The sequence below is a fragment of the Chenopodium album genome, chromosome 13 (genome assembly GCF_948465745.1).
Source record: "Chenopodium album chromosome 13, dcCheAlbu1.1, whole genome shotgun sequence".
Lineage (NCBI taxonomy): Eukaryota > Viridiplantae > Streptophyta > Magnoliopsida > Caryophyllales > Amaranthaceae > Chenopodium > Chenopodium album.
The window spans coordinates 22,037,789-22,181,967 of NC_137846.1; the positions used below are offsets into that span (position 1 = coordinate 22,037,789).

Sequence of the window (144,179 nt, forward strand, 5' to 3'; positions counted from 1 at the left end):
ACGTGGATGCAATATCAGTTTTCTTGACCCACACTTGTTTTACATTTCTTTTATCAACTTCTTCTCTTATTCTACATTGACCATAGAGATGTCCAGTTTTACCACAAAAAGTGCATACCTTCATGCTAGGAAGCTTAACATACTTCTTTTGCTTACCTTTTCTCTTGGTCATGTAACCAAGGCCTTCAGTTCGTTTTCCTTGAGCTTCAACTATCCACTTAGGTATGACCTTTGGGTCAATGCTTCTATCCTTTCTAGCATTCAGTTCCGATTCAAGTTGATCCTTTTGAGTTTTTAAAGTAGAGAGTTCATTTTTCAAATTTACAAAATCAACATTGAATCTAAGCAGCTGATCGCTTGAGGAACTGCTAGAATTGATATCAGAATTCATGAGCTTATACTGAGTTAATTCAACATTCAGAAGAATACTTTCATTCTTGATTCTATCAGCTATTTCTGTTATGTGTTTATATTTAAAATCAAGCTCTCTTAATTTGCTTTGAGACTTTGCATAGGCTGTTTCCAACCAAGCACCATGTTCTTTGCAAACCCTTAAGAGATTTTTCACATTTGTTCAGTTTCACACAAGTATCTCTAAAGAATTCTTCTTCTTCTAGACATATATCTATTAGGACGTCTTTAGAGAGAGTTTTAAGCTGTTCAGGATCAAGAAATACCTCTTTCTGGAGTTCCTCAAGGTAGGCCTTTTCATCATCTGATTTAGCCATCAGACAAAGATTAGCTGTCTCCTCTTCTGGTTGTTCATCCTCTTCTTCTTCACTGTCTGAGTCTCCCCAAGCTGCTATCATGGCGTTCCTCATGTCTGACTTTTGGTAGTTTGCTTTGCTGAATTTTCCTCTTCCTTGTTCCTTAGCCTTTCCTTTTCCTTTATCATTTTCTCAGAGGGGACAGTCTCTGATAAAGTGTTCTGGGGATCCACACTTGTGGCAGCTGTAGTCAGGTTTTGGATTTGAGGTCTTTTTCCCGAAGTTCCTTGAGGTGCGGCCTTTCTTGAACATCTTCTTGAATCTTCGCACAATTTGGGCAGCCTCATCCTCGTCTAATTCTGAGTCTTCCTCCTCATCAGCCTTAAGAGACAATCCCTTGTTCCTCATGGATTCATTGTTGACTCCAAGGTGCAGCTCATGAGTCATGAGAGAACCTGCTAGTTGTTCAATGTTAAACTTGGTAAAGTCCTTAGTTTCCTGAAGGGCTGTCACCTTAGCTCTCCATTTCTCATCTTGCAGAAGACTTCTAAGAACCTTCCTAACCTGCTCATCTGTAGGAATCTGTCTACCAAGGGAAACCAACTCATTTATGATGTTAGTAAAACGGGTTAGCATCTCTTGGATGGTTTCCTTAGGTTGCATCTCAAATCTTTCAAACTTTGACATAAGCAGATCGATTTTTGAGCGTTTAACCTCATTGGTTCCTTCATGAGTAATCTGCAGCAAATCTCAGATTTCATTAGCGTTTTTGCACCCCATAACACGATTGTGTTCGTGAGGTCCAAGTCCACAATGCAGCAATTTCACAGCCATAGAATTGATTTCCATTTTATCAAAATCCTCTTTCTCAAATTCAGACATAGGCTTAGGGATTACCTCATTTTGAGAGTTTGTTTTGGTGACATCGAAATCACCAACCTTGATGACCCTCCAGACTTGGTAGTTCTCCGCCTTGATAAAGATTTTCATGCAGTTCTTCCAGTAGGTATAGAACTTGCCGTTGAACATAGGAGGCCTCTGAGTTGAGTATCCTTCCTCGAGCTTTTCATGAGTATTCATTTTCTCCAAGACCTTTCTTCTTCAGGGTTTCTTGATTTTCTTAGATGTTAGGCTCTGATACCAATTGTTATTTCAATGAATACTACAAGAAGGGGGTTTGAATTGTAATATGAGAGTTTAGCCAAACTTTTTGCGGAATTAAAACTAAGTAAGCTAAAGGAATAGAAAGATAAACTGAAGGAACTAAAAGATGCAAGAGAGATTTTTACGTGGAAAACTCCTTGGCCCTAACAAGGAGAAAAACCACGACCACTTGGGATTTTGGGAAAATAATCTTCACTAGAATAGGGAAAATGGTCCTATTACAAACTAAAGACTCAAACTTCAAGTTCCTCAACGAACTTGAAACCCCGAGGAACAAGTCACCCAACTTGTTACTCTTCCCTTCTCTTTCTCTTCTCTTTCTCTCTTCTCTCTCTCTTCTCTTTCTATTCTCTTTCTCTTCTCTTTCTCACTTCTCTTTCTCTTCTCTTTCTCTTCTCTTTCTCACTTATAGAAATTCACTCAAACTTCCCCATTCCCCAAATTACAACTCGCAAAATAAATAACTCTAGTATAAGAACATAAGAACACTCTATATCACTTATGTGGAATTGACACTTAACTCGAATTAAATCTTGAAAACTTATGTGAGTAAAGGTGCGTTTTTCCAACTGATTTCAAAGACTATTTATAGATTAAATTCGTTTAGGAATAACTTCTTTGTGCAGCAAATCCACTACGCCACTACTCCAACCCACTAAGAAGATCATGTTCCTAAAATTAAGGAAACATGAACTCCTTAATGTGCAAGACCATGACTTGAAGAAGATCATGGAGGAGTAGGCCGCAAGGTTTTAGAAAACGTGGAAGATTTTATTTGCAAAAGATATTTTCAAAAATCGGAATAAATAAAATCTTTTTGTTAGGAAAAAGATAACCGTTAGAAGATAACAGTTTTCCTAAAAACTAGCATGCACAATTTTATCAACTTAGACCAATTCCACACAGCTTTTTCGAGTGTAACTAATTTCTCATACTTACATAAATCTTAAAATATAAAAATATATTTAGTCTTCATGTCTTTGGATGAAGCTTCTACTTCGATGCTTCCTGTTCCTTGGGAGGAACTTCTCTTCTCTAGTGAAGCTTCTGCTCTGAAGCTTTTGTTCCCTGAGGGGAACCTTCTCTTCTCAAGTTTTCATTTCTAAAGCACTAGTTCCTGCAAAGGAACTCTTCTTTTTGGATAGCTTTGCTTCTTGCCTTCTTGTTCCTCATGGTATCTTTGCACGACACTTAATTCTCCTAGTCATTGCATCTGATCACACAATTAAACAATCAAGCTCTTATTAGTCTGTAAGTAAGTGAGGTTGTGTCATCATTAAAATCATTAAATCCAACAAAGATCTTCTCTATTGTTTTGTTTAGATTCATGTTTGTTTGATTTGATTTGGATGTTTGATCTTGATTAGTGTAGTTGTTCTTGATATTTTGTTGATTCTTGATTTCTTAGTTGTTCGTTGTTAGATGATGATTCTTGAGTAGTTATTTGGCTAGGGAATGGGTGAAACTTGTATGATTGATTGATTGTGATTAATTTGGGAATTGTGTTGATTGATTGTTCGATTAGGCCTTGAGAATTATGCTAGATTGCATTGTAATTTCTAATGACACGACCAATTGATTTAGGAATTGCAATTATCGATTGGTTTGGATTGTGATTCTCCTAGTTTGTTATTCATAGGGACCACTAGCTTAACGATTAGGAGATAGCTCTTTGATTCCAATTGATAGCTCTTATCATTAGTCTTCACAACCATTGATTGACATGTTTGTCCCAAGTTGTTGCAATTGTCATGATTACTTGTTGATCCCCATTCCCTAGTGTTTGATTTGTTTGGTTGTTTGTTTTGCTAATTGTTAGTGTTACTTCTTCACCTTCGACTTCGACCTAGCTTAGGCGCAAAATTGAGAGCGCTTGAACATAACCGTTCCTTTAGGGTTCGTGATAGGAATGGTGTCCTTCGAACAAGTGTACTATTTCGGTAGAGGCTTCGGAGCTATTGAAAAACTATTTATTCAGTAAGTTGAAGTGATCGACATGCTTAGGTGGAGGTCGCTTCCGCTCAGTAATATTAATGCATAATTGATATTACAGCTTAATCTTGATTGAACCCTTCGGGTCACACCCAAGAAACTAATGATCCAATATGACGAATTAATTTGGAAGGAATTAATGTGTCGCTCGAGTAATTAATATTTAGACGTTGGAAATCGAGCTTGGAGCGTCAAAATCGAGTGTCGCGAGTCGAGTCGAATTAATTAAAGACGAGACGGTAAAATCACTAATTAATCAATAATTTATCGAAATACCCCCTAGCATCTGAATGCCCTGAGAAAATTGAAGCCTAGGGGCATTTGGTATAGCCAAGGTGGCAAGCATGCGCACCAAGCCGAGCCAAGGCTGGCTGGTGCGTGCTAGCGCACCAAGGCTAGCATGGCATGCACATAGCCGCAGCTACTATGGCGCACCAGCAAGCTAGCAAGGCACGCACATAGCAGCAGCAGTTATGGCGCGCCAATGTGCTAACTGTGCTTGCGAGGAAGTGCGAGGCAGTGCACACCCCACCCAGCAGCATTGCGCGCATGGCGTGCTTGCATAGCAGCCATGCCACAGCAGCTAGCAGCTAGCAGCAAGGCCAGCACGCATGGCGCGCCAGCCCGCAGCAACTAGCAGCAGCATGGCGCGCATGGTGTTGCGCCAGCCACGATAGCAGCAGCCAGCCGCACACCAAGCGCTAGCTAGGGGCTGCTTGGGTGCTTGGCTTGGCCTGCCACGTGGAAGCTACTGGTTAGGGCAAGTGGAGCATGAGGGCCGGTTTTCTCAAGCCTTAGGGATCAAGTTTGGTCCCCCCCCCCTTTCCCTTGTGGTCCTTGTTTCGGGGTTTTTTGAGTCCCTTGGGAGAGTTACAACACTAAGACTGGATGCTCGCTTGGATGCCTGTACCTGCAAAACCACGGAGCACCGAATGGTCGGTGATCCGCCTCCGAAGCTTAAGTTAGTCTAAGTCCGAAGAATAAGGTGCGGAATGAAAAGGTTATCTGCTCGGATTCCGAGCTCGGGTGTACTGTTCTCTTGAGAGTGACAGTTCTGACAATGATTAGTAATCACTGAATATTTCTCGTAAGGAGTGTAAAAGGTTTTGTTGTACGTAAAGACGTTGCCATAAATGAGGAGGTCATCTCCTATTTATAGGCTTCTCGAAAAGCGTGCACTCCCTAGGGTTTCGTGCCCTAGGGAATATTCACGCAGCTTTTGCAGACCTCGGGATTTGGGCCTGAAAGCCGCCAATCCCAGGTCCTTTTATCCATCTGCCACGTGTCGTTCCCTGGGAGGTCCAAGGTGGCGCCCCTTCCGGTGACACGTGGCGGACTCTGATTGGGCCAACTGGCCTAGGGTATTTTTACCCAAATCATTTGCCCCTCACAGGTGACATGCGCTTGCCACGTGTTGCCTGTGACAGGTGTAAACATCCGATTGGTCGGATTTCAAAAAATTACTGTGGAGGGAAAGTTTAGGGTTTTTAACCCTTCTATAAATGGAAAGTTTTCACCCCCTGAATTTTTTACACCTTTGCAAATCTTTGGAGAATCTTGGACTTTTTGACCTTAAGAATCTCAAAATTCCCTAAGTGTTTTTCTTCTTTCAAGCATCCGACAGTCGGCCCGCTGTCCGACCGTTCTTCAGCCAACCAAGTGTCTCTCACCCTTCTTCTAAAGGTAACGCCTGTTTCTTCTTTTACTTTTCATTTTTTCTTTGTTTTCGAAAAAATGGTATCCCAATCGCATGTGGCACAGCATAGGATAGTGATCAGCTGGTCACCGGGGACGGCTGAATCTAGAACTTGCAGTGCCGACTGCTTGGCCAGCAACTGTGCTTTGCGAACTTCTCCGAATCCGACTGGTTTCGTGTCTGTGCAGGACACTATGGCCAGAACCAAAAGAACTGTTAAGAAAACCTAACTCCGATGGATCTTTCTTCCCGTCGGATGGTTCAACTCTTTATTCAGACGGCTCAATGAGGGTGCCTCGAAGTAAGGTGTCGGAACACCCTGATAGCCCTTCTTATCTTCCTCCTACCCCCACCTACTACCATTCGCCCACTTCAAGTGGTACTCCTAGTGATAGGATACTGGAGGAGGCGGATGAAACCTATGCACCCGGGCCTTCTGGACAGGCGCCGGAAGAGAGCCTAGGGGAGGACCCTGCTGGCACCAGTCGGCAGTCCCCTAGCTCTGATGAGAGCTCTGATGACGAGTCGGCCTCGTCATCTTCTTTAGATAATGCCTCCGTTTCTTCTGGGGAGGCAAGGGCCAGAATAGATACTGTCAGGGAGTCCTTGGTAGTTGAGAGGGGGGAATCTTGGGCCGAGCCGAGTGCTTCCAGGCGCTTGGAGAAAGCCCCCTACTATCATCATGTTCCGCAAAGCAGGCGGAACACCATGGCAACCGGCCTTGCAAGTTTTAGGCGCAAGGTTGTTTTGGGCCATGGCTTTACTCTGTGCGTCCCCAATAAGGACGACACCATTACTTGGCCGAGTATGGCCAGCTACGAAGACCGAGCATTCGATTGCTACGAGGCGGCCTTCCAGGCTGACTTGCGCTTCCCTCTCCATCCGGCCGTGGAGAGGATTTTGGATGGATACCAACTTGGTATCTGGCAACTTGTACCCAACTCCTGGATCAACATTTTGGGGTACGTTGCCGCCTGTGAGATGTTGCAGGTGGAGGCGAGTTTTGAAGCATTCGCCTACATGCATTATCTTAGCAGGGCGCCTGCTAGGGGTGGCGAGGGCTGGTACACCTTGACTACTTGCAAGGGGTACATGATGGCTATTGGCAAAGAAAACAAGTGGAAAGACTGGAGAACTAAGTTCTACATAGTCAAAACCGCCGACAGTCGCCTGAACCAAAAGTATAACAGGTGGAACAAGGATCCACCTCTCCTAGCAGGCAGGAGTGCGTTGCCAACTCTTCCTAGACGAGCAAAGGAGGAGATCATGGACGCGGGTTTGTTCACCGTGTCCGTGAGGATGAATGATGAGGGGGACAAGGAAGTCACCCCTCAATGCTATCTCCCTTTGTACAAATGGTTTGAGGAAGGGACGTTCTTGGCCGCTTGTGGGCTAAGTACTGAGATGCCGAGAGGTAGTCAGCCGTCTGTTTAATATGCATTTTTATTTTGCTTGTCTTCACTTGTTAAATAATTCTAACACTTGTTCTTTTTTGCAGACAAAGCAATGGAGAAACTCTCGGCCTCCAGGAAGCCGGTTGTGTCTGCTGCCAGATACAGATCAAACGTCCTTAACAGGGCGGAGGCCACCACTACAAGGGTGGAAGAGCAGCTACCAGTCGGTACCCCAGGGGTGAGGCTTTTATACTTAGCATTTTTCTGATTAATGCTGAGTTCGTCCGAATGTTTTCTGACTTTGTGTTTTGTCTTTATTGATGCAGGGTACCTCCTCCAAGTCCCCATCAAAACCATCCGACCCCAAGCTCCAAAAGACTGGGGCGGGTGATGTGAGCGCATCCGGCAAGGGCAGCCGGAAGCACATTGCTCACAAGCCCAAGAGAGCCCCAGACGCCTCTACCGGTGAGAAGAGGTCTCTGGGGGAAAAGCCCCCCTCTTCTTCCGGTAAGGAGAGGTTTTTGGGGAAAAGGCCCGCCTCTTCTGCCGGTGAGAAGAGGGTTCTGGGGGAAGAGGAGGAAGAAGAGGACGAAGGTAAAGACCATTTGTCCCCCCTTTCTTTTTCTCCAAGTTATCCATACTTGAACATTTTTCTAACTCTCTCCTCTTTTTTTTTTTTTTTTTTTTTTTTTTTTGCAGTTCCTGTACAGAGGCCGACCGTAGTTCAAATGGCCAAGTCCATGCTGAGGGCGATTGATCCGGATGATAAAGCATCCGTCAGAGGAGTCGGCACCCTAGACCTAGATGGCATTCTAGGGAACCTTTGTGAGGTATGAACTTAGTCTTGAACAATTTTCCATTCGTCTTTGTCCGCCTGGTTTTTAACCATCCGGCTTCCTTTTGCACGCCATGCTGCGCGTCCAAGGGCTCGGGAAACCCCTCAAGGACAAGTCCAAAGAAGTAAAGGCCGCTAAGGCTCAGGCCGAGTCCGCCTTGGATAGGGCTCAATTTGATATTGCTCAGAATGAATTTCTGACGCTTGATATGATGTATTCACAGTCGGAGGCCAATCTGCAGGTGAAGAAGGACCTGGACTCGGCCCGCCTACAGGTCTTCAGCCTTAAGAAGGAGATCAAGTCCCTTAAGGCGGAGCTCGAGCCCCTTCAAGATGCCAAGGATGAGGCCGAGAGAGCCAAGAAGAGGGTGATCCGCCTGGAGCAGCGCCTCACAAACCAAGAGCACCAGCTGAAGGCCAAGTTTGAGTCCCGTGCTGAGCAGGATAGAGCTGATCTGGTCAAACAAATGATCAGTGACAATGAAGCCATCATGCGGGACACTTGGGCGGCTGTGCAGCCAGGCTCGGACTATCAAATTTGGAAATCCAAGTTTGATGAGCTCAGCAAAGCTCTCGACGATCGCCTCCTTGAGGAGATGGAAGAAGCTACCAAGGCTGATGCCGAGGCCGAGGCTGACGAAGGCTCTAGGTCCGACTCTTCTGGGGAGGAGGAGGATCAGGAGGAGGAGCGAGAGAAAAAAGATGAAGAGCAGCCGAAGGACAACAGGCCGGCTGCCAATGAAGATGCTCTCCCCTGATAACTTAAGCTTTTTATTTTTTTCTGTTTCTGCGGCCTAATGGCCAAGTACTTGCTTTTCCGGCCTGTGTGCCGAGTATTTTTGTATTTTTACCGACCGAGGGGTCGGGTGATTTGACAATTCTTCTGGCTTTGCCAAATAACAATTTAAACCAGTCTCTTGGGGGCGATTGGTCTTTTTAATTTGAATCCTTCAGCCATTTGGCTGAAGTTATGCATATTATTGTCCTCTGAATTTTTTTAAATTTTTGCATGTTTTTTGGCTAAGTATTATAACCTGTATACCATGCGAATGTTCTTGCCCCTGGACGGATGTCGAGTGGTTTCGGTTTATGGGATTGATTGACTTAGAAATTATTGATACTTAGAAGAGTATTCATGGTTTCTGAGTCAATCAATCACTATGGTGATTGCCCCAAACCACTCGGCAGACGTCCATCCAGAATTGGCAAATATAAGTTTTCATTCGGCCATTGGCTCGAACTAAACTCAAATTTCCAACTTAGCTGAAATGCTAAGGAAAAATCCCCGCCTGTTCTGACTCATAGACAAAAACAGGCGCATCTGGCCATTGGCCTCCTTGAGCTAAAAATGCTTAGTTTGTAACTTAGCCAAATTTCCTTAAATTAATTGTCCGCCTGTCTTGCCCCATAGGTAAGGATCAGGCGTCATCCGGCTGATAACCTCAAATAAGTGCTAAGTAGTTAACTTAACTCGTGTATGTAAAAATATTCCGCCTGTTTTGCCCCTGAGCTAAAACAGGCGCATCCGGCTTTATGCCTCGGTTAGCCTCTACTTATGAAACAGTGACCATTTTTGAACTGTGCTAGAACAGATAGAAAATTTTGGCCTTTTAGATTTCACTTTCGATTAGAACAAACGACTGCGAATGCTGCCTTAGCATTCGGTAGGGCCGCTTGTTATATTCGTAGAGCAATGTGCCACCCAAATGGGAGATGCTTCTCCTCGACGAATTCGCCCGAATGGACGTCGCCGGTTACCTGACTCATGTTGGAGCAAACGGTCATACTCATGTTGGAGCAGACTGTGACCATTCGGTCTCTTTTTGTTTTTATCTGGCCTTTGGCCTCTTAATTGATTAAGTAAATGTTGGTATAAACTTAATGAAATTTCGTAGGAACGACTGTTTTAGAACAATCGGCTCCTTCACAGGGTTTGGGGCGTCTGCTGTTGAGACAGACGCTTTCCAAGCATATTGGCCGTCTGTATCTGGTACAGGCGGTGCTAAAAAACTTTAAAAAAGACAAGTTGGAAAATGGAGGCATATTCTCATTAACAAAACTTGAGATAACAAAATTTGAAGTATTTACATTCGTACTTAGAAGTAGTACTTTTTCAAGTTGTCTACATTCTAAGTTCTGGCAGCTGCCTGCCGTCTGGTTCTTCCAGGCGGTAGGTGCCGTCTCTTATTTCCTCATAAATTCGGTAGGGGCCTTCCCAATTAGGGGTTAGCTTTCCCTGCTCATTCGCCCTACCGACTGCTTCCATTTTCCGTAGCACAAAGTCCTCTGGTCCATTTGAGAGGACGCTTGTGTACTCTTTTGTTGTAAGCCCGAGTTATTCTCAGACGGTATATCTCATGGCGCAAGGCAGCATTGCCCCTGCGCTCTGGTAGTGAGTTCAATGCTAGGCGCATGGCCTCCTAGTTCGCCTCTTCATCATACAACATGATTCGAAGAGTCGGCTCATAGTGTTCAATGGGCAGGAAAGCTTCTGCACCATACACCATAAGGAATGGGGTTTCTCCAGTTGCCCCTTTAGCAGTCGTTCAGATGGACCAGAGGACGTGTTGTAATTCATCCGCCCAATGGCCACCAGCCCGTTCAATTTTCTTTTTAATCCCGTCTGAGATTAACTTGTTGAAGGCTTCGACCTGGCCGTTTGCTTGAGGCCGGCCGACTGATGCAAAGAAGCTAGATATCCCCTGGTCTCTCAGCCAAGTCTTGAGTTGAGGTGTTTCAAATTGAGGACCATTGTCAAAAACCATAGACATGGGCACCCCGAAACGAGTGATTATGTTCCTCCAGATGAAGGAAATGACATCTTTTGTCTTAATATTTTTGACCGCCTCCGCCTCTACCCACTTGGTAAAGTAATCCACAGCCACCAATATGTAGCACCTGCCGCCTGGTGCAGCTGTATATGGCCCCAAAATGTCCATGCCCCATTTGGCAAAGGGTATTGGGCTGTGGATGGCCGTCAGGTCTGTAGCCGGACGATGGATGAGCTTGCCAAATTTTTTACACTTGTCACATTTTTTCACCAATTCCATTGCATCCGACTCCAGGGTTGGCCAGAAGTAAAGCCGCCTTGCCTTGGCAGCGAGGGATCTGCCGCCTATATGGGAGGCGCAGAATCCCGAATGCAACTCTTCGAGGACTTCCTTACCCTTTTCGGGGATAACACACTTCAACAGGGGTTTCAGAAAACCAGCCCTGAAGAGTTCTCCTTGTCGCAACTCGAAGTTAGCCGCTCGCTTTTTCAAAACAGCCGCCTCCTGTGGTGAGTCAGGGAGCGTGCCGTCTGTAAGATAGGCCCGGATGCTGTCCATCCAGGTTGAACTTCGGTCAAGAACTCCAATGGGGTCTTCCCCAGATATACTTCTTTTTTCCATGACCTCCCAGAAGACTGACCGAGGCGTTTCACAGGAGGCGGATGATGCCAGTTTGGACAAGGCATCCGCGTGATTGTTGAAAGACCTGGGCACTTGACTTAGAGTGAATTCTTCAAGTGTCCCAACTTCAGCTTTGACCGCCTGCAAATATTTTATCATGGTCGGATGAGTGGCCTCGTACGTCCCATTGACTTGGAGTACGACCAATTGTGAGTCCGAGCAGGCGTCAATTTTCTTTGCCCCTGCTGCCTTACAGTACCGAATGCCAGCAAGCAGAGCTTCATATTCGGCCTCATTATTAGAGACCTGGAACTTGAACCGTAGTACATATTCATATTTGTCCCCTTCAGGAGACTGACAGATAATCCCTGCACCGCAACCATTCGCAGTGGAGCTCCCGTCCACATACACTTTCCAAACCTGACTAGTATCATCCGGAACAACCGGCCTTGTCATTTCCACAATAAAGTCGGCGAATGCTTGCCCCTTTATTGCTTTCCTGGGTTCGTAAGTGATTTCCAATCCTTGCATTTCAATCGCCCATTTGAGCATTCGTCCAGAAGACTCCAAGGTTGTCAGAGGCCGCTTGATCGGCTGGTCAGTATAGACCACTACCGCATGTGCCAAGAAGTAGGGTTTCAATTTCTTGATGGCCATGTAAAGAGCGAGGCCAAATTTTTCAACCATGGGGTACCGAAGCTCAGCGTTCCTGAGAACATGGATGATGAAATAGACCGGGAGCTAAGTGCCGTCTCTTTCAGCTAAGAGAACAGCGCTGAGGGCATGATCGGAGACGGCCAGATACATGAAGAGCGTCTCTTTGGGCAAAGGGCTAACAAGCCTCGGCAAAGAGTGCAAATGAGTTTTTAACTTTTGAAAGGCCGCCTCTGCGTCATCTCCCCATTCAAAATTAGTCTTCTTCCTAATTTCCTGGAAGAAGTAGAGACACTTGTCGCCTGACCGACTGAGGAATCTCCCCAAGGCCGCCAGACAACCTGTAAGCTTTTGAACCTCTTTCACAGTACGGGGCGACTGCATGTCGATGACCGCCTGTATTTTCTCAGGGTTGGCCTCTATTCCCCTTTGATCAATCAGGAATCCGAGAAACTTCCCAGACTCAACACCAAAGACACACTTTTTTGGATTTAGCATGACCTTGTGCCGCCTGAGTGTGGCGAATGTTTCTCGGAGATCAGCAAGATGATCCGCTTGTTGTTTGGATTTGACTATCATGTCATCAATGTATGCTTCTACATTCCTCCCAATCTGATTAATGAAGACCGTATTAATCATTCGTTGGAAAGAAGCAGGCGCATTCTTCAAACCAAACGACATCACAGTATAACAGAACAACCCCTGATCAGTGACGAATGCTGTCTTTTCTTGATCTTTTTTTCCACAGGGGGATCTGGTGGAAGCCTAAATAGGCGTCCATAAAACTCATCAGGGCATGTCCGGCTGTTGAATCGACCAGACTGTCGATCTTTGGCAATGGATAACTATCCTTCGAACATGCCTTGTTCAGGTCGGTGTAGTCAACACACATCCACCAAGTTCCATTCAGCTTTTTTACTAACACAACCTTAGCTACCCAGTCAGGGAAGTTACACGGCCGAATGAACTTGGCGTCCAGCAGCTTTTTAACTTCAGCTGCTGCCGCCTGACTTCTTTCTTCGCCGTGATTTCTCTTCTTTTGTCAAATGGGCTTCTTTTTGGGATCCATGGCGAGTTTGTGGACAGCGAGATCCGGGCTGATGCCAGGCATCTCTTCCACTTCAAAGGCAAAGATGTCTTTGAATTCTTTCAGAAGCTGGTGTAAGCTGTCACCTAGCTTAGCAAATGCAACCGTCCCCACCTTAACAGTCCACTCTGGCCGAGTGTCGTCTAGAAGGATATCAATGTGTTCACCAGTCGGCAGGGGACGGAGATCGTCTGACCGTTCCCCGGTCAGTGATTGCTATTGCTTCTCTTTTTTTACCACCACCAGTTGATCAACTTTTCTCTTTTTCTCGGCTGGTGGGGCCGCCTGGTCATCCCTGTTGTCATCAAGGTCGACTGTTTGTTTGCCCCGGAAGGTTGCTGCAACCGCGGGCTTGACATCCGAGAGGTAGCACTCCCGAGCTGTCTTTTGGTCCCCGTTAAGGGAACCGACTGTGCCATCATCCCTCTCATACTTAACAAGCATGAGAACAGGAATGATAACGGCCTTGCACTCGTTCAGAGTGGGTCGACCAAAGATGAGGTTGTAGGCAGTAAGCTCTTCAACCACGAGGAAACGGATGGTCATATGCCGACCGTTTCCCTTTTGCCCCAGACGGATGGGCAGATCTATCCGTCCGACTGGGTGCACAAGTCCTCCCCCAAACCCTACAAGGGTGTGGGAGACCTCCATCATGCTGTCTGGCTTGTACTTGAGATTGGACAAGCATTTGAGGCTGATGAGATCAGAGGAGCTGCCTGTGTCGATCAAGATTCGACCAACCAGTTGGTTGGCCACTTTGCATTCAATGACCACATGGTCATCATGCGGCCGACGGACTTTGCCTCTGTCCTTTTCGGTGATGATGACCTCGGGGAAGGCGGATGTGTGTGCCGCCTCTCCCTCTTCAACAGAATGGATCATCTTTTTCAGATGATCCTTGGTGCCCCGAATGGGCGGGCCACCCCCGGCGAATCCGCCTGTTATGGTATATACGGGCTCTTCATCGGTGTCGGTACTAACAGTCGGCTGGGGAGCCTGCTTTTTGGGCTGCCCCTGATTCGCCTTTGAAGTCACTTTGGTCTTCACATAGGACTTCAGCTGTCCTTTGTCGGCCAGACGGTCAAGCGCTCGTTTGAGGCTGAAATAGTCGTTGGTGTGATGGCCGATGTCTTCATGGAAATGGCAATGCTTATTTTTGTTCCGATTTTCAACGGAACCTCTCATTGGAGTCGGCTTCTCAAGGGTCAGCCGATCCTTTATTTCCATCGAGATGGAGCAGCAGTCCTTGTGGAACTCGTACCTTGGGACGTACGGTTTCCACTCTTTCTTCTTTTTCTGGGCCGGCTGATCAGAGTTATCAACGGCCCAGACTTGCTTTTTCTTTTTGCTCTCTTCTAGCTTAGGAGCCGGCTGAGCAGGCCGACTCTCCTTCTGTCGGTCGGACCTCTTAGAGTCCGACTGCCTGTTGGAGGAGCAGAGCTCGGTCGCCTGTATATAGGCTTCCGCCTCTCGCAGCGCTCCCTACAGGGTGAAAATTTGTTTTCGGACAAGTTCATACTTGAAAGTAGAACCATCCTTCAGACCCTTGAAAAAGTCTGTGAAGGCGACCTCATCAGACAGCCCATGGATCTGGATTCGCACCAGATTGAACCGCCTGACATAGGAACGCAAGCCTTCTCTATCTCCCTGCTGCACATTGCCAAGATCAAGGCTTGTCTTCTTGGTAGGGATGTTCATAGAGAAGTTGGAAGCAAACAAGAACGCAAGCGTCTTGAAGCTATTGATGCAACCAGCCGGCAAATTGCCGAACCACTGCTGGGCTATGCCCTTCAGGGTGGCTGGAAAGCAGCGGCACCATGCAGCATCATCCAACCCTTGGTGGTCCCATCATAGGTTCCAACCAACACATTTTTAACCTTAGCCGGCTGTTCGGCGTCGGTTATTTCCTTAGAGAAGGCAGAGGGTTGATCTCCAAGGTGCTGCAGCCTAAGCTGCCAATCCATGGGTTGATAGCCACATGCCGCCTGTCCTCCAAGGAAGGCAGGCTGGATGTAAGGTTGAGCAGGCGTTTGGTACAATGACTGAGCCATGTACGGAGCCGGCTGAATTACATGAGGTCCAACTTGAACCCGGGGGCTGCTTATTGGAGTCTCATGCACAGATTGTGAATACCTCGAGGTATTCTGGAAGCTGTCGTGATAAGTCGACGTTGAGGCCGACTCTGAAAGCTCATTCCTCTTCTGCTCGATGTAATGTCGAGCATCAGAGAATGTTTTCTTGTTACCATCCGGCTGAACATGCCGAATGGCTTTTCTTGCAACCGTTTCTGGGAAACGGAGTCTTGAAAGGTCAAACTGAGGCCGAGCCGTTCCCTTAGGATGAGGATTCGGTTGACGGTCCCTGACCGATTTGTGCTTGCCCGTCTGGGCTGACTTCTTGGCCGACTGCTCCTTGGCAGGAGTAGCCGACTTCTTGTTGGTGAGTTGTTTTATCTCCCCACGGAGAGTGCTCACAAGCTTCATGAACTCGTCTCTGGTTACCGGGTCTGACCCTTCCGCCTGGGTAGGATCAGCCGGTTTCTTTGGATGTCCGGCTGGTTTGCTCGGAACATTCAGAGAATGAGGACGCTCCCGCTTTTCCTTGCTGCGGATGCGCCTGGAGATGAGGGACCCATCTCTGGCAGTATAGGTTTCAACATCACCGTCGTCACCTGAGTCATGGTCCGACTGGACCAATACTTCTTCCAGGGACCGATTGGTCTCTGGTGGCTGTCTGGTCTCCGGTGGCCGATTGGTTTCCGGAGGCCGATTGGTTACAGAAATTGGTACAGTTTCTAAAGAGGCCATCTTAGAGGTACTCTCCCCACAGACGGCGCCAAATGTTTCGGGGTTTTTGGAGTCCCTTGGGAGAGTTACAACACTAAGACTGGATGCTTGCTTAGATGCATGTACCTGCAAAACCACGGAGCACCGAATGGTCGGTGGTCCGCCTCCGAAGCTTAAGTTAGTCTAAGTCCGAAGAATAAGGTGCGGAATGAAAAGGTTATCTGCTCGGATTCCGAGCTCGGGTGTACTGTTCTCTTGAGAGTGACAGTTCTGACAATGATTAGTAATCACTGAATATTTCTCGTAAGGAGTGTAAAAGGTTTTGTCGTACGTAAAGACGTTGCCATAAATGAGGAGGTCATCTCCTATTTATAGGCTTCTCGAAAAGCGTGCACTCCCTAGGGTTTCGTGCCCTAGGGAATATTCACGCAGCTTTTGCAGACCTCGGGATTTGGGCCTGAAAGCCGCCAATCCCAGGTCCTTTTATCCATCTGCCACGTGTCGTTCCCTGGGAGGTCCAAGGTGGCGCCCCTTCCAGTGACACATGGCGGACTCTGATTGGGCCAACTGGCCTAGGGTATTTTTACCCAAATCAGTCCTTACCTAACCCCTCTTCTAAATGTGCCACTTGTTGATTAATTAGTTGTTGGCTATTTTCTTTTGTTTTTGATTTAAAAATAAAAGGAGAAAATTGATTTTACCAACTCTCCCACATTGATGGGAGAGTGGATTTCTCACTTTAGTTTCCCTATAAATACCCAACTTGGGATATTGGAAAACTCACTAGAGTAAGAGCTCAATTAGACATCTCCACTTGAGAGAAAACCTATAAGCTCAATAATTACTCGGGTAGTCTTTTTGGTCGGACTTGGCTAACCTCCAAGTATTAGACCGGTCGGGTCGAGTTGTGGGTGGAATTTCATTGGAGGTCCTTGCCATTTGTGAGGCTCGGCTTTTCTCAAGTAAGAGCTCCGTCCGGGTGAGCGAAGCACGCTATAAGGGTAATTTAGTCTTTTCTCTATTCTTGTTATTTATGCATTTTGTTATATTAATTGTGAGTTTGTTCTTGGGCTCGGGTTTTATTTTCGCGGTGAGTCGGACTCATCGAAACCCAACAGCGATATCAAAGCCTTGCTCATTTATTTTATAACAAATAATTTTTCAAGGTGTTTTTATTGATTTATTTTTCTGTTTTATGTTACTAATTAGATTAGTAGCTCAGCTTTATTAATTTTAAACCCGTTTTAAAGCTGATTATGGCCCATGAACCCAGATTTTCGCCCAAAAATAGTGAATTTTGGGTGGAAACAACGTTCTGGAAATGTTTTTACTCTTTAAGGACTGTAAAAAGGCCAAAATCTGACCATAAATGCCTTTTTTCGAGGGTTTTTCGTTTTGACGAAATTTTTTAAATCTTTTAACCTTGAATCTTAATGGCATATTTTATGGTGATTATGTATATGGTTCTTTCCTTAACGTTTTTGCATTTTTTGACGTCTTTAAGCATGGTTACTTTGTAGTAATTAGTGCTTGAAAGATTGGTTAAATTTTCACATAATTGCAAATCCATTGCATTAAGTGTGAAAAATTTATTCTTTGAGGCTTCTAAGTACTAAAGATCCAATCTTTAATTATTTTAAATGATTGTACTTTGAGTTACTAAATTCCATGAATTTTGGTTGAACTTTTGATTTATTCAGTATTAATTTGATTGGAATCATAAAGTTTGTTGTGATAGAAATTTCATTTATCTTCATATCGGAAAATATAATTTTTCAAGGATTCACAAGTTAAAGTTGGAATCTTTATTTGAATTTTATGTTCATAATTCCAACTCCCCTTTATTTTGTCAAGTCTCATGATTAATTTAAATTAATTAAATTAATAGTGAGTATTGCCCTTATTTATTTTATTGCACCAAGTTGAACCAATTTTATTAAAGAATACTTCTTGGGAATAATTTTGGTTGTGTGCACTTTGATGAATTTTTATTTAAGTTGGACTTGTTATAATTTTTCATTTTTGCACATTGAATTAATTCTAAAATTAATTTGGAATTAATTAATTAAAGTCACGCAAAAATTCGGGTTTAATCTCGCGAGTGTGGAATGCAAACGAAGGCACACTACCCTCGGCCAGCCGGGCTGCTAAGCAGCCCACATGTGGCCACCAAGGGCTGGTGCGTGCCATACACACTAGCGGCGTGGCTAGTGCGCCCAGCCGCAGCAGCAGCACAACAGCACCAGCCAGGCAGCAGTGCGCTGTGGGTGTGTTGTTTGCGTGCATGCTGCAGTGGGCAGGGAGTGCATGTGTGTGCTTGGTGCTAATGCGGGGAGTGCGTGTGGGGTGTGCTACGTGCTTGCGGCACGATGCGCACAACCCCACACTTGGCACTTTGTCCACGGGTTTTAAGGCAATGCTATTTTGCTAATTTTGCCGTTTTAATTATTCTAATTAATTTAATTATATTTGGTTTTAATTATTTTAATTAAATTTTGAGGCTAGGCCTCGGTTTTGAGCGGCATTGGAAAAATTTTATTTTGGCAAAATTTTGGGTTTACCGGCATAATTAATTGGATTAATTAAGATGGATGAGGAATTTAGTGGGAGCTTCAATTTTAATTGCGCTAAATTACATAATCGGTTAAACAACTTTGACTAGTTTTAATTAGGCGCGTTAATCGGATTAACAACCTAAATTAGTTACTAGTTTACGCGTGTTTGTGCATTGTTACTTGTTTATCGTTGTAAAATGCATGGGCCATTCACAAATAGTGAATGGATGAATGGAATGTATATTCTCCCGCATGTTTTATAAAAATGGCAACTAGTGGGGCCCGATTAGGATAGAAAATACGGATTGCATTCCGTCTCGTATTTTTGTAAATCTAAATACGGTCTGCGAACCGTTGAGTATTTTTGTACCTTAATATTTAGATTAGTCCTAATCGTAGATACTAGTATTTGCATAATTTTGGTTATGTCTTGAAGGCGGAGGTTCTTGGAAGACGAAGCCATGAAGTTGTAAAAGTCGACCCTTGAAGACTTGAAGACTCAATGGGTCATGCTAGTTGCCAAATGCATCATTTTATTTTTCCGATATATATTTATGATTATATATATGAATTATATGTTAGATGCATGTTTAGGATTTTGAATGTTGCGATGATTAATTAAGTTCACTTAAATCAACCAACATAGAAATTCTAGGTCCCTAAAATATTGAGTAAAATTGTCATTCCAAAATAACACTTACCGACCTATTGAGAGTAGTGATGGGCTACGCCAAAGCGAGGCATCACTATTACTCCCTAGGATACGTAAGGTATATCAGGCATGCAAGTTGGTTTTGGTTATACTCAACGATATGAGTGATGGGGTCCTAACATGTCGTGGCAAAGTGGATAAGTTGTTAAGAGAGCATTATATGCGACGATTTATCTAACCAAGAGTGGCTTGGATCCATTAGCCAAAGCATGCTTAACTACTCATTGTTTCTTTGGATCTTGGAATCGACTTATTCTCACCAAATGGGGACAATTTAATGTGTGAATAAGACGTTTAAATAAGTTTGATTAATATGGATGATTTCAATCTTATTTAAGTATTATGAATGGTTCTTTATTTCAAATTCTTTCAATTGTAGAATCATGTCTTCAACTAACAACCTAATGTTTTACTGAATTCACTTGCCATCACTCGTTCATTTCTATTTTCTATTTTCTCTCTCTTCCTACTCTCTTTCTCTTTCCTCCTCTTTGTCCTGCCATTTTTCATTTTTCCACTTTTTCTTCTAAGCTTTTTCGCTCTTCCAATGAAGGTCACTCGAGTTTTCCATTGAAGCATGTTCTGAGCTTCTTTTCTTCCATTATAGCTTAGCATTTTCCCGACTTTCCTCACAGCCTCATCTCTACTTGCAACCATTCTCTCCGTTTTTTGGGTTCAAAATTCAAATGGGGCCGATAACGTGCGAGGAAGTAAATGATGGTCTGGAGCTTCTTCTCGACCTCCTTGATCAAGCACCTCTTAATCTTTGGTACGAGAAGTAATGGACGAGAAGTAATGGACGAGATGACAGAGAAAGGGATGGGAAAAGAGGAGATCAGGAGAGCTAATAATGGACGAGAAGTAATGGACGAGAAGTACACCCAGTGAAAATCTTTGGTACCCATTCTCTACGATTGTCTCGCAAACCACAATCTTTGTTTGGTCTTCTCTTTCTTGCCGATATTAAAACTCTTTCTCTCTCCTTTTCCTTCTGTTTAAATTAGATAAAATGGTGCTGGGTGGTTTTTCTGGGGTTTATGAATTTTTGGAGTTTTGAAATTTTATTTGTATTTTTGGGTATTTTTGAGGTGAAATTTGGGTGTTATTTATTTATTTATTTATTTGAACAGGAAATTTGGGTGTTATTTCATTCAGTTTGAAATAAACACTTACTTGTCATGAAATTTGGGTGTTATTTCATGACAAATATGTTCTTGTCGGGTATGTTGTTGAATTGAGCATTTTCCTATAGAGTTTTCACTTTTATTATTGTTTGATTTAATTGAATGGGTGGGTGTTTCAAATATTTACTTAGGTTGATTAATACAATCTCCTAATTAAAATTTCATATAGAATTTTCACTTTATAAAAAAATGATTAATACGAAAAAAAATAAAAAATAGGAAACTAATGTCACCTTTATAAGAGAGGTCCAATAGTAAACTTTCAAGGGCTTCAAAGTACTTGTGTTTGTTTTTTGAGGGGCATCGATCTCGCTTGTCTAAATGGAGTGTTGAGATGCATTAGCAAATGCATTTTCAGGGGTAAGCTAGTAAATTCTCATGATTGAGTGGAAATCCACATCACCTTCCGTTATGCTTTTTGTCAGCCCGTTTTTATAGTATATCGTATTTTGTAAATGTATTTGGTATAGTACTCCTTATTTTGTATTTGCTTGAGGGTATGTTTTCTCTCTCTTCCATTTACCCCTCCTTCGATCTGTCTTCTCACTCTCTCTCCCCGCTGAAATTCGGACCCTTATTTTCTCCTCCTAACCAATTTTGAATTTGAATTTCGAACCCTTCTTCTCTGTATTCCTTATCCCTCCATCTCCATCATTCGTGATTTGCGTTGGGGTTTTGTTGAAGAATTCTTTCCGGGATTGCTGCGGGGCGAACTGAAGGGTTTTACGCATCAGTCGTGGAACAATTTGACCCAAGTAAGCGACTTAGTTATAAATTCATTAGTTTTTCCCAAATTTGTAATGGTTGTTGTTTTTATTTTAGTAATTTGTCTAAGTTAATGTCATTGTATTCGTTTAACCTAAAAGATTGGGTTTTTAAAATGGGTATTTTCTGGGTTTTAGGGGGATGTGGTGTTGTTCATATTTGAAATCATTCACAGGGTTGAAGAATTACATAAATCCCAATTACAATTGTCCTCGAAAATTTGTTTTTTTTTTAGGGTTGAAGAATTACATAAAATCCCAATTACAATTCACAACATGAATTGTTCCACGAATTTGTAATTTTCTTGTGCGCGTGATTTATTTTTATGGGTATTTCTTGCTATTTAATTGGTTTCATGGTGTTGGTTGTATAAGTTTGATTAGATTGTATGTTTTGAGATTAAAGTATGCTGTAATTATGTTTTAGTTGTAATTAGGTGAATAAACAAACAAAATTGATTGACAGCCATGTGTGTTGTTGGGTGGGATAGTGCTATAAATCTGTTGTTGTGAGTTTGATTGGTTTCATGTCGAAATTGTAACCTTAAATCTCAACATGTTAGAGATCTTCAACAATGTTGCTGTGAGATTTATCTGTGTCATAAAGTGCATGCTTGCGTTACTCAAGCATTGTGTGTGGAGCCATTCATGTACACATAGCCATTAATATTTATGAACATAAAGTGCATGCTCGCGTTCAGAGATTGTTGTGTCGCCTGTCAGCTGGAGTACTGGAGTATTACTGTTGTACATATCTTGTGGGCTGTCTAGTTGGGTGCTAATGTCATTGGAGTTTGTGGGTTATCTAGTCTGGTGATTCTTTTGATTTATACTGATGTGCATAATCATCTTACTATGGTGGTTATTAGGTTTTGGCATTTTAGCCTTTGTATTTGATGGGGGATTTTGCTGCCAGTGTCATCATGTTGTTTAGTATCCTGTGTGGTTTATAAGTACTTGTCCTCTTGGTCTGCTGGATATTAGTTATTTATCTGCTATTGTGGTATATTGGTTCTTTTGTGACCTGAATTCAAGGGGCTACCTTGTTCGTAATCAAATTATAATTTTGCGTTTTATTGGTTATTCCTTTGATGAATTTGTGCAAATAGATGTTTTGTGGCAAATGATGAGAGTGAGTCTGTAGATAAGCAGCTATATGTGTTATTGATAGAAGATGACACCTTTTCCTGTATTACTCTTGAGAGTGAATTAAGTGCCACTGTGAAATGATTTATTTTCCTGTTCTATATGCTGGGACTAGAACCCCTCCAAAGACTTGTTCTGTCTCTGATGACCTACTTTTATCAAATGAGTGGTATCACTATTGACACCTTTAATGAATTACAAACTTTACATCTTAGTTATACCTTTTTGTAACTGTGATAGTACTTGTAGAATGCTGATGCCTTTTGTATAATTATGACAGTCCAATTGGGTATTATTATGACATTCCTTTACTAGGCCCTTTTTTAGGTTTGTTTCTGCATTTTCTGATTTGTATTGATTATTTAGGGTGTGTTGAAGCATTTATCCATGATATGTATCTATTGGTTGTTGTGTATAAGCTAAGTGCAGCTGTTGTGATTTTTTTTACAGTAGTAGGTTTGTATTATTCCCTGCAAAAATTATGAGATCGAAGACAATTGTGCGATCGAAGAACTGGAAACATGTGATGGTGAGTGTTCTATGTATGTATTAATATATTAGTTGAATGTGATTGGTGAAAGACTGAAATTTTCTCTGTCATTTCTGGCATTTAGGATCCATCAACTTCTAAGGCCCCTGGTAAGGCCCTTGTGAAAGGGAGGTCTGAAGTGAAGGGGATGCACAAAACTCACATGAGGGCAAAGCTACCGAAGAAGTCTAAAAATGTTGTTGTTGAAGATACTGAAGAAGACAATGGGTCTGATGAGCAGACTGATGAAGACATTGAAGAGGACTCCTGCTCACCCTCTGAGTTCATGAAGATAATGATGCAGTTCATGAAGAGTAAGAGTAGTCAGAAGAGGAAAAGGGCAAAGGTATAGTGAATATGTAATTACCAAGACAGAGGATATTTGTACCAAATTAATATTCTAAGAATTGGATATAACATTGGTTTTTGATTTGTATGTGTCTAGGGTGAAATAACCGAAGGCCAAAAAATATAACCACTGTAGATAGTTTCAACAAGTTAAGTAGTAAAAATGTTCTACTTGTACAAGGTTTAATATACCAGTTGGACTAGTTTGGTGTTCAATCGGAGCATAATGCCTTTTACTATATAAACACTGTATGTAGTACAACAAATTGGGTAGTACAACAAAATAAGTACGAAACATGTTCTACTTGTATATACAGTTGGACTTCTTTGATGTTCAGTGGGAGCGTTATGCCTTTTATTATTGCTAGATGATTGTGATAAATGTAAATTAATTATAAAAAGAACCACTGGATACAAAATCCGCACAACTGAGAACTGAAAATGATCCATTTCCACGGAGTTGTGATTAATTTTAAATCTAAGTCGAAGACCTTTTTTTGTATGAGTTGTACTATTCCAAATTCAGATGGAACCATTTTATATCGTAGAGGTACCTGTTCATATTTCTGTGCCAGGTCCTTAAAATTTTGAACTTGTTATTGTTCGTACATTTGCTAGTTGCTATATGGTAGTTGGTAAGGAATACAATTTCCAACCGTGTGGTAATATGTTTCTATTTAACGCCTATTTGATCCAACCCTTTTCAATATATTTAAACAAACAAAATATAAATCGGGAGACATTTAAGCAACAAGATAAAAGTTTAAACATTACTTGACTGGGATTGAACAAAACATAACACCTATTAAAAATATGGCGAGGGTACAAAATTTAGTAACAAAAGTACTAAATATAAACCCACTATGTCAAATCAACTACAAATCTTCAGCTGTAGAACCTACTGAGATAGGAAAACCTATGACTGACATAGGAGTACTACGATGGGACAATACATAAAAAATAAAAAGAGAGTAAGATGAAAAGACAAAATGGAAGATAAACCGCATACAACCGCATTAAGAGTTAACAATTGTACGAATTGAAACAGATGGATCCACCAAAGTATCATACGGTACGACTAAAACATTGTAGGGTACCACTTTAATTAAGTTTTGTTCAACTCCCATTCAAGCATAGTTTAGTTCTACTGATGTGTTGCAAGGTACCAATTACAATGACAAGGATATCACTACATGAAATGTACCACTACTGAAGACAGTAGATGGCAATCCCTTCAGTAAGGGTACCATTCATATACTCTAGGGTACCACCGGACCTATTCATTTAACCAAAGCCATTGAACGAAAGCTTTTTGCATTACTCGTGAATATAGCATGGAATGTGAGAATGCTTTGATGGCAAAGAACTATGTTTTGAAATACAATAATGTGTTGTTTTTTGTCAATTGAGAATCAATGTTGAGTTTGTAAAGATTGTGAACTTAACCATTTTAATTTGGAGTTGGTAGGTTTAGATAACAACATATTGGTAAATTGTATTGAATTTGAGCTCAAATATTTGATCACAAGCGAAAACCGAATGGAACCTCTACGTATATTTAATATCAATTGGAATAGTAGTAGTGAGTTTATTCTTCTTGTGATAAGACAAGGAAAATATTTTGAAACATGTAAATGTGTAATTGTCAAATATTCATTGGTCTTAAGCATGGTATATAACCTCTTTAGTATATTATTTTATTTTTGTGTTGAAGGAAATTAATTATAACCTCAATGTCATGCTTACAATCTCAATGTAATGCTTACAATTACAGTCAACTAATAGCAATGATATCTTACTTTTTGTCAGTAAGAACAGTCCTAAGTAAAATACTGGGTGGATTGTTCCACCAACCTATAAAAGGGTACCACTAAACTATCCTAGGGTACCACTAACGACACTAGGGTACCACTGTACATAAGTTTTTTTTTATCATATAACTGATATATTGATTACTTCGACTGACATGTTGAAAGATACCATGGACAATGAGTAAAATAACATTAGACGGAATGTACCACTTCAGTATGGCAATCCCTTCATAGGGTACCATTCTTATACCCTAGGGTACCACTAGATATATTTATGCATTTAACTAAAGCCCTTTACCAAAGTCCAAACCCTTTTTGTATTATTCATGTTTGTAGCATGGAATGTATTAATTCGAATATAATAATGTTTTGTTAGTTATAGCAATTAACGCAACTTTTTTGTATGCAACAGTCAATCCAAAATTAAATTTTGTACCGGCACAAAAACCAAAATTCAATCCAATAAGCCAAAACCGACTTGTTTAAACCAAAATTCATATTAATCACATCTTTATTTAAACCAATGTTACAAATAAGTATTTCGATATCGAATATTATTTGACGACAAAAAACAAGTACAGATTAGATTGGGGTTTAATTACATCATTAGCGAAAACCCTTTGTATTGTTAATCTTCATTTGGGTACGTGGTGTGTTTATCTTATTCTGGATCAGCGGTGTGTTTAACTTATTTTGGATTCGTCTTTGATACTCTAGGGCAAATATAGGTTTGAAAGATGTTATCCATCAAATAAACTTTGGTCTTTAAATTAAAGTAACAACTTATTCGTATCAATTATTTACAAAAAAGGGGTGTACACACAACTGACGTACAACTAGAACTACAATAACAACCACTGGTAAAGTACAACAGCCACTGGTTATATAAAAAGTACCTTTGACTCAACCCGCCTTCCGATCATTAAACACTTGTCGAAGTATATGCGGGTTGTCCATCAAGAACTTCTTCCTAAACTTGGTGATGTTCTTGGACTTCCCCGGTGTAGGTGCGTGACCTTTATGCTCTAGCTCGGCTTTATCAATTAACCAATCACCACCCTCGTTCACCTTTGCATATAATTTCACCGGGCATTGAACTTTTTTACTCTTCCTTTTTACACAAAGTTCCTCACCTATTTGTGAATCCAAGACAAAGGCGGGACCGGTTTTCTTGCTCTTCCTACCGGGCATACCAAAACACTCACATGTCCATGTGACACTCTTCTTCTCCTTCGCATTAACACCTTTTCCTACAAAGGTTCCACTAGATCGAACAACCCCAAAACCTTCTTGCTTCCTGTAATTCCGAAAGTATTCATCTATTTTTTTCCAACTATCAAAGACCATTCCAACTTTAGGAGGGGGGAGAGAAACCTCTACATTTGCAAACTCCTCGATCTCAAAACTAATAGCCACCGTACTCTTCCCTTTCGTAGGAGTCTTGTAGGACTCTTCTCCAACATTTACCTATTCCACCAAATCAATAATCTATACATTAACACCAAGTATAGTATAATTCTACTTTTAACAGAAAAACTGTTCAATAAATAAATAATCCCTGCTGCAAAAATTGGTATGCTACATACTTAAAACAATAACACACTTTAAACAAGCATTGCATCCAGTATAAATCAAATATATGGAACAATTACAGGTTCTACTTATTAATTTCTTTTTTCAGAGTAATAAATAATTCAATTCTATCTTGTGTTAATATATTAAAATATTACTGTCATTGTTTTGTATTCAATGCAAGCCTTTCCTTTCAACATGAATGTTAAATAACAGAAGAAAGCCCCTAAAGATCCAACTTTTTGGTAATTAGAGAATGGAGTTTGTTCTACTAATATAAGTATCTGCCAACACTTGACAACACTCGTATGTCCTAGTTGGGTTGAGAAAGCTACAATTAATTCAGCTACAATTAATTCTATATATACACAATTGTCATTTATTCGTGCTTCAAAATAGCTCCTCACTCACTCCCCTGTTCAAAATAGCTCCTCACTCACTCCCCTGTTACTCTTATTTTTTGATTAAAGCCTATAAAGAAAGTCCCTTAATTTATTCCTCTTATTTTAATTATGTTGTTATAATTTAGGTTTTCATAAATTTTCAGTAAACCCTAAGTTAAGCTACGAATTAATGTGTTAACAATTACCTCCTTTAGCAATGCGTCTAAAGAAAACTCCAATTCATCTTCCTCGCCTCTATCGTTCTCCACTTGGTCTTCAATGGTAGCGTTGTAGTCGACATCGTCACCAAAAATGCAGCCGCTACCACCACCGAAGAGCTCATCACAGTCCTCCGTACGGTCTGTTAAGATCGGATCCTCCATCACCAGCATCTTCCTTGCCATTTTCAATCATGAAGTCTTGCCCGCCCTCTCTGAACTTACCTCCTCAAGAAACAAAAAATGGAGTAAAAATGGTAAACCATGAAAATTGGGTTGACCGTCAAAAGTAAAAAAGAAAATGAAGACATTGGAGTCAAACAACTAATTCAAGGGTCAAAAATAACAAAAAGTAAAAAGAAATTTAGTATTACAATGTTGTATTATACCATATACCCGTATACAACCTTTTTCTTTTTTTTTAAGGCTACATCACTTTACACTGACAATTGGGTCCTACTCCGTTTTCCCCATACCCACGTTCTGTTGAAGATGCATTTGCTAATGCATCTCAAGACTTCATTTCTACTTCCACTCGATCTCGAGCATTGGCAGTATATTTATGTTGATTTTAATGGTTAAAATAATCAATGTCATGTATTTTTGGTTTATCTTGAATTTTTGTCGGAACTTTAAAATGGGTTGATGTAATTTTGATGGGTGATTGCAGACCAAGGAGGAAGAGAGGTTTATTCTTAGTTAATAGCTTTGGCTTATACTCTGTTTTCTATTAAGGTGAAAGGGATTTCATGCGTTGATATTTGTGAGTAATCATTAGATATAACCAAATGTCAAATAGCCTTTTTAAAATTTATTTGTTTAGTATTATGTAGTTCATCCTGTATAGTTGAAGTGATTTTAAACACTCTCAATATACGGACCATGTCATGATCACAAAATGGATCAGAATAAATAATTCAAATTAAATTTGTATTTCAAAGGGTATAATTAAGGAAATTTTGACATTTGCTACAAGGAAAAACGCCTCGATTCACATTTGCTACAGTTTTAATTTTTTTTTTATTTTGCTACCACCTAAATCACAGTTTGTTAGAAATTACTACCCATGCCTTACACCGTTAACAATTTCCGTCGGAGGGGCTAGACGCCTGACACCGTTAACAATTTCCGTCGGAGGGGCTGAACTACCGTCTAGCCACCCCACTGCTACCCCCTCCCCTCAACTGCCACCCCTCCCCCTACACCCTACCAGCGGCCGGCGCCCAAAACTACGGTCGGCACTAGCGACCCCACCCCCCTCCCTTTCCCCCACCCACGAAGCTAACCCCCCTCCCTTTCCCCCACCTCCCTTTTCCCCACCCACCGAAGCTAACCCTCACCGAATTTAGCCCCCCCTCCCCGTTCCCTCCACCAAAATCGACCCCCCTCCCCTTCTCCTACCCTTTTTGGCTGCCCCTAACCCTAAACCACCACCCCAAAACTACCATCAGCAAAACCCTAAAACCCATTAAGGGTGGTTTCGGGCTGGTGGTTTAGGGTTAGGGGTGTCGGTTTTTGGGTGGGAAAAGGGGAAGGGGGTCGCTTCCGATGGGGGTAACGAGGAGGGGGGCTGATTTCGGTGGCGGTTGGCCTCGTGGGTGGGGAAAGGGGATGGGGGTGAGGTCGCCGGCGCCGGTCGAATCTTTTGGTGCCAGCCGCCGGCAGGGGGGAGGGGTGGCAGTTGAGTAGAGGGGGTGGCTGGGTTTTTTAATTTTTTTTTTAAATTTTTCTTATTTTTTTTAATAAACTTAACAGAAATCCTAACGGATTCCGTTAAGTGGTAGTGATTTCTAACAAACTCTAATTTAGGTGGTAGCAAAGTAAAAAAAAAAAAAAAAAAAATTAAAACGGTAGCAAATGTGAATCGAGGTGTTTTTCCTGGTAGCAAATGTCAAATTTTCCTATAATCAAATAAATTAACAAAAGTAGTACTTTGTAAAATTTTTACGAAGTATATTATATTGTGATGTAAGAATTGTTACATACATTATACAATAGTCCCTTCGTTTTTAAATACTTGCTCCATTTCTCCATGCGCGGAGTTTTAGAAGAAATTGGAGAAAGTAATAAAATATGGAGGTAGTGAGGTTGGTGGAAGAATAAAAAATTGTAGAAAGCAAAAGTAGTAAAGAAAATTGAAGGAGAAAGGGAATATATGTTAGGTCCACTAGGTGAGAGAAATTAATTAAATATTGTAAAAGTTTTCCAAATAAGGAAATGGAGCAAGTATTTAAAAACGACCGCAAATGGAAAGTGGAGCAAGTATTTAAAAATGGAGGGAGTATTACATTATTCCGATCTGCATTATTATTGTTTTTACTTCCTTCTTTTTCTTTTTAATTGCTACACTTTCCTATTTTGGAAATTGTTAATTAGTTACAACACTTTCCATTTTTTATATATCCTTCTCTCTGTTATCCACATGGGTCCTTCTTATTTTTCTCTCTATCTCTCACCTTTTAAAAAACTGTCTAGGAGACCGTGAAAATAAAAGTGTAGAAACTAAAAAAAGAGGAGGAAGTATTTATCTTTCTAAGAGGAAATGATTTTCATGTTACTCTATTAAAATTTTTTAAATTTAGAAGAACTATTTGAATAAAAGAAAATAAATATAACAAAAATTGGTTAAATTTATTAGTTGAAACACTTATTAGCTTGTAGTAATACCATATCATTCAACATGCTTTGTATATACTAAGCTATTGTTGCATTTCAAGAGCAATGTTATAACCAAATTTCATTGATATAATTCAATTATTTTACATGCAATGCAATTGAAAAGCTACGCCATATTCAATTTAAAATTATGTGATCTGCTTAATTTTGCTGGATTTGCTTATAATTATTTATTTAGTCTTAATGGATTTTAAATAAAAATTTAATTTAATTAAGCTATCCTTTAATCTTGTCCAATTAGTTTCTTAATTTGCTTGTACATCAGAATCTTTAGGGGGGCTTAATTATTGGAGTTATCTTTGTAGCCATGTCAAATTAACGTCCTCTATTAATGAGTCCTCCACCTATTCGCTACTTGGGATGTTCCCAAATTATAAATGATCTTGTTAGTAGTGCTTTCACTACTTTAAATTAAGGTTTCACATCATACATGGATAGTTGGATTAAATGAACATAGCACATCCCTTATTTTAGGTTATCAATGGACAAATCCTCGGCACACTTTTCACAGAGAATAACATTAAGGCGTCTATTTGGCATGGTGTCTAAGTAAGTGGGTAAAGCCTGACCTTAGCTTGTTTAGAAATTGGCACTTGAAAAGGCCTGGACCTCTATAGTTGTGTTTCCCTGTTTGGTAACTTTTACACCCCTTGATGTATCATTTGCTTCGCACAATTAGGTGTTTGTTCCCATTAAGTAATGTGTTGCATTGGATGAGCCATTAGATTAGGCTCTCTTACTCTGCTTAACCCTCCATAATTATCTGGAAAAAAAATATGTGGCTTTTATGTAGATTAATTTGGACTCGAGTTTTAATCTGTTTTGTTTCTCCAAAGCCTGTTTGACAAAAGAACTTTGATGAGCCAATGTTATTTTTTATTGTGTTGATTTTAGATCTTTCTGCAATAGAATTACTTTTTTAATAAACAAACCATTCATATGTATTATTAAGTGACATTGTACTTTTTGGTGTTCTTGTTGTATGATAGTGAAGATGGAAAGTTAAGGTGTGGATATTCAAAAATTTGGGGAAAGAGAGCTAGCATGGAAGATTTTTTTGATGTTTAAATGTCTAAAAAGAATGGGAAGACTGTTTGCCTCTTTAAAATATTTGATGGTAAGACATTCTATATTTGACTTAAAGCTCACTTATTAGTATTCTGTTTTTGAAGAATTTGAACTATATTAACGTCGATGTTTAGATGCATCTTGCAAATCTCTCTCTCAACCCTCATTCACTCAATCATCCTTTGGAGTTAGGTATTTGGGTTTTGGATTGAATGTGGGTACTGGGTTTTGATTTGTATCCATGGCTTTCTGTTGGTTGATTATGTGTCACAGGTGGGAATTTTGCCTTGTCTCTTTTGTGGATTGAATTGATGATTGCTAATTGTTTTCTTTTATTGTTATAATTTGTTAAGGAGAAACCAGTGAAAGTGGGTTTAATGTGTTTGATTTTGCAAAAATTATAGATTTTTCAGAAAACTTTATATATTTTGCAGGGATTATAGATAAGGTATTGCCTATTTTGATTAGGGTCCACTATTTCAGAGCTTTGTTTGTGGGGTGGTTGGAAGATTTAGGGTTTCTACCACCACCATTTCATTTTCATTTTCATTTTCATTTTCAATTGTGTTTGCTTTTAGGGGTTTTTAGGTTAAAGGGGATTCTAATGCATTTTGTTAGTTGTTGGTTTGCAGTAAGAAGACGAGGAGAAGGAAGGATTGAGGTTGCAGTTCTGGTGGTTTGATCAATCTCAATATCGGGGGTTTCAGTTGTGATGAACTTATTATATAAGGTATGGAGCAAATTAAAGGTTAGAGTCTCAATTATAAATCTTAGAGTTTTATTGTATTACTTTAAAGGTTAGAATTTTAATTAGTACTTTTTTTGTTTATCCTTTATTTTTTGCTATATATTTTCTTAGAATTATTGCATGATATAAATAGTGTTTGATTATTTTAAATTGGGTTTTTTAAAGAATGAAATTTGTGATTATTTTTATTATTGGTAAAATCACCTCAATTCATTTTCATTACCTTTTGTATGCATTTGCTTGGTTAAATTAACACAATTATGGAAGTTGGATGAATTAGGGGAGAGAAATTTGAGAAACTATAGAGTCTAAGATCACGGTTTAGAATAATTTCCTTATTCAGAAGCAATGAAAGACAAATGTATATTTGCGAGATTGTTGGCTTAAACCAATTTTAAATGTGTTAATTTGTCATATTTTGAAGGTTACTTTCTATGCAATTTGGTTTTTTTCTTTTTTTTTTTTAACATGTGCTTTGATTAAACTTTTGTGGGGTTTTTTGGGTTGTTAGTTTTATGAAGTTGAATTAAGGAAGAAGACAAACAATTAGACCAATATGGCAATATGTCGCATTTAAGGTATGATTTCATTTTTTTTTGGTATAAATAATTTTTTATTAAGCTTATAATTAGACCTAATTGATATGCTCTATGTTTAATTGTGTTGAAGAAGTTTAAAACAACCAATCCTAGGAAGTATTTTGAGGAGCATGCATGTGAGGTTACATGTAATAAATTTTTGTATGAAATTCATTATCTTATACTATACTATGTATTTGAGAGTAGTTCATACATAAATCTAAAAATATATTGTTGTAATAGCATAGTTTTCTTGAAAGCTTGAACTTGGATTGTGACTCTATGGCTGTCTCCTCTTTCTTTCTGTTCCAAAATTTTAATCTTGATTTTTATATCTGCTCTTAAAATGTAAGACTAACGTGCCTTAGACCGTATACTTGATACCATATTTCACTCAACCATGTTGATTTACCCTTTTCATAGGAGAAGTAGCATTGGTCGCTTTCACTTCAATCACTGTTTTTTACTTTTAGTATTGTAGTATAGTTGTCACTACTTCCCTACATTCCTTGCAATTGCTTTTATTTCATCACTTGAGTCGTCATCATATATTCTTATGTGCTCACTCGGTCCATTTCAACAAGATAATAGATCTTTTAATGTATCCTCTATTTCTTCTTTCATGTCTATTCTCTTGCCTATGCCTGCCTCTATCTGTTTGTTTAGCTCTTACCATCACATTAGAATTTTGAGGATATATATGCATTTCCTTAGACATATCATCCTTTTTTTTTGTGACTTCAGGACATAGCTATTGGGATATTTGGGACTCCATGATATTTGAAGGATTTGATTCAAATAGGTGTATGTTGTCTGCAAGATGTATCATTTGCGGAAAGGTATACATTTTTCATGTATTCTAGCATATGAGACTCCATAGTAGCCTCGCAAATAGTCATCATTATTCATTATGCATAAGCAGACATATTTATCATCTTAATAGTGCTACCTCCTATTAGAATCATGCTCATTTCCCCCATTGATTCAAGGAGAAGAAGATGACTCTAGGGTTGAGTAATAGTTTGACTCATCAGCCAACCAAGACTACCCTTAAGCCTTAGAGCTTTGATCCAACTCTATTATGGCATATAGCACATTAAGCGATAAACCACTATATTGACCCACACCCACTTTTCAAGTCCAAATTCATTAGTGTTCTTATCCTTTATACAAGTAATTTATTGAGAATATTTTTATTTGCTTAATTTAGGGAAATATTTTTCTCAGATATTAATATAGGTTTAATTTTCATTGGTTTTGTTCTTTCTCAAGTTTTATTTGAGGAAAGTTGATTTTTTTGCTAATTGAGAAATTTTTTGAGGATTTAACTAAATTCGTGTTTGATCCATTAAATCAGAACAAAGGTATAAGTTTTCTTAGGTTTAGTTCATCAATTTACTTACATAGTACTAATCAAGAAAACCTATTCCTATACATGACCCTAGCCAAAACTAGCCCAAACTTGCTCGTTAACCACCTGTATATATAAGACGGATAATTTTTTATTTTAAATGACTAATAATCCAAAGTGAAAACAATGTTAGATAAGTCTTTAGTTTTATATAGATGAATTGAGATTATGCACGGGAAATTATTTTCTATGAAACTTTTTGCTTTATTGTATTAGATATTGTTGTCAGAAATGTTTGAGGTACATTTTAGGGGCTGATCACTTCAGATTTTTGAGTTTGTTTAGGGATTGTTGACAGATGTTTTTTCATAGGTATTTAATTGCCTATAGGCTATAGCTGCTTTTTAGGGGCTAAATTTGCTAGGGTTTATATATAATACCTGTTTTGTAGGTGTTTTGAGGGCTTCTTGTTGCTGAAGTTTAAGGAATGGTTACAGGGGTATTTAGTGGGTTTAGGAACTGATTTTCGTGGGTTTGGGGAGTGACGTGATTTGCGAAAAGCGAGAGATATTAAGTTGGCTTGTGAACATCCTTAACAATAGCCGAGCTCCAGCCATATGCACCAGTTAATCAGATAAAGAAAGGGATTAAACTTTTTAGAAAGTTTTCAGTGCACTCTGAAAGCTTTCCTATGTTTGCTTATGCGAAGTATGTAGTAAGTTTAAATTACCATACCCAAATAATTTATGTGTCTACTTCTTTCGTACACCGGAGTTATAAGTTGCGCTTGATTAGGAAGGAGCTCCTATAGAGTTAGAGAGAAATTAGATAGTAATATTTGAGAGCTAGATGGAGCTAATCTTTGAATATTATCTTTATATAATGTATTGGTATTTTCTTTTTCCTTCTGATTATCTGCATTTTAATACACAGGTCTGCATTTTAATACAGAGGTGCTGATGTTGATGTGAAAAAACTTTTAAAATGTCCTACTCCTTCACGTTTTGGGTGAAAACTAACTGAGACACAAAAGGCAAGCATTCATAGAGACATGGAGGCTCTAACAAGACTCGTTCTGTAAAAATTTTAAGCACATTTTACTTGAACTGCTTATATGTTACTGAGATGCTACTGAACTTTTCAGGCCAAAGCGACTCACATATGCCTATGCTGTGGATTCATATACACATTATCAAAACCATTTGAAGATCAGGCAAGCTTGTCAATCTGATTTTCATTAAATTTAATTCCAGGTTGTCCAGGTCTTTAATAACTTAGACTAAACAACTATTTTGTTTTGCCGGTTTAACTGGAAGAATGAGAGAATGACAGTGCTATATGATCTTAGTCAATAAAGAAGTAAAGGTTATATAGAGTTACAAAGTACAATTTTTTCTTCAACCTTTCATCCTTTGTACGGTGCTTTCTATCTGCCATGCTAAAATAAGTAGTATTGCATTTGTTTACTTGATTTTTACCTATATAATTCTAGAATATATCGAGATCAAAATCAGTATGCTAAGCTGGAGCTTGCTGTTGCTAGAGGACGTGAACGGTCATTTCAGGATAATCTCTTGAATGAGAACAAGGAATCCTAGGAGCAACTGGATAAACAAATACAACAGTGCAATGAACTTGAGGTGAGTACTAACTTGGGAGTTTAAATTCAGGGATTGGAATGTAATATGTGTGAATTTTTGTTTTGACTTGGTTGATATGATTTAATTTGTAATAGAAAGTAAAAAATTGACGAGAAATTTTTACTACAAGGTATAAAAATTACCTTGATACTATTGAAATTGTAGCTCTTTTTTGGTTTTTGAGGTTGCATTTCAGGTTAAGCTCAAAAATGAAGAAATCATGCTCAGAAGTTTGAAGAAAGTGAGATAAATGTTAGGGGAATTTTTGACAAGGCTCATCAATCAGCTCCTTGTGTCATGCTCTTTGATGAGCTTGACAACATTATCCATGTATAGTGATAAAAAAATTACTCGATATTTCTAAATATAGATTATGGTTATTTTTTGTGTTCTTTACTAATCGTTTAATTTGGAAATACAATTAAATTAGTTATTGTTATAGAATTTTGAGTTAAATAGCTTACGAAAGAGCTCACTTAAATGCCCTCTTAAGCTAATTACATTTTCTTAAGCTAATCTTTGAAGAAAGATCCATTGAGAGAGTGAGATAGATCAATTACAAAAGATCATTTGAGCGGGAAAAAGAAAGAGAGAGATCGTTTAAGAAAGATCATTTGAGATAGATCACTTAAGAAAGATCTCTTAACAAAAAGAGGGAGACCGTTTAAGAAAGACAACTTATGAAAATACAAAAAATTAGCTTAGGAAAAAGAGTTATTAAAATGATAAAAGGAAAGATCACTTAAGAAATATCACTTGAGAAGAAAAATACTGAAGAAAAATAAGGACAATTAATTTAGGAGAGAAACTTAGGGCAAATGACTTAGCAGAGGGAGAGAAAGAAACCACGAGAAAATTCACTTAAGAAAGATCCATCACCTAAGAAATTGAGGGTGATTAGCTTATGTAAACACAATTTAGTTAGGAAAAAGACTTAATTGTGTTATCTTCTGAAAACCAACCACTTACGCTATTTTCAAAAATTAGAAATAATCTATTGTCAAATTTTCTAGAGCGATTAGCTTTCAATGTTATAACCCCTATATTATAATAATCCATATTATGTCAAATATTGTATTTCATTATTTATCTCCCCTCTATATTTTAAATTATAATAGAATATGTCAACTTCCATTATTGGGAAAAGAAATCATCAAGAACAACTAAAAGTAATATGTGGGTAGTGTTATGGAGAGAAATAGTGCGCAGATTTCAATGAAAGGAATGTCTAGATCGGCAACCAATATAAGAGTGAAAAGGTAAATAATTATAATCCATATTAATTTTCAATTCTTAAGCTATTTCTTTAATCAATAATCAAGTCAATTAGCTTAGAAGAGAAAGAGAGAGGGGCCACTTTGGAAAGATTACTAAATAAAATTAGGGCAATTAGTTTAAGAAAACACAATTAGCTTAGGAGAGAGAAAGAGAGAGACAGAGAGAAACCACTAAAAAATGCAAGAGAGAGAGAGAGAGAGAGAGAGAGAGAGAACACTAAAGACAAAACCACTTAAGAAATTCAAGACAATTAGCTTAGCAAGCAACCTACTAAAAGACTTGAGAGAGACCAATGCTTGGTTCACAAAGGCGTATGTACGATCATGGTACATATGTTTTATTTAAAAAAAAAAAAAGTGAAATGAACATATAATAGAAATGTAATGAACATATAGTGATAGTGAAAAGAATATACTATTAAAATGTAATGAATATATATACCTAGAGTGAAAGGAAAATACTATTAAAATGTAATGAACATATATCTAGAGTGAAAAGAAAATACTATTAAAATGTAATGAACATATACCTAGAGTGAAAATAACATACTGATTGTCAGTATAATGTACTTTTATTTGTGACATAATGTTCATTGTTTATATTGAAATGTTAATTTTGTCTTTAGATTATGGTGGTTGAATAAAAATAATGTTCATTACTTTATGTTATCATGCATGTTCTTTATTAATATTATGAACTTCTTTAGATATACAAAATAACATAAAGCTGGATGTTCTTTTTTTTTTGGAGAAAAACCTGGATATTCTTTATAAAACAACTTTATGTTCTTTACAAAGCAACTATACGTTTATTACAAAACAAGTATATGTTAATTCCGCCTTTGAATAAAAAAATCTATTATGCACCAAGCATGATGCATACGCCTCCAGGAAAAAAATATTCAAAAAGAGAAAGAGACCACTTACAAAAGATCATCTGAGACTCTGAGAGAGACAACATAAGAAAGATCACTTAATAAAAAATTAAAAAAAAAAAAAAGATCACTTAAGAAAGAAAGTAGCTTAGGAAAAAATGTGACTAAATACTAGAGAGAGAGAGAGAGAGGTCACTTAACAAAACATGACAATTATCTTAAGAGAGAAAAAAATAAAGAAACCACTTAAGAAATATCACTTATAAAATTGGGTCAATTGACTTCGGAGAAAGAGGCCAATTAAGAAAGATCACATAATAAAATCAAGGCAATTAGCTTATAAGAGAGAGAGAACATTTAAGAAAGGTCATCTAATAAATCAGGGCAATTAGCTTTAAAAAACAATTAACTTAGAAACATGCTTACTAAAATAGGAGGGAGAGAGAGGGTAAGGGAGAGAGACCACTAAAGCAAGATCAATTAAGGAAATCAAGTTAATAATTAGACTAGGAAAACACTATTAAGAGAGAGATAGACCACTTTAAAAAGATCACTTAGAAAACAAAAGATCACTTAAGAAAAAAAAAAAGAAAGATTACCTAAGAAAATCAAGACCATTTAAGAAAGATCACTTAACAAAATCAAGGAAATTAGCTTAGGGAGAGAGAGAGAGAGAGAGAGACTGCAAAAGAGACCACTTAACATAAATCACTTAAGAAAATCAAGTCAAATAACTAAGGAGATAAACCAATTAAGAAAGATCACTTAAGAAAATTAGGGAAAATAGCTTGGGAGAGGTAGATCAATTAAGAAAGATCACTTAAGAAGATAATAAAGGCACTTAGCTTAGGCCTTAGGAGAGACAGAGAGACCCCACTTATGAAAAATTACTAAAGAAAATCATGAAATTTAGCTTGGGAAAAAGGCTTATTGAAATGCGACAAAGAGAGATAAAGTCCACTTAAAAAAATCGATGAAGTAAATCATGGCAATTAGCTTAGGGGAGAGAGAAAGAGAGAGAGAGAGAGACCACTTGAGAGAGACATGGACCACTTAAGAGAAACCAATTAAGAAAGATCACTTTAAAAAATTAGAGGAATTAGCTTTGGAGAAAAAAAATTTACTTAAAAATATGTACCTTTAGAATCAATATAATTTTGGATTGGCTAAAAATTTAACAACATACGCAGTATTAAGTTTTTTTTTTAAAAAAAAAAAATTAGGCCCATACCAAACCAACGTATCCAACACAGTTAAGGAAAAAATATATACTTCCTCTGTTTTTTTTACTTGACCTGTTTCTTTTATCACGCTTGCCAATGCAAAAGTTTAGCTATCAATAACTTTAGTTCTGCATAAGTAAAAATTATAAAAGTTGTATATTATGATAGTACTTATTGAGATGAATTAAAAAAGATCCCACAAGAATATATTTTTCCTTATATATCATTCACAAAAGACGATCAAAGGAGGGATGGTGAATAGTGTAAAAGTCAAAGCGGGTCAAGTAAAAAAAGAACGGAGGAAGTATATATATAAGCTTGTATCCACTTACAAAAACTTTTGTATGCCCCGGTTTACAATAAATTTATTGTAAATCGGCGACGCACACATGTCGGCTTATTATTTTTTAAAATTTTCATAAAAAAAGACGCGAAAACTCAGACCTCGAATTTAGAAATTGCAGAGTAACAATGGAGGAGAGAGAAAGTGATAAAACGCAGAAAAAAGACGCGAAAACAGTTACCTTGGGGCTTCGATCATCAATGGAGGATTTTGTAGATGATAATAGAGAAGCTGCTCAAGTTGATGATGATGACAACATGTTTGGGGAAAAACAAATTCAAGCTCCATTAATGAACGAGGATAGAGAAAGTACAAGCACGAATCAAGTTGTTCCTCAAACAATAGAATGTGGCAACGCAGATTCAACTGAAGGTAACCTTGTACATAATTGATGATAATGTACCTATTGATAGCAGTGACTATCATGTGCATATTTTGTAGTGATAATGTACCTTTTGTATGCAAAAAATATTATCCTTTATATGCATAAATGTTACCCTTTTTATGCATAAAAAGTGACCTATATAAAACATAGTATTACTATGATTGTGTTTTCCTAAAACATGTTGTTATCCTTTGTATGCAAACACGTTACCCTTTATATGCACAAATGTTACCCTTTTTATGCATAAAAGTGACCCATATAAAACATAGTATTACTATGATTGTGTGTTCCCCAAGAATGTTGTTATCCTTTATATAAAAACGTTACCCTTTATATGCACAAATGTGAAATGTTCCTTTTTATACTAAAAGTGACCCATATATACATCTATTTCTTTGTTTGAATAGAAAAATGAGCAACTATCTTCTTCGTAAGTTTAACCTTACCATTTTAATCAAAAACTGAGAAAAAAAAATAGTATAGATTTAAACATTTTGCAAATCTACTAAAAAATGATGAAATCGATTAAAATTCCAAAAAAAAAAATAGTAATTGCAATTTGATCGTCTTCTTCCTCATTGTTTTTACTAAGTATCAATTTGCATTTCTACTGGAAAATAACGAAATTTATTTATTTATTTTTTTTTAAATAATAAGGAATTAGATTACATCAAACTAAGAAAGAACACAAAAAAATGAAGAAATAAACCTGAAAATCGAACAAAAACGAAGATTGTTGTAACAAACTTGAATCAGTATAAAAGAAGAGAGATCAACCTTGAGTATAGGAGAGAGAGAAAATGAGGAAGAGAGAGAAATATGTCTAAAATAAAGAAGAAGAAATAAGAATAGGAGAGAGAAAAGTAATTTTTGGGTGGGTAAAATTTCGTACAAGTAAACACATGTCTTGCTTTCCCTTTTTTTTTTTGTCCGTCATACATTAAATAGTGTACATCGGATGTAATTGAACATTTGTGATCCACTTAATTATACTTAACAAGATCATTTTCCACACATGCTATTATTACCTAATTAATATTCTGAATATTAAATTCTAAAATTTCTCTTTTCCATTTTTTTCTTTATATTTATTTTAGTCAATCCTATTATATAATTTTAGTCAAGAAATATACTATCTTTTTTTTTTTTTTTTTTTTTGAAAACATATGGTTTAAAAAAAAAATTGAAAACATATGAACCTAAATTAGTAATTTGAAGCAAACTTACCACTAATTAAATACAAAGAATGCATAATTAATATATATATATATATATATATATATATATATATATATATAAAACGAAAAAAAAAAACTTTACACAAAGCATAAAAAACGAGGCAATATCACCACAATTGGGGGAGCGCTGAAGGGGTAATGATTTTTACTAGATTCTCTCTTAATATAGTAACCAAATCTAGAAGGCAACATCAATGATATCCAGTTGATGCTAGCCTGCCCTCTTACTATATACTAATAAGTAACAGATATTTTTCAATTAACAATAACAAATTCCCACTAAAGGCTATCTTTAATTTAATAAGAAATTAAGGTACATATTCGGAAAAATTTGTTAACCGGAAAATAAACAATATTAAAGAGATTTTGGATTAATCTCAGAAGCTAAATATGTTTTCTTTTTTTACCGAAATCTCCAATAAATTTGCAATATTGTTTTCAATTGAATGAAGAGTAATATTCGAGTAGAAATTTCCCTAACAAAACTTCTATATAGAGCTCCCTCCACTCCAACATGAAACGACCATATTTCAATGAAACTATTATAATATAAATTTTCTTTGCAATTTTATCATTTTCTTAGATCATTACTTTTATAATCAATATATATAGTAGAAGAATTGTAACTATTTATAATTTTTTTTTTTTTTTTTGAAACACTGTTTATAATTCTTATTGTAAATACTATAAATTAGAGAAATTGTATCTAGCTTTTATTCCTTATTTAAAAATCTTAGTCAATGAATGTATTTAAAATTGCTACTATAGCTAATTTTTGAACCTCTTTTATTATTTTTGACGTATAATATTAAACAAGCCTAAGAAGACTAAAGCATAAATGAATAACATCACGTAACATCATAATTCATGAAAACAAATAACAAATCAAATTTAGCATAATTTAGGTTATCTTTTTCTAATATGATGATTTAAGTTATTTCTTTCTAATATGATGATTTAAGTTACATCTTTCTAATATGATAATTTAGATTTCAATATTTCCCTTTTACTTTGTCTGTAATAATTTAAATGCATACAAAATTTAGATACTTCGCAAACATAATTAACATGTAACAATAACACCATATACATAATTAACGAACACCGCCATTGGGGGACCGCGCGCGCAGCGTGCAGGGCCACAACTAGTTTTTATAAAACACTAGATTAGGTCCCGTGTCATGCACGATTATTCACGAAATTTAATCAATAAAAGAAAAAAAATGTTGTATTAAAAAATGGAAAATGTTATACATAGCCCTTAGGGCTACATATAAGCATTAAATTTACACTTGAAAATCGTAAAAGGTTAAGAAATCATAAAAATATAAACACTAATTACACTGATTTACGCGTGTTTTTGTCATGAATTCCTAATTTTATACAATTTTCAAGAGTGTATTTAATGCTTATATATAGCCCTTAGGGCTACATATAACATTACCCTTAAAAAATAGCATAGATAAAATACATTTATAATACATTTATTATCTTCTTATTTAGCGTATACTATACAATAAAATGAAGCATGAAATATAACGAAAGAGTCAGTTAGACAAATGAGTACTCCGTATATTTAAAACTATATCTACATGTTAGACCATATAAGTGTTTTAGAAATTTAATGATAAATTAGTACAAAACTTTCTTTTTCTTAATCAAATAAGTATTTAAAATTGTGTATTACACTTAACGGGTAGGAATGATAACCCCATTTTGATACTTAGTCAATTTTTTCCCTAAATTTAGATACTATATGAAAGTATTGGAGATACAAATACAAAGAACTTAATCAAATTATCTTACATGATTACATGTATAGATAAAGTGTTTATAATGTTATGCTATATATGTTGCTAAACTCCCTTCATATTTTTATTAGGCTATTCGTATTAGAATTAGGCAAGAAACCAATTAAAGTATTTAAAAAAAAAAAATTCAAAATTCCCATTTAATAATAATTTGTGTAGTACAAATCTATTATTTAATAGATCATCATTTTAAATTATATTAATCAACTGAATGAAAAAAAATTATGATGTATTAAAGATTTGTCATACAAAGTAACATTTATGAAAAACGGAGTAATAACTAAAAGGAATACATTCATTGTAAAAAATACATTTAAAATATTTAAAATAATCTTATAATAGTTATATTATACCAAACTTCTCCAAGAAGATTTTAGCAAAAAAGGGAAGGACTTTTTTTTGGAGGGAAAAAACTACACCAGGAATTGACACGTGTCTTTCCTAGTGTCTGTTTTAGTATTATGTTATTGATTTTTATTAGGCTATTCGTATTAGAATTAGGCAAGAAACCAATTAAAGTATTAAAAAAAAATTTCAAAATTCCCATTTAATAATAATTTGTGTAGTACAAATCTATTATTTAATAGATTCATCATTTTAAATTATATTAATCAATTGAATGAAAAAAAAATTATGATGTATTAAAGATTTGTCATACAGAGTAACATTTATGAAAAACGGAGTAATAACTAAAAAGAATATATTCACTATAATAAATACATATAAAATATTCGAAATAATCTTATAATAGTTATATTATACCAAACTTCTCCAAGAAGATTTTAGCAAAAAAGGGAAGAATTTTTTTGGAGGGAAAAAACTACACCATAAATTGACACATGTCATTCATGGTGTCTGTTTTAGTATTATGTTATTGATTTTTATTAGGCTATTGGTATTATAATTAGGCAAGAAACCAATTAAAGTATTAAAAAAAAAAAATTCAAAATTCCCATTTAATAATAATTTGTGTAGTACAAATCTATTATTTAATAGAATCATCATTTTAAATTATATTAATCAATTGAATGAAAAAAAATTATGATATATTAAAAATTTGTCATACATAGTAATATTTATGAAAAACGGAGTAATAACTAAAAGGAATATATTCACTATAAAAAATACATATAAAATATTTGAAATAATTTTATAATAGTTATATTATACCAAACTTCTCCAAGAAGATTTTAGCAAAAAATGGAAGGGTTTTTTTAGAGGGTAAAAACTATACCAGGAATTGACAGGTGTCATTCCTTGTGTCTATTTTAGTATTATGTTATTGAGGTAAACAATTGCTACTGTTTTTTGAACAGTATTGACAATGAATAGTGAATTGCCTATTTTGCCATTAGCTCTATATTGTGTTATGGACCACACTTCCTACTGTAGCTTTCTTCAGTACTCTCTCTCTGTAATCACACTCCATATCTCTCTTCCATTGAAGTGTGATCTGATTTTCTCATCCTCACATCTCCAGCAGCTCACGCTACACCTCCGGTTGAATTTAAATTGGCTGCAACCGCTGACCTCCCACCCAAGCATATCCTAGCGTTTTCCCCAATTTTCCCTTCTTCGATCAACATCAATTCAAACCCTAATTCCTAAAATAGATTTGACACCCACGAAGTTCTCAATAACACCTCTGGATTCATTTTCCTCCATTGGAAAGTAATTCGAGCTCTCCAATGAAGGCTTGAAGGGTACTATGTGTTTTATCTCCTCCATTAAAGCAGCTTCTTGAGGTAAGGTGTTTTATCATTTTTAATAATCATCTAATATCAATTCGAAAATCTATGGTGTATATCTTTAATTTGTTTTGGTTGATCTTATGGAGTAATTTTCTCAAATTCAATCTGAGGTAATTTCAGATTCTTTTTGGGTTTTAAGTTTTGTTTATTTTGATGGTTATATTCATAATCAGGGATTGTGATGGGTTTTGTTAATAAAATTGTGATTTTTGTGAATTTTTTCTGCGGTCTCAATTTTGTTACTGTAGTAATTTCCAAGGTTGGAAATTCCAAACTTTTTCAGAAAGTTTGGTGGTAAAATCGTGAGTTTTAGGGTTTTTGATCTAGAAAATGGGTCGCATTTTGCCTTTTCTCCTCTTAAGGGTTTTTAATCATCAATATTCTGAGTTTTGGGGGAAGTAGGTCTAATTTGGGAGGTGGGTATAGTAATAAGGATAATAGGACTTACGCTTATCATGGAAAATCGGAGCCATATGGTGCTCGAAGGTCGGGGTCGAAATCATCTAATTGGTTTAGGCTGTTTGATGATTGTGAGAGGGCTATTAGCTTCCCTTCTAGTACCTTAAAGAAGGAGAAGGAAAAGCCTAGCTCTTTGAAGGTTTTCAAGGGAGGTGCTGAAGGCAGAGTCCAATTCTGATTCTAAGGGTGGAGTTCAGAAGTTTAGGTTCAAGATATTGCCTACAAGTGGTGGTCAGAGTGTCATATATGGTATGCTATATTTTGATGTTGTTTGTATGCATTTTATTTTTTAAAGTTAATGTTGTTGCTGTTGTATTTATTGGATTTGGTGTCTGTAAACTTCATGAGCTTAAATTCATTATCACTTGCTTAGTTCTAGAACTAAGTATTATAATAGTGACATGTTTTGTGATTAGAAATTCCTTGAACAGATGATGGTGGTGTTGTACAAAGTATATATATTTATAGTGGTTTTTGAGTGATTTGCCTAGGAAACTAAGTTTAGTTGATTGTGGTTTGTAAGACTCGGCTAGAGTGTGTTTTTTGTGACTAGCTTATAGTGAGTTTGAGTGCTGAAAGCCATGATCAATTGTTTAAATCTCGTTTTGGAGGATTGCTATGTTTTTTCTTTGGAATAATTTTAAATGGTGGACTGGTGGTGAAATGAAGCTGTTATTTTGGTTGAGGTGTGTAGAAGAGAAATGAATGTTATATATATATATATATATATATATATATATATATATATATATATTTTTACAGATATGACAGATTGATATGGAATGAATGATATTATGTGAGCTTCCTTACTCCTTAGTAGATTGTGTTTCCTGTATTGAATTCTTAAATGCTTTGCGAAGTCAATTGTGGAAGAGCTTTGTTTGTTCAACATAGTCTGCTATTGCAGTGAATGTCAATTGTGTATGCTATGGGAAATTAGGAAACATAATATTTGTTGATGGTCAGACTTTATTCAGTTTTTACCAAAATGCTTTACTTAATGCTGTTATTCAGACTTTATTCAACTTATTAAAGGTTTTTTTTTTTTTTTTTTTTTTAATTTTTTTTAATTTTTTATTGTCACCTGGGACTCTATGCTGTTAAAAAAATTGCTAACAATCGTTTATTTGAACATACCTTTATTTGCTTTACTTAATGTTGTAGGATTGTGATGAGGTTACTCAAGTGTTTAATTTTGCTTGAGATGTTATTCTTGTTTTGGATTAGTTTAATTATTGTGATTTTGTAGTGTTACATTGCGATTTTAGTTCTGAAATAAGTACTATTAATTTTCTTAGTTTAATCTGTTCCAATTAAAGTAAGCTTTATTAATTGACATGTTTTTTGGGTTTAGCTTAGTGGGTTGTGTATAAGCTCTTGGAATCAAGAAGAGGGTAATAGACATATTAGTAGATTAGCTGACTTTAATTTGCATTACTTTTCCTTCTATTGCTTCTACTCAATAGTCAATTAACATGAAATACCCTGTATGATGGCTGTTCTCGGCATTTACATTTCTATCAACTGCAGTATTAAGACACAATTTGGAGGAAACCTACATGTACCGAGATAGTTTATTACAATGAGATACTGGCATTCAGTTTTGGGTATTGTGGTTTAGAGATATTTCCTTGCACCTCTGACTTTATTGTATCACGCTCTTATCATCATGGCATGCATTTGACTATTGGTTGATGCAGAAGCACTTATTCAACTATTCAAGTATCGCGTCAATGTGAAACTTGAATGAGTCTCAAGGTTTCTGAAGGCTAAAGCGGTCCTTGATGATGATGTTCCACCTGATCAAGCTGAACCCCCTAGGACAGCTTGTCGGTATGAAGATAATGCTACTTTCGGACAGCAGGTGAGAAAGCCTTGTTATAATAGTGGACTCGACCATGATAAACATCTTGGTTTTGAATTCTCTTTTTCCACAATCCTTCTACCACTTTCTCCCCGCAAAGCAATAAGGAAAAGAATTAATCCCGTGTAAGCGCACACGAGAGGTGGCCAGTTATCGTAGAATGATAGTATATCTGTAAAGGAAAGGGACAGAAAAGGTTTTTGTATGAAAATACCCATAAAAGAGCATTTTGTTGCTTAATCTCGAATCTTATTTTAAATGGTGCCAGACGTTGTAAGTTCCATTTTTGTTTGATGCTCACTGCTGTATTGATATACCATTCTAATAGACTGATAGTATTATCATTATTTGAGTTATCTGATAGCATGATGGCCGCCAATTTAAACCTGAGCAAGGCCGCACACGAGAGTTTGCATGTAGCAATTATAAGTCATTGTGGAGAGTTTGGTTTTGTAAGTGTTGGGATCAATGATCAAGCTTCAGCTCAGTTCAATTATACTCAGGCCCATCTTCAACATGGATCATCAGGAAACTCAAGTTTGTTACGCCCTAGCTGACTCAGCACAAGTTGTTATAACAACTTGTCCACCTCAGCAATCACACCTTTCTTGCTTTTTCTTCCTTTACATAAATAGTTTGTTGGTAGCATTTATTTCATTCATTCAATTCATTTTTTCCTTTTTACAATTTCCCTCTGTAATAATGAACTCTCTCAATTCAAGTATTTTAGTTTTAGGCCAAGAGCTCGAATTCTACGGATAGAGCGATAAAGGCGAGAAATCTCTGTGTTCTTTTTGCTTTGATTTTTTTGATATCTGATATGGTATTAGAGCTCAGATTATTCTAAGAAATGTTCTATATGTCCCAGATTTCCAGTTTAACTTGATATCTGGGCATAAACTATAATTCTTGTTCAGTGAGATTTACTGGTGATGGTTGTCTAATACAGGGGTCTTCCCAGACCAAAGAGATTGTTCTTGGTAGACTGTGACTCCCTTCCTTTGAAGATTCCTTCTTTTGTAGAGAATAATCATCACATTGCTTCTGTTGGGATCTGTTAACGATGCTAAGTTGTGGCATGTAGATCTTTGGGGTCCTTATGTACATCAAACCTCTAATGGTTATCATATGTTTGTAACCATTGTAGATGACTATACTAGAATGACTTGGATCAAGTTGACCAAGTTTAAGTTTGATTCTATTTCTATACTAAGAGATTTTGCTATTTTTGTCAAGACTCAGTTTGGTTTTGATATTAAATGCATAAGAACAAATAATGCAAGAGAACTTTGTGAAGGTCCTATTCTTGATTTCTATCATTCTTTTGGCATTGATCATCATAAAAGTTGTAGTGACACACCACAACAAAATGGAGTTAGTGGAAAAAAAACACAAACATTTGTTAGAAACTGCTAGAGCTCTTCTTTTTCAAGCCAAATTGCCTATGAATTTTTGGGGTGAGTGTGTTCTTTGTGTTGCAGATCTTATAAATAGAATGCCTTTGACTGTGTTACATAACCTTTCCCCCTATGAGAAACTTTTTAAAGTTCTCCCTGATTTGTCCAACTTAAGAGCTTTTGGATGTCTATGCTATGTTTCTAGCCTAAAGGCACATAGATCAAAATTTGATCCCAGATCTGACATTTGTGTTTTCCTTTGCTACCCTATTGAACAAAAGGGTTACAAGGTTTTGCGTCTTGAGACTTCTAAGATCACAGTCACTAGGGATGTTATTTTCTTTGAGAAACATTTTCCTTATCATATGAGAGATGCAAGTGGTTCAGATCCCCCACCTTTTTAGTTTTTCATGCCTCCTTCCTCCTCTCCTTCTTTCTTTCATGATCCTTCTCCCACACAACCTAACACACCAAATGACAATTCTGATACATATTCTCCTTTAACAAATTCTCTCCATTTCCTTCTTCCTCCTCTACATCTTCTTCTTCACCTGATTCACATACCAGTCCTATCTCATCATCACCTTCTGATATGATATCATTGATATCCATGATATTCTTCCTTTACCAAACTCTGAACCAGAACTTGGAGTTTCTACAAGACCAAGGAAGCCTTCAAAGCACTTTGATGATAATGTTTTAGCTGCTTCCACATCTCACTGGTGTAACTTGGTCTTTTTTTTCTTCTATTCTCCCTCAGCATAGATCTTTTGTTGCTCATTCTACTCCCCTATTAGAACCTGTTTCATATAAGCAGGCTGCTCAGTTTCCAGAATGGTTGGATGCTATGAAACAGAAACAATACTTGAGATGTGGTTTCTTTACCTCCTAGTAAGAACCCAACCAGGTGTAAATGGGTATTTATAGTGAAGCTTAAGGCAGATGGTTCCATTGAGAGATACAAAGCCAGATTGGTTACAAAGGGGTATACACAAAAATATGGGGTTGATTATGATGAGACTTTCTCACATGTGGTCAAGATGTCCACTGTGAGAACAGTCATTGCTTTGGCTGTTTGCAAAGGTTGGGATATGTTTCAACTTGATGTGAACAATGCATTTTTGCATGGTGATTTAAATGAGGAGATTTACATGTGTTTACCTGAAGGATATTCTGGTTCTAGTGCTGGTTCAAGGGTGTATAGGTTGAAGAAATCTTTATATGGGCTTAAGCAAGCCTCTAGGAAATGGTTTGCTAAGCTCACAACTAAGTTGCTTCTTCAAGGTTTTACTCAATGTAAAAGTGATTATTCTCTCTTCATCAAAAAAGTTGATGGGAAGATGACAATAGCTGCCATCTATGTGGATGACATCATTTTGACAGGAGATGATGTATCTGCAATTCAGTCATTGAAGCAACACCTAAGGACCTGGGGAAATTAAGTTACTTTCTTGGTCTTGAGGTTAATCATGTTCTTGAAGTTGTGGTTCTGACTCAGCACAAAAGAACTGCTAGCTGCAAGTGGGATAGATTCCACCAAATCTGTTGTCACTCCTCTTCCTGTCAACCTCAAACTCACTCAGGATGATGGTGCTCTTTTAGCTGATCCTACTGTTTATAGAAGCTTTGTTGGAAAACTTAATTTCCTCACTCCCACAAGACCAGATTTGGCCTTTACAGTCTAAAATCTGAGCCAATTCATGCAGTCTCCAAGGGAGCCTTACTGGCAAGGCTCTGCAGCATGTTCTCTAGTATAACAATGGTACTGCAGGACAAGGTATACTTCTCAGGCCTTCTAATCAGATCATTCTTCAGGCCTTCTCTGATTCTGATTGGCAGGGTGTCCAGAATCCAAAAGATCAGTAACAGGATATGCTGCTTCTGAGGTTACTCATATGGTCAGACTATTAGGTCTGCAACCTGTTGTTCTGCATTGTGACAATCAGTCAGCCTTGCATATTGCTCGGAATCCTGTTTTCCATGAACGCACTAAACATATAGAAATCGACTGCCACTTTACTCGAGAAAAGGTCCTAGAAGGTCTGATTCAGCTCACTTACTTGCCAACTTCTTCCCAGATTGTTGATGTTCTTACAAAGGTTCTTCCTTCTGAGAAGTTCAACCAGCTTCTTGCCAAACTTGGTTTGTTCAATCCCCAGCCAAGTTTGAAGGGGGGGGGGGGGGGGGGGGGGGGGGGGGTTGGGATCAATGATCAAGCTTCAGCTCAGTCCAATTATACTCGGGCCCATCTTCAACATTGATCATCAGGAAACTCAAGTTTGTTACGCCCCAGCTGACTCAGCACAAGTTGTTATTGTCCACCTCAGCAGTCACACTTTTCTTGCTTTTTCTTCCTTTACATAAATAGTTAGTTGGTAGCATTTATTTCATTCATTCAATTCATTTTTTCCTTTTTACAATTTTCTTCTGTAATAATGAACTCTCTTAATTCAAGTATTTTAGTTTTAGGCCAAGAGCTCGGATTCTACGTACAGAGCGATGAAGGCAAGAAATCTCTGTGTTCTTCTTGCTTTGATTTTTTTGATTTCTGACAGTAAGCAATCTTCCTATTATGTTTTGCTTTCAGTTTAGCCGAATGCAACATACTCTCCCTCTTTTATTCATTTATTATTTTATTTTATAATTTTTTTATGGTAGAGCTGGTTAGATTTTCAGCTGAGAAATCTTGAATTGTTAAAATTCTACTTGTAGGTTCCTAATGATGGATGGCTACATGGAGCTGATGTACTTGGTGTGCCTGTTAAAGTTACAATAAAGGAGGTAAACTATACATAAACTTGCTGGAAAAAAAAATGTAATTTTCAGTACTAAGTAATAAACTCAATTTTGAAAGATGCATGAAAGCTACTTGAATCAGATGAAAACCAGAAATTATAGTTGGTTGTAGTGATGTTGTAATTCAAAAACTATATTAAGCATGCAATCCTAGAGTCCCAGACCTCTGAGTGGCTGGTTACTTCCAATCCTCTATATATATATATATATATATATATATATATATATATATATATATATATATATATATATATATATATATATATATATATATATAAATTAACTGCTACCTTTTCCTCCCTAGCTACTCCTAATGTCTGGAAATTTGTCCACAAGATAGTTTGTAACCGAATTCTATCTACATTCCCTAAAGGTGACATTCCTTCAGATTTTTTTCACCAAGCTTAAAAATCTATAAAGTTAACTAATACTATGCCAGGTAGAAAGGTAAAGTATCAATAAACTCAGTTTACAAACTTTTATAAGATGATCTATTCGTTGTATAAACTTTTATAAGTACTGATAAATGCAATTAATTTTATTCATTGATAACCAGGTTACTCCTTGACTTATTCAAGTCTATATGATATTTTTGTAGTAAGTAATGGTAACATGTGTTCATATAAATCTATTTTAGCTATTTTGTAGCAGGTTGCCCCTTGACTTATTCAAGTCTGTCTGATTTTTGCCTAGGAAGTCATGGCAACAAGTCGTTCATATAAATTAAATCTATTTCAACTATTTAGTAGACTAAAACATGTAAAACCAAAATTCCCTTTCTTCTTTGAGGTGTTGTTTACCTTTACACTGGTTAACTATTAGCTCTGTAGAGGCGAGAGAATTCCTCTAAGAAGGTTAGGAAAACCAATATAGATATGAATAATGGAGCTTTCCAATGGGTATGTGAATATGGATTTCATAGGTATTGATGCTTGGATGTGAATTCATTAACTAGGTGCGTATGGAATTTTGCAGATATTATTATAGAGAGAGCTTCAATCATGAATAGTTAATAATTTTCATTGATGATCTATTAGCATTATCTCAGTTCATAACCGCATTGCCTTTTGTTTCCTTGATGACTTTTAAAATCAACAAATTAAGAATGCCTTCCTTCTTGCAGAGTGCACCTGCATCAGCAGCAACTTTTAGGCCATGCTTGTGGATCATACATCAACAGATTGCATTATCATGTTGAACACATGGTATTAGATACCTCAATAGTCCTAGACATAAACTACTTTGTATTACAATCAACAATGCAACAAGGTTTTCATAATTTCAGATTTAGGCACTTAATTTCAAAAGTTATCTGTTATGCAATTTTTCAACTTATAGTCCTCTGTTCTTGTATATTTAGCCATGCTGAAGGATCCTAAGTATTTTGAAGATCATGATTTGGGGAACATAATAAGGGATGTTGTCTCTCTTTTGGAAAGAAACTGGACAGTCACAGTCTTTCATGCTAGTAGGAGTGTGAATTTTGTTGCAGACAGACTAGCTATAATGGGGAGAACAAAGATTAAGACGGGAGAAAAGGTTCCCTTCACACTCTCCAGCTGATTTGTTTGAAACTTATGCCTCGGAAATTCCTGATATGGCTGCTTAGTTCTCTGCGATTCCAGTAGCAACTTTTGAAAACTTTGTGCTACTGAATATCCCTCTATCTAGCTATTTAGAGACTTGCTTATTTGATCTTTTAGTTGTTGTTAAGCTGTACTTAAATCACTTTGAGTGGCTGGCAATGCGCTCAAGGTGTCTATCTTTTGCACTGATGGCTTTTGCCATCAGTAACATTATCATCTAATATATATTAGCTCCCTTTTGTGTTAAAAAATGGACAACGGAGCTTGCATTTTGTTCGACTACATGATCCTCTGCTTTATATGCAAGATTAGGAGGCCCCAAGCTTGCACTTGGTGGATGATGAAACGTTGAAAAAATTAGTCGAGAAACATCACCAATAACAAAATTAGTCGAGAATATACATTGATAACTTGGGGAACCGTGCGCAACGCGTGCTGGTCCACAACTAGTCTTTATACAATACGGGAATGAAGTCATTTGGGAGACTTAAAAAAATATGTCTATTATGTATAGGAACAAAACCTCAATCGGATCGGGTTGCTTCGAGTCACGGGTCATTTTGGATCGGGTCACGGGTCGAGAATTGTTTAACTCTAATCCAAAGTTTCGGGTTAGGGTCAACTCAACGGATTTAAAACAATTTTTATTTAACTTTTTTTTTTCCTTCTTATTTTTTGAAAATTTATTATTTTTCAAGCTTACTTTGCTATATAGTTCTTTTTCCAGTTTTTTAATTAAACATTTTGATCATATTATTTTTAGCCATTACATACTACATAATTTAAATTGTCACTATTTCACCAAAGCTCATCAATTCCTAACTAATAAAAAATATAATAAATTTAAAAATAAAACTTTTAAACATCCCAAAATTTAAGGAAGAGACCAACATAATTACATATGTGTAGTATAATATCTCTTGACATAATAACAATAAACCTGTCGATCGGTGGTATGACGGTGATGTGGGTTATACACATACAATTAATGTGGGTTAATAATTAGTGTAGGAGATGATTAGTGTGGGTTTGAACAAGAGTTATATGAGATGAATAAATGAGAAATAGATAAAATGAATGTCCGATAGTAGACAAATAATCTATTTAAGCAATAAGCTAATATTAATTTTTAAATAAATGTATTTATTAAAAAATAAACCTATAAAATCGGGTCGTTGGGTCGGGTTTGACCCACAAATTTACAGGTTAAAGAGGTTTGGGGTATATTGGGTTACAGGTCAAAAAAATTTGTTCAATACCTAGAAAAACGGGTTGAGTTTGCGGTTCGGGTCGAAAATTGACATGTCTAATATATAGGAACCATTACGATGAGTAAAACTTTGAAATATCCCTATTCACCCTTTCACACAAATAAGAATAAATAATACTTCCTCTGCTCTTATTTTGTTGTATCACTTTAATTTTCAGGATTCCTAGTTATTTTGGAGTAAAGAGAAGTAGAAAGAAAAAATAATTAGGGCCCATGTGATAAGAGAGAGATAGATAAAATTTATTACTTAAAGCAAAAAATGATGATGGAACAAACTAATTTCAAATTTTCATTTTAGGAAAGTGATGCAACTAATAAAAAATGGAGGAAGTTTTTTTTTTTTTGCTTTTGGTGTTCCATCTGATTCATCCTTTGGGAAAATTCGAATTCGAGGATCAGTTTTAGGTGGTTAGGTTTTAGTCTCCTCCTAATTGTTGTTGCAGGGGATCGAACACGGGTCCTCCCTACCAATTGTTGTTGCAGTCACAATCACCACTGCACCAACAAGCAATTGGTACGGAGGAAATATTTTCTCCGTTTCATCAATGTTCTAAAATTGAAATTTTAAATTTGTTACATCACTTTGTTTTTTAGTTTAGGGATTTTCCATTTGGTACCATTGTAGTTTAGGTTTTTCCATTTGATACCTAATTTTTATTTTTATTCCAAATGTTATGTACCACTATACTTTCAGTTTATTCTCTACTATAGCATTCTGTAAAATAAATTATGTAATCTTCGATTTGGGTGTCAAAAAATTGACTAGTTAAAGTTTTAATAGGATGTTTTAGCCCTTAACAACCTTCAGGTTCAAGTTTAAGGTCGAAATTAGCTGAAAAAAAACCGTTAGATATGTCACGATTTATGTGCAAAAAAAAGTCCGATTTAAGTGTAGGGGTCATATTATCTTAAAGGATCAAAATTTACAGTCGGAATTAGAAAAATAAGGAGCACAATGACACAAAACTAATGTTTTATATAACGGGATGCTATAGTAAAGAATAAGTCCAAATTAATGGTACCATGTGGAATAAAAGTAAAATTAGGTACCAAATGGAAAAACCAAAATTACACTGGTACCAAATGGAAAATCTCTTTAGTTTATTAACTCTCTCTATTTCTCTCCTATCATATAGGTTTATTTATTTTTATTCTTTCTGTTTGTCTCATCTGAAAAAATTGTCTAAGAGTGCTCCACAGTTTGCAGATTGATGCAACTAAAAACCGGAGGAATTAAATTTAATTATACAAAATAAAGTAGATTTGCCTATAATACAACGAGTATAGAATCAATAAATCTGCCTAAAATAAAAGAACTATTACCTCTATTTTATATTTTTTGCAACAAACAAACATTTTCTACTCATACTTTATGTCAAATTGTTGCAAATAATATAAAACGAAGCTAGTATTACCATACGAGACTAATACTAGGAAAAGAATAGAAATAAGAAAGAGATGACAATTTATCTATACCACATACAAAATATAAGTTATGGTACTAAATTGTGAAACAATAATCTTTGCCCAAAAGGTTTTAAACGATAATTATTTGACAAATACAAAATTATTTAGGCAAAAACTAATAAACATCGCCAGGTGTTAGATTATAAGATTATCGTCCAAATAAGAATAACTTTCTATAAAACTTTTACACATGGAAGAAATATATTACTACCTAGTTGTACCGTGGACCTTCTCATAATTAATGGAGGTTGCAGATACCAAAACTATTCACTCTCCAATCAATTTAACTCAGTGTCATGAAATTAAAAACTTACAGTTTGACCACATCCAATAACGTAAACAACATTTAATATTACTACCAGTCAACCACATCTATAATTCATGCAGTTAAAAATTAAAATTTACCTCAACATTAATCATCTAACTCTCTCAAACATTACATAATATTAATATTACTATATTTATTTACAAAATTATACATATTTATCCAAACTTTACATAATAATACAACCAATAACAAAAAAATAAAAGGAAAAAGGGCAAAAAAAGTCCATCAAAACAATGCTAAAACAAAAAAAAATTCAATAAATTGTAGGATCTAATAATGTAGAAGAACCCAAAGAAGAAAGAGAAGAAGCAGCAGAAGAAAAAGAAGTAGTAGACTTAGAAATTTCATGATGATAATCACCATTTTTAACATCGTCATCAATAATTTTAACTTCAGCTAATAAATCAACAAAAGCATTAATAATATACCCATGAATTTCTCTTCCATTAATCTTCAAATACCAACGAAGCAACTCCTCTAATCCTTCCCAATCATCTCTAACTCCTAAACTCTCCACCATCTCCTCCATCGACTTCTTAAAATCCACGTACGGGTCCTCGCTTTCGAGCGACATCGCTACCGACTTCTCAAATGGCCCCTTTTCGGCCATTTTGGAACTTGTCTTTTCTTCCGTTGTAGTATTCTGTAACCTCGGGGAGTCTGACTCCTTAGGGTCAAAAAACAGGCGATGGTCTGCGGAGGACGACTGTTGTGCTCCGCGGACTATCGCCTCTAAATGAGTCTCCCTCTCCGTCTCCCCCATCGAAATGTCGTCACACTCGGCCGTAGACAAACTCCCTGCCTCGGATGAGTTCGTAAACCAAGAGTCTGGGGTTTCGATGGTATCCGCCTCGTTGTCAAAATACACTGAATTGATGGTTTTGTAGATATGATCATCCTTCAACGTCGTAATTCGGAACGACGACGTCTTAGGTTGTTGCGTGCATATTGGCCTCCAATCTTTTGGTTTGAACAAAGTTGTAGGAAGAAGCTTCATTTTAATGTTTTTTATTGGCTCTTATAAAAAATTGTGTGTTTTTTTCGTAAATGAAGAAGCAAATAAAGAGGTTGAGAATGAGTAAGTTATAAAAAGGATGATGAAAATGAATGAGAAGGTGGAGAGGAAATGGAGTGGGTCCCAAATAAAAGAGGTGAGTGAGGTTTTTTTTCTCTTGGAAAAATTTAATAAGGGAAGTAAATGCTTCTTTGCTTGTTTGCACCAACTGAAGAGTAATAGTGCACTTTATTTGTCCAATTTAATTATAGAAAATCTACGTCAACTTAATTAATACATAATTAAGTACTACCATAACATTTCAATAATCATCGTGTAGTTGAGGTTACTTACTCAAGGGTTATTAGATCGGTTAGGGTTTACTCAGTCATGGTTATTCGGTAAAGAGTTACTCCATTAGTCAGGGGTGTACTCGGATGATCAAGGATTATTTAATCAGTATTTTAGTATGTATCAGTCGGCCACACGGTGTGACCAACCACACAGAAAACACCATAATATATATATATATATATATGTATTATTACAATAAGGTTTCAATAATTACGTTAGGTGATATCTTTGTGTGATATATTCCTTGTTAGCTGCTGTGTATGTAGGTATAACCGCAGAACATGCATCATACATGAGATTAAACTATGATTTTTAAGTTTGATAAGGTGCGTTACATGCATGGTTTTGACCTTTGCCTTCAATTTTCTATATATAGCTAATTATTGGAGGTTTTTGTGGCGATAAGAGTTTTATAGTTAATTAGTACATTAATTAATAATGTACTGGTACTGGTATCCAAAGTTTAATGAATAATCATATGTGGATCCATTTTATAATAAGCTTATTAATTTATTTTTACATCGCCCTATGCATCAATAACCATATTATACGGTTTCTAATGCACTAAACTAAAACTAGTTTGTAATGTTAGATTTACTGCTACATGTGTTACTAGTTTTGTGACCCGTGCATCTAGTTTTGTGACCCGTGCGATGCCCGGGTTGTTTATTGAATTTTAAGGTAAATTTTTAATATATATATATATATCAAATTTTAAAATATATCATTGATACAAAATTAGTTAGCAATTGATGTGATTTTGTGACGATTTGCTATCTAATACTCCCTCCGTTTTTTTTTTTTTTTTGCATCACTTTCTTTTTTTGGGTGTTTTTTTAAATGCATCACTTCTATATTTGGTAACTTTATACTATATTTTATCATTTCTCTCTCTTCTATGGTCCCAACTAAAATAATAAAAATATCTATCATCTCTTACATACTTTCTTTTTCATAGTCCCCATCTTACTTTTACTATAATAATTTATTCACACACTCACAATATCATATTACTCTCCTAAAACTTTGTACAATCTAAAGTGATGCAAATAAAAAAAAAACGAAGGGAGTAGACATGTAATGACTAATAATAATGTTGGTGGAAATGTTCGATTTAATACATTAAAAAAATAAAAAATTAGCAAAAAATAAATTAAATAAAATAAATGTTCAAAGCTCGTTAGGTTGATCTGAACCCAAAACTTTGGGCAAGAGTTGAACATTTCTTGACTCGTAACCTAAAGTGACTCAAACTGAAATGACTTGTGACCCGACCCTAATTGATGGGTCTACATAGTAATAAAATTCTACTTCAAGTATTAGATTGTGAAGTACTCATATTATTACCGATTAGTATATATTATAAATGGATGTTTTACGCTTTGAACTATATTAGAATTATAATCTAATAATTTTTTTGAATAAAATTATAATTCAATTTGTACATCTAAAATATTGATAATTTATCGAAAATAAAACTATAAACTAACAATTTTATCCTAAAATTCTATCCAAATAGAATTCTAAACTAACTTTTTTATCTTATTCTATTTAAATCTATCCTACGTGGCGTGACACTTGGCGAAAAGTTGGAAAGCCAAGTATCGCTGCCTCGTGGCCTGGCTAAAAGTTTAGCTTTATATACTAGTTATATGATATGATTGGAGGGTCGTCTCAGATACTTTGAAGGCCCCGTTGTGCTATCAAAAAAGGCTAGTCCTTATCAAATGTATGTAGTAATATTATGGGGTTAACCAAAAATATAATACACGCTGTTTAATCTAACTTATAAGTTAGAATGTCATAAAAACTAATTAAATTGTAAAATTCTTTTCTTATTTTTTTAAAAAATCAAATCAATCCATTAATAAAATGTCATCCGTCATCAATAAATGAATCTAAATTAACAAATACTCAAAATTAAATCAAATTAGAGTTTCATCAAAGCTACGACCGTTGAAAGGATCTTGCACTGTGGTACATCTCTTGCATACATCGCTGGAATATACAGCCTTTTTGGAGAGACGGTCTAACGATTTGTTGTAGTCATGAAAATGATTTTCATCTTATTCGCTTGAATGCATTTGAAAACTTGACAACCGTTGCGATCCCAAACAAATCTTTACCAAAGAACTGACAATAGGGCAAAAAAGGTTACCTTTTTTTATAAACCCTAACACACAAACAAACCCTAAACATAAACAAACAACTAAACTAACTAAAACTAACGACTCTACCATAGGGAGACACTCCACCATAGGGAGACGGACGAATATCTACACTACTTGTGTAGATTTATTGAGACCTAAATTGCAAAACTAAATAAAATTAAGGGAAAAAGAGTCAAAAATAGTGTAATTTTCGAATAAATTAGACTATTTCCAGTCTAAACGGTCAAGATTTTTGGAAAAACCCTAAAAAAGAGGAGGAGAAGAGGAGAGGCGAGGCGAGGGATTTTAGGTTAAGTATGACCGGTAACTTTTCTTATTTAATTAATTAAAAATGTGCAACTACAGAATTTATCTAACAGTCTCCGGATAATAAAAAGGTTGATTAAAGTTTAAAGAGTAATAATATTTTCTCAATACTAATTTTCATAATAGTATAAGCAGCATATGCAAATGTTTATGGGTTAAAAATAAGTTATTACCTAAATATAAGTCATACAATTATTTCAATAGGAATTATGGATCAAATTAAATTAGTACGTATACAAGATTGTCATGTTAGCTTTCTCAATTAGACAAATAAAAAAAAAAATTCAATAAGTAATTACTATAATATTTTAATAATAGAAATTTTTTACCTAGGCCATCCGTAATATTACAAGTGTCATTATATTACTAAATGAAATTATATATAGGACATAGGAATCATTGATAGGACATACTCCAGTAACAATATTATTATAGTAGTAATCTGTTTTATAGTGATACAATGCAAATATAAAATATAAGTAGTAAAAAGTGATGAGATTTATACTTTAGGTCAGAAATATGCTCAGTGTCTAGGATATGTTTTGTATTATATTGCCTAACGATAACAGGCTGGCTACATGCACAATTGACTGAATAGAGAAGCACAGGAATGTAACAGTTAACCTCGGTTAAAGACAACACACAACAGTGGCACATGTTTGAATTGATACTAGTATAATGTATATGCACTATATCTTATACTAACTCGATCTCTCATATAATTGAACATGATGAGAAGAATATTATGATAAATCTTACAAGATAAAATCATATCCTCTATTCCCATTAAAAAATAAAAATTAATCTATGTATATTATTGGATACATGATAATTGATACAATAATAAACACCAATGAGGCAATGACTTTAGCATTTCAATTGAGCATCCTCTTGTACATACGGTGCTCGGCTTCTCATAAAAAAATTCCGGCCAAAAAGCGTTAGCGGGGCGGCCATAATATGAAATCTCTGTAATGAACTTCTTATTAAAGTTTTGTGTACGTTAATTTATTATAAAACGAATTAAAGTTATGTTAAAAGTATTTAAAGTTATCCTTTATACTGTAAAAGTTATTATTTTTCTATTCATAAATTTTATCTTACAAAAAGCTTATAATGTATTAGATTAATCATATTAGTCTTTATAGTATATAATCACATATCTATAAGGAATTACACATTAAAATAAAATTAAGGAAAAATTGCTCCCATTAATCTGAACTTTGCCTCATCCGCCCAAATTAATCCGAACTTTCGATTATTATCTATCACTCCCAACTTTAGGGGGTATTAATTTCTACTGCACCCAAATGACTTGCAACCAGTTGAAGAGGTCAATTTTGCTGACTTGTGATTAGTTGCACACGTGTCGCAACCTAATTGGTTCAAAACTTTAAAAAAATTTTAAATATTAAAACTAAATAAATAAATTTAAAGATTAAAAAAAAAAAACAAAACCAACCAACACATCCCGCACCCACCCACCCACAGCGGCACAGCCAGCCACCCAACACCTTCCCCGAAGCATCGACCACCGCCCAGACCCCCCTTCCCCTAGAGTGCCGGTACCGCCCAGTCATGCTTCCCCCTCTCCTAGTGTCGGCGACGCCCGACCACCCTCCCCTTTCCCTTTAAAATTGGCCGCTGAAAACGACCACCAGAAAAATGCCACTACCCCTATTTCTCCGTGAATACGACCACCGAAATGGCCAAAAACGGCCGAAATCGGTCGAATTTCAGGCTGGATGGTTGGGTTTAACCCAAAATCGGCCGTTCGTGGCTAATTTCATTAGCGGTGGCTGGGCGGTGGCTAATTTCGAGATCTGGGGAAGGGAAGGGGTGGGGGAGGGGTTTTCGGGGGTGGGGGAAGGGAAGGGGTGGGTTTCGAGGGAGGGGGAAGGCTGGGCGGCGGTTTCCGGCAGCAGGGGAGGGGTTTTCGGGAATGGGGCTGGTTTTCCGGCGGATTGGGGGTGGGGATGTAGTGGCAGCAGCTGGGCAAGGGGTCGTTTGTGGGTTTTTTAATTTTTTTGTTTTTGTTTTTTGTTTTTTTTTAAAAAAAAAAAATTAAACCAATCATACGCTAACACATGTCTAGGTAACCTGCTACATCAGGTTGGATGACCTGTTGGATGCAACAAAAATTAATACCCCTAAAGTTGGGAGTGATAAATAATAAACGAAAGTTGGGATTAATTTCGGCGGACAAGGCAAAGTTCAGATTAATGGGAGCAATTTTTCCTAAAATTAAACCCAAAATTAAAAGTTACCCTTTAAGTGGTTAAAGGTACCATAAAAATAGTTAAAGTTACGCTCAAACAGATCATTTTACAATAAAATTAATATACACCCGTTGTACACAAAACTTTGTCGAAAATCAATGGTATAACATTTGTACCAAAATTATCAAATACATTAGTTATATAAGTTTCATGGCGAATATTGATACTTATTTGGATATGTTAGGCCTTGTTTAGTTCGCCTTATATTTGCTTATCTGATTTGATCTGGTCTGATCTGGTTTGATCTGATCTGATTTGATCTGGTCTGATCTGATCTGATCTGAATGCCAAATTTGACCAAACTTTGACCTTAAATATACGATAATCTATACAGAATAAATGTATCAAGTGGGGTCTTGTTAGATTCGTGATAATGTATATTTTATTAATATGTGATTTTTAGAAATTTTTTTATTATGAAATTAAAGATATTTAGCGATAAAAAAAACTGCATATAAAACGATGATCTGATCTGAACTTATTATTTAACTAAAATAGGTTGAGACAAGTGAAAATCAGGTGAATAGAATTAGACCTGGCAAATGGGTCATTCGGGTCGGGTACGGGTTGGGTTAGTTTCGAGTCAATTAGTTTCGGGTCGGGTACGGGTCGGGTCAATTTGTGTTTCAGGTTAGGTTCGGGTCAATGATTATTCGGGTCGGGTCGAGTATTGGGTCAACACTTCGGGTCGGGTCATTTCAGGTCGGGTCAATCCGGGTCGTGTCAATCTTCGTGTCAAATGTCGGGTCAATCTTCGAGTACAGTTGTCGAGTCAAGTTATGGTCAGGTCATGTTTGGGTCGAAACTTTGGGTCAAGGCATCAAGCTCAAATAGTTAAATTTATTATTGTTATACTTACTATTGTTTTTAATAAGAAATATAAATCTATGTGTCAACATCATTTTTATTATTGCCGAGAGTTATTATAATATTATTGTTTCATACTTCCTCTGTTTTTTTTAGTTGACGCCTTTCTATTATCACGCTTGCCAACACATGTTTTTAACGATAAATATCTCTAAATATCAACATTGTAAAATTATAAAAAGTAGATATTAATAAAATATACATTGAAACGATTCAAACAAGATCCCATATGAATATGTTTTATAGTATCTATAAACCACAAAAGCGAGTCAAAGCATGTTGTGTAAATAGTGTAAAAGTCAAACGATGTCAACTAAAAAAAACAGAGGAAGTATATATAATCACTATCATTCATTAATTAGTCAGAAATTCAAATTAGTTCGGGACTTCGGGCTTTTTCTCTTAACGACTTCACCTTATAAAAATAAGTTTAAGGTCTAATAACTTTAAATAAGTTCATATAAGTACATATAAGTTACTATAAGCTTATAAGGTCCAATAAGTTTAATAAGGTCAATAAGTTCCAATAAGTCAAAACAAGATCTAATAAGTTCTAATCAAGTCTAATAATAAGATTCAATAAGTTTTAATAAGTTCAATTTAGTCTATAAGTTCAATAAGGTCTAATAAGTTCTGATAAGTGCAGGTTCAATAACGTGAAGAGATTACACCGTACGTAAAACTGGAAAAGAATTTAAAGGTAACACTTAAAAAAAGAAGAGTAATAGTAATAATAACAATAACAAGTTCTGATAAGTGTTTATTAGGGTAAAGTAATTAAGCCCTAAATTAGTTAATTAGGTTATTTTGAGTATCTGTTAATTTTAAAGTCAGGTCATTTCGGGTATAGTTCTGGTCTCTTCGGGTTTCGGGTCTCTTTGGGTCAATCAATTTGGATTAAGATCGGGTAGGGTCAATTAAGATATCGGGTCACTTCGGGTCAGGTTAAGTCGGGTATCGAGTTAAGTTCAGGTTAACTCCACTTCAGGTCGGATCGGGTCAGTTTCGTGTTCGGGTCAATTTCGGATTGATGTTTTCGGGTCACGGGTCGAGTCATTTGGGTCAGGTCATTCGAGTCAGACCAGGATTGCCAGCTCTAAATAAAGTACACTCTAAGTAAATTAGTGATCGAGTGCTTTATATTATGGACCGAAGTATTGTGAATATCGTAAATAGTTGAACTAGTATCTAGAACATTATCAATTTTATTGGAAATCGAAAAGCCTTTTTGACGAAACGGTTTGGATTAATTGGTAAATATTAAGTTTTTCTAAAACTTAAGAATTCTCTCTATAATGTATTTAATTAGCAAGAGGAATGATATTTGTTGACAAAAAGGATTGCATATATCTTATATTATTATATTGGTTCCATTTAAGAAAATAGAATAAGGTAATACGTAACCTTCTATTGAGTGGTTTTGATGTGTAGAAAGTATCTTTGCCCTATTATATAATCTTCTAGGTCATGAATAAATTATCTCCCAAGACAATTTAATACAATTGCATTATTTCTCGATTCGAGCTTAACCTTTTATGCAAAATTAGATTTATACTCCTTGAAAAACTCTATCACTCTGCTAGTGAAATAGCTATTAGTCTTTACACTTGTAGTTGTAGTGCACATATTTGATGGAACTTATCATCTCTTAGCTTTTGGAGACAGCATTAATTTTAGAACAAATGTGTTTGTGATTAATTCACTGAAGGATTAGTCATTGGGCTACATTTGTAAGTTCAAGTGCGAGTGCTTATGAGGTCAAGTGACAAGCTCACTAGACTAATCATTGCTTGATACTCCCTCCGTGGTTTAATAAGTGTTACAGTTTTACTTTTTTACTATTCACATAATGGTTTTGACTTGATTAATTTACTAATATATAAAAAAACAAATGTTATTGTATAATACATTGTTAGATTCGTTATAATGTATACTTTCATAACATCAATTTTCCTATAATTTTTCTAACATATAATTAGATAAATTAATGGTCAAAGTTGTATCTCGACATGCGTGTTTGGTCAAAGTGTAACACTTATTTAAACACGGAGGGAGTACATGTATTTAGGAATTGAGATGGTGAATTACCAAAAATATAAAATAAAAATACTAGTATACATATAGATTTTTTTTTCTTTTTTTTTTTGGTGTTACACCCAGTTCACCCTTTGGACTAATCCGGATTCAGGGATTAGTTCTGGATGGTTAGGTTCCAATCCCCTCCCAATTGTTGTTACGAGGAATCGAACACGGTCCTCCCTACCAAGTCTAGTCCCAATCACTACTACACCAACATCCAATTGATACAAATATACATATAGTCATATACTACTGTAATACTGTCGTAAATTTTTCTTTGAAGTGATGGTTTGAATCCACTACTATACTTATTGGCTATGCAGACAGGAATTAAAAACTTGTCATATGAGGATTGAGGCCAGGGTGATATATGCCCCTATCTTATGCTCTTAATGTTGATGGAGAGGCCACATTACGCGTGTGATTTCGCCGTTGGCCAGTCATTACTCATTAATAAGCTCACATGAACTCTCTCCTCGACCATCACCTATTTTCTGTACAAATTGTTTTCCCACCTTTTTATTTAATAACTGAATCTTATTTTGGTAATAAATAAACTGGCTATTTGGATAATGGGATGAATTCCAATTTTGATTTGAGCTATGGTAATATTATATCTATACTAAGTTACAAGTTACCAAACCTCTAGAATTCTTGTGAATTGAAGATTACAAATTGGGCTTGAGTTGTTTAAGGTCGGTTTCAATTTGGATCACTTTTAAAGTTTACAATTTCTAACTAATTTCTGTTTATTTAAGAGGTTATAGATTGTCTAGTGTCTATTTCATTCAAAGTATCTATGTTATTTCGACAATTTGCTCCTCATCAAGTGTCTGATGTTGAATCCTCCAACACTTCGACACGGACACCCAAATATATAGTGGCCTTATATGAAATTTTATAAAATCTGGAGTCTCAAAGGATCCGATATCATGTCCAACATGACACTCAAATCTGAATCCGTGCAACATAGCATAGACGCATAGTATAGTACTATTTGCATTGTTACACCGGATGCTTGAAAAATTACTCTAATTACTCCACAAATATCTAGTACAAATGTAGTAAAATTTGCATTGTTTCATCGGATATTCTTACTAAGCTATAAGGGTAGTGTTATAATAGTTGTAATAACGAGCTTGCGGCGACAGGGCCAACCAACCCACACATTAATAAGTATTAACCGAAGTCAATATGTACATGCTTATATATACTGTAGTAAAATAAATAAGTTAAAGTGAAAGACAACATTAGCTTTAATTAATGAAGCAATAAAAGAGAAAACTAAAGCAATTCCATATTCTTTAAAGAAAATAGCTCATCAACTCCATCAAGGTTATCAATGTCGTACTCCCACCATCCTCGATACACATTATTAGAGTACTGGACTTGTGATAAGATTTTACTCAACGATAACCTTTTATTAGATTCATATATTACCATATACTCTTCTTCATACTTGTTAGGTGTGGCTGGACCAGAACAAGATCAATACTCTATTCTCTTTAGCTTTGTATGTGAGTGAATTCTAAGGAAGTCTTGAGTAGTACTCCATTTATTTTTGCACACACAAATCTTGACGATTTTGTAAACTAAGCTAGTTGGTAATTTCTTACAGTTCAACGCTTAGTTGGTCTTTTTTTTTTTGTTTTGAAGAAAGTTGGTCTTTTCAGGTCTTGTTATCTTCACCTTAATTTTATTAAACTATAATTATTTTCGCCAAACTAAAATTATTTTGTTGATTAAAGTAATTTTATTGATTTCTTATTATATATACTTATTCTTTGATATTAATTTTTATTGATTAAGAGCCTGTTCATATTTACTGAATTGAGCTGAACTGAACTGATTGGAGCTGAACTGAACTGAACTGATTGGAACTGAACTGAACTGAATTGAGCTGAAATGAATATTTTATGTGAGAGGGAAATTAAGAGCTGAACTGAACTGAAATGAACTGAACTGATTGGAACCGAACTGAACTGAACTGAACTGATTGGAGCTGAACTGAACTGAAATGAACTGAAATTAAGTAAATGTGAACAGGCCCTAAAACTTATTTTGCAGAAATAAACTTTTGATTGTTAAATTTAAATTAGGAAAAATGCACTTAATAATCCCAATTTTAGTCAACTTACTTTAAATAATCCCAACTTTTACCTATGTTTTCTTTCTTCAATCCCAAACTAGTCAACAAAAGTCAACAACCCATTATTCAAGATTACCTAACACGTGTCAACACGTGATTGGTTTAAAAATTTAAAAAAAAAAAGAAAAAAGAAGCCAAAAAAAAAATGAAACATCCAAACCACCAGCCAAGCCACCGTTGGTGGCCCTTCACCCGAGCCTACCCACGAACCACCCCCTCCTAGCCGCCCGCCACCGATTTCCTGCACCAAACCACCCATACCACCAGAAATCTCCCCAAAACCACCCATACCACCATAAATCGACCCCGAACCACCCATAACACCAGAAATCGCCACCAAATAACCCACCAATTTCCGCCACCAAACCACCCGACCCCCTAAATGGACCTCCTCCCTTCCCAAACAACCGAAACCGGCCCCTTATCCCTTCCCAACCCAGAAACTGACGACCCCTCCCTTCCCCACCTCCGAAATGTTTCCCAAGCTCCCAACTTTTGCTATTTCGGGGCTAAATTAATTGGGGTCGGGGGAAGCAGCGCAAGGGAGGTGGCGGAAATTGGTTGTGGGCGCCGGAAAACAACAAACGGGGTCGGATTCTGGGCTTGCCTGGGGATGCCGTGGCCACCTCATGGCAGGCTTGGGATTTGATTTTTTTTCTTTTTTTTTTTTTTTTTATTTTCATTTTAAGAAAAAACTTAATAAGTTTTTTAAACCAATAAATAAGCGACACATGGAAATTATATGTTTTTATAAAAAAATTTAACCCTTTTTCCATGTTACTGGTAATCAGGTTTGAAAAAAAAAATAAAAAAACACAAGTGAAAGTTGGGATTATTGCAAAATAATCGAAAGTTTGGATTATTTAAAGTAAATGAGCCAAAGTTGAGATTATTAAAGTATATTTTTCCATCCTTTAAATTATTTTTACATAACTGAACTTATTTTTACTATATTGAAAATTATATTTGTTGAATACTATTTAGTTTTGGGACTTGAAATCTAGTAAATGACTTAGGGCAACTTCGAATACATCACATCCTTAAAATGATCAACTAGATCACACCCTTCAGAAATTAAAATTAGGATTGTACTCCTTGTATTTTCTTCTTTCTTTATTATAGTGAAAAATCTCTTGAATCCCCTTCACGTGGATCAGATGTAGGTTTAATTTGACCAAACCACGTAAATTCTTGTGTTTTCTTCGTTTATATATTATCTTTATCTTTTTTCTTGTTCTTATTTATCTTTCATTGACTACACCACCCCATTTCCTTACAAATTGGTATTAGATCCAGATTGACTCTCATAGCTAGGTTTTAGATGGACAAGTTTGATTAAATTATGTCTTAAAAATTCGACATTGTGAAATTCGATAGGAAAGTGTACTTTGGCCAATGGAATTGAAGATGAAAGTCATCTTACTTTAAGGGGTCATTTGGTTGACGAGGGAAATAATTTCCCATAAGAATTGACAAATTATGGGAATTAACTTCTCACATTAGATTTTCCATGAATTGTTGAAAGTTGTTTGTTATTCATGGAGAAATTTACAAATCATGGGAATTTCAACTTACTAAGGGGACACTTGATAATTTAATTCCCATGTTTTGCGGAAATTGAAAATTCCCATGAATTTGAAATTCCCACATTTTTATGTTTTGTGCTCAACCAAACAAAACCCCACTATATAAATTCCCATGATTTTCTATTTCCCCCATTTCTTTTGTGCAACCAAACAACACCTAAAGTGACTTTCACAAGGCTCTTGAAGATGTATCCAAAAGCCTTCAGTCATGACCAATGATAAGTTAGAGGATATCGTTTTGACGGCTCTCTTGGTATTCAATTATGTCTCTCTAATGATGAAGTTTTGAGGGAGTTTGCCAAGGAGACGATTATTACGGATTTGTATTGAATTTAGAGTCACTTTATATGATGAAGAGCATGAACCACCGTCTAATGCTTATATCTAGACTTCATGAGTCAATCTAGAAGAAGGTAAACTGCTTGAGTATTATTTAGATAAATAAACTTGTTATTAAACTTTAATATAAATAGATAATTAAAGTAAATAAACTAAATCCAAATTAATTAATGAAAAATTGTCAAGAATAAAACGATCTTTCAGCATTCTTTCAAACATAAAACGACCTTTTGATTATTTTGGAATAAAACGACTTTTGACATACTCAAACACGTGTCGTATAGTGATTGCTTAGGATTTTTTTTACTTTTTCAAATTTTCTTTTAAATAAAATACTTTAATTTAATTTAAACTTAATTAAAAAAAAAACTCTCCCCTTTCGTCTATTCCGCTAAACCCCCTCCCCATTTCATTCGCATCCCCTGCTCCTCCGTCGTGCAACGCCACCGGCACCGGCACCGACACTGACACCAGTTCCATCCCCTTCTTTTTCGCAACGCTACGCATCCCCCTCCCCTTCCGCTTCCCACAGCGCCCCTAGCCCTCACGCTTCCCCGCAACATCGAATGGTTTGTATGGGTTGTTGGTCATGAAAGGATGGAGATGTAGGGCGGTGTTCTGGACGGTTAGAGCTAGGAAATCGATTCTGATAGGCGGTTGTTGGGAGTATGTGTTGGCGGTGGCTGGTGGGAAGGTTTCGTTGGGGAAGTTCGTTAAAGGGTTTTGCCGTCTCGAGCTCGTGGTGGAAGGTTGAGGTGAGGGTTTCAGCCGGGATGGTGGGGACTTGGGTGGGATTCGTTGGGGCTAGCTGTCAGGGGTGTAGGAGGATTTTGGTGCCGGTGGTGGATGATTGGGTGGTAGTTGAGGGCTGGCGTTTTTGCCGGGCTTGTGGGTGAAGGGTGGAGATGATAGTTGGTGGTGGTTGGGCAGTGATGATTTGTTTTTTTTTTTAATAAAATTATTTTTTATATGAAAATGTTTTAAAGAATTAACCACAACGACACGTGTCACAATTAACCTATCAAACAAGTTACTAACCTATTACGTTTTATTTTGAGCAGATTCATGTCAAAGGTCGTTAATTCCAAATTAATTGAAATGTCGTTTTATTTTTAGAAAACCGCTGAAAGGTTGTTTGATTCTTGACAATTTTGTCATTAATATATTGATGTCACCTACAAAAGGTGTACCATTAATTTCCCGCCTTGGTGTTAAGGGAAAACCTTTTTTTTTTTTTTTTTAATTTTGAACTCTATGAATATGGAGTTAATTAAGGTAAAACCTCGATTTTTTTCAAGAGAACATAATTTGAACTCCTTGAATATGGAATCAAAATTAGTTTGAAGTGTAGAATACTCGTATCAGAGTTCGGTGAATGATTGTAGTTGCCCCTAAACCATAAAAATTAGAGTATCTATAGTTTAAAGAGGCAAAAAACTTAAAAGAAACTAGAAATTGGCGTGACACGCTGGAACCATGCCACGAGGTGGCATACGTGTCACCTTAGGTACGTGTCAAGCTAGTTGGGCCAAATTTAAGATAAATATTGAAGAGGAAGTATTAATGCAGTATTGTAAATAGGGATGACAATATTAAATGGATATCCACTAACCCGCTCCACCCACTATAAATAAATGGATGAAAACCCGAATTAAATGGATGAGAAGCGGGTGACAGATGAAGTAGGTGATGGATCGAATTGGATGTGGATGATATTTTTTTCACCCGCTAACCATCCACCCACCCATTTAACATATATTAGATTTTTAATCTAAGAATTTTAATAATAAAATATGAAATGTGCAAGAAAATTACTTATTTTTTTGTTGCAAATTAATTTTTCAAACAATATATTGTTATTGTTTCATTTTTTATTAATAAAATAAAAAAAATTATTGTACAAATAACCGAAAATTAGAGCTTATGTGAGTTTTTTTCCACTTTAATACTCATCCATTAGTCATCCGCTCCACCCGTTTCATCCGCAGTTGATGGACGGACGGATATGGATGATGGGTTAAGCGGATGACGGATGGATGTGGATGGAGTGATTAGAGTAATGGATGGATGCGGGTAAAGCTCCACCCATCCGAATCCGATCCATTGTCATCTCTAATTGTAAATGCATAACAAATACTAAAAATATTCTAAATTACATGGAAAATAGAGAAAGGAGGAGAGGGAAAGGTGAGTGGGACCACTTTTAATTGTACAACATACTGAAAGCTTATATAATACCATTAGTTACTTAGTGATACTGTTTATGCTCGTAGTTAGTATCATTGAATGCATATATAGTATCACTACACACATATATAGTGCCACCATATATTCAATTGTACTATTTGATCACCCAATGGTACCATTTGATCACTCAATGGTAAAGTCTGAATATACATTACGTATAATTACGCTTTTACCCCTCGTTATGCAATTGTTTATGCATAACAATACTCTCTTTAAACTCCCTCAATATTGATCGCGACAAAACCCGCTGATTTTCGACGCTATGCCTTCGACGCTGTCAATTGGGCGTCATTGGAAAATTGGGTTTCCGTGTTTTCTCGACGCTTTTCAGCGTCCTCACTTGTTGTTGACTTAAAAAAGCGTCCAGAATAATCACGTGCTAAGTAGACGTTCTATAGCTTGCGAATTTAAACAAAATTGGGGGAAAAATATCAAAACTGTTCCTCTTTTCTCTCCAATAACTAAACCTTAACCTTCCACTAAAATCCTCTCATGAATTAATCGCTCTCCAAATTGCAAGCCCAGTAACAAATTAAACTTTAAGATGCTCTATTATTTCGTCATATTGGGATGTATTTTAATTGTTTTCTGTTTTTCTCTCCTTTCTCTTTAGATTTTGATTTTAAGGGTTTTTGTTTTAATGCTTATTTTCAATTTTGATTTTGATATTTTCTTAATTTATCATGGAGGAAGAAGGGATAATGAAAGCTGTGATTGTGAAGTCTCTTTGACAACATGTAATACCCCGTATTTTTATACGTATTTTCCTAATTAATTAATTATTATTTTCTAAAAAGGGTATTTTAGTAATTTAACTTACTATTTAAATCTTGGAGCCAAAACGATATTTGAATTTTGGCGCCAAAAGTATTTTAAAAAATAAATTATTATTTTGGATAAGATTTATTATCCATTTATCCTATTTTAAAAACCGGATTATTTATATATTTTGGATATTTTAATTAAGGCAAAAGCTATATCTTATTATTATTTTAATAAGTCCGAAAATCCCATTTATTTGGCTAATAAATTTCGGATTTTCCTAAGAGAAAATCTGATTTTATTAGTTAAATTATTTGGTGAATATTTGGTATTTTATTATTTAATTATTTATTACAATAAATATTATTTACACAATTATTTTAATTCTTTAAAACTAGCAAAAATAATTTCCTAAAGTACTAAATAGGAGGGCTGAAAATATGAGCTTAGGAAAGCTCAAAAATTTCGGCCATCCCATGTAGATTTTGGGAAAAATATTTTTTTGGTAAATTGTATTTTTAATTATCTCCTTAAAATCTCCTATTTTCCTTAAATCTAATTCTCCATCTTTTTAGTATCCAATCATTATATTTTCTTGCCATCTATTTTTCTTAATTATTCCCCAAGTAATTCCAATTTCCTTAATATTTTTCATGACAATCATACCTTCCATATTCAATTATACACAATCTCTTCAATATCAAAACTTTCCTTAAATCTTTACTCACTTCTCCAAGTAATCCCTTAAACCCTACTTACCATAATTCTTCCCAAATTCTCTTACCATAATTCTTGCATGAGCTAGCCTATAAATACCCCTCCATACCCCTCACATTCTTCACACCAATTCTCTTCTTTTCTTCTCCTCTTTTTACACAAATCATCCCGTTTATCTTTGAAGCCAATTTTCGGGCACTTCTGGTCAATTTTTGGGGTATTGCTGTTTCACAGAAGATTGTTCCTCTCGAAAAATCCTTGAGGTTAGGCTCAAGAATCACCCAATTCGGAGTTATATCAAAGGAGTTATAGCCTCTGCAAGTTCTGCCTATTCTTTCCAACGAAAATCCAATTCTTCTCTTTTCCTTGGTTTCTTATCTTTTCTCTTTCTCTTCTCTTATTCAATTATTATTATTATTATTATGGGGGATTTATAAAAATTATTATGAGTAGTTTTAATTATATAAATTAGATTTTTAATGATGTTTATGAAAATTAATTTAAAAGGTCCATGTACATATAGTTGGGGGTTTTTAATTTCATTGTTGTGATTATTTGTTAACCTTATATTAATTAAGGTTATATTTATTTGTAGGGTGTTTTTGATCAAGCTACTTGAGAGTTCTTTTGAAGTATTTTTGGCTAAGCAAGGATCAAGGAACGTTAGGTGGCTAGATACCTTGAAAGTGATCGATTTGAATGAGCATGTTTGAATGATTTTATGGTGATTGAATTAAATTGACTTGAATTATGGTTTATGAAATAAAAGTATGTTTAAAAGATTGGTTTTAATAATTAAATTGGAGTATTGATTTTTGTAACATGTTTTGATTAATTAATTTATTATTCATGTTTAAAAAGGATTGGTTTTGAAAGCTTGTTGGATTTATAAAAAAAAAAGGGAGTTTGAATTATTATTATTAAAGGTTGGAATTATTGGATTTAAGGAGGATTTATTTAATCATTGAATTAAAATTATTATTTATGCTTTATAAGCATGTTAGTAATCCCACTATGCGGATTTGGTATTTTGATAAGGCCTTGGACTTTATATGACCGGGTCTTTCCTCAAGAATAGCCTTGTAACATAAGGAGACTAGCTTGGGGGGTGTGCACACTTGGGAGAGGAATTGGTTAAATTGGTTTAATTGGTTTTAAAATAATTGGAATTGGTTTTATTGATTATTGGGATTTGAATATTGAGAATTGGTTTTGACTCATGAGTTTGGAATTATTGGAATAATTATTGGAATTGATTTCAAAAGCATGTTTGCAAATAAATTGAATTTAATTATCTTGCACTTACCGTACTTAGCATATTTGCTAACCCGTACTTCTTATTTGTTTTGGTTCGCCCTGTTTACCGTAATGGTAAGCAGTATTATTTCAGGTGGAGTGAATAAATTGATGCGTTGGAGTCCCGGGATTGGTTTCACTAAGTTAGGAATCTTGGTCTTTGTATCTATTTTTGAGTACTCATAACATTGGTTTCTATTCATAGTTATAATTAATAAAGGAGAGTTTCGAAGTTTCCGCTGCAAAGTATGGTTTTGTTAGTAAGTTGAGTAGCCTTGCGTAATCACGCGGCGGTAATACGCCTAAGTCTATCTCTACGATATAATTATACGTATTATACTAGTAATTCCGTAGAGGGAGATTTGGGGGTGTTACACAACAGCAGCTACAAAAAAAATAAACAATCAATTGTTCACATACGGACCCAAATGTCACTCATTATCACCATTACTTTTGAGTAATTTCTCGCATCTACTTACTTCTCGTATATGTATATATATTTTTTTTCTATTATTTGAGAATGTAATTTCTGAATTCTATTCATTTTGGTTTAAGTTTGTTTGTTTTGGTGAATTGAGAATTTTGTTGGTAATTTATTTTATAGACTTTACAAAAGGGCTCAAATTTTGTCTTCAGGTAAAGGCCTCTTCACAATTCATTTGATAATACCCACAACGTTTGCCTGGGTAAGTCCATTTCTTTAGAATTAGGACCATAACTAGACCATATTGAAATGTTATTGATTCTATTTCTTTGCCAAGTAGTAATAAATCATAGCAGGACCAAAGTAATTGGTTGATTGGATTGGTAAATTATCTCTAGATTGCCCATTGAATCTTTCATATTTTCACTTCTTGTCTCTTCATGTCTCTTCATGTGCTGTGTTATTAGATAAATTAGAGTTACTACTAGTGGTAACATTTCTTGCAATTGAAATTTGAGTGCTTTTCTGTATACAATAATCTGTATATTTGAGTCCTTTTGTATATGAAGATGCTAATGTTGATATTAGTTGTAGTGTATATGTAGTAGATATACTGATCCATTGGTTGCATGTAAGTATTACTTACTAGTGTGTATGGCTGATTAGATGTGGAAATTTAATTTAATGTATACAAGTTTAAGATAAGTAAGGCTTGTCTCTTATCATTTCTCATAACATGTATTAAACTTTTAATGCTCTTTTTGTTATTGGGCTTTAGCATTTACTCATATTAGTGGTCTTGTAGAAATAAACTTAATGTTATTGTTAATTTTTATCTTAAATCTTTTTAATATGATTAGAGGTTGACACAAAAAGTTAGTACCTTGATTGTTGCTCTTGGTATTTGTGTCGATCACATTCTTAGTTCGATCTTAAGTAGGTAAGATATTAATCAATAAGGCTTCTGACCTTATGAGCATGGAGTATGGATTCTAGATATTCTTGCATTTAACTTCCTTTTATAATTGGATCTCCATATCTCTCATGTTAGGTTGCATCTATTTCTTTGGGTGTTTATTATTTGATTTTCGAGACTAGTATACATAGTTGGAGTATATATTAATAGGATGCATGTACGCTCTAAAACATATGAATATAACTTCTCTACCCACTCCAATTGTACTTGTTGTCATCCCTCTCTTTGCCGATAGTACTCAGATACAACCTTACCTTTCATACATGAATCATTTTTTTTTTTTAAATTATATCTTCTAGATTGTTTTAGAGTTTTATTTTTCAATCATGTCAATTCCGTCTCTGTGATAAAGGGCCTAATACGAAGTGTTTGTATGATTATGACTTTTATACATATAGTCTAAACTTATCGGAATTAGTCTTAATCATCTTTGTTTCTGTGTATTTTTGTCCAAATAATGAATCTGAGTCTTGCAAAATCTCTAGCATTATGCAAAATCTCCAGCATTATTAGATAGATAGAGTATAGGGATCATTGAATATAGTGGGTGCCTTTTCTCTGTATTATATTGTTTGGTTCCTAGAAAAGGTAAGAGATCTTCAGCCGTAGAATCTCTTATTCCGTTGAATATAGCATATATACTTATGTTGCTCAGACTTGGATATGAGAGTCTAGCCTTTTCAAGTGTGAAACTGCAATTTTCCCTCTCTTATCCCCCTAGCTCCCCTCTCTTAACATGTTGCATTTGTTCATTGTAATTATTATGCACTGTTTAATATGCTTCTACATATTCTACTATAGATGCTGAGTTTCTTGCAGATTGTGAATCAGAAGAATTCCAGAGCAAAAGTTTCGTCACATCTAGAGATATTTGAAGCATAAGTGTCTTATTCCTGTTTTAACATTTCATTATGGTGGTGAAATTTTCTACTTTCAACTTACTCTAGTGTAGTTTTGAGTTATTTTAAGGAATCCTATGTCACTTCATTAATTGCCTTGGATGATGATACACTTTGTTAAAATGTTTCCTTTTTTTTTTCCAATTTCTTTCTTCAATTTAAATAATTGAATGCATCTTTTTGTTAGATACTGTGATTTGATGGACATGCCATCAGTATTACATCTTGAGAACGACACTATTACTCGCTGCTATATCAACTCTTAAGGATTTTTCTAACTCAGAGGCTGGTTTCTAACTTAGAATTTCAGGCAGCAAACTCTACCTTGCTGAAGAACTATGGTAAGTTGCATTTGTTGTATGTTAGATCGATCTTTGTGTTGTTTGATTGGGAGCTTTATCTTTTTGTGAAACAAATTCTAGTATTAAATCATATTAGGAAGAAAGCATAAGTGCAGTATTTATTAAGTTTGTCTCTGTGACTAAATTGACTTACAACTTATAGCATACAAGCAACTCTGGTTTGATTTTGCTAGTATCTGAGTATTCCAAATTGATTTTGTAGAGTTCAGTAGTGCATAAAAAAAGCGATGTGATGTGCATAAATAATCACTTTTTGGTAGTATCCGAGTGTTCCAATTAAAACTGATGTGATGTTCCCAACACAATCACTTTTTGGTGCTTCTTTAGTTCAAGGTTGATATATTTTGCATTATAATAATTTGTAGTAGTATTGTAATGTAACTATTCAAAAGTTTCTACCCCAGGATCCGGGGATTGAAATGAGAAAATTAAGGAGCATCTAAATTGGAGATTCGATTGAAGATTACAGCAGTTATTGGTCACAATTTGAACTTTGCTTTATGCCCTCTTGCTAGCATAATAAGGAGCAGCTAAATTGGAGATTGATTGAAGATTTTTTGAGAAGAAATGAGCAGATTTGTTCCTCTCCAACTAGTCATGAATGAACTATAAAATGGCATTTTATTTGTTGTAATAGAAAACTCATTACTATGAGATATTGTACATAAACTATAATATATTTATGTGCAATAAAAAAAAAGTTTGGCCTAATATTTTGGTATATATTTATATTTTGTAATACTAAGCTAGTAATAACTTTTTAGTGTGAAATATGTTTTTTGAATTGGTACATATATTCTAGATATTTTTTGTAAAGAATATGGACAAGAAAAAGCATCCCCAACATAGAAAATATAGACAAAAAAAACGTCGTAAAAATATTAAACATTAAATATCTGAAACTCTAGACACAATAAAGCGTCATCAATTTTAGGATTTTAGACACAAAAATGCGTCAAAAAGTTGAGTAAGTGTGCCAACTATAGCCTATTTCGACGCTTCGTATAAAAATTTAGACAAAATAAACCGTCAAGAGTCGCGACGTTTTTTTATGACGCATAAAGCGTTGAGAAGAAAATTTTTGACGCTTTTTGCGTCGAAAAATAGCTTTAAAAGCGTCCATAAAGGACGGATTTTCTAGTAGAGTGAAGGATTTAGGATTTAAAGTGAAATAAAATAACAAATTGGTGTGTAACGCCACCATTTTGGCCCTGTTCTTTTGGTGCTGAACTGAAATGAAATGAACAATAATTAATTTAACTGAAATTAAATACTAAATTTCATAATAATAATAAAATAATAATAATAATAATAATAATAATAACTTAGGAAATTTGTGGATTTGTTGCTCAACTCGAATGAAAACTGAGCGGCGAACCAAATTGAGTGGTGATGTACGTCTAACCAGCAAACTTTAACTAGTTACTGGTCCGGACGATGCCTCGGATCACAATAAAGTTGTAAATTGATTAAAACTGAATATAAATAGTAATAACATATGTAATTATTACTGAGTACTTTATATGGAATCTAAAAAGTTAGCATCCAAGTAACCAACAAACCATTACTGTGTGATTAATGTCTTAATGTGTAATTATTTAGAAGTTATATTCTATGGAAATATTAAGTACAAAGATAACACATATAAAGAGTTTTAAGAGTAATGAATGATGAAACATAGTGCTCATGTGGCGCCAAGTCATACGAAAGGAACGGTGACACATAGTGGTATTATGTTGTCCCTTTGAGTTTTAATAATATTATAGATTTGGGGAGTAGTAATTTGGTGTCTACTCATGCTATCATGCACCTAGTCAACCGTGCCACTTTCCTAAACTGCTAGCAAGTTTGACTATATACTTCGTATAAGGCTCCGATTTTTCTTTTTCACCATTATTGCAATTCGAAATACTACCTCCGTTAACTTTAGTAACTAAAGTTGTAATTAAAATTTAATGGAGGTAGTATCGAATTTTTTCAAACTCTCTCTTTTCTACTTTCATGCACGACTTCAAAAAAATCTTAATCTCTTAAGTCTGTTTACAATAAGTAGCTTGATTCGCTCTCAAAACTAGAGAAGAACTCATGAAATGTGTTGAGTTAGGAAGTCTCATCTTCAATTTGTATCTTTCTTTGTGTGGCTATCATAGATTAATCATCCGGTCTACCATTATCTATACATCTATCGTGAGGCTTGAAGAGTACTTCAATGTCCAAAAACAAAAAGTTCATCCAAACCCGTAGGGAAAATTTCAAGCATCCCACACTTGAGCCCCACTGTGATTACACACTTAAGCGTGGTGGCGTCTAAAGGGAAAGAAGGTAGAGCAAAAGAGTCGCCAACAAGTTTTAGGAACTTGTAAACCGTTCACAGGGTGAAGGTTACACCCGTTCACGATCCATGAGATCGCTAACTCCATAGTGGTCCTGAACCATGACTGGATGTTAGGGGATGAAGGTACAAATCCAACCTAAAAGAGATTGAACTTGCCCTAAATAGGCCTCTACTTTATTTTTCTCATACTCATGTGCGCTTTCCGACTAACATACAATCAATATATTAACCTTAAACCTGTTTAATCTATGTTGGTTGATTATTAATGCACAAAAATAATTCTATTATTGGCGATCACTTGAATTAAAATCACATTAGCCTAAATAAAATTATTAACTATCTTATTAAACATAATTTCAAGTACACCCTTTAAACTCGCAAGAGAGGGCGTGATCAAGCAATAACAATAATATCAAGCAACATAAAAATTATTAATACAACAAATCATCATCATCATCATCATCATCATCATAATAATCTCAATAAAGCATAATAATATTATTAGCAAGATCTTAGGCATGATATTAACAAGATTAATTACAAATCCTAGCATGTTACTAAATAATAAAGATCAAACCTTTAACCCTAACATGATACTAGCATGATAGAAGAAATAGAAAGCAACCTAAGTATGATACTAGAAAGCAATAAATAACGTCCTAACATGACACTAGGAATTAAAATAATCTAAACATGCTTTATACAAAATAAAACAATAAAATTACTTACTTTGTTGCCTCGTATCTCTTTCTATCAAAACAATACACATGTTAGCAACTTCAATAAAAATATTAAATCAAACAATTAATTTAAATAATTGAAATACAGATTTAGGACCAAACCCTCAGAAACTATCAACCTTTCACGTCTAGGGCGAACACAATTTCGAGCTTGGCTATGTATGTCTAAGACTCGTGAATGCGGTATTGTATTTTAAAAAGGCCAGGCTTAGAAATCAAGAGAGAGAAGGAAAGAATAAGTTTTTGCTTAAAGAGAGAAAGAATTAGATGATTGTTGATGATTAAAACGGGGAAATACGACTCTATTTATAGAGAAAAATATCCGGAAACGATTAGAAAAAAGTAGAATTTGACTCGAAGTAAAACAGCCCCTATCGCGATAGGATAGAGCTATCGCCACGCGACAGACCCTGTTGCGATGCGATAGGCTCTTCGCAGCGCGATGGCGCGATTATGATAAAATCCTGTACGAAGTCCTTTTTCCAATATAATTAGGTGATTAGACTCCATAATTATCTTAATTAAAATTAGCTTTATCTTTTAAAACACTCGTTTTATTTCAAATTAAATTCTTTTATCTTTTCTAAATAAAAGTATAATTATTAATCCTAATTCCATTAGAATTTAAAATAACCTTCTAGATTATTCTAGAAGATTAAACTAATTCCTAATAACTTTAGGAATAATAATTAATGGGCCCTCTACTTGATATTTGGGCCATATAAAATCATTTTAGGTGCAATTTAGTATTTTGGCCATACTTTTCTCATTATTCATTGGAATTGGGCTTATAATTTATCGCTGGAAAGCTCTTTTTCGAGGCCCATCAAACTACACTATTATTGACCCACATCATGGACCAAATTAAATTTGACTGGACATTTTCCATAAAATAAGTTACGAAAAGAAATATTTTTATTAAAAACAGGCGCATTACGAAACTCTTTCACATTTCACCTTGTTCGATAATCAATGACATGAAAAATATTCATCACTGAATTTGGTTTTTGGGGAGATACAATCAGGTGTCTACAAAACCTAATTAATAAAATGTACTTGACCTTACTATGAAAACGATTTTAAATACATACCCTTGACCCTACGAAAAAGATGTTAGATATCCTTTCATTTTCTTGGTGTGATTACACTAGTTGCCGATTGGTCGGCATTTCCATATGCTAAGTAAACTGTTGCTAACGTTGGACTCCTAAAGCACAAGCTAGTTCTAGCAGACTAGCAGTACTATGTTTCTATTACAACATGGGCATTGTTTGGCCGCAGCATCCCGCCCTCTAGCGTACGTACGTAGCGGGTTTGTCGCCTTATATTGGACCATGTATTACTAGTATAGTGATGCCGACAGCAAAAAGATAAACCCATAGAAGATGAGATTTGATAATGTCAGTAGAAAAACTCCAACTTTGTAGAGTTCTAGCTATCATGTCACTTAGAAAACAAATCATATTGATGAATTAATCCAATTATTGGTGCAATGATGCAACATTAAAAGAGAGGACTAAAGAGACTTATTGTTAAAACATACTTTGTCTGTTTTTGTATAGTTGCAACACACACTTTTTCATGGTATTTAAAAAATGTGGGGTTCATATGATATAATACACTTTAAAATGAGGTGAGTGGATGTTAGGAGTGTAATTTAGTGGGTCATGTGCTTTAAATAAGGGAAATAGTATATATTTTCTCTAATATAACTTTCCATTTATAGTGTGTTGTAAGTATTGTAATATTTCCATTTTAGAAAAGTGTTACAAGTATTAAAAAACGGATGAAGTATTCTATTATTACTTGTGGGCTTATATTATCTACCAAATATGGTGGTTGTTATGCACTTGTCTTTGGATATTAGGACTTTCTTTTACATGAATGATGAGGTTACATGATTGACTTCTTTAGGTTGATCCTTAGGCTTAAGCTATATAAATAGGCAAATTATTAGAGAGGCCAAGTAATATATTGACAACAACGTGTTCTACCTTATGGTGTGTTCGCGTCGGGTGAGGAAATTTGGATGAATGGGAAAGCGAGAGTTTTTTATTATTACATCTGTTTTAATTTAATTGCAACATTGTGACATTTAATTATCAACATCTTTTAGGTGAAATTTGCTAGTGAGTGATAAATAGAAAGAGAAAAAAAAATGATGCATGTATGTGGTGAGGAAAGAGATAGAAAGATATAACAATTAAAAAGAGGAAAAAAAACTATTGTTGCAAATTATTTGTAGTATCTATTTATGGTAAATATTGCAAATAATTAATAAGTAAAAAGCGGGGGGAAAAAAAAAACAAAACCATTGTTGCAAATTATTTGTAGTATCCATGTATGGAAAATATTGCAAATAAAAACGGAAGTAGTAGTTATTTAGGATGTTGAATAGGTAAATAATTGAACAAAATTAGTACTCCCTCCATTTCATAATGTTAGTCCCATATATTATTTTGGGCTTTTAAAAAAGATCTACTCATATTGAATATGTTTCATTTATAACTTGATTTTTTTTGGAATTAATTGATTGTGGATTGATGACATGACTTTAAGTAAGGAAATTTTTACCTTAAATTATACAATTATGACTTGTGCTTTCCTAATGAAAAATCAAAAAAATTAAATAAGGTAAACTAATTATGAAATATATTGTACTTTAATGTTAGATTCCAAATATATTTGTTTTCTTATTTTATGTGATTGATTCCATACGGGACTAACATTATGAAACGGAGGGATTATAATATTTCTTCTGTTCATCTATTATTACACCATCACGGATTTACGCATCCAATGCCATTTTCAATCGACCTTAGCTTAAACATCTTTAGTTATATAAGAGTAAAATTATATATTGAGACGAATCTAATAAGACCCCGTGAGTTTGTTTTTCTATATGAATAATCACAATATATATGTCGTTGAAGAGATCAAGTGAAATTGTGAAGTGTCCAATGTGAAAATAATGGTGCAACATTTCCCAAATAGGGGAAGTAAATGTTTATGTCATGTCTAATTCTTGTTAGAAAGCTAAGCTTATTTAATGAAAAGAAGATCCCCTTCCAACCTCTTACGAAGTTAATCCCTGTTAGGGAAAGATTAGGAAATAGATTTCCTAATCTTTCCCACAACTCCTAAAGTGTCTAGCCTATTCAGATTGCTCAAACCAGTTTGTTAACTTGTAGGGATTTGGCCAGGCTAAGTAATACATTTACACTATGTTTGGATAGAGAGAAATGAAGGGAAAGGCAGAAAAGAGAATGGCAGGGATGTATTCTCCTCGATTTGGATATTTAATGTTTTGAGGGAATGAGAGGAAATTCAAAGGATCCGTTTTCCATCCCCTTTAAATAAAACAAATCCCTTTATTGTAGAGAGATCTGAAAGGAAAACATAATATCACCCTCTTTCTCCCTTTCCCATTCCTCCTTTTCCTTCCCCCCTTTCCCTTCACTAGCTATTGTTATCCACACATAGTGTTAATCTACTTACCTTATATCGAAGCCCAATTACTTATTAGTTTTCTGTCAAATATTACATTTTATATTTATTAGTCGAGTATCCAAAACCACCAAAGAGAACCATAATTTCCATTTGTAAGCGTTTGAAGATAGTTGTGTGAAATGCATGTCTAATATAAAGTTAATGAATACGACATTAAGAGAATGATAATAAATGTTAGCTAGGATTCAATTTGTCTCTATGTGTTCACACAAGTACCGTTTGGCTGTAATGGATAGTGTAAGTATTAATGCCACAACAAGGAACGGGTAGTGCGGATGCATGCCTTCCCAAGTTCCCATGTCCATCCCAACCTAACATATCATTCTTATCCCATCACTGATATAGATTTAAATCCATCCTAAATCCAGTCCCACCTAGTACAAATCTAAAACAATCTCCCACCCCCCCCTTCCCCCCTCCCCCCTCCCCAACCACACTTAGATATCTGGATGCACCTAATATTAAAGCTGACCAAACTCAGGCTTGCAGGCTTTGGGCAGATTTTTTCAGTCCCTAGTCAGGTTGGGCCCATCCCAGTCCGAATTTTTATTTAGTGGACAGGCTTGGCCATGCATTTTTATGATTTTTAGTTAATTTTTTTAGCCCGGTCTGAAAAAGCTTGATCTACTAGCTTGTTTTACGAGTTTGGGAAGCAATTTTCAACTCGAAACTTGGTCCGGCTCGATAAAGCGGGCTGATTTTGTTGCCTTGGCCAGGCCCAAACCATGCTCGACTTGCCCTTTAATCACCTTAGACTTGCCTTTGAAATACAATTATACTACATACTAATAAAACGAGAGTATTATATGATTATATTTCATATATGTAAGATGTAACAACCTTAGAATTTTATATATTTTTGATTTCCTTTTTTACCCTTAAATAAATTTCTTCCCTGTCAAAAAAAAATAAAAATAACATCCATTTTAGGAAATAACTAAGGTATTTACTACTACCATGATGATGCCTAAGGCTTTTATCAAAACAAACACAGTGGAAGTCTAACTCAAACCATTTTTAATAAACCATCCAAAATTTAAAATCCCAAAGTCAATAAATCCGTTAAAGTCAAACCATAGCAGATACTCTGTACAAGTTAGAACTTAGAACCATCATGGTCCAAAACCAACCCAAAGTAAAAATCCAAAATCCAGCAAATAATAACTGATTAGTCATGTATTGTACGTGTTTTTATAGCCCTTTAAGGTAGTAGTTTTTGAGTGTAGATTAGTTGTCATAACTTATTTTAGAGTATACCCAATGGATGACCCAAAATTCTTGGTCATGGTTTATTATATAATTTTTTTCTCTTTCCACTCATCCATGACCAAGTCACATGACCAAGCATGATTAAAGACTCCCAATGGTTGCCAAAAATAACTTTGGTTATGATTTTTTTTCTCCTACTTTTACTATACCCCACCATATATTCTCTCTCTTCTATCCCATCATATAATTTAAAATTATTGTTAAAAAAATAATAATTCCTATAATTGTTACATATAATCAAAATTTAAAATGCTTAAAAAATGATAAATATAAAGAATCATCGATATAATTAATTGATTATGAAATTATAGCTGCTTACTTAATCCTTAATAATTGTGATTATTATCAACTTGAATAACAGACCTACTTTTATATTCCTTTCTACAATTAAATTTTGGATAATTATACACTAATTATAATCAATGATGTATTATTGAAGCGCAAATTAAAAAAACATGAACACTTAATTTAAAACCTCGTTAAGTAATAATAATACACGATAGTACGATAACACGTCATCAGACGCAGCAGTTGATCTATATGACCAATTAAAATTTGAAGTTGCACCTTCACCTTCTGACATGTGAAAGTGTTGTGACATAGGGAAGGATGTTTCATTTTTAGCAAATTGACAATTTTGAAAAGGTGAGTGTCCTTCAGATGGAAGAACATTTTGAGAATAGGAGAAGTTAAGATTTTGTTGTGGTTGTAAAGGGAATAATTGTGAGATAGAACTTGGATTTGTGAAATTGATGTTATTCATTCCATAATTGGAAACTGTGGAAAAAATTGTGAGTTTGGTTCCACTTGGGAGTTGAGATCTATTTGATAATCAGAAAATGAAGGTTGAGTATTTGAATTTTTTTTCGATTTTGAAGGATTTTTTTTCCTATTGGATTTATCCATATTCAATAGTTTTTTGGATTTTGTAGATAAGAAATAAATTACTTTAAAGGAAAGAATTGAGCTAAATGAAGGAATTGAGCTTAATGAGAAGTTGTTCAAAAATACCTCAATATTGGTCTCTTTTTATAGAGAAAAAAGAAAGACGTTGGTGATTTTTTTTTTTTATATTTGTATTTTTCAAATTATTACCGTTGCAAAAATTTGCAACGATAATAATTCAAGAAAAGCCGTTGAGGGAATTGCATGTGTGGAACTGTGGAAGTGCTTTTTATTTGTTGCCTAGTACATGCAAATAGCATTTCCTTGGTCCAATAGAATGTAGCTACTTGTCCATTAATATATTCATGACCAAACTTTTAATTTAGTCATTACAAAGACCCGGTCATCAACTTCTCTTATCCCTATTTTTATTTCTTCCATTTTTTTAATAAAAAAACTTCTTTCTCTCTCCTCATGATCTGGTCATTGGTCATCTAATGACCACCCTCTTAGCTTGATTTGGCTTGGTTATGATCATATGATGCATTTATGGGCAGTTTTGTTGTTTCTAATGAATTGCATGATTAACAAGGCTAATTTGAAGGTTCTACGAAGTTACAGATCTTGATCATAAAAATGAAGGTTTTTGCGACCGCCTTTGACAGTTGTTGCAAATAGCAAAAACGATCGCTAAAAATAATTGCAACCGTCAACGGTCGTAACATGATGGTCGTTATACACTTGGTCCAAAAATACATTATTACGACTGGTTGACGGTCGCAAATTTATTGCGACCGTTTTTATTATTTTCAATGACCGCATGGAAAATGGTCGCAAATATTAATAATTGCGACTAGTTTTAGAAGCGGTCGCAAATTTGAAAAACGCGGTTGCTAAAAGTTTAAATAAAAAACCAAAAAAAAAGAAAAAAAGCACCCACTTCCTGTACTTCACAGCCAGCCCCACCACCACTTCCCACGCAAACCACCTTTACCCACCACCACTGCCCACCCTAAAACACCACCAGCCACCCCGAATACACCACCCAGTGACCACAAAAACACCAAATCCACTCTAGGGAACTCCACCAGCCACCACAAAAACTCCAGCCACCACATAAATCCCACCAAGCACCACAGATTCCTATCACTTCACCCCGAAAACCCCAACCAGCCACCATTGCACAAAAGTTGATAACCCCACCCTAAACAAAATTAACGAAAATTCGAACATGAAAATCAAACAAAATTAAACCCACTAAAATTAACGAATGTCAAACCCAAAAATAACAAAAAAAAAAAATCAACATTCGAATTCAATGAACCACAAAAATCTAACCAAAATCAAATCAACCCGAAAAACTAACATCAAATCAAACCTAAAAAAAACAAACCACAAAAATCACAAAAACATACCAAACCCCGAATTGACTTTGAATTTCACCTCGAATTTTGTTTAATAAGGCCAAATTCAACCATGAATTGCCTAGAGCTAGAGTTTTCATGGTTGAATTTGACCTTAAAAACCATTAACTTGTTTAACACCGTACCACCACCGAAGCATCGAACCAAGAGAAATAGGGATTGTGAGGGAGAAGTTTCCGGACTTGACTACACCACAGACGTTGCCAGAAATTTGCAAGAAAAGAAGAGGAAAGAAACCGGACTCGTTCAAACCACCAAAGTTGCCGGAACTTTTTGGGACAGATCAGAAGAGGAAAGAGAAAGAGAAAGAGAAGGAGAAGTAGGGAAGAGAAGAGGAAAGAGATGGAGAAGAGAAGAGGAAAGACAAGGAGAATGGAGGAAAAGCGGAGGAAAGAGAGAGAAAGGAAAGAGAAGGAGAGCGGCGCTAATGGAGGACACCCATAATCAATGCAAGCATGCCTATTCACCATTGGGTATGATGTGCCTAGTAAGGCACGCCCATGCCAAAATGAGGTTATTGAGATTTGTGCCATTGAAGGAGACACGCTCATGTCGGAATTCTATACTCCTATGTCTCGTTGGAAAGTTGTGAATCTTAGCTGCTGAATCTACAATATGAAGAGGCACGTGCATGCTGTGTGCAACACACTCAGCCTGGACGAATAGAGGCGGTTTAAATTTGTTTACTTTCCTTATTTTATCTTATCTTTTAGATTTATTATAAATACTCGTTAGCTTTATTATTTCATTATTTATTATTTTAGAACCCTAGTTTTCTCTCTACACTTTATTTCCATTGTAATTTAAGATTTGTGCACTGAAGATTCATCGTTTATCTCTCTTAATTCAAGATTCGGTATTTTTTTATTCTATTTAATTAGTTTAATTGTTAATTATGTTTTCTTTAATTCTTGTTATTGTTTTTATTATTATGTGTGAGTAGTTTCCATATTTTATGGTCTAGCGGAACCCAATATGTTTGATGCATGAATTAATTATTTAAAGTCCCTAATATTAATTGCAATTGACCTGCTTAATTGATTGTACATATACCAATTAATACTAGCTTATATTAGAGATAATTAATATTGTTATTAATCCATTTTTTTTAATGCAACGAGAGTTGAGTTTTTAACAGGTTTACATAGAATAATTATTTAGGGTTTGAAGTTCTTCACAAGAGTAATAGAATGAATGATTAGGAAGCTAAGTAGTGTGCTTAATGTCTTTAATTTGCATGATTCCATGAAAGTAAGATTGATTGTGATTAGAAAGTCATTGGTAACTCGAGAAAGACCTTTGGTATTTTCTAGGGATTGTTTTTCCTCTTGTCAATTGAATTATATGTTAGGGTCGGGGTAGAATGACTATTGCATTGATTATATTCGTGATGATTCTTGATCTTGGATGTTTTTATCAATTGAATTCTCTTATTATTTAGATTTAGTGTGCTATTAAGTTTATTAGTTAACAATATTCAATATTTAAATTGGTTACTTGCATAGTAATTGCTTGAATATAATAATTGATTAAACTATAGTTACTTGAGATCCGAGCCTTACTTGCCCATCTAAATGTTAGTGGGGAAGAGGTTGGGGAAGGGGATGGTTGCGTGTTAGTGGGGGAAGAGGTCAAAAGTTAATTGTGTTAGTGCCGAAGTCAATATAGCAACAACTAAAATTTGTTGTTATTTACCAAAAATCCGTTGCTAACTCTAGTTAGCAACGAGTTGGAAATGAAAATTTGTTGTTGCTAAAAGGCTTGTTGCCATGGGATTTTGGCTACCAGTTGCAAAACAATTTTATTGCAATATTGCATGCATTTAAATATAGTTTCCATGATCGTTGCTGTTCTTAGTGCATTTGTTGCCAACTTTGGCAACAGATTACCATTGGTTGTTGCTAAAAGTAGCAACAAATTATTAATGTTGGTTCCTTAAAATAGCAACAAATCATTAGTATTGGTTGTAATCAACACTACGAGACATAAACCTGATCTTTATTAGCTATTCGGTTCAACCGGATCCATTTACTAATCCAAAACCTCACTTGGGTCAACTTGTAAGACTTTGCATGTAAGGCTCTTGAATCTCCAGTCTCAAGAATCGCAGTTGGTAGGAGTCAAACCTGTGACCTCAATATCACATAGTGAAACTCTTACCAACTATATCAAGTACTATTTTTTTACTTCTATGCACATAATTGATAATAAGTGAACGAAAGATTAGAGACAAATTGAAAAATTTGTCTCTAAATTAGGGAGAAATTAAAAATCCATCTCTAAATTAGAGACAGAGTTGAAATCCGTCTCTATTTGATGTTATTATAGCAACAAATCATAAGAATAGCATCTCTAATGGCAACAAATATAAAAGTGGCCTACATATGGTTGACAACAAAGTGTAACACAACTTGTTTCCAATGGCAATAAACTAGAATTTGATGTCATTATAGCAACAAATAATAAAAAGAGTATCTTCAACGGCAACAAATAAATTTCGTTGTCATTAACGGACATTGTTAAATGGCAACAAATAAAAAAATATGTTATCACCTAGCAATAATAGTTTAGACGACTTGTTTCTAATGGCGACAATTTAAAAATTCATTGCCTTTGTTTGTTTCTAAATCAACGCAAATAAAATATCAGTTATCATAGTTTGTTGCTATATGACAACAAGACAAAAATATGATGCCATCTAGTAACAACTAGTAAGACAAATTGTTTTATCAAAAACACGTAGCCATTAATTATTAAAAAGTAGAGCATAAAATGTCGCTTTTAATTAGGAAATGAAAATAATTATTTTCCTTGGTATTTAGCAACGTTTTAAAATTTTGTTGCCAAACTTAGTTGCTAAAAACCTTTTATTTTTGTAGTGTATATCTATGTATTTGGTTTCTTAGCCCTTTCCCGATTAATTTTTGTTTGATTTAGTTAAATCTGTTTTCGTTATCGTTAATTGTTCATTGTAGCTGTCGTATAATTTTTTTTTCTTTTTTTTTGAAGGGAAGATCAATTCATTAATAAGAAGCCAAAAAACATCTACAAAAGAGATCAAAACCGATAAAAACAATGAAAATTGAATCAAATAACAGTTCTAATTCTGTAAAACTACGATTGCGAGTGAGAATTGACATTGATGAATACCCTCGTCTCTTGAATCGCAGTCCTCTGCAACCTTCTTCTACAAGGGGACCTTGCGAATTTTGATAATTTTTGAATTGAACAAAACCTGATTCAATTAATTGTAGTCGTTGATCTGAGAACTTATTCAATGTCGCACGAACCACCACCAAAAAATTAGAACATTCGAAGACAAAAGAGAAATCATCTACACTGATCAAGACCATCATAAGGATGAGATCTATTAATATAAGCGATTAAAGAGGAATTTTGGGGCTTACCACTGGTCAAGGAACCTCTTTAGATTATGACTTTATTAAATGAAATTTAATGTCCTTTTAGGACTGCTTTCAACAACAACAATAACAAAAAAAAAAAAATCTCAAGCAACTTGTTAATCATTGGAGCACAATATATAAAGTAGCTTGAGCATCTTATGTGACATATTAAGCTAATTATTAAAACACTAACTCAACAAAAAGTTTAAGTTGATGGTTAAAGTCCATGATCGATTTATATATTCTATCATGCCCCTCACATGAGAGCCCATTGGACTTGAAGTGTGGATGTAACATAGGTTCCAGCATACCCAGCGTTTCCTAAATATAATATCTATCACTAATAATAAGTGTATTAACCAAAATTAGAATTGCTACATGTTTTTCTAACTAAAGTTAATTGTAAGTGATTAAGTTTTCGAAAATTGAGTGAAAATACAAAGTGAGCTGAGTGCCTGAGTCATAGAAGTAGTAAATCGTGAGGGGGTTTTGACAATTGTTTTAGTTTAGAAGTCCTATTAGTAAAAGTTTTGTTTTACTTAACTTTTGTTTTATGGCAAAACAGGAGTTAACCTACAAATACTTGTACTATTTAAAAAGTAAAACAGGAGTTAACATAAAACAAATACTGTTCTTTAAGGACACTTTTCCATTATTTCACAGTACAAGATTATTTTTATACCTTTCTTTCTAATAGCAACATCTTCTTTTTGATCAGCAGTAACATTTAAGATTTGAAAACATTACTTTTTACAAACTGGACTTTGTTAGACCATCTCATATACTTCCTCCGTTTTTTAATAGTTGTAACAGTTTGACTTTTACACTATTCATATATTCGCTTTCACTAGGTTTGACGGATTATACTTAAGTAAAAATATAGTCATGTGGGATCTTGTTAAATTCGTCTCAACTTATACAATTTTAATATCAAATGTTTATAATTTTTATATGTTGAAAATTAAAGATATTAACGATTAAAAACATGTATCGACAAGCATGAAATGTTGCACCTATAAAAAAAATAGAGGAAGTAGAAACTTGGAGAGGTTGAATTTGGGCCAGCTGAATCCACATAAAGTCTGCAAAATCTAAAAACCTAGTAAGAATAAAGAAGTTTATAGCTAAGCTAGATGACAAACAGATAATAAAGAATTAGTTTGCGTAAAAGGAAACAATATGCATGTTAGCAAAATATGTTACATTGTTATATCATATACGTCCAATTTCATCATATATATATATATATATGTTCAACTTCTCAATTTTTTTTTCGAGAGAGCCCTAATTTATGTTCATGATAAACAAAAATCGTTTATCTAGTGGCATTATTGTAAATAAAACAATCAAATATCCCAATCAGCTTGACATTTTCATAAATAAATCAACATTAATTACTAGGACCCGAATTTAATAAAAGTTTTGACTTATTTGAAGAAATGTTACTCAATAAACACTTTTTTGGTTATCATGAAGATAAACTTGTATTTTCTCTTTTCTTTTCTACCTTTATTTTGAATATAGAGTCCAACACTAATATAAATACAATCTATAGTTTATCATAATAATCTATAGTTTATACCCTACTTCCTCTTTCTACTTTGTTAGAAAATAATTATGGGGATGAAGAATTAGAGACGTGTTTCTACTGTCCTTAAAGCAATTTTAACCCCCACTATGATTGCTATGGGTTACCGGTTAATATGCTCCCAGGATTTTCCTAAGTTCGAGAACAATTAAAACAATGTAATTGAACTCCCTAAGAACACTTTAAGAACAATAAGAATAGATAAGGAAGAAGAAGATAAAGTAAAAAGGTTAGTTATAATTTTGGAGCAATTAACTATATATAATGAATAGCCTTTTAAACCAAGAGTCACTATTTCCTAAATATAATTAATTAAGATAATCTGATTTTTAATGAAAAGTCATTATTATCATAATTAATTTAACCGTAAGAAAGTGACTGTTGACACTCGCCCGATCGGGCCAAGCCCGCCCGGTCGGGCAATTAAACGGACGAATCTTTTAACTAGGCTCGTGCCCGACCGGGAAATGCTCGCCCGATCTGTCCATCTACACTTCGGAAAATAAATTTGCTCTCGCGTCCGATCGGGCTACCTTAGCCCTATCAGGCGAGCAAATATTATTTTCCTAAGTTTATACTCACACCCGATCGGGCAAAGCCCGCGCCCATGGTTATAACCATGACTCACGATAAAATTTTATTTTGCTTCAAATATTAAACTTATAGACTAGTTCCTAGCTAAACCTTTCTATTTAACCAATGTGGGAATTTTCTTCCCAACATAAAGTTAAATAGAATAGAGTAATTTATAGACTAGCTCCAAGCTATACTTTTCTATTTAACCAATGTGAGAGTTTCTTCCCAACTTTAAGTTAAATAGAATAGAGTAAGCTATCATCCTCTATTCAACCAATGTGGGATTTTCTTCCCAACAACATTTTAAATAGAATTGATCAAGACAACTTCTTCTATTCTACCAATGTGGGACTTCCATCCCAACATTAAGCTATATAGACTAACCTGTACAACCAACTTCTATTCTACCAATGTGGGACTAATTTCCCATCATTCACAAAACACCTATTATGAAGACTACTCTAACATACTTAGTCCAAAAAACCATTTATAGTATAACCCCTTGTTGAAAATATAAGACAACATGCCTGAGCAAGGCTCATTGCCAGAAAGAAACGACGAGTTTTTGGTTAAATTATTAGATCCACTTGAACTTGGAATGTGTCGGAATTCTAGGCGTAGCTTGGGCTTTTGGTGGCATGATCTTCATCCTTGTTCATTGCACCGCGGGTATTTCAGGTAAGCTACCTTGCCTACCTATATTAATTGTAACTAATGTAGTTTTATTCGTTTACATGCACGCTTAAATTAGTGTTCCTTATTTGATATCTCTTAAACTTTTCTTAATTTGATTACGTACGTGAACAAATTTTCTTGTCTTTATTTGCATGTGTGCATGAATGGTTTAAAAATAACTATAGGATACAAACATATTATTACTAGATAACAAAAGGTTAATTAGAGGGAAAATACCTTATAAAACACTCTTTCTGCAAATAACTATCTTGTAACTATTTATTTTTAAATAAATAACTAAGCGTTCGTTTGACATCGCTGTGGTTTTCTGTTTTTTGGAATTTTATTTTTCAAAATAATGTGATATATGTCATATAATGAATAAAAAATTAGTTAAACTTGTTAAAGTCATGATAATTTTGAAAACTGACAACAAAAAAGTGGAAATTCCTTTTTCTTGTTTCCTGTTTTTGGGTTTTTGTTTTCAAAAAAATAGAAAATTGAAAACAAAAAATAATACCAAACACGCTCTAACTTATATATGTTTCTACAGTAGTCAACCTTAAAATGACTCCCATATACTTAATTCTTATTGATTGATTTTTTATTTATTTTTTTGTTAGTCAAACTTATTAATAAAGATTTTTCTTTTATAAAAATTATATATTTTTTTCTAAAATTAATTAAAAATGTTTCAAAAATTTTAAAAATTAATTTCCGAAAAAATGAATTTTAAAAAGGAAAAATTGAATTTAATAATCCCACCTTTGTCTCATCTTCTTAAAATAATCTTACCTTTGTGTATTCCAGAAATAATCCCACCTTAATACCCCATATTTTCAAAACAAGCCTTTTACCGGTTTTAAAAATTAAAACCGGTTTTAGAAGGTGACTGTCACGTGTCACCTTCTGATTGGTTTTTCAAAAAATGTTTTTTAAAAATACAAAGAAATTAGAAAAAAAAAACTTTACCCATCCTCCCCCTACTGCTAGTCGAAGCTTCCCTCCCCTACCGGACCAGCGGCACGTCAGAATCAGCCACCCTCCCTCCTTCCTTCTTCCCCGATTAGTCGATTACTGACGGTGGTTTCATTAGTTGCTCTGTTAATTACTCCGTTACTAAAGAAACTTCTTTCTGGAATTTCTTCAATACTTTTTCTAAGGTTTGTAGAGGAGTGGAGAAAATCACGAAGTCACTGGATTTTTGTCGGAATTCGGAATTAGCCAGCGGTTTTGATTAAAGGTTCCAGAAGGTGGTTCGGTGGTTATCTTAATGGCGTCGAAAATTGAGAATTACTTACAAAACGCGGTTGTTGTTTCGAAACCTCAGAGCTTGACCCAAACGGAATCAATGACGGTTGAGATTTCTTCTTTTCAATTTCTCTATGCGTTGCTATGATGGCGGTCGAGATAAGGTAGGGGGTGGGGATGGTAGCTGTTCAAGATGGCTTTGGGATTTGGGTGGGGGTGGCTCAGGTGGCGTGGCTGGGCCGGGATTGCATCTCAGACGGAAAGGTGGTCAGTTTGGTGGTGATGGATGGTCATGGTGGTTGACATGCATGAATGAAGGGGGTGAGGTGGAAAAATAAAGATTAAAGAAAAAAATAATTAAAAAAATATTTAACCTGTAAACCAGGTTGAAAGTAAAAAGACTAGTTTTGAGAATATTAGTTTCAATTTTTCCTTTTAAAAAAAGAAAAATCATTTTTAATAAATTTGACCAACAAAAAAATCCGTCAATAAAAATTAATTATAGTGGTAGTCATTTTAAGGATGATTATTGCAGAATTTTTAAACATAATTTGAACTTTTTTTTGTTGATAACACTACCAAGATAGAATCTATCCAAAATTTATGTTATAGAGCCAATATTTATTGATCTTACACATAATTAACCTAAATTACTTGAAATAAAACCACTCTACACGCTATGCGATATTTGATAATTTACCCCTTAATTAAAACCCTAAAATAGGGGCAATCGATGTCAAATGGTGCATTTAGTGGTAGTTGGGGCTAAGTGAGTGTAACTACTAATTAGAGGTAATGGGTTGCATGGACATTACATTGGTTGTAGGCCTCATTAGCCATAATTTAGACGATATATTTTTATAAAGAAACATTACAAGGTAATAATGTGCAAAAAGAGTGTTTTATAGGGTTTTTTTAAAAAAAATATTATAATTGGTAAGTTTTATCCAACTAGGTGGGCACATAAACCCAGCGATGACATTCGGGATGCTCCTAGCGCGAAAAATCACACTGTTACGTGAAGTGTCGTATATGGTGGCTCAATGCTTCGGATCCATACGTGGAGTAGCGTTAGTAAAGGCGTTACACGGTGTTTTACTACGACAAGTACGGTGGAGGAGCGAACAAGTTGTTACCTGGATACAGTACTAGCACCGGTTTGGCCGTTAAGATCATCGGTACCTTCGTTCTTGTTTACACCATTTTCTCTACTACTGATGCTAAGCAAAAAGCCAGGAATTTACATGTTCCTGTGAGTACTTTAGACTTGTTCCATGTTCATTTTAATTTTCTGATTTCAACTTTACATGTCTTAATCTCAGTACGTACATAATCATCTACAAAGATATACCATTACGCTAATAATTAGGGCTTTATTGAAGCTATGTATCTAGGATTCTAGGGACATACATAATTGTATTGGAATACTAGGGTGTCAAATGAGTAAGGATGAGTCTAAACGCTAAAGGACCTTTTCCTTAAATTAATTTCTTAGTTAAGTAATTCATGTAGAATTTGAACAATTAGTCCCTAAGAATCATGCGAGTATTTTATGATTAAAACTGCAAGTACATGTTATATAGTGAAAGTTTTATAGCCAAATGATCGTTTGAAATGACTATTAATAATGTTATACAAGTAATGATTATATAATCGACATATTAATCTCCAAGTAATATATTATAATACTTTATATTTAATATAAAATAGTATTATCAACTTTTTATATTCATCAAATTTTTATATTTATATAATTTTTATTTTTATTTTTAATTTCTTGAAATATATTAATTTTATGTTGGATTAAAAATTTTCAAAAATTGTATTTGCATTGTATATATAAGAAGACTAATTATGTCCATATTATAATGTAAATATACCGGTTACATTGTTTATCATTAAAATAATAAAATAGTCATATTTCAAACGATTGCTGCAAAACTTTCTTTATAAAGGTAAAGTTATGCCAACAGGATAAAAAGAAAGAATAAAGGTAAAGGAGATTAAGAATTGAAAGTATTGTTAACATAATAGAGTTCAATGAATTGAAGGTACTAGCACTGTTTTGGGGTTTTTTGTCCCTCGGGAGAGTTACAACTCGAAGACTGATCCTGCCGGCTCTGTACCTGCAAAATTAACGGAGACACCAGTTGGATGGTGCTCCGCCTCCAACGCTCAAGTTAGTAACTTGAAGTAGAGTAAAAGGTGCGGAAATTAAGGTGGGGATCTGCTTGGATTCCAAGCTCAGTTGTCTCTATCAAAGGGACGGTTTGCAATGAATACCTTAAAAATGTGAACCTGCCCTCCAAAAGAGGGGAATCTCCCTATTTATAGGGTCATTGGGAATTGTGCCCCTGATTAGGGTATCAAACCCTAATCATTGGTGGGCTGCGCCGATCTACGGCTTTCTCGGGATTTGGGCCTGAAGGCCGACATTTTCCCAAATATCTGGGATGACACGTGTCAAGCGGGGAATGGTCCACTTTGGACTATCCTTGGGCTGACACGTGTCGCCCTCCGATTTGGCCACATGGCGGGGTAAAAATACCCTAAACATTTGCCCCTCACAGATGTGACGCGGCAATCCGCGTGGCATCTGTGACACATGTCACTCGCTGAATGGTGGTAATTTAACCGCCAAAATTTACTGTTTAACTTCTGGGTAAATTACGGAGTTGCCCCTCCTTTCACCCTCTATATATAGCCGTTTACCCTCAGAATCTTGCCACACTTCACAAAAATTTCAGAGTAAACTTAGAATCTTGAAAGAGAGAACAGAAGTCATCCGTCTGAGTCAGGCGCATATTTGAAGAAACCCAGACGTACCAACACAGGCGGAACCGTCTACCTTCAGATATCAAATCTAAAGGTACCGTCTCTGACTCTTTCAGCTCTTTTTTCATTTTTCCGTTTGTATATATTCCTTACAATAAATGGATTCATCACCAACACACACGGCACAGCCTAGGATAGGATCCAGCCGTTCACCAGGGACGGCTGAGTCTAGGACTGGTAGTGCCGTCTCAGGGTGTTGGGACCACCCTCATGCTTGGATTCCGACCATCTGCGCGTCTGTGCAGGACACAATGGCTCGGACTATGCAGACGACACGAGATCCAAATTATAGGAGCGACGACTCAGGCGCACAAGCGTCTGAGGGGGAGGCGTCTGGCTCTGGACACCAGACGGCTCCAGAAAGGTCCCCTCCGCGCGGCCCCCCAACTCCTCCTGATTCCTTTTTGGAGGAATGCGACCAAAGCGGGGAAGAGGACAATGACCAAGGCGGGGAAGAGGCCGCCTCAGTTTCTCTTTCTTTATCAGGGGAGGAGACGAGAAGGGTTGTTGACGTCTCTTCCTCTGAAAGCAGTGACGATCTTCCCCCGCTTGAGGATAGTGAGGAAGAAGAGAGGAAGACGTGGAAGGAGAAAGATGATCCCTTCAAAATCCACGTCTCCTCAAAAGACATTGACCTGATGGAGAAAAATCTTCCAAATTTCCTGAAAGCCCACCCAATGGGAGACGGGTGGAGGATAAGGGTGCCTCCCCCAGACGACACCATTTCTTGGGAGGACACTGAACGCAACGCAGACGGCTACTTCGGCTGTTACGAGGCGGCGTTCAGGGCGGGTCTTCGCTTCCCCCTTCACCAGGCGGTGAAGGCAATTTTGAGAGGCTACGGCCTCGGAGTCTGGCAACTTTCCCCCAATTCTTGGGCAAACATTCTGGGGTACGTTGCCGCCTGTGAATTCCAAGGGGTTCACCCCGGCTGGGAGGCGTTTGCCAAGATGCACTATCTCAGCCGCAACCCAGGCGGGTTCAGAGCGTGGTATACTCTGTCCACACTCCCCCAATACATGATGACCTTGGATAAGGTTTCCAAATTCGACGGCTGGAAACACAGGTTCTACCTGTGCACGGCTCCCACCAGACGGGAGAACTACGAGCTCCGTCTGTACAATAAGAAGCCTGACCTTATGGGTCGGAAGTGCTGTCTTCCTCGAATTCCGGATGAGGACTTCGACAAAATAATTGAGGCTGATCTCTTCGGCCTCACAGACTCAACCCTGTCAACCGGGGAAGTAATAAAGGTTCCAAAGAATTGGATCCCAAAGAGCGCCTGGTTCAGGGACGAGTGCTTCCTAGCCGCCTGCGGGCTAGGGCACATGTTTGATAGAAGTATGCGCCTGAATCATTTCCGTCTGGGGTACTTTTGTGTCGGAAATGAATTTCTTGTTAATGTTCTAACTGTTTTCCGTCTGACCTTGCAGGAGAAGCATTAAACATGTTGCCCGAAGAGAAGACACCCAGACGGTCCTCTGCCCAGATCCGCCGAGATTTGGCGGAAGCCCAGGCGCGTGAGCTCAGGGCCAAGGTAAACGCCTGACCTGCTTTTTGAGTTAACTTTCAACGTTTCCTCACGTCGTCTGCTGACATTAAGTTGTTGTATTTTCAGGGAGGCAAGGTGGACAAGACGTTTGAGAGGAATCTCAAACGGGCTAGGGAGGAGACCCCCGTCTCAAACCCAAGCAAGTCCTCTAAAAAGGCCGCCTCCTCTGCTACTCCTACTGCCCCGCCTGGGAGGCAAATGAGAATAGGAGGGAGGAATGAGCAGGTGTCAGGCTCTCTTGGCCTAGACTTGGCCCGTCCTCTTCCTGCAACCGGGGGGCTTTCAACGGCTGCCAGCGGCTCCCGCCTGGCCGGCTCTGCAGGTAAGAATCCCTTTGAATCCCCGTCTGAGCTGGGATGGCCGCTGCGAGTGAAATCACACTCCCAGCAAACGTCATCCTCAGACGGTCGGAACCAGATAGGCGCTGCTTTAGTAACCCAATCTGATGCTGATTGTGATGCAGATCAATCGCCTCGCTGGCCAGACGTCCAGAAGCATGCCAGGGCCATGCTGGGCGCTGTAAGCAAACGGGATAAGGATGCTATCCCAGGGATTGAGACGTTCAATCTTGAACGCATCGTCACCCTTCTGGCGGAGGTAGTACACTTAACCAATTTTTTCAATGGCTATTTCTACACTCTTTCCCGCCTGCATCCTTAACCTTTATTTTTTGTAGGCCTTGCTGCGGGTAGACGGTCTCAAGCGCCCTTACACCCGCAAACGGGATGAGGTAAGACGGGCCAAGGAGTCCGCCTCCATTGCCAATGATGTTGCTTTGCATTCAACCATAATTAACGACCTTGAAACTAAAGCAACCGAAATGACGCAGGCGGCCAAAATTCAAGAGCTGGAGGCGGCACTGCAGACGGCCAACCAGAGGGCCGAGGCTGCAGAGGCGGCCCAGAAGCAGGCGGAGGCGGATCTCCCTAAGCTGAAGGAGGACCTCCAGAAGGCCCAAGAGAACCTCCAGGCTCTTCAAGGAGCTTCTTCAGAGAATGCTGATCTGAAGAAGAAGATATCCCAGATGGAGGAGGCGGCGGCTAAAGCTCAGGAGAACTTCCGAGCAACCCTCCAGGCGGAGCAAGACCGTCTGGTTGCTGAGATGGCCGCCGATAATGAGGCCATGATGAAGATCGCCTGGGATGCCTTGAATCCTGGAAAGGATTACGGCGTCTGGGCCCTGGCTCACAAGTATGCTGACGAAGTCGTCTACTTGCGAGAGAGAGGTGAGCCAGAGCCTGAGTCCTTCCTCGCCTGGGCTGAGACGGAACAACCGGAGCCTGAAACTCCAGAAGCCCCAGACGTTGAAATCCTTGAGGAGGGCGAGAGGAACCAGGAAGGGCCGCCTGCAGGGCAGTAGCTTCAGCGGCTGTGCGCCAAGCCTTAGTTTTTCTGCGGCAGTATGCCAAACACTTTGTTTTTCCGGCCTGCGTGCCGAGTATATTTGTATTTTTACCGGCTGAGGAGCCGGATCTTGCAAACAATATTTGATAACAATTGATCCATCCAGCCGTTTGGTTGGACGGAAATCTTTTATGAATGCACCGACTGAGTCGGTTTTATTACTTTGCGCTTGTGTTTGAGCTTTCAAATTTTTGCATTTCAAATTTCTCCGCCTAACTTATCAAAAGTATGCGGCTGCAATTTTCTCCGCCTAACTTATCAAAAGTATGCGGCTGCAATTTTCTCCGCCTAACTTATCAAAAGTATGCGGCTGGTCTTGCCCCTGGACGGCTGTGTGGTTGGTTTCAAGTGAAGCTGATTGATTGACTTGGGAACGTCTGATGCTGCAAAGAGCATGATACGTTTGTAAGTCAATCAATCACAGTAGTGATTGCCCCAAACCAAGTACACAGCCGTACATTAACAGGCGTTTCAGCTTCTAGCTAGACGGTGTTACCCGTCTGAGCAGAATTTAAATAGCCGTTGCACAACTCTTTTGCCCCAAATGAGGATGTGTACAATTTAAAAATAAAAACGCTAAGTAAGAAATGCAGCCGGTCCCCGCCTGATGTCCTTAGACATCCGGGTTCCGGAACTTGCTCTTTCCTTAGACAGTTCAGGTCAGACGGCTATGGATGGCTGATTCAGCCGTCCAATTGTGGCCGTCTGCATTGATAGGGTAGGGAGGCAAATAGAGCCGCCTGACCCTTCATGGTGCAGGAAGGCAAATGCCGCCTGGGGGTAGGAGGCAAATGGTCGCCTGACCCTTCATGGTGCAGGAAGGCAAATGCCGCCTGGGGGTAGGAGGCAAATGGCCGCCTGACCCTTCATGGTGCAGGAAGGCAAATGCCGCCTGGGGGTAGGAGGCAAATGGCCGCCTGACCCTTCATGGTGCAGGAAGGCAAATGCCGCCTGGGGTTAGGAGGCAAATGGCCGCCTGACCCTTCATGGTGCAGGAAGGCAAATGCCGCCTGGGGGTAGGAGGCAAATGGCCGCCTGACCCTTCATGGTGCAGGAAGGCAAATGCCGCCTGGGGTGATTGTAATCCAATTATACTTTCAATGTCCTTCTACCCCATTGGGGGGACTTGTATAATTTCAAAAAGTAATCTAAGTAGGAACTTCAGTCGGTCACCGGCTGATGTCCTTTGGACATCCGGTGATCAAAACTTGGTCGTTCCTTAGATTGCTCAGGTCAGACGGCTATGGATGGCTGATTTAGCCATCCAATTGTGGCCTCCTGCATAGGTACGTAGAGTAAGCAGGTTGGCTTCTCTCTGCGACGATTGCACCCGGAGGGGTGTCGCCGGACGCCTTTGTCCATGTTGGGACAGGCGAATTTAGGTCGAAGTAGCCATCCGGCCATTGGCCTCTGGTCTTGGTGTAGACCGGCTGCATAGCCACTAAGCGTTTTTGCGCTTAGCTTACTTATCTGGCCATTGGCCTCTTCGTCAATCAGACGTTAACTTAATTTCCAAGTGTACAACTCAGAAAAACAAACAAGTGACCCGTCTGGGTTCAGACGGGAAACAAAATATGATAACAAAAAGCAAATTCTCATTAATGTACTTCTTGCTTACAAAATTTACAAAATCTCAGAAGTAGTATTTTTTCAAATTATCTACATTCCAAGTTCTAGGCAGGCGCCTGCCGTCTGGGGTTTCCAGGCGGTAGGTGCCGTCTCTTACTTCTTCATAAATCCGGTAGGGGCCTTCCCAATTAGGAGTTAGCTTTCCAAGCTCATTAGCCCTACCGGTTGCCTCCATTTTCCGTAACACTAGGTCGTCCACTTTCAAGGGACGCTTGTGTACTCTCTTGTTGTAGGCTCTTGTCATTCTCAGACGGTAAATCTCATGACGCAAGGCGGAATTGCCCCTACGCTCTGGAAGTGAATCCAATGCCAGGCGCATTGCCTCCCAGTTTGCCTCTTCATCATATAACATGACTCTGAGAGTCTGCTCATAGTGTTCAATGGGCAAGACGGCTTCAGCACCGTAAACCATGAGAAATGGGGTTTCTCCGGCTGACCCCTTTGCTGTTGTCCGGATGGCCCATAGGACATGGATTAATTCCTCAGCCCATAAGCCACCGGCTCTTTCAATTTTCTTCTTTATGCCGTCTGAGATCAGCTTGTTGAAGGCTTCTACTTGGCCGTTTGCTTGGGGACGGCTGACTGATGCGAAACAGGTTGAGATCCCTTGATCTCCCAACCAAGTTTTTAGCTGAGGCGTCTCAAACTGAGGGCCATTATCAAACACCATGGACATAGGTACCCCATACCGGGTGATGACATTCTTCCAGATGAAGGAAATGACGTCTGATGTCTTGATATTCTTTACCGCTTCAGCCTCTACCCACTTGGTGAAGTAATCCACAGCCACCAAGATATAACGCTTACCGCCTGGCGCAGGCGTGTAAGGACCTAAAATGTCCATGCCCCATTTTGCAAACGGGATTGGGCTGTGGATGACCGTCAGATCAGTAGCCGGGCGGTGAATAAGTTTGCCAAATTTCTGGCACTTGTCACATTTTCTCACCAATTCCTTGGCGTCTGCCCCTAGAGTAGGCCAAAAGTATTGTCGTCTGGCTCTGACGGCTAGAGATCTGCCGCCTATGTGGGAGGCGCAGAACCCCGAGTGCAAGTCTTCGAGAACTTCCTTCCCCTTCTCTGGGGTTACACACTTCAATAGAGGCTTAAGAAACCCCGCCTTGAAGAGTTCTCCATTTCTCAACTCAAAGCTTGCGGCCCGCTTTTTCAGAACGGCTGCCTCCTGTGGCGAATCAGGGAGCGTGCCGTCTGAGAGGTACGCCCGGATGCCATCCATCCAGGTGGAGCTTCGGTCTAGGACTCCAATGGGATCTTCAAAGATGCTTCTTTTTTCAAGTACTTCCCAGAAGACTGACCGAGGCGTATCATGGCAGGCGGAAGATGCAAGCTTCGATAGCGCATCCGCCTGGTTATTGTCAGACCTGGGCACTTGATTCAGCCGGAACTCCTCAAGTGACCCAGCCTCTTCTTTGACCGCCTGAAGATATTTGATCATAGCCGGGTGAGTTGCCTCATATGTTCCCTGATATTGGCTAGCGACCAACTGCGAATCTGAGTAGGCGTCAATTTTTGTTGCCCCTGCCGCCTTACACATACGGATTCCGGCTAGCAGGGCTTCATATTCCGCCTCATTGTTTGAGGCCTGAAATTTGAACCGTAGTGCATACTCATATCTGTCCCCTTCAGGAGACTCATAAATTACGCCTGCACCACAGCCGTTCTTTGTAGAACTCCCGTCTACATACACTTTCCAAACCTGATCAAGATTGTCCAGAGCCACCGGACGGGTCATTTCCACAATGAAGTCGGCAAACGCCTGACCTTTCACTGCCTTTCTTGGTTCGAAAGTGATTTCAAGACTTTGCATTTCAATAGCCCATTTTAGCATTCTTCCGGATGACTCCAAGGTAGTCATTGGCCGCTTGAGTGGCTGGTCGGTGTAAATTACCACCGGATGAGCCAGAAAGTAAGGCTTCAATTTTTTGAATGCCATGTACAAAGCAAGGCCAAACTTTTCAATCAGGGGGTACCGGAGTTCAGCGTTTTTAAGAACATGGCTAATGAAGTAAACCGGGAGCTGAACGCCGTCTCGCTCAGCAAGGAGAACGGCACTGAGAGCATGGTCTGAGACGGCCAAATACATATACAACGTCTCCCTAGGTAGAGGACTGACCAACCTAGGCAGAGAGTGCAAACGCTCTTTTAGCCTCTGGAATTCCGTCTCAGCATCGTCTCCCCATTCGAACCTGGTCTTCTTCCTGATTGCTTGGAAGAAGTAAAGGCATTTGTCACCTGACCGGCTGAGGAACCTCCCCAAGGCGGCCAGGCAACCAGTCAGCCTCTGGACTTCCTTGACAGAACGGGGTGACTTCATGTCAATTACCGCCTGTATCTTTTCGGGGTTAGCCTCTATCCCCCTTTGATCAATCAGGAATCCGAGAAACTTCCCAAACTCAACACCAAAGACGCATTTCTTGGGGTTTAACATGACCTTATGCCGCCTGAGGGTGGTGAATGTTTCTCGGAGATCAGCAAGGTGATCCGCCTGTTGCTTGGATTTGACTATCATGTCATCAATGTACGCCTCCACATTCCTCCCAAGTTGATTGATGAAGACCGTATTAATCATTCGTTGGAAGGTGGCAGGCGCATTCTTCAAGCCAAACGGCATCACAGTATAACAGAATAACCCCAAATCAGTGACGAAGGCCGTCTTCTCTTGATCTTTTTTCCAGAGGGGTATCTGATGGAAGCCGGAGTAGGCATCCATGAAGCTCATCAAGGCGTGACCGGCTGTAGAGTCGACCAGACTGTCGATCTTTGGAAGCGGGTAACTGTCCTTTGGACACGCCTTGTTGAGGTCTGTGTAATCAACACACATGCGCCAGGTCCCATTCGGTTTCTTAACAAGGACCACATTGTCCACCCAGTCGGGGAAATTGCAGGGCCGAATGAACCTGGCGTCTAGCAGCCTTTTGATTTCGGCAGCTGCCGCCTGACTTCTTTCCTCGCCATGGTTTCTTTTCTTTTGCCGGATGGGCTTCTTTTTGGGATCCACGGCGAGTTTGTGGACAGCGAGATCCGGGCTGACGCCTGGCATCTCTTCCACTTCAAAGGCAAAGATGTCTTTGAATTCTTTCAGCAGAAGGTGCAAGTCTGCACCCAGAGCAGCATTAGCAGCCGTCCCAACCTTCACCGTCCGCTCTGGACGGCTGTCGTCCAGAACGAGATCAATGTGTTCTCCAGCCGGTTGGGGACGGAGCTCTTCTGACCGTTCGCCGGTCAGTGATTGCTATTTTTTCTCTTTTTTCACCTCCACCAGCAGAGGCGCTTTTCTCTTCTTACCAACGGCTAGTGGGGCGTCCTTGACAGCGTCAAGGTCTATTGGTTCCTTCCCTTGGCCGTCTGAGGCCACAGTATCTTTAACGGCTGAGAGATAACACTCCCGAGCCGTCTTCTGATCCCCGTTCAGGGAACCAACAGAGCCATCATCCCGCTCATACTTGACAAGCATGAGAGACGGGATGATCACCGCCTTGGTTTCGTTGAGGGTTGGCCTACCAAGGATAATATTGTAGGCGGTCAACTCCTCCACGACCAAGAACCTGACGACAACATGCCGTCCCTGGCCTTTTTCTCCCAGCCGGATGGGCAAATCAATTCTGCCGGCTGGGTAGACCATCCCACCCCCAAAACCAACCAAGGGGTGGGTAACCGGATGCATGCTGCTGGAGTTGTACTTCAGCTTCTGCAGGCACCGGAGGCTGATGATGTCCGACGAGCTGCCGGTGTCAATAAGGATCCGTCCAACCAGCTGGTTGGCAACCTTACATTCAATGACGACCGGGTCGTCATGCGGACGGCGGACGCTGCCCCTGTCCTTCTCAGTTATGAGGACGTCTGGGAAGGCGGAGGAGGCAGACGCCTGCTCATCATCATCCTTGTCCATCTTTCGAAGATGGCTCTTGGTGCCCCGGGTGGTAGGGCCACCACATGAAAATCCGCCTGCTATAGTGTAGACCGGATCCCTATCTGTATCCGAACTACTAGCCGGCTGGGTAGCCTTGGAGGACTGACCCTTGCTCTTCTTTTTTGCCCCGGCTGGGGACTTAGAAATGTAGGACTTTAAAAGCCCTTTGTCAGCCAGACGGTCCAACGTCCGCTGCAGACTAAAGCAGTCGTTGGTGTCATGGCCAACCTCCTCATGGAACTGGCAATATTTATTTTTGTTCCGTGACTGGACGGAGCTCTTCATTGGATTCGGCTTCTCAATGGACAGCCGGTCCTTTACCTCCATGAGGATGGAGTTGCGGTCTTTGTTAAACTCGTACTTGGGGACGTACGGTTTAACCTCTTTCTTCTTCTTCTGGGACGGCTGCTCAGAATCGCTGACCGCCCAGACTTCTTTTCTCTTTCCGCTCTTTTCTTTTTTATTACCCGGCTGAGCTGACCGGCTGTCTCTCTGTTTGTCAGACTTCTTGGAGTCTGACTGGCCACCAGGCGTGCAGAGGTCGGTAGCCTGTATATAGCTTTCCGCCTCCCTCAGGGCCGCCTGTAGCGTAAGTGCCCCTTTTCTGACAAGGTCGAACTTAAAAGCCGACCCGTCTCTCAGACCCTTGAAAAAGTCTGTGAATGCTACCTCGTCAGACAGCCCCTGGATCTGTATCCTAACCAGGTTGAACCGCCTGACATAGGCGCGCAGCCCTTCTCTCTCACCCTGCCTAACGGTGCTCAAATCAAGGCTCGTTTTCTTGGCAGGGATGTTCATTGAGAAGTTGGTAGCAAACAAGAAGGCTAGCCTCTTGAAGCTATCAACAGAACCGGCTGGCAAGTTGCCAAACCACTGCTGGGCAATGCCCTTCAGTGTAGCCGGGAAACAACGACACCAGGTGGCATCGTCCCACCCCTGTAAGCACATGAGGTTGGTATATGCCATCAGGTGGTCTTCCGGGTTGGTGGTACCATCATAGGTGCCCACCAAAACATTCTTAACCTTGGTCGGCTGATTCGCCCCGGTTATATTGGCTGCAAAGGCAGACGGCTGTTCGCCTAGCCTCATTAACCGAAGCTGCCAGTCCAGAGGCTGGGCAGGAGTATATGCCGCCTGACCTCCAAAAGGAGGTGGCTGCATGAACTGGAGGCCATATTGCCCATACTGCGCCTGGGGTGCGTATGGTATAGACCCTATCATCAGCTGAGGTTCGGTGTTGACGGTTTTACCGCCTGTCCGACTCTCATGCAAGGACACAGAGTTCCTTGCAGAAACTTGCTTGAAGCTGTCTGGAAAGCTCGAAGTGAAAGCTGACTCAGACTGCTGCCGCCTCCTTCGATCGATGACTTGTCGTGCATCGAAGGTAGACGCATTTTGTGCCTCCGGCTGGGGTCGCCGGGGCATCAGAATCTTAGACCAGTCAAGTGTTGCGGCTGCCTTCTCCTTTGGATGAGGAGTTGGCTGCCTGTCCTTGACCGGCTTCTTCTTCTTTCCAGAAGTGGGAGTCTTCTTAGCCGGCTGACTCTTGCTAGAGCCTGCCTTGTTTTTGTTGATCATAGCCTTGATTTCACCTTTGAAAGAGGTCATGAATCTCATGAGCTCATCTCGGGTGACTGGGGCTTGACCTTTGGCCTTCTGGGTTTCCCCGTCTGGCCTTCCAGGTGGGCGCCTGCTTGGGCCCGCCTGGTCTTCATTTCGCTCCAGTTGATCCCTGGAACGAATAGATTTAGAGATGAGAGATCCATCCCTAGAGATGTAAGTCTCAACATCATTATCTTCCTCCTCATCCTCCTCCTCAGTGAATACCTCTGGCTGAGGCTGAGGTGGAGGCTGGGGAATTTCGTACCCGATCGGTTGAATAACCGGTTGCAATTCATCCAAGTTACCCGTCTGGGTACCCGGACGTAGAGAGGTAGAATTGAGAATCGGTACAGAGTTTTGAACCATCTTGAGGTACTCTCCCCACAGACGGCGCCAAATGTTTTGGGGTTTTTTGTCCCTCGGGAGAGTTACAACTCGAAGACTGATCCTGCCGGCTCTGTACCTGCAAAATTAACGGAGACACCAGTTGGATGGTGCTCCGCCTCCAACGCTCAAGTTAGTAACTTGAAGTAGAGTAAAAGGTGCGGAAATTAAGGTGGGGATCTGCTTGGATTCCAAGCTCAGTTGTCTCTATCAAAGGGACGGTTTGCAATGAATACCTTAAAAATGTGAACCTGCCCTCCAAAAGAGGGGAATCTCCCTATTTATAGGGTCATTGGGAATTGTGCCCCTGATTAGGGTATCAAACCCTAATCATTGGTGGGCTGCGCCGATCTACGGCTTTCTCGGGATTTGGGCCTGAAGGCCGACATTTTCCCAAATATCTGGGATGACACGTGTCAAGCGGGGAATGGTCCACTTTGGACTATCCTTGGGCTGACACGTGTCGCCCTCCGATTTGGCCACATGGCGGGGTAAAAATACCTTAAACAAGCACCACTTGCAATTGGATTCGCGGTATTTATGGTTCACCTTGCAACCATTCCTATCACCGGAACTAGCATTAATCCTGCTTGAAGTCTTGGAGCTGCAGTAATCTACAACAACCACAAGACCTGGAATGACCTTGTTAGTACAACTTACCCTCTTATCAACTCTCTTAACTTTCTTATTCATCTAAGGGTTCGTTTGGTTCACAAAGGGGAAAGGGAATAATGATTAAGAGAAAGGGAAAGAGGGAGAATGGAAAGCAACATTGTAGAAACCTAATTGTGTCTCTCCAAAAACCAAACCCAGTGATGTGTACCTTCACGTCACTTGATTATCGAACGAAGTGAAAGTGTGGAAAGTCTTGTGATGCGGTTGTTTTAATAAAATTCTCTCCTTTCTATTTTCAAAAATATTTCTTTTCGTACTCTATTTATAAGAATGTCCAGTCCAATTTAGTTTGGTCCATGATAAGGGTTCAATAATAGTGTAGTTGGATTGGGCAAAAGAGCTTTCCAACGATATATTATAACCCAATTCCGATGAATAATGAGGAATTTATGGCCAAAGTACTAAATTGGGCTTGAAATGGTTTTATGGCCCAATGATCTAGTGGAGGGCCCATTAATTAATATTCCCAAAAGTTATTAGAATTGATTATAATCTTCTAAAATAATCTAGAAGGTTATTTTGAGTTCTAATGAGATTAGGAATAATAATTATATTTTATGAAAATAAAGAATTCTATTTGGATTAAAACAAGTTTTTAAAGTGATTAAATCTGATTTTCAAAGATAAGTACGGGCGTTAATTAATCGAATTTAATTAAATTAAGGATTCCGTACAGATTTTTAGAAACGCTTGAATCATCGCGAAACAACAAAGCTGGCGCGCCACGACAAGCCTGTCGCATCGCGCTGGACCCTGTCATTCTGCGACATGGGTAGTTTTATTCCTGATAGGATTCGGTTTTTTTCTGATCGTTTTCAGACTATTTTCTCTATAAATAGGGTCGTATTTCTCTGTTTTATCATCAACAATCATTCACAATCATCAACAATCATCTTTCTCTTCTCTCTCTTAAACTAATAGCTTATTCTTTCTCCCTCTTTCTAAGCCTTCCCTTTTCAAATACAACATACCGCATTCATGAGTTCTAGACACACCTAGCCAAGCTCGAAGTTGCCTTCCCCCTAGACGTGAAAGGTTGATAATTTCTGAGGGTTTGGTCCCAAATCCCTATTTCAATTATTTAAATTAATTGTTTGATTTAATATTTTCATTGAAGTTACTAACGTGTGTATTGTTTTGATATAAAGAGATACGAGGCATCAAAGTAAGTAATTTAATTACTTAATTGTTCTTTTGATATAGAAATCATGCTTAGATTATATTAATTCCTAGTATCATGTTAGGATGTTATTTTAATTCCTAGTATCATGCTTAGGTTGCTTCCTATTTCTTCTACCATGTTAGTATCAATTTAGGGTTAAAGCTTTGATCTTTATTGTTTAGTGACATGATAGGATTTGTTATTAATCATGTTAGTATCATGCCTAGGATCTTGCTAATATTATTATGCTTTGATGAGATTGAGATGATGATGATGATTTGTTATATTATTATTATGTTGCTTGATATTATTATTGTTATTGCTTGGTCATGCCCTCTCTTGTAGGTTTACAGGAAATTTGTACTTGTAATCACGCTTAATAAGATAATTAATAATTTTATTTAGGCTAATGTGATTTTAATTCAAGTGATCGCCAATAATAGATTTGTTTGTGCATTAATATTCAACCAACATAGATTAAACAGGTTTAGGATTAATATATTGATTGTATGTTAGTCAGAAAGCGCACATGAATATGAGAAGCAAAAAAAAAAAGAATAAAGTAGAGGCTTATTTAGGGCAGGTTCAATCTCTTTTAGATTGGATTTGTACCTTCATCCCCGAATATCCAGTCATGGTTCTAGACCACTATGGAGTTAGCGATCTCATGGATCGTGAAGGGGTGTAACCTTCACCCTATGAACGGTTTACAAGTTCCTAAAACTTGTTGACGACTCTTTTTCTCTATCTTCCTTCCCTTTGGATGCCACCATCCTTAAGTGTATGATCACAGTGAGGCTCAAGTATGGGATGCTTGAAATATTCCCTACAAACTCCCTTATTTATTATAGGTTGTTTGTTCACAGGGTGGAAAGGGAATGAAGATGGAAGTACCAACTCACTGCCAACAACCAACTCCAACCCCCTCTCCCCAGCGGTGCCGAGCCCCCTCACACCCTTCGTCGGTCCCCATCCCTCCCTGCCGGCGACCTACTCCCCTTTTCCTGCGACACCACTGCCCTCCTTTGTCCACCGCGCCGCCGCCCCTTTTCCTTCTAATTGTCGATGTTGTCCCTCTTCTCTCTTTTTTTTTAAGTGATTTTTTGATAGATCTAGTAGGTTGTTTGTTAATAGAGTGTCATATGTTGTTTTTTGGGTGATTGGGGGTTGTTAATGGGTTTTTTTGTTGAGATGGTTAGGGTTTTTGGGTGGTTTTGTAGTGGTTTTCATGGTGGGTGTGGTGACTTCGTGGGTAATGAGTGGTGAACGTGGTGGATGAGGGTTGATTCGAATGAAGTTGGGTAATTTGGGGAAGATGAGTTTTTTTCCGGGTGGATTTGGGTGGTTTCGGTGGAGAATGGTGGTTTTAGGTGGTTTCGATGGTGGCAGCAGGGGCGTCGGCGATTTTATGGTGGCTAGGCGGTGGTTCTGGTGGTCAGTTGGTAATTCTGGTGGCTGGATGGTGGCTAGGCGGCGATTTTGGTGGTGTCAGGGTGGTTGGATGGTGGCTAGGCGGTGGTGTCGGTGGTTAGTTGGTAGTTCTGGTGGCTGGATGGTGGCTAGGCGGTGGTTCTGGTGGTGTCAGGGTGGCCGGATAGTGGCTAGGCGGTGGTGTCAGTGGTTAGTTGGTGTTTTCAAGAGTGGTAAAGGTAGTTAGAAATTTGGTCAAGGTAGTTGGGTGAAGAGGAATTTGGGGGTTTGAGTGATTCCCTTGGGTGGGGCATGAAGATAGAGGAAAATGGGGTAATGGGAGGGGTAAAGTGAATGATTGATTTTGTCTATCTAACATCAAGAAAGGGATTCATGGTAGTTGATTATTCCCATTCCCTACCCCCAACCAAACGACCCCTAAGACTATTACATTACTAGATAATGATTAATGAATTATCTATTTCATTTTACTACTACTTTCAACCCTGTCATATATGTTCCATTTTTTAAAAGTTTTTAGAAAAATTATTATTATTATTATTATTATTATTATTATTATTATTATTATTATTATTATTATTATTATTATTATTATTTATTCCCTCTCACATTCCGACATTCATTGTTTTTCAATAATTATCACTTCCACTATATTTTCTTATGTAATATTCAACTACCTTACATATTTTATTAGTCAAATAAATTACATAAAGATATGTGTTAGTTAATTTAAAGCTTAGTATCATTTTTATTAATCAATATTGTATAAGGCGGTTTTACGTTAATTTTAATGTAAGACGGTCAATTTAAGGGTAAATTCAACAATTTTTATGGTAACATTAAACCTTTTACGGGAAACTTTTAATTTGTAACGAATTTGATTGTATTTTAATATGTAATTTCTAAATGATACATGTTATCAAAGCTAATATGATTACTCTTATACACTGTAAGTGTATTTTAAAGGTAAAATTTATGTTAGCAATATGGTAACTTTTAGAATAACTTTAACCCATCTTACAATAATTTAATGAAATTCCATCTTAATCAATAATTTGTCCATTTTAATTTATTTATCTATTTATTTAATTTTTAACAGGGTCATTTTTTAATTTAATTAAGCTGCAGTTGTATGATTTAATTTATAACATTTTTGTTTCCCTTACAATTATTGGTGATGTAGTGGATATTCTGGATTGGACCCTTCGTCGGAGCAGCAATTGCAACTTTCTACCACGAAGGTATCCTCAACGCTAAGATATTCAAGGCTTTGGGATTTTGAGCAGCTCTCAATAATAAATTTACCCTATGATATTATTTATAAGTCTGTATAAAAATTGCCTGTGAATTTCAAGAAATAAACTTTTTCCATATCATTTTTCTCATTATTTCACCAAAGTTCATTATTTCACCAAAGTTAATACTTGTTGGAAATAACATCTGTGCAACTTAACGGGTCCCTTAGAGGCTTATCAATTGAAAGTTGTTTTTAAAAGGATTCTTGATCTTCGCTTAAAAGAATTACAACTTTGCTTTCGTGCACTCCTTTCGACTGGGATAGTCGGGAGTTACCCCACCCTTAGTAGTTAATGATAGATTATAAAACATGTTTCTGAGCCTCAATCATCAGCTTAAATTTTTGGTTGAAACGGTCCATTTACATGGTATCTGTTTAGGGTAAAAATTACCCCCAAAACGTGGACCAATCCCATAGTGATACGTGTCCCAATCAAAGGGCGACACGTGTCCCTATAGGAAGATGACACGTATGCAAACCCTACAAAGAGCACCTAAAAAAGAGAGAAAAGGGTCTCCTTATATCAGGAGGCCCAAGTCCCGAGAAAACCGCAAAACGGCGCCCTTATCAGGACACGTGTCCAAATCTGATTACGTCGCCAATCAGAGCACGTCATTTTAAGGTAACAACCCTAAAAGGGCACAATTCCCCGCCCCTATAAATACCCCAATCATTTATGATGGCAGGGATGGATTGTGACATAACATTCAATAGAGTATCAAAACAACTCCAACTTTACTCTACTTTCTCTCTCTAGCCTTTCCGTTTACTGGTTACTAACTTGACCGTCGGAGGCAAATATTTCGATAATGGGATTTTCGTGTTTTGCAGGTGTCTAGGCCGTCTATCCAGAGAGCGAGACCAATGTCCCGGGGAAATCACAAAAATACCCGAAACATTTAGCGACGTCTGTGGGGATATTCGTCCGTTATGGCATTAGATGGTCAGACACCTAATACTGGTGCGGGTCCTTGTTAGGACGGACATGTTGAGACGTTAGTTGCAACGATCAATTCTAGTGATCCTTTGACCGCCTCATTCCATGAGGTCGAGGATCCTCTAGTGACTTCTGGTTCCCTCCAGCTCAACCCGAGCAAGCTTCGAAGAGAGCTTGAGAGCAAGATGTCTTCTTCTTCTAGGCCACCGCCTAGAAGAGGAGGAGAGGGCACTCAGAAGAAAGCTCAAAGCAAGGAGACCAATGCCGAGGACGCTGGGAATACCCTTTTTCGCCGACACGAATGTTCACTGAGGGTGCCACGGACGAACCTATCCAGGCTCCTCAAGAAAACACATTCGGCTGGGGGACAGACCAAGCAGCCTCATAAGGAGGCAGCTAAGCCGTCTCGACACTGGAAGGATGCAATGGAGTACATTCGGCATAAGCAGCGTGAACGAATAGCCTATTTGGACACGGCTTTCACTCCAACTATGCAAGATGATTTCTCAAACAACACCCTCTCCAAGCATACCAGCTCGGCCAGGACCAGCAGAAGTCAAACTCATCGTACTCCAACTCCAATTCCAATTCATCCACTTCACTATCAATTGCCCCAAAATTTCAATGCAATTCTGCCGCCTAATCCCCTTATCTTTGAACAGTACGGGCATTATGGCCAACCGTTCGACCAGGCTACTTACCTGGCCCGGACCGGTCGCACAACCTCAGCCCATTTATTGGAAAATGCGTCTGTTAAATCTTGGTGACAAGCCGCCTCCGTTTTCTCAAGAGAATCTCAACTCTCCTCAACCAGCAAAGGTGAAGAGTGTACTTGTGGGTGCCTATGATGGTACGGGAAACCCAGAAGAGCATTTCACCTCGTACAAGAACTTAATGTATCTTCAAAGTGTGGATGATGCCACATGGTGTCGATGCTTCCCGGCCACCCTTAAAGGCGTGGCACAGGACTGGTTCAATAGCCTTTCGGTCAGGTGCATCAATTGTTTTACTACTCTCATTCTGTTATTTGTGGGTAACTTTTCATACAACATACCGCCTCGCAAGACCAGTCTTAACATGTCAACGATGTCCGAGCTAAATTCAGATGAAGGGTCACTCCAAGCACACCAGGTCGGCCATAAGCGCAGATCGATAAAAAAAGAGCAGGTATAACAGCTAAGGCCCCAGCTAGTTGGCGATCATACGGACATAGTACTTGATCCAGACCAACCTGATTGGACGGTCAAGGTGGGTACTATGGCTCTAGGCCTGCTTGGGGATGACCTGGTAAAGCTGCTGAGAGAATTCAAGGATGTCTTTGCATTTGAAGTACATGAGATGCTAGGCATAGATCCAAATTTTGCCATCCACAAACTGGCGATAAATCCGAATATGAAGCCTGTCCGGTAGAAAAAAAGAAATCACGAAGAAGAAAGAAATCTGGCAGCTGCAACAGAAGTGAAGAAGTTGCTGGACGTCGGTTTCATTCGGCAATGTTACTACCCTGATTGGGTAGCGAATGTAGTCTTGGTAAAGAAGCCGAATGGAACATGGAGAATGTGAGTGGACTACACTAATCTCAACAAGGCATGTTCTAAGGATAGCTTTCCCTTGCCTAAAATTGACTGGTTGGTCAATTCAACGGCCGGACACCCCTTATGAGTTTTATGGATGTATGCTCCGAATTCCACCAGATCCCTTTATAGGAAGAAGATCAAGAAAAAACAGCATTTGTGACCGAGCAGGGGATATATTGCTACAAAGTTATGCCATTCAGCTTGAAGAATGCCCCTGCTACATTCCAGAGACTTGTCAACACTGTCTTTAGAGATCAGATCGGCCAGAATATGGAGGCATACATTGGTGACATGATTGTCAAGTCAAAATAGTCGGCCGACCATATGAATGACCTTCGAGAAACATTTACCGAACTCGGCGGCATAAGAAGATGTTAAATCCAAAGTGTGTTTTTAGTGTTGAGTCCGGCAAATTTCTCTGATTTCTAATTGATCAACGCGACATTGAGGCCAACCTCGAAAAAATTCAATCGATCCTGAATATGAAATCGTCGAGAACTATCAAAGAGGTTCAAAGATTGACCAGCTGTCTAGCTGCGCTCGATCGATTTCTATCAAGGTCAGGGGATAAGTGCCGATATTTCTTTCAGACAATCAAGAAAAAATCCATGTTCGAGTGGACCGAAGTGGTCGAGGAAGCCTTGGTACAATTGAAAAATCATCTGCATACACTTCCTCGGCTCGTCAGCCCGCTCAAAGACGAAAAGCTATACATGTATCTGGCAATTTCAGATCACTCTTTAAGTGATGTCCTCCTTGCTGAAAGGGACATTCATCAGATCCCCGTGTATTTCATAAGCCACGTCTTGCATAATGCCAAACTGAGGTACCCACCCATCGAAAAATTTGGGCTGGCATTGTTCATTGCATCGAAAAAGCTAAGGCCATACTTCCTGGCTCATTCAATTGTGGTCTACACAGACTAACAGCTGAAGAAGCTGTTCAAAACATTGGAGGCCAGTGGCTGAATGCTTAAATGGGTCTTGAAGTTAAGAGGTTTTGATATCACGTTCGAGCCTAGGAGTAATCAAGGGGCAGGCCTTTGCTGATTTTCTAACTAAAATGACACGGTCGAACTTACAGCCGACAGGGGATCAAATTTGGAAAGTTTTCGCGGATAAAAGTGCTACAGCGACCGAATGTGGTGCTGGTATCATTTGTCAGTCTCTCGAGTGATATAAGTTTGAATATGGTATGAGATTCCAGTTTCTCAAGCCTCTAACAACGAGGCCGAGTATGAAGCCCTTCTGGCCGGCCTTAGAATGTGTAAGGAGATTGGGGCAACCAAAATTGATGCTAGTTCGGACTCCCAGCAAATAGTCAGCCAAGTTAATGGTGACTATGAGGCCAGGCAGCCGACCATGATAAAATACCTTCAGATGGTGAAAGATGAGGCCAAAGGTCTAGAGCATTTCACCCTACAACAAGTTCTCCGTTCGGAAAATCGTTAATCGGATGCACTCTCTAAGTTAGCATCCTCGGCATCATGTGATACTCTTAGATCAGTGTTTTAGGATGTAAAAGAAAAGAGGAGTATTGATGTTAAGCCCTTGCAAATTATTGACAGAAGCTCCACTTGGATGGACGGAGTGATCTCCTATCTGAAGGATGGAACACTCCCGGACGATCCCAAAGAGAGATGGCTGATGAAGAGAAGGAAGACCTGGTTCGAAATGAAGAATGGGGATTTATTCAAAAAAGCCTTTGTAAAGCTATATTTGAAGTTGTAGGGAATGATTTCAAGCATCCCACACTTGATTCCCACTGTAATCATACACTTAACTATGGTGGCGTCCAAAGGGATATTCGGGGATGAAGGTACAAATCCAACCTAAAAAAGATTGAACCTGCCTTAAATAGGCCTCTACTTTGTTCTTCTTATATTCATGTGCGCTTTTTAACTAACATACAATCAATATATTAACCCTAAACCTGTTTAATATATGTTGGTTGAATATTAATGCACAAACAAATCTATTATTAGCGATCACTTGAATTAAAATCATATTATCCTAAAAAAAATTATTAATTATCTTATTAATTGTGATTTCAAGTACAAATTCCCTTTAAACCTGCAAGGGAGGGCGTGATCAAGCAATAACAATAATATAAATCAAGCAACATAATAATAATAACAAATTATATAAATTATTCGTAAATTAATAAATAACGTGAAACAATTCGAAAATTAACAAATAACATGAATTAATTCGTTAATTAACAAATAACATAAAATAATTCGTAAATTAACAAATAACATGAAATAATTCATTAATTAACAAATTATGTTAAATTATATATATAATTGACACAACAATCATCATCATCATAATAATCTCATCAAAGCATAATATTAGCAAGATCCTAGGCATGATACTAACATGATTATTAACAAATCCAACCATGTTACTAAACAATAAAGATCAAATCTTTAGTCCTAATATGATTCTAGGTGTTTTGGGTAAAAATGCCCTGTCCATGTGGACCAATCAGAGAGGGACACGTGTCAAGCATAGGCAGGTCCATTTGGGCCAATAGCCAGCTGACACGTGTCAGCCTCAGATACTTTCCAGAATTGTGGCCTTCAAGGCCCAATTCCCAAGAACGCCGCAAAGCGACGCAACCCACCAAATGTAGGCCAAATAACCTAAGAGAGGGCACGTTCTCCAAGGATTCTATAAATAGGGAGATATTCCTCAATTTTGGGGGACCTTCAATCATTTATTACACCTATCCTACATTCTTTCACATCAGAGAGCACCTGATCTAGGAATCCAAGAAGATCTCATTTCATTTTTCGCACCTTCTCCTACTCATATTCAAGTACTAACTTGATCGTCGGAGGCAGAGCTCCAGACACCTAGAGTCTCTGTTGTTTTGCAGGTACAGGCGCGTTCGGATCAATCCTCGAGTTATAACTCTCTCGAGGGACAAAAACACCCGAAACATTTGGCGTCGTCTGTGGGGAGAGTACCTTAAGGATGGTTCAAGAGTCTGTACCGCCTCCTAACCCCAAGGCTAACCAGCCGGAGATCTTTACAGACAATGAGCATGATGATCCTCAGGTCGAAACATACATTGCCAAGGATGGCTCTCTCACTAAGCGCATCCGTCTCAGAGACACTCTGGAACAAGGTGAAACCAGGTGGGAACCAGTAGGCCCCCTGGTCAGCCGGAAGGGGAAACCCAGTAGGCCTCCTGGTCTCCGTTGTTTTTCAGGTACAGGCACAGTCGGATCAGTCCTCGAGCTGTAACTCTCCCGAGGGACAAAAACACCCAAAACACTAGGAATTAATTAAATCTAAGCATGCTTTCTATATCAAAATAATAATTAAGAAGTAATCTAACTACTTACTTTGATGCATCGTATCTCTATCTATCAAAACAATACAGACGTTAGTAACTTCAATGAAAATACTAAACAAACAATTAATTTAAATAATTGAAATAAGGATTTGGAACCAAACCCTTAGAAATTATCAACCTTCTACGCCTAGGGCAAAGGCAAATTTGAGCTTGGCTAGGTGTGTCTAAGTCTCGTGATGGAGGTATGGTGTTTGAAACGGCAAGGCTTACAAAGAGGGAAAAAGAATAAGCTTCTAGCTTTGAGAGAGAGAAGAGAATAAAATAGATGATTGTTGATGAATTACAACGGAGAAAATCGTTCCTATTTATAGAGAAAAAAGACCAAAAAAATTAGAAAAAATTCGGAATTCAAATCGGATTAAAATTCCTTTTATCGCGCGGCGATAGATTTATCGCGTCGCGATGGCTTTATCGCGGCGCAATAAAACAGTTTGTTGCGGATTGTTTTTATCATATCTTTTGATTCAGAAGTTGAAATAAGGCATATAATATGTCATTGGAAATATCTTGAAGTCTACTTTCCAACCCAATTAAAATCAGATTAAAATATTTTTTAGAATAAAATATATGATCGAAATAGTGAAAGGGTGTCAGTTTTGGATAGAGTTTTGTATTTCTTTCATATCTCTTTCATTATAACTCGGAATTAATATTATAATGTATCATTGGAAATATAATTTCATGACCTATCCAAACATTTAAGATTTGGATAAAAATTATAAGGCACAAAAATAATATCTGACTGTCTTTGAACAACTTTCATTTCGAATAGAATTAGGACTTTCAACAAGAAAAGTTTTACTCAATTTCAAGTTCTTTATCTTATCTTTTCAAAAAGGTTAATTACGATCTTTTAGAAACTTATAGAAGCTTCTAATTAATCCTAATTGGTTTAGGAATAAAATTAAGATTAATAGACCCTCTACATGATCATTGGGCCGCCCATAAAACTCATTTAAACCCAATTTAGTATTTTGACCATAACTTCCTCATTATAACTCGGAATTGGGCTTACAATATATCGTTGGAAATTTCTTTCAAGCCCCATCCAACTACACAATTATTGGACCCTGATTATGGACTATACTAAACTAGATTGGACGTTTTTCTTAAATAGGATACGAAATGAATGATTTTCGAAAATAGAAATGAATTATTTTTATTGAAAACAGAGAAATTACGAGACTCTTTCACATTTCATTTCGTTCGATAATCAATAACGTGAAAAGCACTGATCACTGGATTTTGTTTTTAGGGAGACACAATCAGGTGTCTACAGAAGCCCCCATTTTAACTGACTTTGGAGAAACGTAAGTTTCGAAAACAAAAGTCAAAGTAGCAATAGGGACGGAGAATGATTCAGAACGTTTGGCGATCCTAAATCATTCTTGTAATGTTGATACCTGTAAACTAACGTTAGTTAAACAGATAAGAGAGTTAAGAAACGCGTATCTTGCACCGTCGAGCCCACGTCTCTAAAGTAACCGATTTTGTTTGCTGCATTTTATTGTGACGACCTCCACAGTGCCTCGTGAATGCCATCGGAAGGTAACAGTGCCTCGCTATCTTCGTTTACTGTGACAATCCTCCACACCCTAGGGAATATCGTCGAAGGTGATCGTACTTTGCTGTTGTTGATGTTATGGCCGTGCTTCGTCGCTGTTAATGCTCACTCATCTCTAAACAAAAGAGCTTTCTTGAGGAATGTTCACTCGTCTCTGAACAATGGAGCTTTGGATGACATGTCCACGCATCTCTGAACAAAAGAGCTTTCTTGAGGAATCTTCACTCGTCTTTAAAGAAAAGAGCTTGAAAGGAATGTCCACGTGTCTCTTAACAAAGAGCTTCAATAGGATGCCCACGCTTCTCTGAGCAAAAGAGCTTGATTGATATGTCCACGTGTCTCTGAACAAAAGAGCTTTGATAGGATGCCCACGTGTCTCTGAGCAAAAGAACTTCAATAGAAATGTCCACACGTCCATAAATAAAAGAGCTTTGATTGAAATGTCCACGCGTCTCTGAACACAAGAGCTTTGAATGTTTGTTGAGATCGTTCGGTTGGCTGCGAACAGGAGCTTCAATGATTGGATGTATCCTGTAAAATCAAATATTGTCCAAAGACTTTGCTGGTGTTTTTCTTAGGGTTGACCTAAGCCTTGGTGTACTTGACTCATTGTGATTGCTTTGACTTGAGGTTGACTCAAGGTTTGGTATATTTGACTCATTATGATTTAGTTGACTTGAGGATGACTCAATGTATTTTGACACGTGTGTGTAGACTCAACTCGATGTGATATGACACGACATGACTCATGTGTGCATTGTATTGTGATGTGCTCGTGTGACTCGAGATGCAGAAAAAGAAAAAATATTCCGTCATTTTTTTGGAGGGTACTGACTTTCTCCCAAAAAAGAAAGACGCGAAAAGGAAGAAGTAAAGTGTTGCGGTGCATGTTGAATGAGTTTAGTCAAATGTATGTGTCGATGTTGTATCTCATTGTGTAAGGATTGTAGCGTCCTAGGCTATCCTAGTTGATGACTCGATGTTGAAAATATTTGGGTAACTTAGGCGTGGAGGCTAAGTACTTGATACTTTGTGATGTAATGATGATTATGATAGTGGGTGATTTTGATATGACAAGGCATGCTTCAAAGTTGTGTCAAGATTTCATGACAAAGGGTTCCTATGGGAAGGTTTATTTGGCCATGTATCTGTGTGAAAGTGATACTAAAGTTTGGTCACAAGGGCTAAGTGTGTGGAAAAATATTTTGAAAAGAGCCAAATGATGGTGACTCTTAGGCTGGGTAGGCTAATGATGTAGGGATCAAGCCTCCAAGTCTAGCTCTAAATGGATAGGGATGAGCATTGGAGATCTCTTGATATGATCATATATGAATGTAAATGTGAATGTGAATGCATTTTTATTACGGCCGTACCCCTAATGTGAGGTTGCCTACGTATCCGTTAGGAATTAGGCCGAACGTAGCTCTAGCCGAACCTCGCACAAGTATATGTATACCTCAAAGAGGTCTTTTTGAAGGTTTGTAACGGGGTTACACTAAAGGTTTAAAGAAGAAGGGGATAAAGGCTCAAGACCCAAAGTAAGCCCCCAAAGTGTGCAACCTTGCTTTTGAATCTTAGTATTTGTATGCTTGAGATTTCTCATTTTTGAACTCTCTTTTGTTTATATTTTGCTCGCTCTTTTTTTTCTATTGCATTTTTTTTATTATTATTTTGTTTAGATGAGTGTGAACAATCCCGATCATGCAGTCTATCACTCACTTGCATTCATGTTTCTCAGGCACGGCACCGAGCACTCGATAAGAGACGCAATATGAGACGTGTTCATAACAAAGACATTGGAACACTTGCCCTTTTTCACACTTTATTTTTTTGAAATTTTTATAACATCACTCAACATTTTGCATTTGGCAATTGTATAAGTTGCACACCATCCCATCCCAAGGTTGGGTAGATGTGGGTTGAAAAAAGAAAGGTCTATCGTTAGACGAGGCTCAAAGTGGCTCATCAAGAAAGCATTATATATTTGAAGGGTGAAGATGATATGATGTGACTACAAGGGGTGCCTCGAATCATTAGTATACCTCGTGCTTAGTTTGGCTTTTTTTTTTTAATGCAATGCAATGATCATATGTAAAGAAATAAAAGCTCATTTTATTAAAATAGAAAAGGATTAAATCTATAGAATAAATCTAAGGAAGACAAAGGGTGCCTATGCTAGATTTATCAAGGGGAGGAGAAATCAAAAAAGAAAGAAAAGCATCGTGAAATCTTGTTGTTGAATCCCGCCTCGTGTCTTGTGCTTATCATCACTCGGTTTTCTTGCCAGCTGGAGGGAATGGAAGCTTGTTTGCATCGATGAGGTCTTGAATGAGATTTTGAAACTTGCAACATTGATTTGTAGTATGACCGTTGCTTTGATGGTACTTGCAATAGAAGTTTGGGTTCCATTCAGCTGTTCTCCTTTCAGGAGGAGGATATTGCATAGGCCTAATTAGAGTGATGAGTCCCTTAGCAAGAAGTCGATCAAAGGTAATATTGTATCTCATCCCAATTGGGGTGAACTTTCTTTCTAGTTCTTTGGTCTTTAAGACATTTTTATCAATGTGACTCCTATTTTGATAGGAAAAAGCGGAAGAAGGATTGTCGTTCTTTCTACTCTTGCCATCATTGTTATTTATTTGACCTTCTTGTCGCTCGAAGGAACACGAAGGCAATTTGAATCAATAAGGTATTGAATTCGATCTTTGAGGGTGAAACACTTTTTAGTGGTATGACCATGGCCTCTATGATATTTGCAATAGGAGTTTGGATCCCAATTAGGAGACCGTTTCTCAGGTACTGGATAGTGGATTTGACCAATGGGATGAATGAGACCTCGACCATGAAAATAATCGAAAGCTTCATTATAAGTCATTCCTATTGGTGTGTATTCGTCAATGGTCCGTTTTTCCCGTGGCTTAGGAGCATCGAGTTTTTCTTTGTGTTCTTGACAGGAAGAAGAAGAGGGAAGGTGGTCGTTCTTTTCATTCTTCTAGTCCTGGTGATGATATCGTTGTTCGATGACTGACATTCGATTTGTTAGGCCTTCCACCATATTCAAGAGCATGGCAATGACATCCTGCAGTTTGTGAACGTCTTTTTTTAGACTCGTCGAGTTTTCCTTGGTATCATCTAAGAAAACTCCTTAATACTCCTCAATCATGGTCACTTCATCAATAGAGGTTATATAAACTACCTCGATCATGGGCTCACCTACGGGTGTAATAAGGAGAGAAGGATCAAAGGATATTTGATCTTCCGCGATGGCTAGAATCTCGAAAGTTTTATGTCATCGATCAGGTTTTGAATAGCTTCTTTTAGTTTCCAACACTCCTCGGTGTCATGACCCCTTCCCTGGTAGTATTTGCAGTGTTTATTAGGATCCCACTTAGGTGGCCTGGCTTCTAGAACTGGGTCTTTGATAGGTCCTATGGGCATGACTAGTCCTTTGTGGTGTAGCATTTCAAAGGCTGTCTCGTAACTCATACCAAGTGGAGTGAACACTCATTTCGACCTTTGGATTCGTTGTTTAGAGGTGTTAGTAGCATGTACTTCATTAATGGGAGAGGAAGAAAAAGTATGGTCGTTCTCCTTTCCTTTCGCATTATTGACTTTCAAAAGGTCGTCTTCAATATCAATGCCTATGTTGTAAACAGCTTTGAAGGTATTTAAATTACATTGATATTTCAAGTGCTTTTGGCATTTGTCTTGGAGATTCTTAATGAACATCCTTACAGATTCTTTTTCTGTGGAGACCTCAACCATTTTAGCAGAAGTTTCCCTCCACTTGTTGAAAAAAGAGGTGAACCCTTCGTTTTCTTTTTTATTCAACATCTCGAGTTCTCTATGGTTAGTTTCCACTTGGATATTGCACTTTTACCTTTCTATGAAAGCGTTTGTAATGGTTTCCCAAGAAGCAATCCTCTTCTTGTCTAGGGAGAAAAACCATTGTTGACTAACGGTTTCAAGAGATAATGAAAACAATGAAGGGAAGACCCTCTTATCAATTGCCTTAATATTCATTATAGTCTCAAAAGCTCTTAAATGAAAATAAGGGTTATCAGTTGGCTTAAATTTTGGGATATCATTGGCGTTGAACTTCTGAGGAAGAAGTTCCTTGTCCACTAAGACCCCTTGTGAGCTAATTCTCTTAAACTTGTAGTCGTTGGAAATTTTGCTCAGACTTTCTTCCATACGCTCAAGCTGTTGTTGCTTACTAGGATCGTTGACTTGAAGAACGAGAGTCTTCAACATCTCAATCAGATTGTTCATGTTTTGCCTTAACTCATCAGCTTCTTGTTGGGTAGCCATTTTCTTAACTTTCCTTCTTTGACGGATCGGTTTATCAAAGAGTAGTACTTGGATGAAAGTGTTGTCCTTGATTAAACGCCCTTCTCTCCTTGACCAAGTGCTGTGGAAAGGGAAGTCATGGATGTTTATTATTAATCATTTGACTCAAACTCGATTCAACATGCATGGATGGGAAAAAATCAAGGAATATGAGATGAAAGAATGTGGATGTGGAAAGCGTGAGATATGTAATGTATGGAGAGGTGATGTGGACAGGGAAGTATGGAAGAATTTAAGAATAGCATGGACCCCCAACTCAAATGACGGAAAGGACGATTCGTGCATGGACCTAAGACATGGTAATAGTGTGAAAAGATTATGTACAAAGTGTGTGCTATTGATTAGTGAGTGAGAGTGGTATGCTTGAAACTTGTGTAAGACCATAGGACTATGTGATTAGACTCAATTAAGGACTAAATATGACTTCGGTTATTAATAAATCGATTAATCAGACTTAGCGTGAAGACCTGAGCAGAACACTAGACCATCGCACAAACAATGGCACTGTCACGTCGCGATGGACACTTACGTGTCGCGGCACAGGCCAGATCTTTGCGTCATTATTAAAACGCCAATCTGAACCTGTTTCCAGTGTTCTACTTTAAAAGGGACAAGCCTATAGTCGTGCTAAGTCATGTTTAGTCAATTTATTAGAGTTTAATTACTTATATTAATTAATTAATTAATCAAGCAAAGTCCTTTAGTCATTAATCAGTTTATTTAGACTCAAACACAAGTCAAACAAACGGTTAGTGTAAACACATATAAGCTTTGCACAAGCCAAAGATGCACAAGTAGTCAAATAGTCACAATATGATGCAATGAGTTTGCAACCTAACAATGGCTCTATTTCTCTAAATTTCAAGGATTATGGTAGTCAAAGAGGGTCCATTGTTATGAGTCCGGATGCATCGTGCAGAAGCCTTACCTTTGGAAGGGTTGGCGCGTATGGATGGAACCCCGCAAGTTAAACTTGCTTCCATGGTTTGGTGAATTCATAAACTCGGATGTACCCTTCGTTGCAATGAGCGTTCAATTGGGCAAATGGAGCGTGAATTCCCAGAGGGTTATGCCCATATGTAGAACATATACGGGTTCAGAAAAGAAGGAAAACTCAATCAAATCGATCAAACAGTACTAGAACCGGTCAAAGCAAGAAGACAGATTTCTAGCTCGTTATTGGAAAAACTTGGCCCGAGAAAACAGGGACCAACGTGAGGACATGACCCTGTCGCGCTACGATACTGCTATCGCGTCGCGACAGAGCCATCGCACTGCAATGGGCTCTGTTCTCTTAGCGACAGTTCCAACATGGCTCATCAGCTTTCTGTGTTCTTAGAATTTTCCGATTTTCGCAGCATTTTTTCGATCTTGTTGTGAAAGATATTTCCCAAATTTCCTATATGTATAAAGCCTATGTTTTTGACGCATTACGGAGGCTCTATCCAATGCGGACCTTTTTATGCGTATGCCATTAATGTCAATCAAAATTACGCACATGAATACTTAGAACTTTTCGAGTCTCATTATCTCATTCTAAATTATTGCCAAAATAAATTTTAGGAATTAAAATAGAAATCCTCCCCAGTGAAGTCGCCAAAAAAATATAGGGAATTATTTCAAGCATCCCACAATTGAGCCCCACTGTGATCATACACTTAAGTGTTGTGGCGTCCAAAGGGAAAGAAGCTAGAGCAAAAGAGTCGTCAACAAGTATTAGGAACTAGTAAACCGTCCACAGGTTGAAGGTTACACCCCTTTATGATCCATAAGATCATTAACTCCAAATTGGTCCAGAACCATGACTACATATTCGAGGATGAAGGTACAAATCCAACCTAAAAGAGATTGAACCTGACCTAAATAAGTCTCTACTTTGTTCTTTTCATATTCACGTGCGCTTTATGACTAACATTGATTGAATATTAATGCACAAACAAATCTATTATTGGCGATCAGTTTAATTAAAATCATATTAGCCTAAGTAAAATTATTAATTATCTTATAAAAGCGTGATTTCAAGTACAAATTCCCTTTGAACCTGCCAAAAATGGCGTGATCAAACAATAACAATAATATATATCAAGCAACATAATAATAATAATAATAACTAATTATATAAATTATTCGTAAATTAACAAATAATGTGAAATAATTCATAAATTAACAAATAACATGAAACAACTTGTTAATTAACAAATTACATAAAACAATTTGTAAATTAACAAATAACATTAAACAATTCGTTAATAAACAAATTACGTTAAATTATATATATAATTTGACACAACAATCATCATCATCATAATAATCTCATCAAAGCATAATATTAGCAGGATGCTAAGCATGATACTAATATTACTAATAACAAATCCTAGCATGTCACTAAACAATAAAGATCAAAGGTTTAGCCCTAACATGATACTAGAAAGCAATAAAAGCATCTTAACATAATTCTAGAAATTAATAAAATCTAAGCATGCTTTCTATATCAAAATAATATTTAAGAAGTAATCTAATTACTTACTTTGATGTCTCGTCTCTCTTTCTATCAAAACAATACACATGTTAATAAATTCAATGAAAATATTAAATGAACAATTAATTTAAATAATTGAAATAGGAATTTGGGACCAAACTGTAAGCAGGATGCTAAGCATGATACTAACATAACAAAAAAGCACAATGATAAGATCAGCTCTAATTTAAAGGTCTCCCAAATAGTCAGGAATTCAAATCCTAAAACACCCTAAAAAGTGTAAAGTCCCAAGCTTTTAAACACCCTAAAAATGCTAACCTCCAAGGACTTCAATTGATTCAATTAGAGTTGAAAAGTTTTTGGGAAGAGAGAAGAAAAGTAGTATGATAGTAAGAGAACTTGAGAGATTAGGGTTTTAAGAGTGCTAGGGTTAGAATTCTGATTTTTCCGTTCCCCTTAGGGTTGAACGAAGACCCCTATTTATAGGCGTAGGAATCTAGGTTTAGGGTTCTAGAGCTGCGCCGTCAGGTGGCGCGTGCAACTCTTTGAGTCGCGCTGGGTTCCGCGCGCATCTCAGTGACTTGAACGCGCCAAGCGCGCGCAACTCACTGAGTTGCGCTCGGTGCGGTTTGCCTTATACGAAAACGCGTTTTTAAAAATTCCATAACTTTTGATTGCAAATTTGGATTAAGGCGTGTGAGATATCATTGGAAATCTCTGAATGTCTACTTTCCAATTCCATTGAAATTAGGTTAAAATCTTTTATGGATCAAAATATATGACCGTTGGAGTGCAAGGGTGTCGGTTTTAGGGCCCGGTTTAGTTTTTTTTATCATAACTTCTTCGTTTTTACTCAGAATTAGGCTTATAATATACCATTGGAAATCTCTTTGCAAGAGCTATCCATATGTATAGGTCCTGCACAGAAATTTGATGGTTGATTTATCTGATTGGCTCAATTTTTAACAATATAAGATCCATTGGATCCAATCATTGCATTTGATGCATTTTGGTCCGTTATTAATCAAGTTTAAACATGTATGAGCACGTTTTAGGCTTATTTAGTAATCGGACAAGGCTCTAAGATAACTTGGTCTCAAATATAGGTTCTAACTTACTTCATAATGCATTTCGTAGTCCATAAACACTTCAACTTTGATCTAGCATGAAGAATGGATTTTTGTAACATCATCGCACTTCCTGTCGGAACAGGAGGCCAAAAGTAGGTGTCTACACAAACCTTCAGAAATTATCAACCTTCCACATATAGGGAGAAGGCAACTTCGAGATTGGATAGGTGTGTCTAAGTCTCGTGATGGAGGTATGGTGTTTGAAAATGCAAGGCTTAGAAAGAGGGAGAAAGAATAAGCTTCTAGCTTTGAGAGAGAGAAGAGAATAGAATAGATGATTGTTGATGAATTAAAACAAAGAAAATCATTCCTATTTATAGAGAAAAATGACCGAAAATGATTAGAAAAGAGTCAGAATTCGAACCGGATTAAAATTCCTTTTATCGCGACGCGATGGCTCTATCGCGGCGCGATAAGACAATTTTTTGCGGATTTGTTTTTTACCATATATTTTGATCCACAAGTCAAAATGAGGCACTTAATATGTCGTTGGAAATATCTTGAAGTCTACTTTCCAACCCAATTAGAATCAAATTAAAATCTTCTGTAGAATAAAAGATATGGCCGAAATAGTGAAAGAGTGTCAGTTTTGGATAGAGTTTCGTATTTCTTTCATGTCTTTTTCTTTATAACTCAGAATTGATATTATAATATATCATTGAAAATATAATTTCATGAGCTATCCAACCATCTAAGATTTGGATAAAAATTATAAGGTACAAAAATAATATCTGACTGTCTTTGAACGTCTTTCATTTCGAATAGAATTAGGACTTTCAAAAAGAGAAGTTTTATTCAATTTCAAATTCTTTATCTTATCTTTTCAAAGGATAATTGTATCTTTTAGAAACTTATAGAAGATTTTAATTAATCCTAATTGGTTTAGGAATATAATTAAGATTAATGGATCCTCTACATGATCATTGGGCCGCCCATAAAACTCATTTAAGCCTAGTTTAGTATTTTGACTATAACTTCCTCATTATAACTCGGAATTAGGCTTATAATATATCGTTGGAAAGGTCTTTTTAAGCCCCATCCAACTACACAATTATTGGACCCTGATTATGGACTACAAGAAAATGGATTGGACGTTTTTCATAAATAGGATACGAAATGAATGATTTTCGAAAACAGAAATGAATTATTTTTATTATAAACAGAGAAAATACGAGACTCTTTCACATTTCACTTCATTCGATAATCAATGACGTGAAAGTACTCATCACTAGGTTTGGTTTTTTGGGAGACACAATCAGGTTAGGCTCCTCTACCTTCTTGATTTGGGCCCAAGCCTTTTTTATTTTCTCGTTCTCCTTGTCCTTCCACTCTTAGAAGGCATTGAGTCGAAAGAAGAGCTACATTCGAACGAAGAAAGGTTAGCAAACATGAAAAGTGGGAAATATTCTAAGTATATAATCAAAAGCGGTCGCGTAAGCCGAAAAGAAAACTACCTCGACACCGCAATTGATCATGGGGTCGAGAAAGCTATATTAATCCCGCGGAACTTGTCCCACTGCTCTTAAGGGACGGCCCGCCGCATGGCCTCCCTCATAGCCTTTCGGTCTGCGCCCGTAAGCGACTGGCCGGGTAACTTCATATTCATCTCCTCGGCAATATCTGCACACGGCCAAGAAACGGGTTAGAGTGAACAAAATAAGTTCGCAAAAAGTACAAATAAAACTAAGCCAAGAACTCAACTTACCATTCGAGAAAGATAGTGGGGTGGGAAGGTTGAAAGAAGGAGGAGGTAGAGGTTCGTCCTCTTCTCCGTCCTTACGACCGAGTTGATCTTCGGCCGATTGAGAGGAAGCCGTATGCCAATCAAATTTTTTCATTAACTCGACATGCGGAGTCGAGATCGGGTCGGTCAGCTTTGCCGGGGACAACTTACCCCCATCGTCCACATGGACTTACTTCTCATGGATCGACTCAGCAGTCGGATCCACGGACTTGGAGGCCCCGCTAGATGACAATCGGGGTGGCTCTCCTTTAGACTGCTTTGAAACAGTCCACGGCGTGGTCTTAGCCGCCTAGGTGGAAGACGTCACTTTCGTGGCGGTAGACATCTTAGAGTTGGATGACTTTCCATCTTTTGAATTAGAGGCCGGCTGCTTCCTCTTCGACCTTGGAGTAGGAGTAGCCAACTGAAAGAAAGCAATTTTAAAGTTAAGAGAAGCTGAAATCAAGCGTCAAAGCGTATGTAGGAAGGAAGCCCTTTCCAAATTAAAGACCCAACCTGAACAGAGGACCAACAAGGATCGTCCGAGTCAAACTAGGAAGGACTCCTCTTCCAGCCTGCCAGCTCGGCACAAAAAAATAATAAATAAATAAATAAATAATACGCGAACGGCCAGTACCTCCTTGGTCTGCTCGTACAGCTACTGTCGAGCCTTGTACCGAGCTAATCTAGCTCGGACATGTCCACTTCCCCCTTTTGCTCTGTGTCTAGCATGGCTAGTGCTTTGTCTGCATAAGAAAAAGGAAAAAAGTTAGAAAAAATTTGACATAATTTACATGCAAGTGGCAAAGGTGCGAGTTTCCACCTTAGGGAAGGTTTCGATATAGGTCGCATGCCGACATAAATAATAGGTCCCTGAGCCAGCTGGACAAGGGAATCCAGTTCTTTGGAACGGTCACCGACTTGCAGTCCCTAATCACCCCCTTGACTCCAAAATACTCAAGTTGGTACGCATAGTCAGGGTGGACGGGTGGCTTGTAGGGTCGGTGTGGCCCTCGGCCGAGCTGGATGGGTTTAACATTAAACTAATTCATCCGCAAGTTGAATTCCACGTTCTTTGTCTCAATGTGGTAGAAATGGTTCTTCCAGTCGCGCCACTTAGATGGCCTGCCCATCACCACTAGGTAGTCCTTAATGGTGCTCAGTATGAACCAGTCGTCCGTCCTCGAGTCCAAGCGGACCATAGAGTGCATCTCACAAAAAACTGGGACGTCCGGCTTAAAGCCCCGCCGAATGCACGTCACCAAATACCCAAAGATGTTCAACCAACTGTTCGGCATCAGTTGGAAAAGAGCAATGTCATACTCGTCCAGGAGCTAATGGACGAACGGGTGTAGAGGGAAGCAGAGTCCTACTTCTAGGGCAACGCAGTAAACGCTGAAAGATTGCTGACGCGGCAGCTCTTCCTCCCAGACGGCACAGAGTGGGAGCGCTTCGGCGCCTTGAGTTCATATACTTCTCCCAGCATGAGGAAACTCTTGAACTCTTCCAGGCCGTATCACCAACTTGATAGGCGTACGGATCCTTAAAATTGTCCGCATTGGTCTCCTCGCCCGCCTCCTCGACCTTTTGATTCTCCACCTCCCCTTCACCAGGGTGAGGGGCGGCCCCAAATTCTGAGATAGCATTGTGTCCAGTTTAGCAGCCTCAGCCGAGCTCCTAGTCTTGGAGCCCTGGCCGCCTTCGAAGTTGGGGACGCCCTCTAGTATTAAGGGCCCTTTGTCCTTATCCTTCCTCCTAGTGTCCGCCTGATTTCCAGGAGGAGGAACGCTGCGAAAGGGCAGGTCGGCCGGTTCAGCAATTACTATGCCTGTCCTAGGCCTGGCCGACCTGGTAGTTTGTGATGGGGGTTGTTCAGAAATTCAGACGGACACCCTAATATCCGCCTGAGAAGAAGATCGATATTCTTTTAAGGACTGCAACTCGGCCGGATCTATGATTGAGTTGGCGAATTGAGGAAAGCGAATACCCGAAGTCTGCTCGGACGCTTACCTAGTAGAAGAGACGCCTTGCCTCCTTTGGCGCTCTTCGAATGAGGCGGTCACGTCGACCACCGAACATTCGCTGCCACTGACCGTGGCGGTATTTGTGTTTGTGTTTGTGGTGGCGTTTGCGGTTTCCCCGTCCGTGTTACTCGGATCATAGGGGACCCTTGGGTTTACCAGACTGCCGTCTGTATTTCTCGTGGCGTACTTATTGTACGTCTGCATGGTCCATGCCTTTTGCGACTGCAGGGACATAAAAGAATAGGTGGAAGTGAGTTGGTACGCACTAAAAATGGACCCACTCCACGAGGGAGACAACTCGTGCCCGTCCACTCTAGACTCCTCAGTCCCAGGCCCAGGCGAACGGCCGACCTCATGAGGAGAAACAGACGAAGCCGAGTGTTGAGCCAGATTTTAAAATAAAAATGAAAAACAAAGCAAAGTATAAGAAAAAGTAAAATGGCAGGCGGTTACCTTCGTCCGTGCAGAAAACTTGGAGAAGGCTGGAAAGTCTTGAAGGTTGACCGGAAAACTTAAAAACTTTGACCGGAAACCTCAAATGCACGATGGAGCTCTCGAATATTTAGGGAGCAATCACTTTCTCTCTCCAAAAAGCTCTGACTTCTCTCTAAAATTCTCAAAGTTCCAAAGTAACAAAATGAAGTCAAACATCCTATATTTATAGGCTGAATTTATGAGGGAAAACGGTAAATCCGTCTTTCTCGCCCAAGAATTCGAACGGTTACTTCAAATATTTAAAAAATAATTCCATCATTCTAAACGGAAGAGGATGCGACCGGGCTAACGGCGCGTCAAAATAGACAGCCAGGTCAACGGAATTCAAACCGCCACCCCGAAATCTAGGGCGACAGGTGTCCTCCCCAAAGGACAGTCGGCATGTTCCATCTATTCGACCTCAAGACCCAGAAATGTCCCCTAGAGGAATTTCAGGCGAAATAAACAAAGCGTCCGGCCCAAGGGAGGAATCCCCTGTTAAGACGGACGGTACTTTCCGCATACCAAAGAAATGCTCAAAACTCTTACGAATACTCAGACATATCTGGACGAGTAGAGATCAGAGCAGGCGGCCCATAAAGTACGAGTCACCCCCTCTAAGGGACAAATGTTTAGGGTAAAAATTACCCTCAAAACATAGACCAATCCCATAGTGACACGTAGCCCTATCAAAGGGAGACACATGTCCCTATAGGAAGATGACGCGTATGCAAGCCCTACAAAGAGCACCTGAAAAAGAGAGAAAAGGGCCTCCTTACATCAAGAGGCCCAAATCCCGAGAAAGCCGCAAAAACGGCGCCCTTATCAGGACACGTGTCCAAACCTAATTGCGCCGCCAATCAGAACACGTCATTCTAGGGTAACAACACTAATAGGGCACAATTCCCCACCTCTATAAATACCCCAATCATTTATGATGGGAGGGGTGGATTGTGACATAACATTCAATAGAGCATTAAAACAGCTCAAACTTCTCTCTACTTTCTCTCTCTAGCCTTTCCGTTTACCGGTTACTAACTTGACCATCGGAGGCGAATATTCCGGTAACGGGATATTTGCATTTTGCAGGTGTCCGGGCCGTCTATGTAGAGAGCGCAACCAGTGTCCCATAAGAAATCACAAAAATACCCGAAATAGTATCGAAACCAATGTGACATAGAGGTCACAAGTAGGGGTGAGCAAAAATTCCGGGTACCCGGAATTGGAACTGGAACCGGCGGATCCGAAATTGGAATTGGACTTGGTTGTTCCAATTCCGGGTAATAATTTAAGGATCCGGTTGCAACTGGTTCCAATTCCAATTCTCAATTTTTTGAAATCGAAACCAGCTGAGTACTCGGTTACCCGTCATATATTGAACTAAATATATTTTAAAAAAACAAAAATATGTTGAATGTAACTAATTAGTAAAATTAAAAAATTAATTTTAATATTCAACATAAATAAAATAGCTTAATGCATATAAAAATATAAGTATTAAACAGTAAAAGTGAAACTAAACCAAAAAAAATATTATAATTTGTATTATATTTTAAAACTTATGTATATAAGTGGGTACCCGGAACCGGAACTGGTACCCGGTGGAACCAATTCCAAATCCTAAATTTTAGGACCCGGTTATACCGGTTCCAAATTTTAGGACCCGGTCCCAACCAACTCCAGGTCCGGATCCTAAATTTTGACCAGGTACCCGGTTTGCTCACCCTTAGTCACAAGTTCGAATCTCATTCACCCCTGCTTCAAAGTGGAATTAATTTGCGCCGGGTGTGAGAGGGCCTCAACCATCAGCTTAAGCTGATCACGGATTCGAATCTCATCCACCCCTTCTTCACAGTGGAATTAATTCGCACCAGGTATGGGTGAGCCTGTGTTGCATCCACATTTCAAGGCCAAAAGACCTTTCATGTGAAGGGGAGTGATAGAGTATAAAACATATTCTTAAGACTCAACCATCATTTTAAGTTTTTGGTTGAGATGGCCCTTTAACAGTTAGGGCTTATTCACTTCAACTTAATTTCAATTATTCACTTCAGCTGCTAATTTCCTTCTCTCATATTCATTTCAGCTCTATTCAGCTCAGTAAATGCGAACAAGCTTTTAGTTTATATTTTTACCATAATTCTCTCACTTATAAAATTATAATCTATACACACGAACTATTCATAGAGAGAATTTACAAACCACGCCTATTATTTAACTCATCACACTTTTTATGTAGATGAAGGAATAGGATCTTTCAACCTAATGTATTTGGTCTAGTAAAAAGGAAAGCACTTTCTAATCATGAGATTAGAGGTTCAATTCCCATTAGTGACAATTAAGGAAATGAGATTCCCTTACCTTCCCCCCACTCTCCAAATTGTCTAGCCCGTTAACCTAGACCAATTTGACCCATTAGGGGTTCTGACCCGATAAGGCCCGTCATCTCTAATATATGATGACATTTTTTCATATTAATAGCTCAACTCATTTAAATATACGTACGAACCGTTATGAGAACCGGTCATAACAAGGATTAGTGGTGTCAATTTTAGATGAGTAAACCGGTCATAACCACGCATCTACCAATGTATACCAACGTTGTTTAAAAAGAATAAGTTTAGATGAGTAAAAGATCCAACAATTCTCTTAACCACAAACATGTTCAACATAAGATGTGTACAGAGTGTAAATTGAAAGGCGTTGTGTCAGATATTTAATCCTACACAAAGAAACACGTTTAACCGGCTTCTTAACTCAGTTCGGAGTAGCAAAAATTTACTTTCATTCAAATCAGTTATGCTTAAACCTTTCGCTCTTGACCCCCAACAACTTAGTCCGTAGGAACAAAACACAGGAAACGGGGTAGCTTGACAATATAAAATAAACTCCAGTACTCAAAGTATCCACCAAAAAACTGTATGACAATATTAGTGCAAGTCTTACTAACATCAGCACTTTGTCCTACAAGACAAAATTGAAAATTTTGCAGACATCTAAGAAACAGAGAAATGAGCCCACACAAGGGCAGCTTCAAACCTATTAGTTCTTGCACAACACATAAATAAACTCAATAGCCCTAGAACCTCCTCGGGCCTCCAGTTCCCCTGCTGAAGACTGGGGCAGGGGCCATATCCTCTGGCTCGGCCTTGGTGATTCCAGGAAGGTCAGACATACCAAGAGCAGCAAGCATATCAATGGTCTCTGGATCAACTTTGATGACATCAACCTTGATAGCAGACTCAGCAGGCACAAAGTCCATACGCCTTTCACGCTCCTCCTCTTGCAATTTCAAAGAAATTCCACGAACAGGGCCCTTTTGAATTCTCTTCATGAGATGAGTGGAAAATCCAGCAATCTTGTTACGCAGACGCTTTGATGGAATAATGGCAACCTCTTCCAAGACCTTCTTGTTGGTATGGAAATCCAATGTCATTCGAGAATAATACTTCTCAATGACTTGGCGAGAAGACTTCTTCACAGTTTTTGTACGGACACGACCCATCTTAGTAGCTTAAAATGAACTTGCCTGTATCAGCAATACATGAGCTAAGTTAACTTACTTGCAACAAACAGAAAAGAAGCAACAAGATCTCAATCAATTAGAACAATCCATTTTAACATCACAATTCCAAAGCAAATTTCTTTACTCTACCCATATCAAGAAGCAAAGGGACCAAGTAACCAAACACAATCAGCGGCAATGACTCTTACTAATCAATTCGTAAACTTAGCCAATTTTGAGAAAAGCTGTCCAATTCACATGAACTTTAATAGAGTATTCATAAGCCAAAACTGGTTTTCCATACCGTGCAAATGAATTATTTCTTCTACAATGATTACCGGGAATGACACACTACTACTCCTAATCCCTCCCATTTTATCTTACTATCCTCTTTCCCTTTCTCATACCCTCCTTTCCAATTCTCCGTTCTCCTTTCATTCTAATTCATTTAACCAGGCATAAAACAATCATCCACAACTTTTCACACCAAATTTCCATTCAAATACTGTCTTTATAGTCAATACACTTCTCTTCTAAATTATTTCCCATTTAAATCAAACACATCCTACTATAAAATACAATTTATTTCCGATGTATTCCCGACTAACTTACAATCAGAATAATAAGAAACACCAAATCATTCTAATAAGTTACTGTAGTTAACTGCAAACAGCAAACTATATGCATTATCATCTAAAGTGAAAAGCAGCTAACCATTTGAATCTCTAAATACTATAAATAGAGCTGAAGATTACAATAAACTGCTAAAAATAATTGAATATCACACTAAATTTAAAAGCAAAAATCAAGCGTTTCAATAGCATCACATATCCCAAAACCTAACACAAATCACCATATAATACACCATTACAAATCAAAAACACGAGTAACCCAATTGAAAGCAAAACTAAACAAATAAAACCCAAATCTCAAATTTTGAAAATTTTCCAAATTCTAATCAATAACCGGTTCACTTAATTTTTCGCAAAATAGAACGGAACAAGTAATTAAACAAAATCAATGTGAAACTATCAGCAACAGAATATGAAAGGAGAGAGAAATTACCTGAAGATAAACGAAGGAGGGAAAGAGCACAAGGACTCTGGTGCGGCTGCTGTTGCTGGTAGAATGAAATGGGTGCTCGGAAGAGAAAAAGAAAGTGAAGAACTAAATATTAGGGTTTTGGAATACTACTGTTTTTAGGTTAGGGCATTTTTTTATTTTTTTTTATTTTTTATATTTGGTGTTCATTTAATGGACTGTAATTCATCTCTTTTTGGGCTTTTGGGCTGTTTAGTTTGGGATTACTAAGATTTGATTTTTTTATTGGTGAAAGTGTTTGGGTCCATTTTTGTACAAGAGAGATTTTATTGAAGCAATCTCTAGATTGGTGTATAAAAACTGGATTGGTTTTTTTGTTTTTTTTGTTTTGTATTGAATAGATTCAATCACCCACCAACATCAGAGCCATTGATTTTCACGCACCCTATTTCAATATCCATACACTTCATTGGTTATCCTAAACAAGTTTGTTGGCGATTACAATGAGAGAACACTAAACTAAATTCATTTTACTATAAGTATTTGGAAGTTATCCCATGACTCCTAAGCGTTCAGCACGTAAAGGAACTAATCAGAAAGATGTTCATCTGAACACAATCCTGAAATCATACTAAAGGATCGGCAAGATCACTAAAGGATCAGCAAGATCTAGAAAATCAACTTCAAACAAACTATGTTGCACACTCTTCTAAACAGCTCGATCCTCAAACACAAAGGCAAGAGAAGTTATCTCTCTACGGAAGAGAAAGTCATTCTCATACTAGAAATTTACTCAAAACAATATATGCGAGATATATAGATATTGTCAAATGTAATTGAAGATTTAAAAGAAAGTAATAGAGAGCACTTTGGTTATTTCTATCGTGTCATGGTGGAAGAAACCGCAAGAGTCATAATTGTTGAATTAAGGAATTTTGGATCTAATTCTCAATAGGCGGTTACCAGACAAGATAATCGTAAATATAAATGAGACTCTGAACGCTACTAATGTGGCTAGATCCAAGAGTATAGCAACCGAAATAGCTACAACTTACAAGACTATAGCCTTTAATGGAGAAACATAACCAACGAAATGAAAAGTTGATGAGTGTTTTAAAAGCCAATGGGATTACTAAAGCAAATCAATGGGAAAATATTCTTCTAGGATACCCTTGATTAGATAACGTGACAAAATCTCATGTCAATCCGCCTCCTCGATCAATGCCAAGAAGCATCCTTCGAGTCAGACTAAAGTTGTAATGGGAAGAATATTTGTGTATTTTTGAAGTGAATTTCAAGTGAGTAGGGCGCATTACATATATAGGTTTGAAACACATATTGATGCATGGATCATAGAGTGCACAAGCTTTGATGAAGCTCACATGCTAAAATTAGAAAGATAGAGAGTACATTCAGTGAAGCACATGTAATTAAATAGTGGGGTAAATTAGAACCATTAACAAGCAGCATGGTTTAATTTTTTGGCTACTAATTTGGTGGGGTGATACAATCCATACAACTACGTTTATACAATAATTACAGTAGACATCTAATTGTGTCTCCCTAAAAACCGAACCCAGTGATGAATATCTTTCACGTCATTTGATTATCGAACGAGGTGAAATGTGAAAGAGTCTCGTGATGCACCTGTCTTTAATAAAAATACTTCTTTCTGTTTTCGAAAATATTTCTTTTCGTACCTTATTTATGGAAAACGTCTAATCCAATTTAGTTTGGTCCATAATATGAGTCCAATAACAATGTAGTTGGATAGGGTTTGAAAAGAGCTTTCTAACGATAAATTATAAGCCAAATTCTGATGAATAATGAGGAAGTTATGGCTAAATACTAAATTGGGCCCAAAATGGTTTTATATGGCCCAATGATCAAGTGGAGGGCCCATTAATTGTCATTCCTAAATTTATTAGGAGTTACTTTAATTTTCTAGATTAATCTAGAAGGTTATTTTAAATTCTAATAGAGTTAGGATTAATAATTATATTTTTAATATTATTTAAAAAAGATAAGGAATTTAATTTGAGATAAAACAAGTGTTTTAGAAGATAAAACTGATTTCAAATTAAGATAATCACGGAGTCTAATTCCCTAATTATATTAGGGAAAGGACTCCATACAGGATTTTTATCCTGGTCGAGCCATCGCGCTGCAGAAAGTCTATCGTGCCGCGATAAGCCTATCGCATTGCGATAGGATCTGTTTTACTTCGAGTCAAATTCTGACTCTTTTCGAAGTGTTCCGTATGTTTTCTCTATAAATAGGGTCGTATTTCCCCGTTTTCAATCATCAACAATCATCTAATTCTTTCAATCTTTAAGCTAGAAGCTTGTTCCTTCTCCCTCTTTCTAAGCCTAGCCTTTTCAAAATACAAAATTCACGAGTCTTAGACACACATAGCCAAGCTCGAAGTTGCCTTTCACCCTAGACGTGAAAGGTTGATAATTTCTGAGGGTTTGGTCCCAAATTTCTATTTCAATTATTTAAATTAATTGTTTGATTTAATATCTTCCTTGAAGTTACTAATGTGTGTATTGTTTTGATATAAAGAGATACGAGGCAACAAAGTAAGTTGTTTTTATTGTTATTTATCTTTAGAAAGCATGCTTATATTATTTTAATTCCTAGTATCATGTTAGGACGTTATTTATTGCTTTCTAGTATCATGTTTAGGTTGCTTCCTATTTTCTTCTATCATGTTAGTATCATGTTAGGGTTAAAGATTTGATCTTTATTGTTTAGTGACATGCTAGGATTTGTTATTAATCTTGTTAGTATCATGCCTAGGATCTTGCTATTATTATGCTTTGTTGATATTATTATGACTATGATGATTTGTTGTGTCAATATATTATTATGTTGCTTGGTATATATTATTGTTATTGCTTGATCACGCCCTCTCTTGCAGGATTAAAGGGAATTTTTATTTGAAATCATGCTTAATAAGATAATTAATAATTTTATTTAGATTAATGTGATTTTAATTCAAGTGATCGCCAATAATAGTTTTGTTTGTGCATTGATATTCAACTACATAGATTAAACAAGTTTAGGGTTAATATATTGCTTGTATGTTAGTCAGAAAGCGCACATGACTATGAGAAGAATAAAGTAGAGGCCTATTTTAGGGCAGGTTCAATCTTTTTTAGGTTGGATTTGTACCTTCATCCCCGAATATCCAGTCATGGTTCCAGATCACTATGGAGTTAGCGATCTCCTGGATCGTGAAGAGGTGTAACCTTCACCCTGTGAACGGTTTACAAGTTCCTAAAACTTGTTAGTGACTCTTTTGCTCTAACTTCCTCCCCTTTGGACGCCACCATACTTAAGTGTAAGATCACAGTGGGGCTCAAGTGTGGAATACTTGAAATATTCCCTACAATTACTATCCTACTTAACCATATCACATAAATGCTTATTAAAGAGCATATAACATTTTGACCTTAAAATAACCAATTAGCTAAAATACTAAAGTATACATATATATTATATCATGTATACTATACATTATTTATTAGAAAAAGTTTACAAGAATGAGACAAACTTTGGGTGGTCTTCTTTAAACAAGACAAACTTTAAAATTTTCCAGTACAAGATAAACTTTGATATGTATTTTTTTTTTTAATAAAAAAAACAAGAAAATTTACTGGCTACATGTTGAATAGGTCACCCTTTTATATTTATTTTTTGTATTTTTGTAGAATATATATTTTGTATTATGTTGTGTTTATTTTTTATTTAGATTAATTTTTAATTGATTTTAACTTCTTTTAAAATATAAAATTATTATTTTACTTTTAATGATTTTAAAAAAATAACCAACCCCAAAAAACCCAGCAACCCTGAAATCCATCCCACCACCCCGCGAACCTCACTACCCACCTACAATCCCACCCACAAACCACACTGCTGGCGGGGTTCATCAGTGAGAGTTGGGGTTGGTGGATGGATAGGGTGGTGGGATGAGATTGTGATTTAATTTTCTTATTATATTTTTAGAAATAATAATTATAATAATAATGTATTTTTATCGGTAATAATAATACTAATAATAGTAGTAATAATAATAATAATAATAACAATAATAATAATAATAATAATAATAATAATAATGTGTTTTTGTCGGAAACTATCAAATAAAACATAGCTAGATTTTGTGATAAATTACCTAATAAAAAATGTTGTTGTAAAGAAATTGTCAAATAAAAGGCAAAATGTTGGCCGAATTTCCACCGTCGACCTATTTTTTCGCTGTTGACCAACCTCAAACATCCCCGAAACCGTCCTCTCTTGCAGGATTAAAGGGAATTTGTATTTAAAATCACGCTTAATAAGATAATTAATAATTTTATTTAGTTTAATGTGATTTTAATTCAAGTGATCGCCAATAATAGTTTTGTTTGTGCATTAATATTCAACTAACATAGACTAAACAGGTTTAGGGTTAATATATTGATTGTATGTTAGCCAGAAAGCGCACATGAATATGAGAAGAATAAAGTAGAGGTCTATTTTAGGGCAGGTTCAATCTCTTTTAGGTTGGATTTGTACCTTCATCCCCGAATATCCAGTCATGGTTCCAGACCACTATGGAGTTAGCGATCTCCGTGATCGTGAAGGGGTGTAACCTTCACCCCGTGAACGGTTTACAAGTTCCTAAAACTTGTTGGCGACTCTTTTGCTCTAACTTCCTTCCCTTTGGACGCCACCATACTTAAATGTATGATCACAGTGAGGCTCAAGTGTGGGATGCTTGAAATATTCCCTACAGTTTTTTTGGCGACTCCACTGGGGAGGATTTCTATTTTAATTCCTAAAATTTATTTTGGAATGATTTAGAATGAGTGGATGAGACTTAAAAAGTTCTAAGTATTCATGTGCGTAATTTTGATTGACATTATTGACATAAGCATAAAAAAGGTCCGCATTGGATAGACCATCCGTAATGCGTCAAAAACATAGGCTTTTTTACATGTAGGAAATTTGGAAAATATCTTTCACAGCTAGAATTGAAAAAACGCTGCGAAAACTGGAAAATTCTAAGAACAAAAGAGAGTTGCTGAGGCATGTAGGAATTGGCGATGAGAAAACAGTGACCATCGCAGTGCGATGGCTCTATCGCGACGCGATAGCAATATCGTGGCGCGACGGGGCTATATTCTCGCGATGGTCCCTGTTGTCTCGCGCTGAGTTCTTCCAATACCGAGCCAGAAATCTGCGTTCTTGCTTTGACCAGTTTTAGTACTGTTTGCTCGGTTTTAATTCCTGATTGAGTTTTTCTCACTTTTCTAAACCCATATGTGTTCTACATATGGCCATAACCCTCTGGGAATTCATGCTCCATCTACCCAATCGAACGCTCATTGCACGAAGGGTACATCCGAGTTTGTGAATTCATCAAACCATGGAAACAAGTTTAACTTGTGAGGTCTCATCCATACGCGCCAACCCTTCCAAAGTTAAGGCTTCCGCGCGATGCATCTGGACTCATAACCATGGTCCCTTTTTGACTAACTCTTATCCTTGAACTTTAGAGAACTAGAGCCATGGTTAGGTTGCAAACTCATTGCATCATATTGTGCTTACTTGACTATTTGTGCATTCTTGGTTGTGCATAACCTATATGTGTTTACACTAACTGTTTGTTTGACTTGTGTATAAGTTTAAATAAACTAATTTAATGGCTATATAGGACTTTGCTTAATTAATTAGTTAATTAATATAGTTAATTAAAGTAAATTGATTACATCTGACTTATTACGACTTTAGGCTTGTCCTTTTAAGGTAGAACGCTAGAAATAGGCCTAGACCGACGTATCGGTAATAACGCGAAGGTTGGACCTGTGGTGCAACACGAAAGTGTCCTAACATTATCGTGTCGCGATGGCCACTGGCGTGTCGCGACAGTTCCTTTGCTTCAGCGACGGTTTAGTTTTCTGCCTGAGTCCTCACACCAAGTCTAATTAATCAGTTTATTAATAATTGAAGCTTTATTTAGTCCTTAATTGAGTCTAGGCACATAGTCCGGTCTTACACAAGTGTCAAAACATGCCACTTTCACTCACTTTTTAAGCATACAGCATGACCATGTCTAGAGAGTCTTGTTTGCGCGTGTCTTTCCGTCATTTTTTTAGGAGGGTAAGTCGGATATTAATCCTCCCAATATAACCATGTTGCTTGAACCCCAGACACGATTCCGAAAAATATGCACCCTATTTTCGCTTTTGCTTTTTAAAACCCCTAATTTTGCTTTTTAAAACCCAATAAAGTCAAAGTCAATTTGAGTCAAATTATTAAGTCAAAATGGTTTAATATTTACAGCGCTTGGTCAAGAAAGGAAGGGCGACTAATCAAAGACAACACTTTCTTCCAAGTCTTACTTTTTGATAAACCGTTTCAACAAAGAAGAAAGGCTAAGAGGAAAATGGCCACCGAAGAAGAAGTTAATGAACTAAGACAGAACATGGCTAGCTTGACCGAGATGTTCAAAACTCTCTCTCTTCAAGTCAATGACCCTGCGAAACAACAAGAGCTTTAGCGAATGGAAGAGAGCTTGAGCAGAATCTCCAATGACTACAAGTTCCAAGGGATTAGCTCACAAGGGGTCTTTGGACAAGGAACTTCTTCCGCAGAATTTCAATGCCAAAGACATCCCAAAGTTCAAGCCAGCTGATAACCCTTACTTTCATTTAAGAGCTTTTGAAACAATAATGAACATTAAGGGAATTGATTAGAAAGCTTTCCATTCGTTGTTCTCTTTATCTTTAGAAACCGTTTGTCAACAATGGTTTTTCTCCCTTGACAAGGAGAAAATTTCCTCTTGGGATTCTTTAACAAATGTTTTCATTAATAGATACAAATGCAACATTCAAGTTGAAACTGACCATAGAGAACTTGAGATGTTAAAACAAAAAGAGAACGAAGGGTTCACCTCCTTTTTCAATAAGTAGAGGGAGATTTCTGCTAAAATGGTTGATGTTCCCACTAAAAAAGAATCTGTGAGGCTGTTCATCAAGAACCTCCAAGAAAAGTATTCAAAGCATCTAAAGTACCAAAGTAACTTGAATACGTTCAAGGTCGTCTATGACATAGGGATTGATATTGAAGACGACCTTGCAAAACAAAAAGTTGCTAGCAACTCCAACAGTGGCTCGAAAGGAAAGAAGAACAACAATCCTTCTTCTTCCAAAACCACCCACTGAAACAATGTTAGCACTGTTAACTTAAACGAGGTCTTAGCTATGAACAATCAAGGACAAAAGAAGCCATTTAGGAGAAACTTCACACCTATTGGCATGAATTATGACACCATATTCGATCGCCTTCATGGTAAAGGTCTCATAATATTGGACCATTTGGAGATCCACCAGTCGAAAAGAGGACGGCTAGTTGGAACCCCAACCATAATTGCAAGTATCATCAAGGCAGGGGCCATCTCACTAAAAACTATTGGAAATTGAAGGAAGCTATTCAAGAGTTAATTGATAGCAATAAACTCCCATTTTCCCTTGCAAGTAAGAAGCCAAGCATCAATAGTGCTCCACTTTCAGACTCCTTGGCAATTTCCGATGAGGCAGGCCACATGAACCCATCACTCCTCATTAAACATATTGAAGAAACTCATGCTATCGAAGAAGAGGAGGAAACCTTTTTCGATGTCGTGAGCGATTCTCCCGCCGGAGAACAACCGGCCACTAAAATAGAAGTATGGCTTCTCATAAGTACAATGAGGGAAGCAATAGACATGTGTCGTGAGGCCCTCGACCATGCAAAGATGGTACAAAGTAAGCAGCCACTGAAAAAGTAATGCCCACAAAGACTACTGAGAGGAACCCTTTTCTCTCAAAGTAGTTGAAACACCAAAAAGGAGCAATAAGGTGTACACACCTATTGGGACTTCTTATGAGAACATGTTTCAAATGCTCTTCGAGAATGGGAAGATCAAACCTCTCGAACCAAGACCATTTGAATCGCTGAAAAGGACAGATAGGTTCTATTGTCCCTACCATCAATAGGAGGGCATACCATAAAACACTATTTTAAATTCAAGGACTTAGTCCAAGGATTAATTGACAGTAAGAAATTGGTTCAAATTCGACCGGACAAAGAGATATTTTCATAATTGGTTAATGGAGTGTGGGAAAGTGATGATGAGGATGTTTACCTCAAAGATATAGAAGACACTCCACTTTCCTTAATTTATCCGGTTGATGATATTTGGGATGAAGAGGATTCCCCTATCAATGTCCTCACAAGATCAGGGAGAATACAACCTCTCATCACAACGCAACCTATTCCTACCACTAAACAAGTTCCCAAACCAATCATAGAAGACAAAGATGTTGTCAAACAACTAAAAAAGACTAAGGTCTAGATGAACGTATGGAAACTCTTAGTTACATCCCATGAACATAGGCTTGCAGTAATGGATGCCTTAGATAAAGTAGGAATAGACTCAGAAACCACTCCTAAGGGGTTGGCTAACTTTCTCACGAGTGATCTTCCTAGCCCCATTAATCTAATCACCTTTTTGACAAGGATTTACCCCCTGAAGGTGATAAGCATAATAAA

General features: G+C 37.3%; 2 protein-coding genes, 2 long non-coding RNA genes and 1 pseudogene across 4 annotated transcripts; 3 read left to right on the top strand and 2 right to left on the bottom strand.

The window, feature by feature from the left end:
* Positions 1-43,527: 43,527 nt before the first annotated feature.
* Positions 43,528-47,443, top strand: LOC145574694 (uncharacterized). The gene is made up of 2 exons (XR_014098136.1): positions 43,528-43,887; positions 46,053-47,443. It is a non-coding gene; the product is annotated as an uncharacterized LOC145574694 (long non-coding RNA).
* A 2,453-nt stretch (positions 47,444-49,896) lies between these two features.
* LOC145576497 (uncharacterized) lies at positions 49,897-52,216 on the top strand. The gene is made up of 3 exons (XR_014098408.1): positions 49,897-50,167; positions 50,326-50,394; positions 51,533-52,216. It is a non-coding gene; the product is annotated as an uncharacterized LOC145576497 (long non-coding RNA).
* A 3,081-nt stretch (positions 52,217-55,297) lies between these two features.
* LOC145576498 (transcription repressor OFP13-like) lies at positions 55,298-56,096 on the bottom strand. The gene has a single exon (XM_081634250.1). It carries the CDS (start codon positions 56,055-56,057, stop codon positions 55,314-55,316), a length of 744 nt encoding a protein of 247 aa, XP_081490376.1. The 5' UTR covers positions 56,058-56,096; the 3' UTR covers positions 55,298-55,313.
* Positions 56,097-56,163: 67 nt separating this feature from the next.
* Positions 56,164-111,408, top strand: LOC145575377 (aquaporin PIP2-2-like; annotated as a pseudogene).
* A 22,542-nt stretch (positions 111,409-133,950) lies between these two features.
* Positions 133,951-135,770, bottom strand: LOC145574696 (small ribosomal subunit protein eS17-like). Its single transcript, XM_081632546.1, has 2 exons — positions 135,618-135,770; positions 133,951-134,576 (listed from the first exon to the last, which is right to left on the bottom strand). Exon 2 carries the CDS (start codon positions 134,550-134,552, stop codon positions 134,127-134,129), a length of 426 nt encoding a protein of 141 aa, XP_081488672.1. The 5' UTR covers positions 134,553-134,576; positions 135,618-135,770; the 3' UTR covers positions 133,951-134,126.
* Between the last annotated feature and the right edge of the window lie 8,409 nt (positions 135,771-144,179).

What these genes read in the sequence shown, in the direction of transcription:
- LOC145576498 (XM_081634250.1), bottom strand. Translation starts at nt 56,057, where the DNA reads ATGAAGCTTCTTCCTACAACTTTGTTCAAACCAAAAGATTGGAGGCCA.
- LOC145574696 (XM_081632546.1), bottom strand. Translation starts at nt 134,552, where the DNA reads ATGGGTCGTGTCCGTACAAAAACTGTGAAGAAGTCTTCTCGCCAAGTC.